The sequence below is a fragment of the Gymnodraco acuticeps genome, unplaced genomic scaffold (genome assembly GCF_902827175.1).
Source record: "Gymnodraco acuticeps unplaced genomic scaffold, fGymAcu1.1, whole genome shotgun sequence".
Classification (NCBI taxonomy): Eukaryota; Metazoa; Chordata; class Actinopteri; order Perciformes; family Bathydraconidae; genus Gymnodraco; species Gymnodraco acuticeps.
The window spans coordinates 358898-503076 of record NW_022989949.1 but is presented as its reverse complement, the minus strand read 5'-3'; the positions used below and the strand labels follow the sequence as shown (position 1 = coordinate 503076).

The window sequence follows — 144179 nt, the reverse complement described above, 5'->3', positions numbered from 1 at the left end:
TCAGGATGAAGTCCAAGTTATGTAACGTGTATGGCATGTCCCCCAAAGAGTTTATGGAAATCAGAAATAGTCCTAATTGTCTATGATAAACTGTGTAGCCGTAATGTAGAAACTCAGAGATTAAACCCACAATCCCACAGGCGTTACAGCATACAATAATGTATTGTATTATAAACACTTTTTAATCTAGAGCCTTGGCTATAAATTATAATATCATAAATTCCAGTGTTCCCTAACTGATATACTTAAGTATAAAAGAAAAGAAAGATTTCCATTTTATGCATCTTTATACTTTTCAAAATCACTTAATCTCACAGGAAAATATTTTACTTTTTACTCAGTTACATTTTCTGACAGCTTTAGTGACTTATTTTTAGATATGCTGTACAATTTGTACAAACCCTAACCTTAACCCCTATCCATACCATAATTAGGTGATTTTAAATGGGAGTTTTGATTAACTTGTGTCCATAAATGGGTTGAGAAATGTTCCTACAAAGTTTTGCAGATAATAATTACTTTTAATTTTTCTTAAGTGAGGTTTTAAATGTTTGTGTTGTTGAATTAAAATCACATCACATAAGGCATATATACATTTTCTGTTTTTATTTTAAAAGTGACACCATCTTTCAGTCAATACAATTACATTTTCCGCTTCACCTCAAAATTAGTATTAAAGTCCCAGAATATTTCACCAGCTTGTATGAACACAGTTAAAAAAATATATACATACATATGGAATTGAATGTGTACAGTGAGACAAATATAAAAACACAATTTTATATTTCATACCATAGGTTGTTTTATTTATGAAAGTGTTGATTAAACATACAATGAATAAGTAGAAGTACTTTAGTAACCAAAATGTGATAAATAATAATACTGTATTTACACAGTGAGGCACACGCGTAAAAAGATAGATTTGAATTTGTATTTTATTTTTAAATCAGATCTTTCTAATCCTAATTGTAATCCTAATTGTATTAGGAACATTTGTTGCGGGCGAATCTGAGCTCCAGGAGAAAACCCAAAAGTGGAAGGGGGGGGGCGTTATGGATGATGGAGTTTGGGGTGGAGTGAGGGTACGGTGGCCTGAAGTGCAAGTCAAAACAACATTTCACAAAACACTACAGCATTTCACAAAACACTTCAACATTTCATATAACACAACGACATTTCAAAAAAACACTACAGCATTTCACAAAACGCCGCTAAAGCATTTCACAAAACACTTCAACATTTCACATTTTACGGAAAGGGTATTCCTTTAGGCAGAACACTTCTTGTTTGTGATTGGACAGAGACAAGAGAAGCACTGCTGTGATTGGTTGTTGTTGCTGCCAGTCAAGAAAGGACGCTTCATGATTGGTCCGCACCCGGCCGACAGCACCACGTATTTCCTGTTTGGTACTGTTCAGCTGTTTCTTCACACATTTTAAACTGAGTTGGAAAGAATGGAAGAAGAGATGGAAATCTTAAGGGAATATTTTAACGAAGGGTATACATACGATGTTATCCTCGACATGCTGTCAACCCATCACGACATCAACATGTCCCTTAGAACCAGGGGTGTAGTGCAGCTGTGACTACCCGATTTGCATCTCTGCCCGATTTGCATTGCGCACGCGCGAGATGGTCCGCCATATTGGACAGCTACATACGGCAACTCAAATAGGACATTTGTTTCGCAAAGCAGAAAAAAAATCCGACAACATTAATCTGAACGAGAGAGATGAGTTATTGTTATTACAACGTGACTTCACTATTATTTAACAAATCCTTTTATTGGGTTAAGTACATTCTCAGAATAAGTGAGAAATAGATGTTTCTTCTGTTAGACAGCTATCATACTGAAGAAATATTTACTGTGAATTAGGGCTGTGCAATTAATGGTATTTTAATCTCGATTACGATTTTGGCTTGCAACGATTATGAAAACAATTTATTCGAGAAAAAAACGATTATTTTGCTGCATTCCCTTTCGCAATGATGCTCTCAATTTGTCTTGCATTATACATCCTGCCCGCGCGTGCGCTGCCACCCCCCTCCCTAAAAGCCCTCTCGACCAGGTTGTGTTGTGACTTGCAGTTGCAGTCTGTTTAATAAGTCCATATAAACACGTTACAAGGGAAGCTTTAGTTGCCGTGTCTTTATTCTCCGGTCTCTCGCGTACAGTCAACGTTTACTAACTCGTCAAGCCGGACTGCGTGTAGCAGTATAATTAAACATTACAGGTTGTGAGTGAAATTAGTTATCATATTTATATATGTTTAGTAGGTTGTGGAAGTGCGCAACAACATATTTGTTTATCTTCTTTATTGGTATTTATTATTTTGATATTATTTATTCAAATGTAGATATAAATGTATGATTTTATTTTTTTATTGGTTTTTCAGTTGAATTAAACTTAAAGTTCAGGGTATTCAATTGTTAAAAACATACTGTTCAAATTCTTATTTTACAACATTTTAAAGTTCAATAAATGGATGTTTTCAAAGACAATGAATAATCATATTTAATAATCGTGATATCAATATTGACCAAAAATCGTGATTATGATTTTTGCCATAATCGAGCAGCCCTACTATGAATGTATGCAAAAGTGTATTTCATTAATAATTCATATATAATTACATTAACTGTTAATGTCTTTCATTTTTATTTCAAATTAAATACAATTACATAAAAGATCTTTGTATAGATATTTGAGACGTTTATGACTCGCGCACACGCAATGCAAATCGAGCAGCCGTCTAGACGTCGAGTGTCCTATTTGGGTTGCCGTATGTAGCTGTCCAATACGGCAGTCCATTTCGCGCTTGCGCAATGCAAATCGGGCAGAGATGCAAATCGGGTAGTCACAGCTGCACTACACCCCTGGTTCTAAGGGACATGTTGATGTCGTGATGGGTTGACAGCATGTCGAGGATAACATCGTATGTATACCCTTCGTTAAAATATTCCCTTAAGATTTCCATCTCTTCTTCCATTCTTTCCAACTCAGTTTAAAATGTGTGAAGAAACAGCTGAACAGTACCAAACAGGAAATACGTGGTGCTGTCGGCCGGGTGCGGACCAATCACGAAGCGTAATTTCTTGACTGGCAGCAACAACAACCAATCACAGCAGTGCTTCTCTGGCTGGCTCTGTCCAATCACAAACAAGAAGTGTTCTCCCTAAAAGAATACCCTTTTCGTAAAATGTGAAATGCTGTGGCGTTTTCTGAAATGTTGAAGTGTTTTCTGAAATACTGTAGTGTTTTGTGAAATGTCGTTTTGACTTGCACTTCAGGGCCACCGTATAAAGGGGAAGATACAACAATACATTATATTTATATAGTGCTTTTCTTGAACTCAAAGCCGCTTTGGAGGGTGGAGTGAGGTGAGGTAAATGGAGGAGGGACTTAGTGGTGTTTTTTTGATTCTTTATTAATATGGATTTCTGGAAAACCTGAGCTCCAGGAGAAAACCCTATCTGAGCAAAAAGTGAAGGAGGGAGGGGGTGAGGTAGGAGGAAGGAGGTGAGGGAAATGGAGGGAGGGAGTTACTGTTGTCCAGCTGGAGCTGAATCACCAGAAGCTTCCTCCATCTTCTCTGAGGAGGTGTTTCTTGCGTCTTGGCTTTCTTCCTCATCTCCTTCTCTTGCATCTTGCTTATCATTTTCTGCAAGGCAACGTCTCTATCCTCAGTCTCCCCCCTCCTGCGAGAGAAGAAACCTCTGCTCTTATTCTTCATGTGAAGACAGAGGTCTTCCAGAAGTTTATTTTCCTCCTCCATCTTTTTCTCAGTCGTTGCCCAGCTCAGTCTTCTCTCAGCCAGGTCGTCCCTCTGCTCCTCCACCTGTTTCAGTTGTGTCTCCATCAGGTGAAGCTTGGTCTCCATGCTCTGGTGTTTCTTGACCAGGTCGTCCTTCTGAGTTACCTCCTTTAATTTGGTCTCCACCAAATTAACCTTGGACTCCCAGCTCTCCTGGTTCTGGGCCAGGGTCTTTTGAGAACTTCTTCTTCTGATCTTCCAATTGGTTTTCCAACTGCTTGACATCAGTCTCCTTGCGTTGGACAAACTGCTCCCAGTTCAGCTGTTTTTCAGCCAGGTCTTTGGAAAACTTATTCTTCTGCTCTTCCAAATTGTTCTCCAACTGCTTGACTAGCCTCTTCTTCAGTTTGAGATCCAACTCCATGCTTTGGTTCTTCTTGGCTGAGTCCTTTTTCTCATCCCTAACCATTTTTAACTTTGCCTGTACCTCTTTCATTTCGCTCTGGTGTTTCTTGACCAGGTCGTCCTTTTCCTGAGTTACCTCCTTTAATTTGGTCTCCACCAAATGAACCCTGGACTCCCAGCTCTCCTGGTTCTGGGCCAAGTCTTTGGAGAACTTCTTCTTCTGATCTTCCAATTGGTTTTCCAACTGCTTGACATCCGTCTCCTTGCGTTGGACAAACTGCTCCCAGTTCAGCTGTTTTTCAGCCAGGTCTTTGGAGAACTTCTCCTCCTGCTCTCTCATCTGTTCTTTCAGCTGTTTGATGTCCGTCTCACAGCTCAGGTTATTCTCGGCCAGGCGATCTTTCTCCTTTTCCACCTGCTTTAATTTAGCTTCCACCTGTTTGAACTCAGACTCCAAGGTCAGGGTTTCCTTGGTCATGTTGTTCTTTTCCTGAGTCACCTCATTTAGTGTTGTCTCCATCTGTTGCTTCTCAGTCTCCCAGGTGTGACTCTTATCGGCCAGGTCTTTGGAGAACATTTCCTCTTGCCTTTTCAACTGGTCCTCCATCTGTAGGAATTCCGTCTGCAAGGTCTTGTTTCTACTGGCCTGGTATTTTTTCTTCTTCTCCACCTCTTTCAATTTCATCTCCATCTCTTGCTTCTCACTCTCCCAGGTGAGAGTATTTTCGGCCAGGCTATTGGTGAACTTTTCCTCGCATTGAAGGAGTTGTTCCTCTCTTCTCTGCAGCAGGTTTAAAGTCACCAGGTTGGCCTCGTTGTGTTGGTCTGAGAGCTTCTGTTGCTGTGTCTCATACAATGCCACTGTGTCTTCCATCTGCTTTTTGTGTTGAAGCTCTGCAGCTTCCATCTTCTCCTCCAGATCACTGTTTCTATCCTCCAAGATTGTCACACACTCAAGGAGTTCTTCCCCTTTTCTTATCAGCTCTTTCATGGTCTCCCCTTTTCCTCATCCTCAGTTTGATGATCTCTGGGTCACACTGCAGGGGAACATCATTGTTCTCGCTGTCAGATGTCGCCTGGTCCTTCTCGTCTGAGACATTTCCTTTCTCTGCCTCATGCCTTGCCACAATTTGGTCCATCTGCCTCTTGTGTTGGCATTCTGCATTTTCAATATTCTCATTCAGACGGGAGATTTCTACCTCATGCTCCATGATGGTGTCAACCAGCCTTTTGTTCTCTTTGTGGAGCCCTGAGTTCCTGTAGTTCAGGAGCTCCTCAAGACGTTTGACCTTGTCTTTTGTTGCGCATACTGTGGCAAAATCTCGTCCTCTCCTCCTGAAATGCCCCACGATACTCCTCCAGGCCGTTTATCTGGCCATTTCCGCAGTGGATCTGCTTGTAAGCTCGATCTGCTTCTGCTCCATGGTCGAATGGGCTCGGGTTTCCCCTGTTGTTCTGGTGGCTTCTTCTATCCATGGCACCGTCTGTAGACTTGTGTTGTGCGTAGTTAGAATAATCTATTTCTCTTTGGAAGAAGTGTTCTGTCTGAAGACTGTGAAGGTTGTGAAGGTCGTCTGTATGCGTCTCACCACTTACAGCTCTGGAGTGAAGAGTGACGAGTGAATGCACATGAATGCCCTTGCAATCTTCCTTCAGACTCCTGTGACATCATTATTATGACATCACAGATGTATTTGATGTTCTATGACGGAACACTCATCAAAGCCAATGATCTCATCGCTTCAGTGTGTGAGGATGTCATAAGTGATGTCACTGAAATAGTTTGGTTTAGACTTCTGCTGTTGCCATGGAAACACAAACTCATAATAATAATAATTTAAAAAATAATAATGCATTTAATTTGTATGGCGCTTTTCCTAGTGCTGTTGCTATGGAAACACAAACTCGCCATAATAATAATAATAATAATAATAATAATAATAATACATGACTTGTATAGCGCTTTTCAGGAAACTCAAAGACGGTTTGACCGAGAATGAAAAAAACAACAAAAAAAACAAACAAAGAAAAATACAAAAAGAGATAAACAAAACAGAAAATAGGGGGGGTGGGGGTCAGTGGTTGAATGCAGTGTTGAACAGGTGGGTTTTGAGTGATGTTTTGAATGCGGTGAGGGAGGAAGAATCTCTGATGGATTGGGGTAGTGAGTTCCAGAGGGTGGGTGCAGCAACGGAGAAGGCTCTGCCGCCCCAAGACTTGAGGTTGGTCTGGGTGGGGAGGGACAGGAGGTTGGCAGTAGCAGAGCGGAGGGAGCGAGTGGGAGTGTGTCTGGAGGAGGTCAGTTAGGTAGGATGGGGCCAGGTTATGGAGGGCTTTGTATGTCATTAGGAAGATTTTGTACTGAATTATCTGGGGGATGGGGAGCCAGTTGATGAGGACGGACCATAAAACATGATGTAAACGTAACTCAAATGGTAAATGGTCGAAAAATCACCAAACTTCAGATGACCGTTAATGGTAGAGCCCTCAACTCGTCTCTGATAACCGAGGTAGCCCTCAAGACTTCTGAGCTGTGACGCTGACAATTGAGCGGCCCGACCAAGCAAGGGAGGCAGAACGTCCAAAAAATACAACCCGGTGTGGGCATTTATTAAATCATACACATGAGAGGATACAAGCCTCAATCTGCTGCTCCTGTGCGCATCAGTCACCAGCCACCACCAGGATCTCACACACACTCCCTCTCTAACAGCAAACCCCAGAGCCTAAATGTCCAACCCAATCAACCCAACAGGACACAGGTGAGGGGGGAGGAGACAACCACAGGGCACCAGGTGCACACAATCAACGACAGACATGGGGGAAGGGGAACACTTTTCAACAACAAAAAAACGAAACAACCCGTAACGGAGGCCGAGATCTATGAGCCCAGAGATCACCTCCGTGACATTTCCTTACCCCTCTCCCCTGGAAGCACAGTGTCTTGGAAATCTTGGCTTCCCTACAAGGTTTCTGCTTCCCCTTGTGCAGCTTGGTTTCCTCAGGGGGGGGGCGTGTAGTCAGAAGGAAGCTTCCCTTTCTTTCTCTTTGGGATCTGATTCTTCCTCTCCATGCGCTCCTGCTGGTTCTGCTCTCTTACGCGCTCTCTCTCCTGACGTACCTTCTCTATCTTTGCTATCCGCATCTTGCGCCTCAGTCTTTTTCGCTTCCTCCCGCGCCCCGCTGCTCCATCTCCGGCCGCCCGTTTGCTCAGCTCCACTTCATCGAGACACTCGATGTCCTCATTCACTTTACCCGACATCCTGTCCAGAAATTCCCGCCCTTGGTACTCCCTGCGTCGGAGGCGCCGGCAAACGTAGAACTCCCCGCACCGGCGCCGGCACCCATCACATCCCGGACGAACTCCGGAGTAGCCCGCGGGTTCCACTCCTTTGGCCGGTCTGGAATGGGATCCGGCCTATCCGGGTTCCGCATCAACTTCTCCAACTCCAGGCGCTGCTCCTCCGCCTGAGTTTTGGCAATTATCAAAGGCTGCGACGACTCCTTTCCTCCAGTTTCCTTCGCTTGTTATTCTTCTGCGTGTTCGCCGCCATCTTTCCAACCGTTCTCGATGCTTCTGCCTTCCTCTCTTCTTCCCTCTGTAAACCGGAGCTGCTCCTCTTTCTGCTCTTGCACCAATCTCCGGTTCTCCGCCAGGATCTCTGATGCCTCAGCGGCAGAGCCAGCGCCCGTTGAGCCTCCAGCCAATCTGCCGTCTTACCTCCGGAGTCTCCGTTCCTCTTCCCGTGCGAACTGCTGCTTGAAGCTGCAGGAGTGACCTCATCATCTCCCGCAGTTCCTCCATCACTCTCACCTCCTCACGTGGTCAATCCCACTTCTGACACCAATTGTGACGCTGACAATTGAGCGGCCCGACCAAGCAAGGAGGCAGAGGCAGAACGTCCAAAAATACAACCCGGTGTGGGCATTTATTAAATCATACACATGAGATGACACAGCCTCAATCTGCTGCTCCTGTGCGCACAGTCACCAGCCACCACCAGGATCTCACACACACTCCCTCTCTAACAGCAAAACCCCAGAGCCTAAATGTCCAACCCAATCAACCCAACAGGACACAGGTGAGGGGGGAGGAGACAACACAGGGCACCAGGTGCACACAATCAACGACAGACATGGGGGAAGGGGAACACTTTTCAACAACAACAAAAACTAAACAACCCGTAACGGAGGCCGAGATCTATGAGCCCAGAGATCACCTCCGTGACACGCCCATTTAGAGGCTCGCTTGATGGCTATGTGATGGAGCTGGATTGTGTGTTGTTGTGTGTAGATCTGATCCAGGAGCAGCTGATGAAACTGGACTGTGTGTTGTGTGTACAGTACATTATTTTCCTTTAGGTTGCCAGATGTGTCGCATGCTTGAACATGTTTCTCATACCATTACATTACATTGCATTTAGAGTGGCCTTTAAGAAGACTGATCACCTGTATTGCCTACAGCAAATTTGAGACAGGATTGTGAAACATTTGACATATTTTACCTGATCTTTTCTCCTCCTCCTTTAAATGTCCTTCTCTTCCTCGCTCTTAAACACTCAAAACATCGACATTGTCCCTGCAGTGTAAAAACTTGTCTGAAAATGTATTCGCTTCAAAAGAAAAGTTTTTTTATTGCATAAAATACACAGACTACCAACAAATAAACAGTTCGTACTACAGCAGAGGAACAGCCAGGTGATTTTCTGAAGTTCATGAATGCTGAAGACAATCTTTATCGTACATTATATCCCCTATAGTGACTTATAATGTCTTAAAAAGATTAAGAGCGACACATGTCGTAAGTAAAAGCTTGTTTGTTTTTACCTTCTCCATGTGTAAACCTAGCACAGTTTGTACAGTTAAAATGTCTACCAAATTAAAAGATAAAGCACTTTGTTATGCATTCAACAGTTAAAACTCTTTACTGTGGTAAAAACAATAAAGCTTGGTTTTGTTTGTACACGGATTTGGTCTTGGCATGAACAGAAATGTAACTGCTGACTGGGATGAAGCGCGAGTGAAACCGGACTGACTAGTTTTAGGGACATTCGGCAACACTGCAGTGAAGAAGCTAAGGCACATGTTAAACACACAGTATGTCAGGAGATTGTTGGTTCAGTGTCTCATCAAACCAGCCGATTGTTAGGAGAAGAATCGTTTTTAAACCTTATGAAAACTTTTTGTAATGGCAATTTCCTTTTCCTATGTCCTATATATTTTTGCCGTTACTTTCACAGAAGGGTTGAAAAGTGATCCAGACGCAGACACAAACAGATGATTTTCCGGTCCTTAGTTGTGGTTTATGATGATGTTTATTCGTCTTTACATACCAGGGTTAATTTAGCGTTCTAGTGATTCTATGAGCATCTGCCGGCTGGTGGAATCGGTATGCTCTTCTCCTACTGTGTCCCCCCATCTCCTGTCACCTATGACCTCCTTATATACACCCGGTGCAGCTAAACCCCGCCACCCAGTGTTCATAAATAATATTGCACTATACATATAACTTAAATAAACTGACACACCAACATCACCCACAAAATGGCTCCTACACACCGGCCCCTAATTGGCTTTAGTATGAAAACAAAAACAATTACCAATAAATAATAAAGGAGCTATACAAATGGTGTGTATGTGTTAGCATGTAATTCTTAAATAATTTTTAGTTTATTTTCTTCTCCCTTATTTTAAGGGTCATCAGTCTTTGCTGTTCTTAGGTTGAAGCAGTAGTGTTGCCATCCCGTCCAGCGCCGAGAGAACCTGTGGGTTATATTTTCACCCAATTCCAAGCCTCTCCTTATAGGGCTCCTGCATTGATGAGTCAGTCACTTCTTCAGGTCTGTCACTTGGGTTCAGCCGGTGCCCTGCTACCATAGCAGCAAAATCGCAGATGAGCTGCTCGGTAACGTGTTTGTTGTTAGGCAAGCTGGGATTTTCTTGTCTGAATGGCAAGTCTAGGCAGTAGTGTCCATCTGACATTTTCACTTTCTCGGCCACAGGCTTGGCTTCTTCCTCAGGCACTGCGTCAGATTGGTGTAACTCGACATCTGCTGTGAAGTCAGGCATGCTGTGACAGGAGTCTGAAGTCGGCTGGCTTTCAAAAGGCTCGTCTTCTGCCTCTTCATAGTAATCACCTGAATCCCGACCCTCATCTTCTTCTTCTTCTTCTTGGGGGGCCTCAGTTTTGCCTTCAACATCCCTATCACTGTCTCCTTTGGCATCTGCTACAACATCGCCATCCTCTTTGGCATCTGCTACAACATCGCCATCCTCTTTGGCGTCTGCTACAACATCGCCATCCTCTTTGGCATCTGCTACAACATCGCCATCCTCTTTGGCGTCTGCTACAACATCTCCATCCTCTTTGGCGTCCGCTACAACATCGCCATCCTCTTTGGCGTCTGACATGTTTGCAGAGTGATTCATAATGTTCAGGAATTGTTTGTCTTCTCTGGACATTTCCTCTGTTTCCTTGCTTGTATTTTCCTTGAAATCATGCTTGTATTGTTTGACCAATAGCTCCTCTAGGTGTACCATGGCTATCCGATTAACAGCAGCAGCAGGGTGGTCATTAGCATCTCTGCTGCCGTTGCTTCCTTTTAGGGGACCATAGAAGACCCACCCCAGTAGGGTCTTTGCAGCATACGGTCCTTCTCCTTGGCTATTGATCAGCTCCCAAGGTTCCAATACCTTAGGAGAATTTGTCCCAATGAGTAGGTCAATGCCAGAAGCAATTTCATTAATTTTGATGTCCTTTAAGTAAGGCCATTTTTCCAGATCTTCTTGTAGAGGAATATTGTGCTTGGAAACAGGCATGGTTTTATGTGTAAACACATCGGATAGTTGAAGGAAATTGTTTTCGTCCAGACTCGATATTTCCAAACCTGAGATATGATGACTAGACACAATCTTTCTCTGATTCATTGTCTTTAGGAGAATGTTAGTCCTTTGTCCTGTAAGGTTTAGCCTCCTCATTAAACTTTCTGAGCAAAAGGTGGATGAACTTCCATGGTCCAGAAATGCATAAGTTTGTAACACTTTGTCCCCTTTGTGGCTCTTTACTTGTACTGGTACAATGGAGAAGATGGAGTTTTCATCACCGGCCCCAATGTGACCACATGTATGAGGTGAGATGACACTATTACTTTCCATTGGCTTCCCATTCTGTTTTGTGTGTTCTGCTTCCTCTCTTTTGCCTTTTTGTTCAATGTGGAGTATTTCAGGATGACTTTGATTGCACACATAACATGACTGTGGCAGTGTTTGCTCATGTGTCCTATTTTTAGGCATCCAAAACACACCCCTTTTCCTTTCAAGAAGTCCATTCTTTCTCTGTGTTTTCTTCAGGATGTGTGGACACTGCTCCAATGAGTGACCACTTCTTCTGCAGAACAAACACAAATGTAGGGAGTTGTGGCTTGATGGAGGTATTTTCATTCCATTCGTTGTTACATGTTCTAGCACTGGTGTTCTTGGGCAGGTAATAATTGTTGCAAAACTACTTGCTCTTAGGCTTGGTTTTCCCTTTGAAAAGGTAGAGATAACAGTTTTGATAGCTGCAGTTGGTTTATCATCCTGGATGCTTCCAAACAGAGGATCTGACAGTATCTTCACTTGCCTCTCTATGAAGCTAACAAGGTCAGGAAATGTAGCTCGATGCCCACACTCTTCCTGTAGCTGACATGCTCTATTCCTCCACTTGTCTCTGAATTTGTAGGGTTTCTGAAGTATGTGTTTCATGTTTGAAACAACATTCATTTCATCCATATAGGTGAGATGTTCCATTGCATTGCAACAACCTCTTAGGAACAAAGAGAAGGCTTGCAGTGCTTTCACATCTTCGGCTTTGATCATTGTCCAGGTAAATGCTTTGTTCATGTATGCAGTGGCGATCTTATGTTCATTACCAAAGTGCTCTTTAAGCAGCTGTTTTGCCCTTTGATAACCTTGAGCTGGAGGCAGATGTTGGCAGCTGCGCACTAGGTCCTGTGGTTGTCCTCTAGTGTATTGCTCTAGGTCAGGGGTGCCCAACCTTTTTTTAACCGAGAGCTACTTTTAAAGTTGCCAGTCTTCCGAGATCTACCAGTCCAAATAGAGAGACGTAGTTACTGACAGCCTACTACCAGGTGAATACACACTTCTACTTTTATAAAACTGACCTTTGTACGATGAATACTTTATAAAATACTGCAGATCCTTTATCTTACCTCTTTCTAATCTACACACATACAAGTATTTAACTGAAGCTACACAACAGTGTTGTTGATACAGAGTTGGAGTTTATTCACACGTCACATACTACAGTGGGTAATGTTTTCAAGAAACATTGAACAGTGCTGCCACTGTGCCACATATGACACAGGGAAAAAATAAAAGACTCTGAACCCTTTCTTTGTCCTTATATAAAAATAGTGTTGCTACAAAAGTATAAATGAGGCTTACTAATAAGACAACTCAGATCTGAATCTACACAGGAATCTGCTGCCAAAGTGCAATAAAAAAGACAAAATTAATAGAATCGAACCCTTTTTTTTTATTGCATTTTAGTGGAGTATAAAAATAAATGCCTTTAAAAAATAGGATGCAAGCAACACTAGTTTCTTAACCTGAATTGATAATAGACTATAATCAATTTAAACAGAACAGATCTTAATGTTTGCATTCTTATACCATTTTGTACAATAATTGTAATGAATAAGTTCAAACAAACAAAAACTTACAGCTGATTAATAACGGTATCTAACTTGAGTTTTTATTATATCAAAAACCTGTTGAAATGCTACTGTTATTTTTACTGTCCCCCAAAAGCTTGTCGGCAGCCTCCAGGAAAGCTTCTTTCACAACTTCGCCGTCTTTGAAAGACTTCATGTGTTTCGCAAGAACGTGCCTGACTCGATAAGATGCTCTGGTAGCAGCCTTGCTCTTGTTGTTGGGCCTGGTGGAAATGGACTGCTGTGCATTTAGCTGTCCTTTCAGGCCCCTCCCCTTTTGGGAGCGTAGGGCAGAATTAGGAGGGAATTCCGTCTCGTAGCGTTTGTGCACTGTTTTGAAATGCCGCTCCTAAATGACCCTTCTTCGATAAAGCCACGCTCGCATTGCAGATGAGACAGATGGACTTTGAATTGGAATAGATACACAAATAATCATCCTCCCACTCGGAGTGAAAATTATATATTTTGGGCTGTTTTGCTTCTGCCATAATTGCGGTCTTGTGTGTGTGCGGACTGTCACTCCTGTTGACACGGACAACGTCAGCAAAGTAGTGCCCACTGCCCACCAGCCACGCCCTGACACATGGGGTCACGCCGGCCAATCACAAAGCTTTGATGCGTTCAAGTGCATTATTCTGGCACGGGAAGATTATGTTATAGGACATTAACGATAAAACAGAATGTTGTTGTTCTATTTTTAGACACATCTCGCGATCGACTGGGAATCTCCCCGCGATCGACCGGTCGATCGCGATCGACTGGTTGGGCACCCCTGCTCTAGGTAATGCAGGCAGTCACTTTCATCATTAGTTTTCCGCTCTACTCCTCTTTCAAATGCACGGATGAAAGCTTCAAACTGCAATGGGTCACCGTCATAAACAGGAATGTCTCTTGGAGGTAAAGTAGAAGTGAGATGTTGTTGAGCCAGCATAGCAGTGTTGTCATTTTGCCTCTGGATTAGGTTATAGATGTCACCTTGATTACCATTGTTGATTACAGGTGGTGTGATGTCAACATGTCCCCGCACATGTGTCTGTATACTTTGTCTGGGAATAGAGGTTTGGGCTTGATGAGGCAAGAATTCAGTGGCCTGTACGTTAAATCTTGCTGTAGGGTTTCTGTAGTAAGAGCTCATCCCATCTGATGCTCTAGAGGTGTGTCTTGATCCCATGCTGAGCACGTTTAGCCTGGCATTGGCTTCTGCCAGCTTAGTTTGTATATCCAGTTGTTCCTTTTTCCGTTTCACCTGTTCTTCCTGTTGTTCCAACTGTTGTTTCTGTTGTTGTTTCTGTTGTTCCAACTGTTGTTTCTGGTGTTTTAATTGTTCCCCTTCTACATCAAGCTCATGTTGTTTGTTCAGTGCTGCCGCCCTTTCGATTAAAGCCGCCCTTTCTGCCTGGGCTTTAATTCGAGCAGAAGAGGTAGATGATGCGTGTGATGAACCAGGTTTGTATTTTGACTGAGGGTGTGATGCCTTTGAAATGCTGTCATCAGGTCCGATGTCATCTGAGCTGACACTTTGTTCTATGGCACTTCCCACAATAGAGTGTCTAATTGCCTGTCCACTCTCAGATAACCACACATTTGCATCTTGTATAAATCCATCAAATATATGCATCTTTTCTTGCAGCCACTGCCTTTGCTTTCCCATTTCTTCTTCAGGCAGTTGAAGGTCAGTTAATGATTTGTGATTTTCTTTTAGTTCATCACACAACTTCTTAAATTCAACCAGTTTCAACTGTATTTCCTTTGCATTGTCTTCTGAGCTCATAAGCTCTTTCAGTACTTCCATTAACTTCTTTACTTGTTTGTAACTGAAGTTTCTTGCTTTTTGGCAGTTTGCAATAAACAATTCCAATCCTTTGGCAGTGTGAGTGATAATCCTTTTTTCTCTCACAGATTGCAGTCCAACAGCGCCATCTTGTGACGTGACGTCAGATGTCACAGACATGATTAATGTTCACTGTCCCTTTAAGTTTCGTTCTCAGGAATTGTCCGTTAGCTGACAGCGCGCTGTTTCAAACAGCTGACAATGTTGCAGCACCACATCCATTTACTAAGCCATTGTCCAATACAGCTTAATATCTCTTTTACAATCTACTTATCATGCTGCACGGTGCACATACCCGGCCGCTTTCCCAGTCCTCTCTCAGCCTCTTCGGTCCTCGCAGGTGGGAACAATCTCCAGCTGATTGTGGCGTGTGCAGCTGATCCGTGATGAGAAGTCGATGGTGCAATAATCCAATTATTTGTTTCCCCCAAAAACGATCCTTAATCCAATTTGAAGTGAATCCAATTGTCCAGTTTCACTCAAAAGTACGATTCCACTTAATGTAATGGCAATTTCCTTTTCCTATGTCCTATATATTTTTGCCGTTACTTTCACAGAAGGGTTGAAAAGTGATCCAGACGCAGACACAAACAGATGATTTTCCGGTCCTTAGTTGTGGTTTATGATGATGTTTATTCGTCTTTACATACCAGGGTTAATTTAGCGTTCTAGTGATTCTATGAGCATCTGCCGGGCTGGTGGAATCGGTATGCTCTTTTCCTACTGTGTCCACCCCTCTCCTGTCACCTATGACCTCCTTATATACACCCGGTGCAGCTAAACCCCGCCACCCAGTGTTCATAAATAATATTGCACTATACATATAACTTAAATAAACTGACACACCAACATCACCCACAAAATGGCTCCTACACTTTTAGAAAAAACACGATTGGTTATCTTTCAGGGAAAGTCTTGTTTTTGAACTTTGAGGCAATGGGACATACAAATCAAACATCACACGCTGTGTCTCCTCATCAAGTGTATTATTAGTGTTCAGAACACATACAAAGCCAGCACAGCAAACCCACACTCAAACCCTTTTGATAATAAGTAAGAATACAAAACTTTGAGGACAAATAGCAGACAAGAATTAGCAAAATAAATCCAATTAAAAAAAAAGGTGCAAAAACAAATGTTAAAACTACATTTCCATAGATTATATTCAGCTTCTTACTCCAAGCATTTGCATCCACCGTACACACAACCACATACAGAATAGAGATTAAAGAACTGAAAACTATAACATATTAGACAAAACCAAATGTCCTTTTTCCATCATGTGCAAAATGTAGTCAGAATTTTTCTTCTAGCAAGGTTTTAGGAGTTCTACAATAAACCAGATTAAAGCTATTCTTTACATATAATGACATCCCTTAGGTTAAGTGCACTTGGGTGATCTTGCATTGAGAATTACTGGTAAAAAGTACAGATAAAATGAGGAATGTATCTCAATTGCCCGTGACAGGTTGGCAAGGTCGATGAATCCTGAAGTTGCCCAAGGATTGTTCAGGGAGCACGAATCCTTGTCAAAAAGAAGACATGGCCAGCCAAATAGACGCTGAAGTTTAGCGCTTCCAGTTAGCCACTCCGTGCGGACATAATTGTCCTCATTGAACGTCCGATTATCTCCCTTTTTCCTCTGTGTACACACAGCTGGAGTGCGGGCATTGGCCTGTCATCTGATTTAATTGTTAGTTGCTGCTGTAGCGGAAGTTTAGTAAAGTTATGTTTGATTAAGTACGCCAAATCTCCACCCTCCATAATGCTTCATTTGCTTGATAATTTCTAACGGCGGTGATGACAGTTACAGTATTAAAACTGATGTTGATGTGATTTGATTGGATGGCAGTGTCCAATCAAATCGCCAGCCGCCAGCCGCCTCTGAAGGGAAGCAAGAGGCGGCTAGCTTCCCTTGGCATGGCCCTGACCAATCACAGGTTGGCAGGGGCATCACGTGGGCCTCATCTGATTGGTCAATCCCTCCATTTTTTTTCACCAAGGGAAGCTAGATTCGGCTGGCCTCCTCTCGCAACAGTGAGTGCAATCTACTGTTTCACCATAACATCTAGAGGGGCGCTGTTTGTTTCACTCTTTGTAAAATACTCAATGAGAATGGGGGAGAGCCGGGCCGGCAGCAACACACAGCAAAGGAGAATTATCGAAACAAAACAAAGTGTTTTTATTTATTTATTAAAATTATAACTACAATCCGAAAAAACAGGGGAAGCCTGGCTTCCCTTGGCCTCCGGGAGAAAACGCCACTGGTTAGGATGGTATCATAGCTTATTTACACATCCAGCTGTTACAGAGAAACATTATCTTTCCATTAGACAAGTTGTGTTTTTAGCTAGAGCTTTTTTTTCTGATAAAAACGTCCTGTTGCAGTCAAGAACAGCATTATCAGAGCATTGAGAGTGAACCAAAAAAAGACTAGAAGGAATTGGACATCAGGTTCAAATGAATAGCCTAAAATACCTACATTAAAAATCATAATGGCCCTTTAAGCACTGTGTATTGAAGATGTTAAGGTTTGCGACTCCAAATGGTATTACTCATGGGTGGTCCCGGGGGCCAACAGGGGCCAGTGCCACTGTGACACGGAGCTTGGACCCCCCTGTGGCCCCGCTCCAAAAGTATAAATCTATGATAATGCAATTCATGTCAAATGCTAAGGTAATGTGCTGTATCCTGGGCCAAAGTCAACAGGGATTTTTTTCTTTCAGTCATTTGATTGAAAAACTTAATTAATGAAACAAATGTTGTGACTATAACAAATCCCGACACATACTAAAAAAAAAAAAAAAAGAAGAAGTTTGGCTGCATAAATAATGTTTTTATTACCCCAAACTTCTTTTAATGTTCTGTATCTTGGGCCAAAGTAACTAAAACAAATACATACAATTGTAACAAAGTCATTGACACAAACTCTGTTACTAAATCAAACACCAATAATGGTATTTAAAGGTTTTTTTTAAGGCGCAATGACTTCAAAACTAAAACATGTTAACATCTCCTTTTTACTGCATTAAATGATTGGCCCCATCACGGCCCCCCCAGTAAAAATTAGTCTAGAACTGCCACTGGTATTATTTAAAAAAAACGACACGGACCAGGGGGTGACACTCAACAACACATGAATTGCACCAATTAACTTCTGGATTGTCTTCTTAAATAAAGAAGCTTAATATACACAAAGAAGCTTAAACTAGCCCGAGCATAATCTGAGCTCTGAATAAGCACTTGAACTAGCTCTTAAACATTTATAAGGATTCTTATTGCAGTCTAATAGTGCGTGCATAGTTGAAGCATTTCTAAAGAACACCCTTTATCAAAGGCTTTTATACATTTTAAAGGAAACAAATCCTCTGGATCAGACATAAATGTAGCCTGCGGGGGTGGGGGTTTAACAACCCAGTCTCACAAAAAAACGTGTAATAACTACGTTGGTCCACAACGTAGGACGTAGTATTTCTACAAAAACGCCTCTGAAATTGTAAGATCCCTACGTTTTTTTTCACCATTCATTCCAATGGCTGGCGTCCACAGTATGTCACGTGATCTTCAAATTTCTCCCTGCAGTAAAAAGAAACATGGCCGAACTTCATTTTATTCTCGGTGTAAAATGCCTATTTTAAAGTTAGTTTGGCCATTAAAATGCGTTTTGATGTAATTTGATGCGAGAAATATGAGTTTTTATTTCAGATTATGTGTGCAGTGGATGCACATGATCTTTAGTTTGCTAGTTATTACGAAGATTACTTCAGGAAATTGTGTCTATACAACGTTTTCATTGTCACCAAGGTGGTTGGGATGCTGCTATCGATATTATTTCTGTTATACGTTATTTTCCCCTGTGCAATTCTCCATTTACTCAACAATAACACTTAATTATCATTGTGTTTATTTATTTAACTGTCCTGACAGTGGAGGTCTGCAGGCACAGGCAGGCTCCCATGGTCAGGACCGAGGGTCGGAGCAGCTCATTTGCTTTACAGAATATTACACCCGGAAGTAAGTATTCTCTCCGCTTCGCTTGACAAACCCCGTGATAGTCCTCAAGCTCTGTGATTGGAGAGTGTGCCGAGCGTCGAACAGCACTTGAAATGGGATGGAACCACAACAGACTGTCCAAAACTGGATTTGAACGGGTCCACCCGTCCCCACCTCCCCCACCCCGTCCCCAGAACTACACATGCTGGCTATTGTGTTTCGCAACCTTTGCAACATAATCTATGGCAGTGGTTCTCAAATGGGGGTACGCGGACCCCTAGGGGTACGTTGGAGTACTGCAGGGGGTACGTGAGATTTATTTTAGTTAATGAAAAAAAAAACGTAATTAATGCATTTAAACAAACTACTAATAGTAGATGAACTACTTTCTTCAAAAGTTTACAGAAACTCTGGATAATAAAATGGGAAAAATAAACAGGGTGCTCTCTTTTCCTCTCCCTCTCCTGACAGCCCGTCAGGCTCGTGCAGCTCGCTGAACCTGTAATGAGTGACCCGACAGTAAAGAATAAATATATGTATAACTAGTTTAGCTAGTTCCAGAGTAGATAAACTAGCTAAGTGTGTTCGGTCTAACTCTTGTGTATTTTGCTTCGCTCAACGGTCCGTCACAGCGGTGGAGCTGTGATCATGCAGAGCTGCGTGTTCTCCATCAGCAGCAGCTGATCTGATCTCTCTCTCTCTTGCGTCCGGTTATACTTCACTCGCGTTTATGTTCAAATCCATCAGATCTAGATAGTTCTAGTTAATTATATGACTGCCTGCGTGTCAAAGGACCTAAACAATAAGCGTTGCTTGACAACGGCGTGTGGCCGCAAAGTATAGCGCAGCATTATGCATATGTTTATATGAGGGGTCAAAATCCCATGCTCATAAAATGCTCATATATTGTTTTCTCTTCATTCCCCACGCCCCAAAATAAATAAATAAATATACTAATTTTAGGAAAAGTAAGAAAGTTTGAGCAGTGTGGGTTTTATATTAACAGTTACACATATTTCAAGTGTAATAACTGCAGTTTGCCTCGCTGTCAGAATGACAAAGATCCTCAGTGAAGCTCAAGCCCATGTTTCTCACGACATTAAGTACAACTTATTAAAAAGATCAGTTCAATGCAACTAATGTCGTCTGAGTGTTATTGCATGATGTTAAAATTGTTTTGCCATGAATTTAGTGATGGATTGTAAACATTTGAAATGTAGCATTTAAGTGTTTCTCAGTTACAATGTTGTTGTTTTAATAAATCAGACACTGATGGTGCAGCGCTGTACTGTACCTCTTTATATAGGCATTTTCTGCGCTGATCAGGGGGTACTTGGCTGCATTTTTTTTTCAAAGGGGGTACATTATTGAAAAAAGTTTGAGAACCACTGCTCTATGGCACTCCTCTACTGGGAGTTGTAGTTTTAAAAGACGTTTTCGTATTTCCCATAATGAGAAGTGGCCAGTATTAAACTGTGTCCATCCCTGGAGGTTTAGGGGATAGGAAACACTCAAATGTAAAACATATAATTAATAAATGGGTGAAAATTGCTTGTGTCCATAATGGGCAGCATTACCCACATGCCAGCTAAGGTCAGAAGAGCTTTATTTAACAGCTGGTCTTATGTCTGTGACCCCTCCTGTTGTTTATTGATGAGCCTGAAACATGCACTTGTCAAGGTTCAGAGGCACATTTAGCAAATATGGCAGTAGCCATCGATCATCTTAAGATAAGATATACTTTATTGATCCTAAGTTGGAAACATTTGTGTTACATCAGCATGTGTAACAGTTGTAAATATGCAGTGGTGTTTATTTGTAAATCATTTAGTATAATCACACAAATTCTGTGTTTTATATTTAATAATTCTGTGTTCTATATTTATTGATTGTTCAATACCTGACAAGGCCGGAGATGAAAAACTTTGGTCGCAGATTCCTCAACAGTGCATTACAAGACATCTGATCAATATGTGTGTATACCTCCACCATTAAACTGTCGTATTCTGCACATTTCTTATACTATCTACATACATCTTATATAAGAGTATAATACATATGTATAATATCAGTTAAAATAAGTGCTTCAACATAGTTAACATTGCTGGAGGTATACACAAAGTTTTTCATTCATTGCATAACTACACCGTTTGTGTATATGATATGTCAATAAACCTTAGAAAATCTTGAAATCTTGAAAGGGATGTGCAAAATAGTCATTATATACAGTGTTTAATTAACTATTAGTAGAGAATAACGAGTAATGAATATACTTTATAGGGATCCTATTAATATCTAATAATAAAAATAATGTAATTCAATAACATGCTTTAACCACTAGGTGTCCCTTTATATCAGCTGTGCACCTTTATGGTGTAAATACAGCCTATCTACCAATTGGATCAAATATAAAAGTCAACCGAATTAGTGTTGATACTGCAAGGAGACGTATTGTGTGAAAATAAATGTAAGATGTTGTTTAATGGCTGATATATTTATGACCCACGTCACGTTTTCAGTGTGGGCGGCAGTTCCTCATGTTTATCTAGAAGTCTTCTCATCAGGGCTCTATAAATAGAGAACTACGGCAGATATGTAATATGTAATGCAGCCGAACCGTGTATTACAATGCCGTTATGTGATGACCTCCAAAGAGAAAAGCAAGCACACTCGGAATAAAGTGTTTTCGGTCTGTTTCCGGTATTTGTTTATGACGATGTGCTGTGAGATGTGAGACTGGAATTGCACAGGGGAAAATAATGTATCTATGCCACAATTTTAGATGCGGATTTTATTAAACTAATACGTTTGCGCTGTAGACTAACACTATACATTGACGGGGAAGGGCGTAGCAATAAAGATTACACCATTAAACTGTTACAAAACATAACAGAAATAATATCGATAGCAGCATCCCTAGCAACCACCTTGGTGACAATGAAAACGTTGTATAGACACAATTTCCTGAAGTAATCTTCGTAATAACTAGCAAACTAAAGATCATGTACATCCACTGCACACATAATCTGAAATAAAAACTCATATTTCTCGCATCAAATGACATCAAAACGCATTTTAATGGCCAAACTAACTTTAAAATAGGCATTTTACACCGAGAATAAAACGAAGTTCGGCCATGTTTTTTTTTTCTGCAGGGAGAAATGTGAAGATCACGTGACATAGAGGCCAGCCATTGGAATGAATGGTGAAAAAAAACGTAGGGATCTTACAATTTCAGAGGCGTTTTTGTAGAACTACTACGTCCTACTTTGTGGACCAACGTAGGTATTACACGTTTTTTTATGAGACTGGGTTGGAACTACACATGCTGGCTATTGTTTTTCGCAACCTTCGCAACATGCTCTATGCTCAGTGGTTCTCAAATGGGGGTACGCGGACCCCTAGGGGTACGTTGGAGCACTGCAGGGGGTACGTGAGATTTATTTTAGTTAATGAAAAAAAAAACGTAATTGATGCATTTAAACAAACTACTAATAGTAGATGAACTACTTTCTTCAAAAGTTTACAGAAACTCTGGATAATAAAATGGGAAAAATAAACAGGGTGCTCTCTTTTCCTCTCCCTCTCCTGACAGCCCGTCAGGCTCGTGCAGCTCGCTGAACCTGTAATGAGTGACCCGACAGTAAAGAATACATATATGTATAACTAGTTTAGCTAGTTCCAGAGTAGATAAACTAGCTAAGTGTGTTCGGTCTAACTCTTGTGTATTTTGCTTCGCTCAACGGTCCGTCACAGCGGTGGAGCTGTGATCATGCAGAGCTGCGTGTTCTCCATCAGCAGCAGCTGATCTGATCTCTCTCTCTCTTGCGTCCGGTTATACTTCACTCGCGTTTATGTTAAAATCCATCAGATCTAGATAGTTCTAGTTAATTATATGACTGCCTGCATGTCAAAGGACCTAAACAATAAGCGTTGCTTGGCAACGGCGTGTGGCCGCAAAGTATAGCGCAGCATTATGCATATGTTTATATGAGGGGTCAAAATCCCATGCTCATAAAATGCTCATATATTGTTTTCTCTTCATTCCCCACGCCCCAAAATAAATAAATAAATATACTAATTTTAGGAAAAGTAAGGAAGTTTGAGCAGTGTGGGTTTTATATTAACAGTTACACATATTTCAAGTGTAATAACTGCAGTTTGCCTCGCTGTCAGAATGACAAAGATCCTCAGTGAAGCTCAAGCCCATGTTTCTCACGACATTAAGTACAACTTATTAAAAAGATGAGTTCAATGCAACTAATGTCGTCTGAGTGTTATTGCATGATGTTAAAATTGTTTTGCCATGAATTTAGTGATGGATTGTAAACATTTGAAATGTAGCATTTAAGTGTTTCTCAGTTACAATGTTGTTGTTTTAATAAATCAGACACTGATGGTGCAGCGCTGTACTGTACCTCTTTATATAGGCATTTTCTGCGCTGATCAGGGGGTACTTGGCTGCATTTTTTTTTCAAAGGGGGTACATTATTGAAAAAAGTTTGAGAACCACTGCTCTATGGCACTCCTCTACTGGGAGTTGGGATCTTACAATTTCAGAGGCGTTTTTGTAGAAATACTACGTCCTACGTTGTGGACCAACGTAGGTATTACACGTTTTTTTATGAGACTGGGTTGGGTTTAACGTGTAAGTGGCAGTGGATGGAATTAATTGGGGATGAGGAGGAGGAGGTGGAAGATGAAGCCCCCAGTAGAGTTTCCAGATGATCGATGGCTAAGCTAAGAGACGGAGAGGGGAAGAGTTTTTGTTTGGTGACCACCGGTACACGATGTGATGATGGTGTTCCTGTCCGGGACTCGAACCAACGGCCGGTGTGTCCATGTTTAATATGAAAGACACACACATATTCATCCCTTATAAAAACGGCATTCTGCAGCACTCATCCAGATAAAATGTGACTGTTAACTCGTTTTGCAAAGATAGCAGCAGAAATGTCATTAATGTGCAGGGATATTAGACTTTAAAATGCTGATGGGTCATTAATGTTGGTCTCGGCAAACAATGAAGGTGTACACAGGTCTCAGATGGACTTGGTATCACATTAAGAACGATATTCAGTAATAAGTCTGGCAACAATAGCTGGTTTAAATGATTTATTGGAGCTCGCAATGTTTTGAACAGACATCCCCAGTCAACTAGTTTTTCTTTTTGTAGTCCTCGCTGTTCACGTCCGGATATCGCCATCGTAACCACAACCTCACACACTGGTACTGAATGTGCATCAAAGTGTTCCTATCCAGCCAAATATACCAAAAGATTTATGTAAACGACAGAAGAAGCGATCGAAATGTGTATTTCAGTCGAAGGCCACGCCTCCACATCTGTCAACCAGTTGATCGGGGAACCAGTTAATCCGGAACACCGGGGAGGTTAATGGACTGTACCGGCCGCCGGCGGGCTGCTGCTGGAGCTCAGGAGGCGTTCAGGAGGAGCTAGGGGAAGAACGGAGGGACTTTGCTTACGGTTTTTACGAAATAGTCCACGAGGACGACGTTTGAAACAAGGTGAGTCAAGTTAGAGAAACATTAAACAGTAAGGTAATGCTAAGCAACAGGGTCGCGTGCGCCTGAGAGGATGTTCTTCAGCCTAAACTTCTCTTCAATTTAAATTATACATTTCTACTTTCATAATTCAAACATTTAACGGGTTTGACCTTCACTTCTGCCCCACTTCGAGCTAGTGACTTCTTTAAAAATAAACCTTATACCACACTGAGTTAAACCCTAAGCTACAAGAGGAAACAGACAGAATCTTAACATGCCATGACTTTACATTAACAAATGAAACAACAAGAAAACATTCTTCATTTCGCATTAGTTAATGTAATGTTGAGTTAATTGCATAACAAAAACTCTTAGAAGTTAATGTAAAACATAAAGAAACAGCCCATTATTATTATTAATATTATTATACCCTTTTCATGTGCTATCATCAATAACGCACTTCAATTACAGCAACTCCTTTCACCTTATCAATTGCAGTAATATTAAGTTGAATTTATAAGAGAACAAATTAGTTTTGTTTTGAAAGATGTGACCGAAAGTCACCTGTTTAATGCTGCCTTTCAGAGGATCATGCTCCAATTTGTGCCTTCCTGTTCAAGGTTAATGAGTGCATATAATAAGATTTTACATGCAGCCTAAAAAGGGATTAATTGTCTTTCTTGTCTTGAAAAACAACATCTGATCATTTCCTCACTTATTGATGCTGTCTGTGTGGTTGGCTATATTCTCAAGTATAGAGAGTACGTGTCGGCTTATTGTCAAAGCATTTGGTTCAACAGTTGGCTAATCTTGTTTGACTGATCCTATATCAGCCTTGCCTGACTGGGCAAGGTGGGGGGGGGGTACAATCACAGGATTGGATGAGGATGTCAGGATTTGTTACTGAGAATCTTATCGTAGGGCACTTACCGTCTGTTTACTGTTTAAGAAAAGCATTTGTTAAATACCCTGTCATTTATACAGAAAAGTAGTATAGTTTATTCTTTTTTTAACATATTTATAGATCATATTTATGTTGACAGATTTGTGATTAAAATGAGGAATGCAATCGTGGTGTAATAGAAACAAAAAAAGTAATTTTGAAATGCAAACATTTTCGGAAAATGATCATGGCATAATCTTGTTTTACTTCTTTAGCTTTACCTTGAAAATGTAACTTAAAGGTGGGGTAGGTAATTCACTTCAGAAACACTTTTTGTTATATTCCATGGAATGCTCTTAACATCCCGATAGCAATGAATAAATAAAATGCTTTGACAATAAATATATACAAATATTTCATCTGTGGAAGCCGTGGCGCTGTAAAAAGCACAAAGCACCAATTATCTGTCTCGGACCGCGGCAGATAACTGGATGGCCTACCTGCCTGTCAGCATTCCATCTGTGCACAAACTTATCTCGTGCCCTCATTGGTCATGTGCACGTTCGTGTGTGTTGGACGAGGGGCTCTGTAAGGAAGTCTGAAGGAAGGGGCGTACTTTCAAATTCTAGCTCACTCGAGCTGGTTTCTTCATTCTTACCTACCCTACCTTTAAAGAGCACAAAAAGAGACATTCTATAATGGGGCGTGGTTGCACTATTGTGTGGATGTCTATTTGCATTTTTTCGGCATAAAGCAGGAATTTTTAAGAATCTGAATAACTTGACATGCGGCCCTGCATTCTCTCGCAGCACTGCCTAGCTTAGCTTGAAGTAGATTGATTCAAGGCTCGGCAAGATAATCTAAACTCAGATATATTTGTACATGCTGTTTTATAGTGTAATGAAAAGGTGACTAATTGGAGCAATGTTCCTTTTGTAATGCGGTCACAGATGTGAGTATTTTATTACATGTTTATCAAGGCTCAACAAATCGGCTGCCAGAACTCGTGAGCTTGTGGTTATAGGACAACAAGAGGTGCTTTCACACCGGTGTACTTTTCCCAGGAATATTTCCGATAGTTCTTGGGATTTTTCTTTCACACCAAAAATATCTGGAACTAGAACCTAGTTCATGCAAACCTTTTCACCCATTTTCAGTCCCTGCTAGAGAGGTACTTTCCTACGGAGGAAAAGGTACCAATTTCTGATCGGCTGGGCGAATTGCAAACCACGCCCTTAAAACTCAGAAAAGTTTTGTGAGTCCGCCATTTTATTTGCTCGCATTAGCATTATTAGCATTAGCCCAGCGCACCAACGGAGAGAGACTAACTTATGGCAACACAAAAGAAAACATGAGAGAGCGGTGGAGTGATGAGGAGGTGTCGGCGCTTCTGGCGATTTACCAGGGACTTCGGGTGGCAGTATACGCCGTGAAGTTGTTTGCGGCCTGCCAGTAAACCCAAAGCAGAAGAAGAAGAAGAAGAAGTGACGTCAGCAGCTTCATTTTTCTAATCCTCCCTCAGGGACATATTCCGGTGTGAACGCGATTTACTAGGACAGTTCCGGGACTAAAGAGTTCGGTGGGACTAAGTACTGGGTGTAAGGGAAACTTCTGCAGCAATGGAGAGTCAGGACTCAGAGAAACACGAGGAGAGTTGGAGCTTTGATGTCAAACACTGGTGGTTTATTACAAGTATCGGCCGGAGAATTTCACATCACAAGTCACAACAGCCAGAGGTTCTGACTGCACGGGTGGGTTGCCACATCAATTCTGACCAGCCTCTCTCTCGATAGACCTTTTAACTAGTTTACAGAGATAAACATGTCATAAAACATAAACAAATCAACATATGGGGGAGATAATCTAAACAGCGTGTGGCCGCAAAGTATAGCGCAGCATTATGCATATGTTTATATGAGGGGTCAAAATCCCATGCTCATAAAATGCTCATATATTGTTTTCTCTTCATTCCCCACGCCCCAAAATAAATAAATAAATATACTAATTTTAGGAAAAGTAAGGAAGTTTGAGCAGTGTGGGTTTTATATTAACAGTTACACATATTTCAAGTGTAATAACTGCAGTTTGCCTCGCTGTCAGAATGACAAAGATCCTCAGTGAAGCTCAAGCCCATGTTTCTCACGACATTAAGTACAACTTATTAAAAAGATCAGTTCAATGCAACTAATGTCGTCTGAGTGTTATTGCATGATGTTAAAATTGGTTTGCCATGAATTTAGTGATGGATTGTAAACATTTGAAATGTAGCATTTAAGTGTTTCTCAGATACAATGTTGTTGTTTTAATAAATCAGACACTGATGGTGCAGCGCTGTACTGTACCTCTTTATATAGGCATTTTCTGCGCTGATCAGGGGGTACTTGGCTGCATTTTTTTTTCAAAGGGGGTACATTATTGAAAAAAGTTTGAGAACCACTGCTCTATGGCACTCCTCTACTGGGAGTTGTAGTTTTAAAAGACGTTTTCGTATTTCCCATAATAAGAAGTGGCCAGTATTAAACTGTGTCCATCCCTGGAGGTTTAGGGGATAGGAAACACTCAAATGTAAAACATATAATTAATAAATGGGTGAAAATTGCTTGTGTCCATAATGGGCAGCATTACCCACATGCCAGCTAAGGTCAGAAGAGCTTTATTTAGCAGCTGGTCTTATGTCTGTGACCCCTCCTGTTGTTTATTGATGAGCCTGAAACATGCACTTGTCAAGGTTCAGAGGCACATTTTGCAAATATGGCAGTAGCCATCGATCATCTTAAGATAAGATAAGAAGAAGAGTTTTTGTTTGGTGACCACCGGGACACGATGTGATGATGGTGTTCCCGTCCGGGACTCGAACCAACGGCCGGTGTGTCCATGTTTAATATGAAAGACACACACATATACATCCCTTATAAAAACGGCATTCTGCAGCACTCATCCAGATAAAATGTGACTGTTAACTCGTTTTGCAAAGATAGCAGCAGAAATGTCATTAATGTGCAGGGATATTAGACTTTAAAATGCTGATGGGTCATTAATGTTGGTCTCGGCAAACAATGAAGGTGTACACAGGTCTCAGATGGACTTGGTATCACATTAAGAACGATATTCAGTAATAAGTCTGGCAACAATAGCTGGTTTAAATGATTTATTGGAGCTCGCAATGTTTTGAACAGACATCCCCAGTCAACTAGTTTTTCTTTTTGTAGTCCTCGCTGTTCACGTCCGGATATCGCCATCGTAACCACAACCTCACACACTGGTACTGAATGTGCATCAAAGTGTTCCTATCCAGCCAAATATACCAAAAGATTTATGTAAACGACAGAAGAAGCGATCGAAATGTGTATTTCAGTCGAAGGCCACGCCTCCACATCTGTCAACCAGTTGATCGGGGAACCAGTTAATCCGGAACACCGGGGAGGTTAATGGACTGTACCGGCCGCCGGCGGGCTGCTGCTGGAGCTCAGGAGGCGTTCAGGAGGAGCTAGGGGAAGAACGGAGGGACTTTGCTTACGGTTTTTACGAAATAGTCCACGAGGACGACGTTTGAAACAAGGTGAGTCAAGTTAGAGAAACATTAAACAGTAAGGTAATGCTAAGCAACAGGGTCGCGTGCGCCTGAGAGGATGTTCTTCAGCCTAAACTTCTCTTCAATTTAAATTATACATTTCTACTTTCATAATTCAAACATTTAACGGGTTTGACCTTCACTTCTGCCCCACTTCGAGCTAGTGACTTCTTTAAAAATAAACCGTATACCACACTGAGTTAAACCCTAAGCTACAAGAGGAAACAGACAGAATCTTAACATGCCATGACTTTACATTAACAAATGAAACAACAAGAAAACATTCTTCATTTCGCATTAGTTAATGTAATGTTGAGTTAATTGCATAACAAAAACTCTTAGAAGTGAATGTAAAACATAAAGAAACAGCCCATTATTATTATTAATATTATTATTATTATACCTGTTATGGAAATAATTGTCATAGACGCCAAGATGTGACATACAGGACAAACCTTGATGTCTGTTTACCTTCTTTAAGGACACAGGCTGCTTAGCCAATAATGTTATTGTTCCCATTCTGTGACCGGTCAATACTGGGTCACAGATGGTCTGTGTTGTGGGTACACTGGGATACTTCCTTCTCTGTATTTGTGGACTCCAAGGTGAAATCTTCGAGGTCATAGGTGTCCGACGCAAGTAGCTCAGTGTTCCCACACTGTTTAGGCTATCTTCTCAAATATGTTGTTTACTCTCTGCGAAACCAGTTAGATGGGCTGGCAAGAGAGAGGCTCTCCAGAATTGACGTGGCAACTCTACCGTGAAGTCAGAACCTCTGACTCTTGGACTTGTGATGTGAATCCTCCGGCCGTAACTCCAAATAAACCATCATGTGTTTGACATCAAAGCTACTGCTCCTACCGTGTCTCCTTCCTGAGTCGGTGACTCCCACTGCATAGCTACACAGAAGTTTCCTCTACAAATTGGCGTTGTCGGCAGGATGCCAACAGATCTTCAGATTCTGGTAAGTGTGATTTTCAAATCTACTTTGGACATTGCCTTATCAGAATCTGTGATTGACGGTATCCTAAAATTACCTGTGAAACTGATCGGCTGCGTTTCCTTTTGGTTAATGAACATTTGGGGATGATAAACCCAGGAGATCAGTGTCTGGGGACTCAGTCCTGGCTTATTTCCTCTGTGTATGCTGCTCGGGACGGAAGTGCCATACAGGCATACACAGCTCATGTTTAGAGATACCTTAAAGAAAGGGCATCAGTGAGGTGGAGCTTCTGTGTGAATTGAAAGCAATGCAAAAGATTTGTACTGGACAAATCGCCGGATTTTGAGGGTCTTAGTGGCCAAACATAGCAGTTGAAAATAAGCAGCCAGAGATATTTACTGCTATCACCTCTCTGTAAAAACACGGCTCCAGCTGCAGCCTTGCGTGTGTGTGTAAAAGAAACCTCACGTGTGTGTGTGGGGCTGGAGCAGTGCAGGCTGAGAGGAAGAAAGTCACAGCTTATTGCCTATAGGTTTTAACTCACGGCACCGCCGTCCTTCAAACGGGACGGTCTAAAAGCACTCGTTGTTTAGGACCGCTTTTCTCATGGTTAGACGGGCCAGCGCGAAGTGCGTGCATCACCCGATGCGCTACGGCTCTCTGGAGCAGGTGGCGGGCAGGAGTGCATACATAAAATTATAGGCTAATTGATCAGAGGTGTGTAGTGGCAAGCAAGCATAGGCAAACTGTGTTTCACCTTGAGGTGAACTCGATAGCAAGTATATATAGGCTGGTCGTACGGACTACAGTCAACTGAGCTGTTGTTTGGAGAGAAAGGGCAGGGAAAAAGTCTGTGGGCTCCGATCGGGGGGGCACAGCGCCACTAGAAACAAATAGCCTAGTGGTTGTCGCAAGAGGATAAGCTTAGTTATCGCTCTTGGACGGCTTTCAGGCACCGATCAATAACTTGTATACAAGGGTGAGGCGTGAGAAGACGCCCCACTAATTCCCCACCCCCTCTAAGATCTCTAAAATCCGGACTAAATTGAGCTGGATGAGCTTTGCTGTCGCGCTGGTGTTTATTACGAGTTCATGTTTTGTTTGTCTGATTGTTTGTATGGGGGGTCTATATTGGTTTGTCCCGCCGTCTTGTGTATGTTTTGTAACAACTAATAATGAATCAGTCCATAGACAGGGTAAAATGAACTAAACTTTAATTATCTCACCAAAAGTAAATGACCTGAGAAAAATAAAAAGTGTTTTTATGTCCTGCCTCTGAGTGCAGGGGAAAATGTAAACAAGAAGCACACTGTTCAGGGTGAGCGCTAGGTGTAAGAAGAAAATAAGATTATATTGCTTTAAGAATCCATTCTTAAATGGTATTGCTGGTATGTTAAGATATCTTTGTGACCTTGTATAAACCCTATGCCCGTCCTGCGCCCCGAGACCCTCAGAGACTTGCCTGAGGAGATCAGGGTTGCAAAATCTGTTTTTTTAGGTCAATGTTGTATTATTTGTTTCATTTATTCTTAATCTATGTATTGTATAGTAATAATGAATAAAAACGTAATGTATTGAACACATTCCGAAACAAAGCAGATAAGACAGAACTAGACTCAGACATAATACTAATTGTTGTTGAAACCTTTTGCGCTGTTGCAGCAAAATGGAAACTGTGTTAATTACTCTGTTCCAACTGGCCACTGGAATCAGGTAATTAATATAAGTTGAAGTTCAATTACAGTTTTAAAAATAGTTTAACATTCTTTATTAAACTGCTCCAAATTATTTCTAGTATCAACCAATTGGTCTCCATAGACAATACTAAAATTAAAATAGTTGTTAAACTACTGACAAGTTTTCTGAAACCGAGCTTATGAACAACAGAGTAAAGGTTGCTGGTTAAGCCAGGATCAATATATTTGTTGAAGTTTTTATTGTGTGCATAATAAATGTGTTAAATTAATTGAGCAATTCTTTAAAAGTATAATGTTGCAATTTCTTTAAAATAAGTAATCACAGTTAAAAAATAGATGTTGTTTTCCAAGGACCTCTCTTTCACAGGACCACACTTTGAATCATAACACTCCCAAGTCCTACAGAGATCAGTATCACTTTGTGTTGCAAGCCAAATCCAGGGGTTCTACTCGAGCCCAATTTTAAATACCATAAAGAAAAGTATTGAACCCAGCTCGAGCTAAATGTCAAATGTATTTAATTAATGTGCAAGTGTTTTGATTTATTTAAAATGTTCCAGTCTAGCTTCCTTCGAGTTTAGTATAAACAACAGATTGGTTCTCATAACATTCTCACTGCTGTGCTGTCCCAAATGTTTTAAACCTTGGGCAGACAAGCACACACACACACACACACACTTTGGATGAGTAATCACTTCATCCAAATTGTAAATTGTTGCCTTCTTTAAAGTTATTAGTAATTCAAGATTAATTATTAAATTAAATTAGGTACATAACAATAAACAAAATAACTTTGACTTGATCATTTTGTTCACAACATTAGACCTTGTCCTCTAATCTATACTAGAATAAGATAAGTGTGCATGTTTGGGTATTTTAACACTCCTGTAATGTACCTAATCTTCTTATCCTTTTCATTACAGAGCTGGGGAAATGGTGTATTGATTAGATTCTGACCCGTGCAAAGTCCAATTTTGACTGACTTTAGTTCTAATGTTAATTTGATTTCAACCCATAAGGAATTATTTAGATTAACTCAACATTTCACATGATGGATTAGTGCTCCACATTTTTCCCACTAATTTGTTGTGCAATTAGGCCAATGGTAAAGAGAGACATTGATGACCTTGTGTCCCTTTTGTTGGTACGTGGTTCCATTCTGTCTATGGCCTTGGACGATTTCACTAAGAATCACCCAGTTCTGACAGTCCGGCTGAGTGCAGTCACAGAGATGCTATGGCTGCTCTACATGAAATGACATTAATGGTCTGGTCCGAGAATGGACACCATTCCCTGCTCCCAGAGACAATGCCGCTCCTCAAACTGAACAATACTGTCTCACGTGGGCCACTCCCCCCACCAAGCCATGAACTGAAAGCTTGACATCTGCTTTGAACACCTGGAAGCCTCCCGGTCACACCAGCACCAACCCTTGGGTCAGTCAGATGGGACTAACGGCTTAACTTAGGGCATTTGGTTCAGAAATATGACTCTCGTTACCGCAGAGTGGGTTGTTTTTTTTAAGGCTATTCATACTGCTATGCAGAGGATGCCTGTAGGTTGGCAAGCTGTTAAAAGCCCCTACTATTTTTTAAAATAGGCCTAATGTCAGGGGCCTCTTAATGTCTAGTTCTACATGTATTCACATTATATGGACAATGTTTCCACCTGGTGAAACTGAAGGCTGCACAGTACTCAGGCTACAATACGACCATTCTGTTCTGCTCTAACGATTCAATTGATAGATTCTACATCAAAACAATTAGCTTTTATTGTTTCCAATGATAACGTCATTTTAAGAGAAGGAATGCAAACCTGTTTTCAAATGTAAGGCTTTGAATGTGTTTGACATTTCTCAGTAATAACACCCTCAGACACCCACTATCATTCATGCTATGCCTTCAGTAGTGACTCAGATGTTAAGGGGGTTGAAGCTTTTCCTCCAAATCAGATATGCTTTGTTTTTTTAACAAAGGTATGCATTTCCTGCATAATATATGTTTCTCACAATTGTTTGTTTTTTTGTAAGCTGCACACAGGTGATACTGAGTCTTCTCGATTAATAGATTACACCATGCTTAAATAGACTCCTAAGTTATTATTTCATATGAGACATATGTAAGAAAAGGGAGGGAAGAGTCAATTATATTGAGTAATTGATTTTATATTGGAACATTTATTTCTCAAACCTGTTTTATGGAAGAGGAAAATATTTCTGATAAACTAATATGTGATCAAACGGTAAATGGTAAATTAATATAACATTTAGAATCATTGAGAAGGGGGATATCCACAGGGACTAGCTCACCTTTAAATTAAAATAACATTTCTCTACTTTGGACTGATGAGTTTATGATTCTTGCATGTTAAATGACTAACACAAACCTTACATTTATGCATGTCTCAGGAAGACTCCCAAATAATTCTGAGGGGCCTATCCTATTTTTGTATTTAAATGATAATGTGCTAATCCATTACCTTGAGTTGTCTGCACTCAGGAAAACATCCCTATCAGGTGTTAACCCAATAACTAGGACAGCTCTGAAGGCCAAGGGTCAGAGAGAGAGAGGGTCACACTCTCCGGCTGCAGAGGACACCCCATCTACGGGCAAGGAGGCACGAGGTCGTTCGAGATGAGAGGATTCTAATCGTCAACTATCTGAGGAGATGGGATGCTTCTTCACCTTTCTGCGCGGTGGGCTCAGGCAGACAACCCTGCGGGACGAGCGAGGACTTCAAAGGCTTCATACCAGGTTCCTTGTTTCTTGGAGGATCAGATGTCTTCCTAACCTCTCCCATCACGGGGGGAGACCTGGATGCGCCACTTGGAATACGCAGTTTTGTCTGGCACTGCTCTCAAGCAGATAGCAGAAGGAATGCAGGCGGATGAGCCTCCGTTTCACTGGGGGATCAACTACAGTGCTCACTGAATGAGCCACACAAAAGCAGAGCAATTGGGGGGTTTAAATATGGCGCTCTGAGGAAGAGTTTGAGCCAATCAGCACCTCTGTGCTAATCTACAGTATCAGGATGCCTTTACACACACCAGACACTCGTTGTCATAAAGAGAGGAGGAGAACGAGTCAGAAAGACTGAAGGACACGTTTTTCCAGCTCTCGTACAAAGATGAACTTTGCATTGATTTGATATCTTGGATGTTTACAGATGTACAATTAATGACTGTCTTTATATTTCCAATGACCAGACATGTGTTGAATAGTGGTGATAAATATATTTTTGCCGGATCAGATTACACTTTCACACTAAACAAAATGTATTCAGATTATAAAGTATTGAATCATAAGATATTTCTACTATTATAACAGATAATGTTAATATCCTTAATCGTCCAGCAATCAGGCTTAATAACACTACAATGATGTTTCAAGTACTGGATTAATTTCAGTTTTGGCCCAAAACAAATATTTATAATATTTCATATAACAATTATGTAGCATATTTGATCCTCAAATTAGAGAAGTATAATTTAAAGAAATTGATATTCTATATTCAACATTAGATAAACACAGACGAATCCTTTCCAAGTACCATAAGTAGATGCTCAGGTAAGTATGGCTAATAGGAATAATTGATAGACTTAATTTGGTACAGATCAGTGGTAGCATTTACAAATGTAATAATTCACATTTTAAGAATGTTTAATCCTTCCTTTCCAGGTTTTTACAAAAGTCTTTGAATATTTGCCTAACTTTTCCTTTTCAGATTTTGAACAATGTACTTGACTAAAATGAATGTATTGATTTCACTAAGTGCCTTACTCTTGACTAAAGCGTATTTAAGTAAACGTAAAAGTAATCCTAAAATTGAGGACACTGCAATTTTGCAGATTACAGATTGATCAAATCACCAGTGTGAATTCTATACTCTAACTGTGAATTTGTAGCTGGATCTCTTACGATCCTGAGTTTTAAAATGCTTTTGACTAGTGATTGCCTTGAAGTAAATCTTTAAAGCGGCAAGCTGGTTTTGATTTTATAGTTTGATGTATGAAATTAACTAATGGTAAATGATAAAAGATATTAGTTTAAAACAAATATTTAGCCATTGTGCACCTGTGTTTTATGTGTGTTCATTATTATGCTTTTGACAAAAGATGATCAAACACTGATGAGAGATGATTTTTCCTATTATGATTGGCTGTATCAATCATTGTGATTGAATGTTTCAATCTTATTCCACTTTGTGATATAATTGATGGAAGGTGAGACCACACTCGAATCTGGAGACGCCTATTGAGTTAATTATTGACCAAATTATTATTAGACTAATGTTTTTAGGTTATCATAAATGATAAAAAGAGAGGACTGTTATGGAAATAATTGTCATAGACGCCAAGATGTGACATACAGGACAAACCTTGATGTCTGTTTACCTTCTTTAAGGACACAGGCTGCTTAGCCAATAATGTTATTGTTCCCATTCTGTGACCGGTCAATACTGGGTCACAGATGGTCTGTGTTGTGGGTACACTGGGACACTTCCTTCTCTGTATTTGTGGACTCCAAGGTGAAATCTTCGAGGTCATAAGTGTCCGACGCAAGTAGCTCAGTGTTCACACACTGTTTAGGCTATCTTCTCAAATATGTTGTTTACTCTCTGCGAAACCAGTTAGATGGGCTGGCAAGAGAGAGGCTCTCCAGAATTGACGTGGCAACTCTACCGTGAAGTCAGAACCTCTGACTCTTGGACTTGTGATGTGAATCCTCCGGCCGTAACTCCAAATAAACCATCATGTGTTTGACATCAAAGCTACTGCTCCTACCGTGTCTCCTTCCTGAGTCGGTGACTCCCACTGCATAGCTACACAGAAGTTTCCTCTACAATACCCTTTTCATGTGCTATCATCAATAACGCACTTCAATTACAGCAACTCCTTTCACCTTATCAATTGCAGTAATATTAAGTTGAATTTATAAGAGAACAAATTAGTTTTGTTTTGAAAGATGTGACCGGAAGTCACCTGTTTAATGCTGCCTTTCAGAGCTCTAATTTGTGCCTTCCTCTTCAAGGTTAATGAGTGCATATAATAAGATTTTACATGCAGCCTAAAAAGGGATTAATTGTCTTTCTTGTCTTGAAAAACAACATCTGATCATTTCCTCACTTATTGATGCTGTCTGTGTGGTTGGCTATATTCTCAAGTATAGAGAGTACGTGTCGGCTTATTGTCAAAGCATTTGGTTCAACAGTTGGCTAATCTTGTTTGACTGATCCTATATCAGCCTTGCCTGACTGGGCAAGGTGGGGGGGGGGGGTACAATCACAGGATTGGATGAGGATGTCAGGATTTGTTACTGAGAATCTTATCGTAGGGCACTTACCGTCTGTTTACTGTTTAAGAAAAGCATTTGTTAAATACCCTGTCATTTATACAGAAAAGTAGTATAGTTTATTCTTTTTTTAACATATTTATAGATCATATTTATGTTGACAGATTTGTGATTACAATGAGGAATGCAATCGTGGTGTAATAGAAACAAAAAAAGTAATGCAAGAAATGCAAACATTGCAAATGCAAACATTTTCGGAAAATGATCATGGCATAATCTTGTTTTACTTCTTTAGCTTTACCTTGAAAATGTAACTTAAAGGTGGGGTAGGTAATTCACTTCAGAAACACTTTTTGTTATATTCCATGGAATGCTCTTAACATCCCGATAGCAATGAATAAATAAAATGCTTTGACAATAAATATATACAAATATTTCATCTGTGGAAGCCGTGGCGCTGTAAAAAGCACAAAGCACCAATTATCTGTCTCGGACCGCGGCAGATAACTGGATGGCCTACCTGCCTGTCAGCATTCCATCTGTGCACAAACTTATCTCGTGCCCTCATTGGTCATGTGCACGTTCGTGTGTGTTGGACGAGGGGCTTTGTAAGGAAGTCTGAAGGAAGGGGCGTACTTTCAAATTCTAGCTCACTCGAGCTGGTTTCTCCATTCTTACCTACCCTACCTTTAAAGAGCACAAAAAGAGACATTCTATAATGGGGCGTGGTTGCACTATTGTGTGGATGTCTATTTGCATTTTTTCGGCATAAAGCAGGAATTTTTAAGAATCTGAATAACTTGACATGCGGCCCTGCATTCTCTCGCAGCACTGCCTAGCTTAGCTTGAAGTAGATTGATTCAAGGCTCGGCAAGATAATCTAAACTCAGATATATTTGTACATGCTGTTTTATAGTGTAATGAAAAGGTGACTAATTGGAGCAATGTTCCTTTTGTAATGCGGTCACAGATGTGAGTATTTTATTACATGTTTATCAAGGCTCAACAAATCGGCTGCCAGAACTCGTGAGCTTGTGGTTATAGGACAACAAGAGGTGCTTTCACACCGGTGTACTTTTCCCAGGAATATTTCCGATAGTTCTTGGGATTTTTCTTTCACACCAAAAATATCTGGAACTAGAACCTAGTTCATGCAAACCTTTTCACCCATTTTCAGTCCCTGCTAGAGAGGTACTTTCCTACGGAGGAAAAGGTACCAATTTCTGATCGGCTGGGCGAATTGCAAACCACGCCCTTAAAACTCCGAAAAGTTTTGTGAGTCCGCCATTTTATTTGCTCGCATTAGCATTATTAGCATTAGCCCAGCGCACCAATGGAGAGAGACTAATTTATGGCAACACAAAAGAAAACATGAGAGAGCGGTGGAGTGATGAGGAGGTGTCGGCGCTTCTGGCAATTTACCAGGGACTTCGGGTGGCAGTATACGCCGTGAAGTTGTTTGCGGCCTGCCAGTAAACCCAAAGCAGAAGAAGAAGAAGAAGAAGAAGAAGAAGAAGAAGAAGAAGAAGAAGTGACGTCAGCAGCTTCATTAGCCTAATCCTCCCTCAGGGACTTATTCCGGTGTGAACGCGATTTACTAGGACAGTTCCGGGACTAAAGAGTTCGGTGGGACTAAGTACTGGGTGTAAGGGAAACTTCTGCAGCAATGGAGAGTCAGGACTCAGAGAAACACGAGGAGAGTTGGAGCTTTGATGTCAAACACTGGTGGTTTATTACAAGTATCGGCCGGAGAATTTCACATCACAAGTCACAACAGCCAGAGGTTCTGACTGCACGGGTGGGTTGCCACATCAATTCTGACCAGCCTCTCTCTCGATAGACCTTTTAACTAGTTTACAGAGAGTTAATCAACATATGGGGGAGATAACCTAAACAGCTGGGCCCACTGAATCACTTGCGTCTAACCCTTAATGGCCTCGAAGCCAGCGTTCTCACCCATAAACCATTTGTGACCGAGAGTTGACCGGTCATACAACTGGGAATATAAACATATGCTGAAGCCTCCCATTCCTTAAGACAGATAACAGACGTCAAGGTTGGTTATAAATATCTAGGAGTAAAGACAGAATTATTCCCTAACAGTGGGAACTAAGTACCGCAAAGTACTTGGTGTGAAAGCGCCTAAGGGCATTGTGTGTACATGATCTGATAAGTAATATACCTGGTTCAGTGGCAGTTGATCTTTCAGTTGCTCAAATAGAAGAATACAAATGTTTTTTCCCGCCATCCCATGCAGTAATAACTTATGTCTGCACCATAAAGATGGTCAGATGCTCCAAGAAGTGCGATATGTTCACTATGGTAAACGAGATTAGCAACGTTGTCATTGTCAATCGACATTTTATTAGATAATATTAATTGTTCATCATGTGGACAAAAGAGAAGATTCGTTATCAACTTGTCCTAACTAGCATAATCCACAAAGGTTTGTACCTACAGTGTTAAGTTGTCCATCACAGGCACAAGAAGTTACACCTGCTCAAATATTCTTGCGTCAATTGATGATTTTGTGGTTAGCTTTTGATGAAGACACTAATCAGGATATCTGTCCCACCCTTCAAATCCCGGAGGTTGAGTTAAGGCCTACTTCAACTTCAAATTACTCCTTTAAATTATATTACATTAACGACACTTTATTATCAAGTTTAAGTTAATTATATACAGTATATACAGTAAGTGCGCGTGCACTACGCTCTGCATCAGCCAAACGACTCGCTGCGCCCTCGCTGCGAGGGGGACCCAAGTTCCCAACGGCGAAAACACGTGGGTTTGCTGTCCTGGCTCCAGGATGGTGGAATGAGCTCCCCATTGACATCAGGATGGCAGATAGCTTGCACATCTTCCGGCGCAAACTGAAAACTCATCTCTTTCGACTCCACTTCGAGCGATAGAACTATTAACGAAGCACTTTTATACTAATAAAGGACTGGCTTACCTAAAGCCAGTTGAGTAGCACTTGAAATGTTTGGCTCTATGAAACCTGATGTACTTATATGATTCTGTTTTCTTCAAGTTGTATTTTGTTGGTCGAACGCACTTATTGTAAGTCGCTTTGGATAAAAGCGTCAGCTAAATGCAATGTAATGTAATGTAATGTAATGTAATTGCTTGTCTCTCACTTTAAATGTAATATATTATTAACATAAAAGTAATTTTTCTGCAGTGAAATGTCCTATTTTCCACAAATACTTTGTACCTATTGAGGCACTAAACAGGTTTTGACAATGTTTTGCATTTCAAATGTTTATTATGTGTTTTTTTTCTAAAACCATTATCTCTGTAAAGTAAGTACATTTAAGGCCACATGTGAAACACTTTTATAGTCAAAACGGAAGTCAGAACTAGTTGTATTTTTAAAATGAGTTGTTAATAATAATAATAATAGATTTAATTTGTTAGCGCTTTTACAGGTGCTCAAAGACGCTTTACAGAATAGTTAAGAATAGTTCCAAGCCTGTGTGCTGACGTTGTCATTACCATTTATGTATATAGCATTACATCTTCTGTCTCAGAGCAAATTATGACACCCTGTATCCTTTGATCCTCACATCTGTACCACAAGCTGAAATTGTGTGCTTCTTTATATCTCTATATTTAGTTGTTAATTATCTTAACTTAACATGATATTAGCATTAGCTGGCACCTGATGCCAAAGATTGTTTAATTGTGTGTCATCGGACCACAGACTATTTTTTAAAATGCCCAAATGTCCTTCAGCATTTTTTACCAACCTTCACTCAGACTGGACAACCATTGTGAGTTTAAATTCTGGATTTTTTGATTTTAAGGAAAGTTAGTAATGCATTGGTAATTACAATTGTAAAAACAAGTGTTTCAATAGTGATAAAGATGACATGATTTACATGAAAATTATGAGCTTATGTAAATTATATCTTTTTCATTTAACATGTAGTTCATCGTTTAGAAATAAGTTAAAGGTCCCCTATTATACTGTTTTTTATCAATATATTATAGGTCTCAGATACAAACATGTCTCTGAAGTTTTTGGCTCTAAATACCAAACAGATCGTGCATTGCAGCATCCCATGATCCCCTCTGTTTCAGCCCTCTTTCCAAAGTGCTGATTCTCTGTCTGTTACTTTAGATGAAAATAAGGAGCCCCTCCCCACGCGCCTCTGATGCCCCTTTCACACAAACGCGTTTTCAGCTCTGGCTCGGAGCTGGAGCCTGAAAAGTACCGGTTTTTCCTGTTCACACCGCAGAGGCGCCGCCTCTTAGCTCCGGAATCCGGTTCACTTCCAGCTCCAAAAAATTGTCGGTCTAGAGGCAAGAGCTTTGGAGCTAAGAGGCGGCGTCGCTTACGTCTCTCTTACGTCGAGGCGGGGGCAGGGGCAGATTCGTCGTTGAAGTAGATGCTGAAGACCACAAAGAAGTCTTGCATTTCGCATGTGATGTTTGTAAAGTTCCAAGTAAAGTCGTCCCTTGTAAAGTCGTCTGATGCCTTCCATTTTGTTTCGTAAGAGGATAACCAAAGCGAACAGCGCTTCAATACAATCGGCCATTGTTGTTGTTGTCGATGTGAGTGATTTCCGCGCGGTTTGGATTTTATGAAGCAGGCACGTAAACGGTGACGTCATGACGCAGCAGCGGCAGCTCTGGGCGGTGTGAACAGAGCGGGAGCAGAAAAGGGAAACCGGAGCTGAACCAGAAAAGCTCCCGCTCAGAGCTAGAAAAGGAAAAGCGCTGGTGTGAAAGCCGCATGAGAGAGATTTGGTTAGAAAGAACACAATGGTGCTCTAGGAGGAGATGCAGGTGATAAGGTGGGGGGGGTTACCTTGGTTGGTGATTGGCTAATGGTTACACAAGACAAAGCATCGTTATGACATCATAAAGTGGCCAACATCTGATCAGCTCATTTTCAGACAGGATTTTATAGAAATGGATCAGGACAAAAAGAGAGAGAATCTTTTTCCCTGAAACTTTCAGAGTCTCTTTCCACAGAGGGGACACATGCTTATGTAGAAGACAGGAACAAGTGGATTTTGCATAATAGGTCCCCTTTAAATATTCTGTAAACAAATGCGAAGTAGCGTGTGTCATAACATCTCCCTGTGTAAAGATAAATGTTGATTTACATTGATGAACCTAGTGTTCAGCAGTCAATAAGCAGCCGGCTGCGTGTGAGCAGCAGTGAGCAGTTGGTGAAAAGATGATGTGTGTTAACAGCTGCAGTGTGAGGTTACTGAACAGCAGCCGCTCTGACCCGCACAGCTCAACTGCACTTCAACTCTGCAGGGAGAAAGAATACTCTCAGGGGGACAAAACATGACGCCAGACATTTGAATTTGTATTCCAGCTTAAATCGTCCCAACATTCGAGCCAAAGAGTTGGGAATATATTGCTGCTTTTGTGAGGTGTTGAATAACTAAAGTCCTTTATAACAATACTGCATTAGAGCAAAGGTCCAGCGGTCAAAAGCCATATTAAGAATAAAGAGAAAATACAATATCAAACATAATGACTTCACTGCTCTCACAATATTTTCCGCTTCAAATCCTGGAGGTGAAATAGGCAAAGAAAAAGTTCTACATTTTTTGCTGTCCTGCAGACATTAAGTTGAATTATTATTTTCCATTGTGCAAAGTAACTACTGTAAGAACATTCACTCAAGTACTGTACTTTACTTGAGTATTCTCGCTTTATGCTACTTTATACTTCTCCTCCACTACATTTTGTCAGCAAATATTGTACTTTTTACTCCTCTACATTTAATTGAAAGCATAAGTTACTTTTGCAGGTACATTTTATTAATACAATTTGAATAATATACTTGAATATACTGTATGGATAGAGTTATCTGGCAGTATAAGAAGTTATGTATGTGTTCTGGTCCTCTAACATCTGCAACATTCAAATTATAGACATGTGAATTGTGAATGCATCACTAATTATACTACAGTGATATATTATATTCTGAAAATGACCACTTTGAATAAAGTGTATATGTAATAATATTTTGATGCTAATACTTTTATACTTTTACTTATCTAACATTTCGATTGCAGAACTTTTACTTGTTACAGAGTATGTCTACACTGTGGAATTGAAACTTTTACTGAAGGATAAGATCTGAGTCCTTCTTCCCCCTATTATTTTACAACAATAACAACACTTCCTTCTCCCAGGCTTATGTCAATTGGTGCTTTGTGGTGACTTAAACAAAGGTCAGCTATTAAAAGAAGACCTCTCACATCCGTTACTATTCAGGATCTCTGTACCACCATTCCTTTCAATGGGGACTCCAGGTCAGTCCATTTTATATATAGCCGTCTCAGGGTGCTACATTAAATCCATTCTTAACATAAAAGTACTTGTTCTGCAGCAACATTTCAGAATTCAGAGATTCAAGTCAGAATTCAGACATTAATGTATATTTAAATTAAAATGTTTTTAATATAAACATTCATCATTTGATGTATGGCCATATGTTCTTATAAATAGGCTATATTTGTCAAATACTATAACACAATGTAATTAAATAAACAGATATGCATGCATTAGTTCAACCACAATACTGTGCACACACATACACATGCACACCAGCAACACATTTACATTGTTGTGTGAAATAATAGTTATTTATTGCGCTCCAATGGCAAAACATGACTTTAACAGGCGATGAGGTAGGGCCATACATCATGTCCACCTAGGGGACTAAATGTATTCTTAAATATTTTTCTCGTGATTCACTTCCATCAGCGTCACTTTGCCTTCAAAATAAAACCACGAACTTTGGGAACTTAATCATTTAGAATAACAAGTGTAAAGGCTTTTAAACAACAACAGGATCTGTTGATTCCATTATTGTTTAAAGTTGCAATAATTAGTCATGAACCTAAAACAAATTGCTTGGTTTTTTGACAATCCGATAACCGTTTGATTAATTGTGTCATGCTAAAATATCAGAAAAAACAGTTTTGAACCTCTTCAATATAGTGTTGTCCTACTTTATTCTGTTTTGTATCATATTCAACTAAATATCTTTGACATAAATGAGCATTATCTTGAACTTTGAGAATCTGGAATGGATTTATTTAGCCAATTTCAGACATTTCTTAGACCAAACCATAAATCTTATATAATCGTAATTTACAATATTATTGGTAGGCCTACATTTGTTTTACTGCGATAAGGCCAACAAAATAATAGTAAATCAATACATAAACAAATAAATAAATGAATACTACCGCAGTTCCTTCTAGCTTTTTATTCCTGGAAGTGTATAGATATAAATATTAGGGATGCCAGCGATTATTCGATTTTTCGAATATTCGTTAAAGTCTCCATAATCGAAAATTATTTTCGCGGCAGCGGCGGAGAATAATCGATTAATATTCGCCAGGGCTGTCCGATTTTCGAATTTGATCATGATCAGTTTCTGGCATCCATAATAAATATAGGCCTATACAATGTATATATATAAATATAGGCCTATACAATGTATAGATATAAATATAGGCCTATACATAACAATCCAAGTAACCCAAACAAAAGTGGAGACCTTTTTTGGATTCAAAATTCCGGATTTTCGGACTCGTCTCCTGCAAATCCGTAAACATGCTTTTATTTTGAAGGTGTCCGGGAAGTACTAGACGCTCATATTCACGCTCTCTTTATCTCAGTTCTCCCTGTGTGTGTCGGCCGTCGTCCCGGCAGAAATTTGATAGAACTGTCGGTGGTGCACAGGCAGATAAATTCGGTCAGAGCCCCGGGCAGGAGTGAAGCCTCTTCCCGCCTCCTCCAGAACCCGGGTCCGGGCTCCGTGCGGGTCTCCCCGGGTCCATGGCCTGATCGGTACCGGCGGCGGGTCAGCTGCGGCTGGTGCCTTCCAGATGCTCCGCGCTCTATTCCGCTGCACAATAACACCGTCACCGATACCGGTCTGGAGACTCAGCTATGCTTTTCAGACGGAGAGCCAGGTAACGATCTGATGGAAATTATGAAGAGTCGGAGCTGGGGGGTGGAGGGTGGAGGGGGGGGTCTGCAGAGATGCACATATTGTGGGGAATGAAAAGGTGGCGCTGCGCTGTGATCCTGCAGGAAAAAGAGGAGAAGGTGTGGGTGGAGGAGGGCTGCTTCAAAGGCCTTCCATGTGCAATATTTATTTGTGCATTTACAGCCTGTGTGTGTGTGTGTGTGTGTGTGTGTGTGTGTGTGTGTGTGTGTGTGTGTGTGTGTGTGTGTGTGTGTGTGTGTGTGTGATGCAGACTGAAGGCTCCTTTGTGTGGGTGGGTGGTGGCCCCTGCTTATTCTTCTGTGTGTAGCACCGCTCTTATTGTATGTCCGTACCACCCATTATTTACATATCATGATGTTATCCTGCTCTCCATGTGGTTATAATATATTTGTTTATTCCATGAGCTCTGTGAGTGATCACCACCACAGCTATAACACCCCACACATTAAACACAGTACATCTGCTAGGAGACAAGTCTCCAGCCACACCACCTTGTGTTTTATTGACACTCTGGTTTCAGCCCACAGTGAAGTGCGTTCCTTTATAGCTCACCCTTTACAACATGTTTACTATGTATGATTACCCAATTTCATAATATACACATTATCAGTGTGGATTAATCTGTAGTATAATTGTTAAGACAATACAAAGACAAATATAGTGGAAAAAGTCAAATATAATTTTTTGAGGACATCCACAATCGACCTGATAAATGTATTTCACAACAATGCACTTATTGTGAGAGTTTTTGTTTCTTGATCCAAGTAAAGAAAAAAAATAAGAATGCAATATTTACCATTACTAATAGTCATTATTATTTGTTTTTATTGATTTAATATCATTTTGTCAACTTAAATACCCTTTTTTTTTTAGATAAATTATCAGTATAAAATAGAACAAATCTAACTCTAACCAACAAGAAAGAGCAGCCAGCTTGTTACATTGTTGATATATTTCTTGGGGCTTGTCCCTAAATTAAATTGTATGTAGCCTAGAAAGCTAGGATAAGGATAACAAATAGTTTGAAGTTACTTTTGTTGCACAAGTAAGTTAGGGACTTCAGTTTGAGCTCTAATTTCTTACCAAGTGGTCTGAAAAGCTAATAAACATACACTGGAGCTTCTTAAATAACTAATATAGACTTTAATTAGTCATAAAGGGTTTGAATAGGTCTAGACAACAATGGTAGAATGACACGCAGGTCATATCCACTGCATCGATATGTGTTTAGCGGCTGATTTCCTCTTTGTGTAGGGCAGCAGCGTCACAGCACAGAACTCATATATCTCTTAATGTCCATTTTCATTGGCGTATGCAAATGTCCAACCCAGTCTCATAAAAAAACGTGTAATAACTACGTTGGTCCACAACGTAGGACGTAGTATTTCTACAAAAATGCCTCTGAAATTGTAAGATCCCTACGTTTTTTTTCACCATTCATTCCAATGGCTGGCGTCTATGTCACGTGATCTTCAAATTTCTCCCTGCAGAAAAAAAAAAATATGGCCGAACTTCGTTTTATTCTCGGTGTAAAATGCCTATTTTAAAGTTAGTTTGGCCATTAAAATGCATTTTGATGTCATTTGATGTGAGAAATATGAGTTGTTATTTCAGATTATGTGTGCAGTGGATGTACATGATCTTTAGTTTGCTAGTTATTACGAAGATTACTTCAGGAAATTGTGTCTATACAACGTTTTCATTGTCACCAAGGTGGTTGCTAGGGATGCTGCTATCGATATTATTTGTGTTATGTTGTGTAACTGTTTAATCGTGTTATCTTTATTGCTACCCCCTTCCCCGTCAATGTATAGTGTTGGTCCACATCGCAAACATATTAGTTTAACAAAATCCGCAACACAAGTTGGAGTCCGTCAGGACCGAGGGTCGGAGCAGCTCATTTGCTTTACAGAATATTACACCCGGAAGTAAGTATTCTCTCCGCTTCGCTTGACAAACCCCGTGATAGTCCTCAAGCTCTGTGATTGGAGAGTGTGCCGAGCGTCGAACAGCACTTGAAGTGGGATGGAACCACGGCAGACTGTCCAAAACTGGATTTGAACGGGTCCACCCCGTCCCCCCCTCCCCCACCCCGTCCCCAGAACTACACATGCTGGCTATTGTGTTTCGCAACATGTTCTATGGCACGTCTCTACTGGGAGTTGTAGTTTTAAAAGACGTTTTCGTATTTCCCATAATAATAAGTTGCCAGTATTAAACTGTGTACATCCCTGGAGGTTTAGGGGATAGGACACACTCAAATTTAAAACATATAATTAATAAATGGGTGAAAATTGCTTGTGCCCATAATGGGCAGCATTAATATATACACACATGCCAGCTAAGGTCAGAAGAGCTTTATTTAACAGCGGGTCTTATGTTTGTGACCCCTCCTGTTGTTAATTGATAAGCCTGAAACATGCACTTGTCAAGGTTCAGAGGCACATTTTGCAAATATGGCAGTATAGCCATCGATCATCTTAAGATAATCATTTCTGGGTTGAAATGTCACATCAGTAATGGCGCATTTCCACTGCAGCGCGTAGCACGGTTTAAGCGTGCGTGCCAAACCCGGCCCGTTTTTGGTTGCGTTTCCACTTGGCGTAGTGCCGGCTAACGGGTACTTTTTCACAGTTTTTCTGGCTCTCCAAAATCGTGGTTCTGTGCATGTTTTCTGAATGGAGATCGGCTAAGCTAACGTTGTATATGCTCCGACCGTCCACACTCACAACAACGGCCTACAGACATAAATAAACCAGCGACTGTATTCACCATGACACAGACAGTCTGTGGTTTGTACTTGTTTAACTTTTGTCTAGTTTCTGAACAGATATGAGGAGCTGTGAGCTCTGAGGGCTAACAGCTAACGGCTGTGTTGGTTTTGTGGTTCGCATTGAAGATGACGTCACGGCTCCGCCTACACTGTGTTACTATAATTACTGCCCCAGCTACTAAACTGTAATGGAAAAGCAGCATAAAGTGAGCCTGGCCTACCAAGGCCTAACTATACCGTACTAAGCCGTGCAAGGCCCTGCAGTGGAAATGCGCCATAACAGATCTCGTCCTGCACCACTGAGTACAGATAGTTCACTTGTTACTGTTTAAATACAGCAGGAAATGTAATTTCCCCATGTCAAACTGTCTCCCTGTCTCTTAGCTTTGACAATACTGCTGCAAACTGAAGAGAGAAAAGAAAAAGGGAGAATCAATTATGTTTCATCACAATGCCACACATTCCTGTTCATTCATTTTCAGCATTGGTCATTATGACCTAACCTCCCTGTACTCCCTGTTCTCTCTCTCTCTCACACACACACACACACACACACACACACACACACACACACACACACACACACACACACACACACACACACACACACACACACACACACACACACACACACACACACACACACACACACACACACACACACACACACACACACACACCCACACACCCACACACACACACACACACACACACACACACACACACACACACACACACACACACACACACACACACACACATTCTCTTTCTCCTCTCCGGCCCGAGGCTAGCAGTCATGTCCGTGTTTAGCACGTCATTCACATCCTCCGTTCTGATTGGACAGTTATTTTCTCCCTTTTTGCCACTATGCTGCCGTGCACTGAAGTGTATCCGGATGACCCCGACACATCAGAGCGGAAGCAGTTATTAAGAATGACATGGTCAAAGTTTACGTACATCCCGTGGATAAAAAAACGTGTGATAATACGACTTTATCAGCAGACACATTGGTCGGAAACTGCAATATCCGAACTACTGTATATACAGCATTAGTTATCTTTATTAGGTCAACAGATTTCACATAACTGTATTAGGTTAGTTTAACGCAATATTATCAAGTTTAAATACCAAATAATACGTTCAACTTAATATATTTGCTTTCAATTAACCTAATACAATTATGTGAAATCTGTTGACATAATACGTTTAATTAAAGTCAGTTTCTCAGTGTAGGCTGGTCCTCTTGTCTGTGGATGTTTTCAGGCTGATGCTGATGAAGCCTTATTCATGTTTACTTTATGACTCATCCAAATCTCCCCCTCTCTCTCTACCCTCTCTTTTGCCTCCCCCACCCCTTTATTACCTCCTCCACCCTCATTTCCTCATCGCTCTTTTGACATGACATCACGTCCCCCTCCTCCACCTCAAAAACATCATCTCCCCTTCCCCACCCACCACCACCTTTTTTTGTCCCCCATTAACAACATCATCATCCTTCTCTCCCCTCTCCTCTCCACCATCATTTTCTTCACCTTCTCCTTAATCTTCTTGCCTCACCCTTCTATACCTAACTCCATCCATCGCCTCCTCCCCCTGCCCCCCCCCCCAGGATGTTGCGGTGGCTGGTGTGTGGCCGGGTGGGCACAGTTTGGATCTGGAAGGCGCTGCTGCTCTTCGTTGCTATCGCCTTCGCTGTCCAACTGTTGGGGGTCATCTTCAACAAGAGGTATCTACTGTATTTTGATTTACTAAATGATTCTGTGATCCAACTTGTTTATTTTACATTGCAGTTCTAAGAAGGTATGCACGATGATATTGGCATAACATCAGTATCGGCCGATTTAAACTTTCAAATTAAATGTTGCCATTTTCCCCAAATTAAGCTTTAATTACGCTATGGAAACCATTGACTAAGCGGGTAAAACAAGTACATCTGATGTGTTGAGGTTCAATTTCGCATAAAAGAATCAACCTATCTTCCGTGTCCATATAGCGTTTCTTTCTGGCAGTAAGGCGCTGACAGCATGTCAATATGTCAATGTTGTTGTTTTTTTCTGTTTGTGCTACTACAGTTTTTTTTACATTGTTTTTCACTATAAGCACCACCAGGAGCACTTGATCTCAGGACGATAAAAGCCACACACTCACCGGCAGCAACATCCGGTGTCCACCCGGCAAATCTGCTCCAAAAACCCAACATTTTCTGTCTTTGTTGTGATCATTTTCGTCTGACCCGCATTGCCAAAATAAAGCTTTTCATGCAATTTCTACAGACTAGAAAAGGCGGAGCGCTCAGAAAAAAGACGCCGGGCTCTTTGCTTTTTCTGGGGGCGACCGCTTCCGAGTGTTCTCATTGGAATCAATTGAAAAAATAAGCTTCTATTTTTGAATGACTTAATTGAGTGTAAGTAACAGTCTGCAAAGCATATGTACTTATTTTGAGTAGGCATAATACTTTTTTCAATTCACCACAGAAGAGAATTGATGTTCTAAGCCAGGGGTTCTCAAATGGGGGTACGTGGACCCCTAGGGGTACGTTGGAGTACTGCAGGGGGTACGTGAGATTTATTTTATGTTAATGAAAAAAACAAACATAATTAATGCATTTAAACAAACTACTACTAATAGATGAACTACTTTATTCAAAAGTTTACAGAAACTCTGGATAATAAAATGGGAAAAATAAACGGGGTGCTCTCTTTTCCTCTCCCTCTCCTCACAGCCCGTCAGTCTCGTGCAGCTCGCTGAACCTGTAATAAGTGACCCGACAGTAAAGAATAAATATATGTATAGTTTAGCTAGTTCCAGAGTAGATCAACTAGCTAAGTGTCAGATCTAGCTAGTTCTAGTTAATTATATGACTGCCTGCTTATCAAAGGACCTAAACAATAAGCGTTAATACAAAAAAAATTCAATGGGAGTTTTTTTTAGATTAAGGTAGACTGAGTATGTTTCGGTGAATAGCTGTGCACAGAAACTGCTTCCTCTCCATGTGACAGTGGCAACCACGAGAACCACTGCCAGGAAGTGAGGAAAACAATACAGGATCTAAATGTGCTGATTCTGTAATTTATCACGGAGCATCTCTTTAAAAACATTACAAATAAATAGTTGTTTTCACACACTGACTTGGAGCACTCTCAGCGTAACATTTTGATTATGTTCTAGATATTATTAGTAAGTGTGTTTTGAGCGCTGCAACCAATCCTTTTATTTAATGGCCGATTTATGTTTATCCAATTGAAAAGGTAATCATAGAAGATGTCTTCAAACGTTTTGTATTGTCTGACCAACCATTCTGAGCCCAAATATATTCATTTACAGTACTTAAAAAACCGAAATCTTTACTAATTGAATTGCCATGTATTATCTGCAGATTAAGCTCACACGGTGGGACTGTTCATTTACATCATACGGCATTTTCTCTTAGTTCCCCGTGAGGTTGGGCAGAGCCTTGCGGTGAAAACAGCTAGTTAGTTTCATTTCAATGGTTACATCCCCTGCCCGCTTGCACCGCTGTCATCTGATTGGTTGCGCGTGGAAAGGTCAGCGATCCACAAGGTCAAAGTCGTAATAATTTGAACATTAAGCCAGTGGTTCTCAAAGTGGGGGGCGCAGAGGCATGCCAGGGGGGGGGGGGGGGGGGGGGGCGCGAGAGAGCAGGAGGAAAAATGGCAAAAAAAAAGATTTAAAAAAAAAGAAAATCATAAATTTAAACATTATTGATTCGAAAATAATATGATGCAGTACTATTACGTCTGGGTCTCTGTGTTTCATTAAAGCTTGGCTCTGTGTGTGTGTACGAGAGAGAGAGAGAGAGAGAGAGAGAGAGAGAGAGAGAGAGAGAGAGAGAGAGAGAGAGAGAGAGAGAGAGAGAGAGAGAGAGAGAGAGAGAGAGATAGAGAGATAGATAGTATAGGATAGAGAGATACTCTTACTCTTCTCTCTCTCTCTCTCTTCTATACCCACATGAAACTTGAGGATATTGAGAAAGCCATTGATCAAAATCAATTCTGGGATCTGTGGAACAACTTCAACACAAAACAACCACAAGCATTACCCATCCAAAACAGTGACATCTGGAAAGAACATATTGAAAGTTTGTACAAAGACATACCAATAAATCTAATGAATTCAAATCAATGTATTACAAAAGAGAAACTCCAAACATTAGAAGAAACTATTAAAGACAACCAAAAGCCCCTTGATTTCCCAATGACTTGGGAAGAATTGACCACACAGACACAATCTCTCCGGCCAAGGAAAGCTTGTGGCCCAGACAACATTAAAAACGAAATGCTCAGATGCAGCACCCCAGAGATGCAGGGGACAGTGTTAAAGCTGTTCAGTATCGTATTGCAGTCAGGATGTTTTCCTGACATCTGGTGCAAAGGGCTCATTTCCCCCATTCATAAGAGTGGAGACAAATCAGACCCTAATAACTACCGTGGCATCTGTGTCAGCAGTTGTCTGGGGAAATTATTCTGTAGCATTCTAAATAAAAGAATACAAGATTTCCTTAACCAACAATCCATCTTGAGTAAAAATCAAATTGGCTTCCTTCCAAAACACTGCACCACCGACCATGTGTATACCCTTCACACTTTAGTTAACAAACATGTACACCAAACACAACATGGTAAGATATTCACTTGTTTCATTGATTTCAAAAAAGCTTTCGACTCTATTTGGCACGAAGGGCTCTATTATAGACTTCTACATTGTGGTATAGGGGGCAAAATGTACGATCTGGTTAAATCAATGTATTTAGGGAATAAGTGTGCTGTTAAAATTGGAGACAAACAAACTGAATTCTTCACCCAGAGAAGAGGCGTTCGTCAGGGTTGCAATTTAAGTCCCACTTTATTTAATATATATATAAATGAACTTGCTGTTCAGTTGGATCACTGTGCTGCTCCTGGCCTCTCCCTCCTAGATAGAGAGGTGAAGTGTCTGCTTTATGCTGATGACCTTGTTCTGCTGTCTCCTACTGAACAAGGACTACAACAACAGCTGGACATAGTAGACCAGTACTGTAAGAACTGGGCCCTGGCAGTCAATATGAAAAAAACTAATGTCATGGTTTTCCAAAAATGCCCCAGATGTCAGGAGAAGAAATACCAGTTTACCATAAACAATCATATCATCGAACATAGTATGAGTTATACCTACCTCGGTTTAACCATAACAGCATCGGGAAGTTTCAACATGGCAGTGAATGCACTCAAAGAAAAAGCCAGAAGAGCTCTAAATGCAATTAAGAGAACATTTTATAATGTCCAAATTCCAATTAAAATCTGGCTCAAAATCTTTGACAGTGTGATCCAGCCCATTGCGCTGTACGGTAGTGAAGTATGGGGTCCACTCAGTCACCAGAGCTATACCCACTGGGACAAACATCCAACAGAGTCTTTACATGCAGAATTCTGCAGATACATTTTACGTGTTCAGAGAAAAACACCAACAAATGCATGTAGAGCAGAATTAGGCAGATACCCACTGATCATTAACACTCAAAAGAGAGCACTAACATTCTTTAACCATCTTAGATCCAGCCCCCGAGACACCCTCCACTCCAAAGCCCTCCAAAGCCAAGAGCTAACCCCAGAGAAGAGTCCCCTATCAGCTGGTGCTGAGGCTAGCTGCCCCCTCTCAGAGCCACTCTGACCAGTCTCTCAGCAACACTGCTCTCCAAACACCAATCACAGTCAAACGCATTATAACACAATGCAAAGACAACTATTTACAACATTGGAAAGAAGAAACTAAAAGCCAAAGTAGATTAGAATGTTACCTGGCTCTAAACAGAGAGTATGAGCTGGCAGAATATCTCTCTACTGTCAGAGATAGAAAGCAGAGACAGATCCTAACCAAGTACAGGCTCAGTGACCACAGACTGGAAACAGGAAGACTCAAAAGATCCTGGCAACCAAAAGAGAACAGAATATGTGGTCACTGTACGACAGGTGAGACTGAGACAGAGATGCACTTCCTCCTGAAGTGCCAAACATTCAACGAAGTAAGGAGCGTTTACTGGAACAAGTTGAACTCTGTAATCCCAGGTTTCAAGGAGGTTGATGACCTCTCAAGACTGAGAGTACTTTTAGGAGAAGGAGACAAGGCACATCTTGCTGCCCAATATGTATACACATGCCACAACCTGAGGGACAGTGAATGAGACACACACACACACACACACACACACACACACACACACACACACACACACACACACACACACACACACACACACACACACACACACACACACACACACACACACACACACACACACACACACACACACACACACACGTTGAAATGTAATTGTATCACTGTATATATATATCATCAATAATATGTAAACATTTGAAATGTATGTTAATGTTGTTAATTATTTTGTATTGTGATGCTTTGGCAACATTGTTTAATTTAACTTTCATGCCAATAAAGCCCCTTTGAATTGAGAGAGAGAGAGAGAGAGAGAGAGAGAGAGAGAGAGAGAGAGAGAGAGAGAGAGAGAGAGAGAGAGAGAGAGAGAGAGAGAGAGAGAGAGAGAGAGAGAGAGAGAGAGAGAGAGAGAGAGAGAGAGAGAGAGAGAGAGAACCGAAGATCGTTGTTAGCTTCTGGTGCTAGCGAGCTACGCTAACGGATATAAGGAGTTTTTTCAACAACAAGGTGGAGGAGAGTCCTCTCCTGTCAGACTGAGAGACTCAGTGAACTAAAGGACTCTCTCAGTGTTATCTCAGTGGGTCTCAAATGTTTTGGTCACCATTAATGAAAACAATTATTTCCGAGGCACACGTTTATATGATCATTATAGTTATAAAAAAATAAGAGAATAAATGAAAAACAGGTATGAAATATGACATGTAAAACAAGAATAAAGTTTAAAAGGGTGATTTGTAAAAAAAAACATAAAGAAATAGTAAATCTGTTTACAGTTCTGTTTCATATGGGTGTTGAGAGAGGTATCCATAGATCTCTTCATTTACCTCTCAAAGTGCACCAGATTGATGCTTTTAACTTCAATATTTAAAAATAAATCTTCCCGGAGGAGCTTGCCCCCGGACCCCCCTATGTGAGGCCCCTGCTTACACCTATATGCCTTGAGCCTTCATTGTAACTGTCACACTGTGTATTTGCGTGGGGAGTGTTGCAGTAGAAAATTCCACTGTAGCGACCGGTACATTAATGGGAAACCCTAAATGTTTGAGCACCCTCTGTGAAACGTCAAGCTACCCCACAGCACCCCAAAATAAATATCTGACTTGTGTTGGGGGGGCCCGACTTTTTCTCCAAAGGTGGGGCCTGACAGAAAAAGTTTGAGAACCACTGCATTAAGCGCACTGCCTGGTGACCAATTTTCCAAATAAACACAACGTCAGCACAGCCGTTTTACCACTTGTCATGTGACTACAGCTAGTTATTGAACTTGACTTTACGTCAGTTACGCAAAAAATACGCTTATATTTTGTTACTTTTTTCTGCTTTATTTTTACATTATGGTCACAAATTCTGCTGCTTACTCGTGTTAACCTTTTAACGTTAACAGTTATTTTTACCAAACTTGATTTTGCTGTCATAGATAGTCATGGCAACACACTAAGATAAGTTTCAATCAATAATTCCCTCTTTATTGGTTGAAATTACTCTTATTCCTGTTTGTGCTTCCTCTATTTCTTGTGTTTTTCGCACATCTCAGCATGTGAAGGCGATGATAACAGGGATCTCTGAAGAGCAAGGCTGTCATGGGGTTTTAATGCTTGTTGAATTGAAGTTCATCTGACACTCTAAAATCCACTGAGATTAGGCTGAGATCTGCTAGCAGCCTGTGTTGGCCGAGGAGAAGACTCTAACATTAAAAATGTGCTTGAATCTTGTCGTTACAACCTGAACATGAGCTCTCAGCAGCATGAGGTGTGAAATATGTATATGTTTCATTGACACAAGCTGTGTTGGTAGTTTCCCTACCACATGTTTTATTTATTTCTGTTTTTAGTTGTCATTTAAAAGATAAAAAAGGGCACTATGAGGTATGAGGTTAAAGAGAAGACTGCTCAGGGTTATAATGGACAATCTGTTCAGTAATCATTACTCTTGCTGTTAATGCTGTTAAAATGTGCAAGCATTTCGTTTTAATGGGTAACATGCTCAACTTTGTACCAAGTGTTCTAGCCTCTGAGAAATCAGATGTTCTTTTTTATTTAGTTCTTGTACAGTTGCTCTATTTTAAGATACCATTTATGGGCACATTATGTTTTAATAGACTCTATTTGGTACAGAATGTATTTTTAATAACATAATACTGAAGTAAATTATTAATCCTAAAGTAGAGCTTTCCATTTAACTCTGTCCTCTAACATCTGGATCCAAGGGCCCTAGGGGGGGTTCAGGTTGCAGTCCCTCAGCATTTCTACAGTGTGGTCAGGGCATAAGGACTGGATGTTCAATGATGCTGCCTACTAACAGACTTACCCACTAGAGCTGAACTGAGGTTGAGTTTCACTGTGTGCCGTGCCAATATTGACGTTTGAATACCAATCCCTTAGATATGGCTACCAAATAATAAAGCACATGCCCTTTGATAATTAATCCATGCACTTACTGCTCAGGCCCTAACATCCCAAAAAGTGTTTTTAATTCACAATAATTCTTCATCCGTCTTTGGTTTTATAGTTACATAAATGGAAAATGTTAAATTATAACTGTTTTTTCTCAAGAATTTGGTTTAATGCATTGCTGTCTTTAATCATCATCATCATTTAAACATTTTCTATTCTGAGTTTACATTATAAGTGCAAGATAGATGAGAAGATTATTGAAAAACTCCCTAAAGCACATTAACATCACACAGATTAAATTAAAGCTGCATTAATAGATTTTTTGGGGCAACTTTGGAGCTGAAAAGCAGTCAAAATTCACATATTATCCCCTTATTAAATTGCTTTGTTGAACAAATTAGAAAATAAATGCCTACTAACTAGGGCTGTCAAGTAAAAAAAAATTAACGCCACTAATTATTTTAACGCGATTAACGCATGTATATTTTTTTTCCTCGGCCGCCCGTAGTTTCAGAGCGCATCGAGTTTAAAATACCATCTACAAGCTGATGCTGACAGCCCCGCTCCTGCCGTCCGCTTGCGGCAGACCACACTTCCACGCTCACCGGCAGGCACCGACTGGCTGTTGGGAGGACCGGGAGGGTGTGTGTATGTGTGGCCCGAGCGAGCGAGAGAGACCTTCCGTGCATTGTTGTTGTTAGCACCTGGTGCTAGCTAGCTGCGCTAACGGATATACGGAGCTGTTTAAATGAAAACAGAGGAGCGACATTTCGCCACAACTGCGCCGAGCACTTGACTTTATGCAGGTAGCAGACAGTGAGACATTGTACGAAAGTCAGCACACTCAGCACGGATAGTGCGCAACATGATTGCAGCGTCCAGGCAGCTCCCGTTCGAGCATATGCCTTGAGTTGCATAGCTCCAACGATCCATCACACACAAACACACACACACACACACACACACACACACACACACACACACACACACACACACACACACACACACACACTTTGTATTGTATTATTGAATGAGAGATGTTCCAGGTTGAATTGAGGCGAATATTTCTAATGTTCAGAGGTTGTTGTGTTTAATATTCATGAGAATATTTGTCATTGTTCAAATGATAATAAACATTAGCATAAAGCATATTTGTCCACTCATATGTTGATAAGAGTATTAAAAACTTGAAAAATATCCCTCTAAGGTACATTTAGAACAGATAAAAAATGTGCGATTAATTTGCGATTAATCGCGATTAACTATGGACAATCATGCGATTATTGGGGTTAAATGTTTTAATCGACTGACAGCCCTACTACTAACACATCCAGCAGTGACAGGTCATGATTCATGAGTCCAGTATCAACTATCCTTTCAGCTCTGGTTTGGTCTCTTCCGTCTTCTGTTGAAAGTATCTTTATCCCTAGCTGCTAAATGCTCCTCTGTGTTCCCCTGCTAGTTTCTAACTGTGTCTGTTTGCCCAAAGTCTGAAAAGCAATGTAGACTGAGGAGTTACTACAGAGTTGTTGTTTTTTTCTCTGTGGTTTTATAACTACCTTAACTCTACTTTCACCTTACATGGAGTCACTTAAGGCTGCATTAAAGTAGTATGGGCCACAGGGCTACAACGTTTTGGGCATTACTCATGACTGCAGTCTAATGTTCTGACTGGTGTATAATCATTGTAAGGGTTGCAAACTCATCAGGTCAAAAATATGACATAGCTCCTAGAGGAGTCCGGGGCAATTAAAAAAAAATCAGCTTTAAAGGGGCCCTATTCTGTTCATATTAGTATTTAGTTCCTCTACTGTGACGTGTCTCCATGCTTTAATGTTCAAAAAGCTCTTCTCATACTGCCTGTGCTGCAGCACCTCTTTTCACCCTCTGTCTGAAACCAGAGTCCAGTCTGCTCTGATTGGTTACAGTAGCTGGCCGGCTCTGGTCCACAGCTAAGAGGTGTCCCGCCCCTTAACCTATCACGTACAATGTGCTTGCCAATCGAAGCGTGAGTGTTACATAGGGATGTCACTATGTTACATAATTAAAGAAAGGAGTCAAATGGAGGCATTTCAGGCAGGGACTGTGTAGGAGTCAATTTAATGTGAAAGTGGAAGTAAAAGGTACGCTTACTGCTAGAAAAAGTGAAGTTACAGGGATATCAGTTAAGGCAATACAAATAACTTCACTTTCACCGGCGAGCTCATTCTTGCGCCAGTCCAATAATACAACAGGACAATTAGAAGGGCTACAGAAAGTCAAGCATGAAAGTCTGAGCCTTGGGGCCTCCTTTATGCTTGAGCCCCTGTTAGCTCATGCAACAAATAGGGGTGGAGTCATTTTATCCTTTGCAATGTTTGTAGGATTTTAAACACGAAGTTGACATTTAATCTAAAGTTACATTTGTCCCTCCTCCTCCAGCAGTGTGCATCCAGCTGGCCACTCCATCTTCCTGTCCTCTGATGCTCAGGGCCCCTCTCTGGGCTTCTGTCAGCCCCACACCCACATCATGTTCCTGAAGACCCACAAGACGGCCAGCAGCACGGTGCTCAACATGCTGTACCGCTTCGGGGACGAGCGCAACCTCCGCTTCGCCCTCCCACTGGGATACCAGTTCGGATACCCACTGCCTTTCAATGCTCATAGGGTCAAAGGTTACCGAGGCCCCAGAGCCATGGAGTTCCACATCCTGGGCCATCACATGAGATTTAATAAGCCTGAGGTGAGTCATTCATAAGAGCAGAGGGAGAAGTGAAATGACAAAGGGGATGATTATTATGGAATGTTCTGTAGTGGTTTGAATACATTTATAAATGTACCATGTGTGTCATTGTTAGGAAAACTTAATAATCACTTTTTTTCCCTCATGAAATATGTCACCTTTTGTTTATAACTAAAACATCAAACACACAAAAAGAGATTAAAAAATGAATTAAAAACATATTTTGTTTGAAATCAATGTGTATACATTTAAATTAAAAAAAATGTAAGAAGGAACCAATTGCAAAGTTTAAAAAAAAACCAATAAACAACAACACAAAGAATATATTTTAAGTATAAAAGAAAAAAATTGCATAATAGTAGATGCCCTGATTGTACATTAGAATATCATTTTTCAAACCAGTTATCCTTATTATTATGAATGATGCAATCCTACTCATGTTAGCTCACAACCTAATAGCAAGAAATAAAGCTTGTTCTAATAAATGTTTGAGTTAAAATTAATAATACATCCATTACTTTATTTTATGCCCACGCCGATTAGCTAACATGCAGGAGATAATAGTTTTTCCCTGTTACTTTTTATATCTGTATAGATTTTTAACCTGTTAATCCCGAAGGTCCCCGCCGGCGGGGGCCCTGTTTTTCTTTTTCACGACACTGTGTCTCAGGGCATCTTAATATTTAAAAACCTATTAATGTGTTATACCAGATTAACGAGAAGAATCTCAGCTAACTGACGATACGAACCATTTTTACCGAAACAAAACACAAGTCTCACAAGAAGCGTTAGCATTAGCACTTAGCGAAAACGGGCAGATGCTACTTCCGGTGCTAACTAGCAAAAACGATCTTTAAAACGTAATATTTTCTGCACAAACTACATATCATCTGAAAGCTGATACTCCACAGATTATGTTTTTATAAGTATCACCACTGTAGGACACAAACTCACTGAGCTAGCAGCCAGAACAGAGAAGAAAAAAAACAACAGTTTTCAAAACCATAACAATAATTACGTTTTACCGTTGCTGTTTTGTGATCAAAGCTCTTGTTCAAGGGAATACAAATGCTGTTTAAGGTTAATCCAATGTCTCTTAGTCACTTTAGAATTGTTCCTGATAATCTATCATTACATTCATGGCAGCAGAGTAGGTATAAAGTTTCGCAGTCCAGAGCTAATGCTGTCTCACGTGCTGTTTACGCAAACCTCTCTCTACTTGACCTAAGTGTTTAGCGGGACTTACTAACTGTCACTCGATTCTATTGGCTCTAACGGTTCAGAAAAGGTGTCAATCACCCAAATCGACCAATGGGTTCCAAAGATATGATCCTGCATAGTATAAACTACGCCCGCTCCTGCTCCATTACGCATTACGCAGCCAGAAGGGAGAGCTTCACCACCGAGCAGGTGCTAGAGATGCTAGCTGACGATAGCGGGGCTATGATCATACCAGATGACTCTTCGTCGGATGATGAAGATCTCCTCCAGCCAGACCTGGATCCGGACAATAGTGACTCGGATGTTGAACTTCCACCACGGGAAAGGTATGTAATCTCTGTTTTTATATATTACTTATGTGTTTGGTGGAACTGCGTCACAGTGCTAGCTTAGCCAAGAAGCTACAGGAATGATTAGGCAAAATGCTAAATAGTGATACTTGTCTTTTTGGAGTTACATTTTCTAAATGAATGGCCAGTGAATGAATATATACATGTGTTTACTTATTTATTTGGTGTAATATTATTCATTTATAGTCCAATATTATCCTTTTTATATATTACTTTTGTGTTTGGTGGAACTGCATCACAGTGTTAGCTTAGCCAACAGGAATGATTAGGCAAAATGCTAAATAGTGTTACTTGTCTTTTTGGAGTTACATTTTCTAAATGAATGGCCAGTAAATGAATATACATGTGTTTACTTATTTATTTGGTGTAATATTATTCATTTATAGTCCAATATTATCCTATAAGTATAAGCCAGTGAATTAATCTAATCTCTTTGTTTTTCCACATTTGTTAGATGAGGAGTGACCCCAGCAGGACAAAGCCACACACCCAGAAGACTTTCAGGGAGCAGCTTGCTGCAGAATTGTTGGAGTTTGCTGAAGGCCCTGCTGAAGGCCCTGCACCTCCACCACCCCCTCCTCCACCACTCACATGCATGCCCGAGTATTATGGGGAAGATGCCACCAAGGTCAGGAAGAACTGCAGGAGGTGCCTAGATGCTGGACTCAAAAGGGTGAAGACACCTGTGTACTGCAGGACGGGCCAGGTCCCTCTGTGCTTCACTGTAAAAAAGAACTGTTTCAGGGAGTGGCACGACCTAAATACTGGAACATTCAGGTAGGTATAAAGTTCAGGTAGGTATAACGTTTTGCGAGTGTTTATTTAAAAAAAAAAAATACTTGTTGTTTTTATATACCTAGTGTGATTTTATTGTATAGTGTGTTGGTAAAATATTTGTTGTTTTTACAAACCTACAGTGTGGTTTTATTGTATAGTACGTTGGTAAAATGTTTGTTTTTACATGCCTATAGTGTGTTGGTAAAATGTTTGAAATAAATCTGCCCCAGTTGGAGTCAAATGTTACCTATGTTTCCGTTTTTTTATTGTGCAAGTACACCTACACACAATGACCTACAGTGCAGTTTTATTGTATAGTGCGTTGGTACAGTTACATACACACACACAGCTACACTTATACACACCTACACATACCCACACAGCTACACTTACACATACACACCTACACATACCCACACAGCTACACTTACACACCTACACATACCCACACAGCTACACTTACACATACACACCTACACATACACACACACACATACACTTACACACACACACTCACACAAAAATATTAAAAATATATATTTATTTTTAAAATATTTTTTGTTGTTGTTTTGGGTGGAATGAATACCTATAGTGATGATTCAATGTAATACAATGATTTTTATAGTCTGGTACCTGAAAAAGGTCAAATGCCACTGATGGAACCAAATCTGCCCAAATGTGCCCAAAGCTTATTCCGCCTGGACTTTATTTTCATAAACCTCTCTAAAAAGGTCAAATGTCACTTGTTTTGCCTCAATCTTGATACAGGGTACTTATTATATGTTATACTTTGGATTCCTAAAGCTTTTAGGCTACTAACCCATCGTTCAAGGTTGGTCTTCACTATAAGTAATGGGTTTTCTTTAGGCGGAGACAGGAATTTACATTTTTTTGCTATGTTCCATCTGAATTTACTCTGACACACTTCTACATCCAACTCACAGATGCAACCTTGCTTTGATAACAACAATTATTCATATAAACCTTTTAGAAGTGAAGTTATAGTCATTTGTTCTGGGAATGTCATTTTCGAGCCTGAAACCTGAAAAACAGGCTCAGGGTTTAACAGGTTAAACAAGAAAGTGATGACAACTACACAAACACTCTCAGGACAAGCGAAACAAATAAATGTATCTTCTGTTGTAGCGTAAATGTAGTAAACTAATTGCACATATTTTAACACAAAATCCTCCTCTTCCTCAGGTGGAGAAGGTGATGCCTGCAGACACGTTCTACTTCTCCATCATCCGGGACCCGGCCGGTATGGCCGAGTCCTCCTTTGCCTATTACAAAGAGGTGGCACCTGCCTTTCGGAAAGCCAAGAGCTTGGGCGACTTTGCTGACAACCCCTACAGATATTACGACTCTCGGGTCCGCAACAACTACGCCCGCAATCTGCTGATGTTTGACTTCGGTATGGACAACAATGCTAACTTCTCATTGGCTGTGGCTCAGAAGGCAGAGACCATGATCCGCCAGACCTTCAATCTGATTCTAGTGTCGGAGTATTTTGACCAGTCCATGATCCTGCTGCGGCACGCCCTCTGCTGGCCGCTGGAAACCGTCGTCTCTTTCAGCCTCAACGCTCGGCAGCAGAAGCCCAGCGACGTGGGGGGGCTGAGCGGGAGCTTCGTGAGCAAAGCAGCGGCGGCAGCAGGTATCGGGTTCAGAGGGGTACGCCCCCAAGCCAAGATACTGACCAATGTGACGGAGGCACAGCGGGAGAAGCTGCGCCAGTGGAACGCCTTCGACTTGTACTTATATAAAACCTTCAACCGGACCTTCTGGGAGGATATCAAAAGTTTCGGTTACGCCCAGATGGAGCAGGAAGTATCTCTTCTCAGGATGCTCCGGAAAGAAATGGCCCAGGTTTGTCTGAGGGACGGCGGGAAGCCTGTGGAGGCACGCCGGATCCGAGACAAGAACATACGGCCGTTCCAGTTGGGATTGTTGGAGATTCTGGGATACGAGCTTCAGCCGGGGCTGGACAACGCCACCAGGACGGCCTGTCTGAGGATGATCAGACCCGAGCTGCAGTACAAGGACGTGCTGGATGCTAAACAGTTCCCCCGCGTGGCCCAGTCAGGGCAGCAGAACCCGGCTCTGCTGGCAGCCGGAGCCTCTCTGGTAAGACAAGACTCACCCAGGACAGGAGAGAGGCCGGCGGAGGGGAATGCTGGGGGGAGGACAGCGGAGTTGAGGGACTGGGATGGAAGCCGCTTAATGAGGAGGAACCAGACTTTAATACAAAAAGTAAGATTGACATGAGGTTTCAGGTGAGTCTCATTCCTCAATACGGTACCTCTGGTCACTGAAAAGATTAACTGAAAGCTGAGCCGAGTGTGGTTTACACACAAGAAAACAAAAAGGAGGAGCTGTTTGAACTTCCACTTTTTGGTTGTTTGCTTCGTTACTTAAAACCGTTTTTTGCTTTTAGTCGGTGTAATCCTCGTGGCCCTTGACCTCTGAGAGCCTGGGATGCTTTCATGGCTGCAGTTACAAGTGGTAGAATGAACTTTGTTTTTATATAAGCAGACTCAAATAAACTGTTGGCAGGGACTCTCTGCTTTGCTGACACACAGAAGCCTGTTTTAGTCCTTGTTCATATTTATACTTCTAAGAGGTACGATTTATTTTTTACGTTGTCCTTGGTGCACATGCTTGAAACTTCTCAACGTAAAGGTACAATAAGCCCCAGTATTTGCCTCTCATGCAGTGCCATAACACTGAGTCACTGAGCCTAGCACCTCCCTAAAAGATATATATTTTTAAGTTATTTCATATTTGAATACAAAATAAAGAATTTACTTGGAATATGGGTTGAAAAAAAAAATCTCGCAGAGGATGGAATGTTTTGTATTCAGTTGGTTTGAAGAGTCTTTCAATTCTAACAGTTTTTGAAGAAAAGCTGGGAATGTATTAGAAAAACACATGCTAAGCTCTGTGTCTCTAAAGCAATGGTAATACACAAGAGGCTTACATTGGGGTATGTATACAACACTATCTGTTTTTCTTTGAGGGTATGGTTTGTAAAGTCAGTCTTTGCTGGTAGGCTACTGGTAATGGACACAAATAATGATGATTTATAACTTACTATTTCTCTCTTTGAAACACTTTGTTCAGCTTCAGAGTCAGTATGGAGCCCTGTCTAGAACCACTAACTTGAACTGCTTCTTAAATATATTTTAATAATACAAGAGGGGAAAACGATCCGGTGCTTGATACTACCGCAAGCAGGCGGCTGGTTATTATCAGCATTTGGGCACATTCCTTCCTTCCACTATCCGCTAAAGTATCCATCTGTCTCACATATGCAGAGACCATGAAGACCCATTTCCTTGTCATAATGTTTTACAAATTAATTGAATATCAGTGCAGGGGTAAACACATCCAAAAGCAGCTAAAAGATGATTCATTATATTGCACAAGAGTGACCTCAACTCCCCCAGTATTCCTTCCAGATAAACTTTGAACGAGTTAGCAGGTATTTTGGGACTTTTCTATATTGTTTTGTCAGACGGAACACAGCAGACAACATAAAGCAGGAGCGTCTTGCTGCAAAGCTCCTGGCTCAACCCACCTTTTGGACCCATCTCCAACGCCATTAATCCGGCTACTTATTTATACAAATGTTTTACATCAATTACATGTCACCGTTTTAAAGACCATTTCACAGTAAATGCTAACATTCTTAATGTTGACTAGCAATACAATTCTATTGAAGCAGTCTTTTCATAGGTATCCTTACTAAATAAATTAGCCTACTAAGCCAATATTGTATTCATTTTATCCCTTGCCACAAAACAGCAACACAAGGTAAACAATACAAAGGTTATATTTCGATTTAATTCTAACTTCTAATGTTAAGGTACAAGAAGCAAATAACGTATGTGATATCCTTATGCGTTTGCTAACAATAGCTAATGTTAGCTAGCTATACTTATTTGTTAGGGAAATGCAAATGCTTAATCATTGTAGCTAACATTAGCCTTTCATTGCTCACTCATAAGGCTAGTACGAGTTTGGCTGCTTAAAGGTGGGGTAGGCAATTTTGGAGAAACCAGCTCGAGTGCGCTAGAATTTGAAAATACACAGCCACTTCCTTACAGAGCCCCTCCTCCAACACACACGAACGCGCACATGACCAATGTGGTTACGAGATAAGTTTGTAATGTGCACAGATGGAAAGCTGACAGGCAGGTAGGCCATCCAGTTATCCAGGGCTCTGGAAGGAAGTGGCAGATTTTTTCAGGTTGTGTATTTTCAAATTTTAGCGTACTCGAGCTGGTTTCTCCACAATTGTCTACCCCACCTTTAAGGTTACGCTACCTAACTAGAAGTTACAGATATTTAAAATGTATTATATATTTAAACTAGTGAATGCATTTACTGGTGTAAACAATTTGCAGATGGCACACACTGTTAGCTTGACACAGTAAAAGGTCTCAGGTGGAGGAGCTGGGCCTGAGCGTGGAGCTCTGCAGCTAGACTCTTCTCACATAATATCACTATCTCAGGCATGAGTTACAGTTTGTCCCTATGTTCCTCCAAATAAACACCAGTCCTGCTTCATTTGGCTCTGAGTAAGGAGCTGGAACTCTTCATCGTCTGTGGAATGCAGCATGTTTACATTAACACTGTGTCAGACATGCAGCTTGTCACATGTTCAGTCACAGCCTGGTCCTGCATGGTAGCCTACTTGCAGATATTTTGTCATTAACATGCTGCTGCATGAAGGATCAAATTGTACTACATGTACTATGTAACACAAACAACCTATCTCTGTCAGGGACAAATCACCGCAGACAGGTTCTCACTTGACTGTCTTATACATACAGTATGATAACAGGAATAACACTCTGAAATGTGCATGTGTGAGCTCGCTGACATCGCCTGACTGGTTTTTGTAGACGGCTTTGTCAAGAGCTTCACTGTTAATCAGAAACTGTTGAGAAAACAGTGACCCACATGGTTGCACTAAGTGACATGGTCCATGAACTTGGGTACTGTAGTTCATTATGAGAAAACTGCATATTGAATCTGGCAAGGAGTGTTCTATGTTTACACTGCTGAAGGGAGTGGGCAGATCAGGAGAATAGATAGTGTTAACTTTGAATCAAAAGCAAATAGGGAGGTTTCTTACGGAAATATGTGCAAATAAAAAAACGGGGGAATTGGTCTTTGATAGAATCCTGTTTAGTTTACAGATTTTATTTAGATCATCACAAAGGACACTGGGCAGCCATTCTGCAGTACCTGTATTTATAACCTGGTTGTCTCGTGCTGTGGGGGAAAGTAGAGCACAGACAGGAACACATTATAACGCACTTCATATTTGAGTTAAAATCCTTTCTGAGCACCTGCTAGCTGATGTGGTCTGTGTCATAGCACTTCAAAGTGAGAACTCTGTCTGCTGTGGTTTCCTCTTTCTGCTGTCTGGCAATGCTACACAACACTCTTTCCTGTGAAGATAATAAACAACAACACATTGAAGCACCATGATCTAATATTTTTGTTTTAAAGCCATGCAGTCAAGCCATTTGAGAATGATATTGAGAGATGAATATGTTTGCATGAATGAGGGTCTAATAAGGTCCAGGTGAATGAGGTCTGGTGCAATGATGAGCCATGTTGTTTTGGATTTCACTTTAGCTGTTTTCAACATCACAATATTCAGTATTGTTTATTCACATGTTGGCACTTTTCATAGTGAATACTAGTGTTGACGCTTATCTTGTTACAGATGATGCTGGAATTACATTTGAGTGCTGATATCTGAAAAATAATGCACACCCTTTGACCAATCAGAACTGAGTGTTCTCCATGGCCATAGTATAAATGTAGTATTGTACAGATCATGTGTAAGAATGTACATGTGGAGGAATATATTTACAAAGCCCAAAGTGGAAATAGGGGGAAAAAATAGATAGGTGAAAAAAAGGATACAAACTTTTGCGACAACAAATATTCGTATTTCCAAGCTACAACCAGCTGTCATAGGGATAATAAATGATAAAAATAGTTAGAAATGCACATTTTTAACAGAAGAACGCAATGTTTTCATCTATTTTTTTCCTCTACCCATCCATTTGTGTGTACAGTATGTAGGAGCTCTGATTTTGGATCTCTTTAAAACGTCCAACATTGAACATTTGACTGATTGATGCTAACAAAAGTCTTTCCACAGCACAGTAGTGTGTATTCTCCATCCCGTGCACTGTGAATAGTGTCACCTTACAGCAGTCGTCCTTCTGCGGGGATTGGGTGCACTGCATTGTGCTTCCTCCAGTGAAACGAAGATTGTTAATCAGCTTAGTCACTGAGTCAAAGGGATGAGAAAGTATTAACTTAGATTTAAAAGGGACATACCTGTGTTTATTTATGTTTCCTCCTTTCACGCAAACGTTGACTTATAAGTATTTCACTATAATCTGAAACTGTAACTTCAGTTACATAACCCACTGTGTATCACAGTGCTACACGGCTATGTCCTGCAACCCTCAAAGATTATTATTGTTGTTTATTTTAAACTCAAACATGAATACTTTTAACATCCAATCTTTTTAATGTGAAAGAACACCATTTTCTTTAGTGCAACCACCAGGACACACTCTATATGTTCGGCTCATCAGGATGTCGGTCTAACATTATTATTTGCACCATAATTTAATTGTGATGATACAAACAGGCCTCATGTGCTTGTATTACAATGAACAACTGTACTAGTAGATGCTCGCTGTTCTGGGTCACCACTGTTTAATGAACACTAATGCACAAACAGATTTGTTTCATGCAGTTATGATATTATTGACCCCGGCTTTTAAACAATGTCCTTCTGTATTTTCTTTTATATCTACCATTTGTACAGACTGTATTTATCGGGGTTGGTTAGGGACGACGAGGGGAAGGGTGTTTTTGTTTTTGTTAATGTGATGAGAAAACATACAATCAGCTAATCTTCAATTTTCAGTCAGTGTTGAAACACTGATGACAAATTGCCACCATTAATTATGGCAGGGTCATAAATAATTCAGTGTTACTAAGAAAACTGTGATTGTACGGTTATATCAAGCTGTTGTCTTTCAAAACGTCCACATTTAGACATTTTGTTAATTGTAATTAAATACAAAATAAGTAGAGAAAAGGATAAAATACCTGAGAAAAGGATAAATAATAACACTGAGCATTACTGTGATTATTTCAGATCGGAATTTATCTCAAGACAACCAGAATATTAAGTGTTGATCATAATGCTTACAAATGAGAGCACAGCCACTAAATTATCCGGTCCTTGAATGGTAATTACGAGGTAGAGATGTAATACTTTATCTTTTAATTTAGAGATAATGAACCTGTAATGCAAGTCAAATGAAAACTGTGCTTAATTTCCATGCCTGTCTTCCCACATGCAGCATTGTTTTTATTCTTCCAGTGGAAATCTGACTAAAATGGCTTTACTATAATGGTACTGTGACTTATTTTCTCGCTATTTACTAAGTTTTCATGCGTGTTACATAGTGTGTCAGAATAAAAGGTACATCTTTTGTCAAACCTCTTCAAATCTCAGCTATGGTACAGTGTGATTTATCACCTCATTTGAACAGCTTCCATCTGTACTTTTCACAACACTGGGTTATTACTGACAGGAAATCATAAATGGACCTGATCATCTCTCTAGGTGTTACAGATTGCACTGGACTGGAAATGCAAGTTCAGAAAGCAACGGCGTACTTTGGCTTGGGTCTTACTTGAAAATGTTATTATTATGTTATGTTATTTTTGGGGTGAAACTTGTACTATTACATTGAGGTTTTTTTCTGGTACTGAATAAAAACAACATTTCTGTAACTCAACTTCCTCGTCTCCTTTCTTATACTTTACATTTCTTCTCCTACAGGCCTACTACACCTCAAATGAAAAATATTTAACTTTTTACCCTCTACATTCTTTCCCAGCTGTAACATTATCATTCATATTTAACATTATTAAACATGATCTGATTCTGCTCTATGAATATGTGTTATTTTTACATATGAAACTAACCTATAATATATTGTTGTATGATACAAGTAACAACACAATAATATTATTTTATGAGTAATAATACTAAAGACGCAATTGCCCATTAACCCCCTTGTAAGTACATATAGCTGATTATAGGCAGTGGTGTAAAGTAACTCAGCAGATTTACACAAGTTATGTACTTAAGTAAAAATGTGATGTAAATCATGTACTTTTACTCCACTACATGTATTTAATAGCTTTAGTTACTTTACAGATTTTGATTAATGATCAACTCTTAAATCAGACTTTAGTTCCACCTGGAGTAAATTCACAAGCTAGCCTGCAGTATACAAAGTAATTCAAACTAGCTGCACCTTTACCAACTTTGATAACACAAGATCCGATTAAAGGCCAACTTATATAGTATTTTCTTCAGGATTATTTTAAATGTAATACTTTTTTTCATTGCTATAAATTATTTTTACTGGAAAATGTTTTTCCACTCATGGTAATATCATAATAAAGCCCTGGTTTGACTGTATTTGAATATGTTTGGCTCTGTGATCTACCTTCAGGTGATTGATTAGTATGGTCTGGAAAAAGCTCTGTTTCGATTAGCCGTCCTGTTGTTTGTATTGCTACTCGGTAAACGGAAGCTCCACGGAACAAAAATGGATATGAATGGTTTGAACGTTACTTTAATTCCGTTACTTGCGTTGTGTTTTATTTAATTTCTGACACACGGACATACGGGCTACATGAACGTGGAACCTCGCCTTGTTTACACGGCAGCATATGGTTAGGTTATTTAATGATGGAGACCCAATGCGAGTACTTCATGTATTTCCCTGCCGCTCCAATATCCACTCTGTCAGACCCGGCGGAGTACACTACTGTCCCGCGGAGAAAGCACGTCTACCTCGGGGAGGTGGTGCAGTTCCTGCTGGTACTGCGGTCCCGGAAGGCGGCGGGGAAGGATGACAGCTCCGGGGTTTTACCGTGGAAGGAGATGGTGAGTTCACTGTCAGCTCAGGCGAGTGTGTGCGTCGCAGAGAGCCGTGTGCAGAGACACAGCGAGTACCAGCCCGACATCCAGAGCACCTGCAGCGGGGACAGCGGGGAAGAGGAGCCCGTGGAGGAGAGGGAGTCTGGAGGAAAGAGACCGGACAGTACCCGGACCTTCATACAGTGCACCCCGCATCTCACTCACAACAGCTCGGCCAGAGATGGGCGACAGTGTGGGGAACCGGTGCAGGTAAGAAGGGAAAAGTAGGATAAAGAAAGTGTGAATAAAGGGGAATTACTGTTATCAAAGTAGTTAACACTGACTGTTGATATGATGGAGAGAACGACTTGATAACTTCCTTTAACATTGAACTAATTGCTTCTCAGTATACTCCCGTACCTTCAGTGTAACAGGAAGTCACCTTTACCTATTTTCCAGTGGTGTAAAGTAACTAAGTACATTTACTCATGTACTGTACTTAAGTACAATTTTGAGATAGTTGTACTTTACAGAGTATTTAAATAGTTTGCTTCTTTTTACTTTTACTCCACTACAATTCAGAGGTAAATAGTGTACTTTTACTCCACTACATTTATTATGTAATATATATTATGTAGTATATATTTGTACATAAAAAGGACACCTGGATAACTTCCCTAACTAACTAACTAACTCATACCTTCAGTGTAACAGGAAGTAACCTATACCTATTTACTGAATTAAGGGGAAACCAAACCAAAGTCATTTATACCCTGACCTTTATTGTTCTGCTTGATTTCATGAGACAAAGCAGACAGTTATTTATGTCTGTTGCAATAATCATTGTGCTGCAGATGTGTTGAGACCTGACAGTGAAGTCTCCAGGGGCTTTAAACCAGCTTCAGTCTCTACCCGTGTGCCTGCTAGGCTGAAGACAGGGACGTACTGTATACGACATACACAACCTGTGAACCACAGTAATGGCTCAGACAAAAATGTGAACATTTGCGGTCCATTTCTATAGGTACTCTCAAAAACTGGGCATGTTCTGGTCTAAAATGTGCCTGTTGCCTTACTCTTCATCTTAAAAACTAAAACAGTCTTATATTTGAGCCTTTTTTCACGACATTAACACCTATATTTCTGGTCTCAATAAAAGAAAAATGGACCTATTTTTACTTGTCAGGGCAGAATCTTGTGTTTATACAAAACAGAACATTTGGCATTTGGTGTTTAATTACAGTAGAGAGGTTATGGTAAAACAGCATCTCTTTATTTATATGGCCTATCATTGTAGTCTCACTAAAATGTAGTTGAACTTCTAGTTGTTTGTTAATGAATACTGTGCTAATTTATTTCACAAATTGTCATTTCCTACACCTCCAACATCTTGTCCTCTGCAGTCCGCTCTGGTTTTGGATGACCAGGTTGTCTTCTCTCTCACCGTCTCTTTGGACAAGCTGCCAGCCAACACGCTTAAAGCCAAGGTGAGATGCACAAACAAATACTGGGACGACATTACCGTACGTACCGTGGGAGCAGGGTTAGGAGGGTTACTTAAAATACCGGTAAAAAAAAAGGTAATCATTGACCTAATCTGAGTATCACAATATAAAAGTAATGATACCTGATTACTTTCTGTTACTTTTGTATTACCTCAATATCAAATGCAATGCAGATAAAAACAAGAGAAAATAAATATCAATAAGATGTTTTTAACTTAAGTATATTGAAGATAATACACAGAAGTTAACATAACAATATGACCTTAGAAAAGAAGAAACAAAGATATTTAGGATAAAATATGTCATCTTATATTTTAAGATAGGTAAGTATAGTATACAAATGCTGTTTTAGTTTAACACATGAATTAAAAGCAAACACAGTAAGTTTGTTCAATAAATCAGGTGTGCTGCTACTGAATTTAAAAACATTTTTAAAGGATAAAAAGTAGACTAATTAAAAAGCAAAAAGAAAATTCAGACAGTACGTCTGCCTATAATATATCATTCTTTATTATAAAGCGCATTATAAAATTGTAATGATGCTAATAATCCCCATTTAAAAAAAAATAAATAAAAGTACCAGTAATCTGATTACATATTTGTGTATGTAACAGTAAGGGAATACAGTTATGTTTCGTTTGTAACCTGATAACGTAACCCTGTACATATTATCCGTGACTCCCGTAGCCTGCGTGGGAGGATATATATTTGTGAATCAGGCTGGTTTTTAAACAAACACCATCTTAGACTAACTTATTATGAAGCCAAATAAATATAAACAGCACATATATAACTTTTACTTTGTGTTTTTGTCAGATCGTAGTGACTGTGTGGTGTCATGAGGATGAGAAAGTGGAGGTGAGGGAACATGGTTACCTGACCCTTCTACAGCTCAAGAGCCCACTACACACCTTCAGACAGGACCTCAGCACCTTCAAGGCGCAGGGTAAGCACACCAGACCTGAGCTCTGCAACTCAAAGAGTTCTGTGGTCTTAAACTTGGGACTTTTAATGGCATACTAAATGTGCTTGTTTGTTTTTTCTGTTTCTTATTTCCATTCCCAGTCAGCACCATCATGAATGTTCTACCACCTCCCAGTGTGCAGTGTCAGCACATGGCTGTCTCTGGAAAACACCTGACTCTCCTTAAAGGTAGACAACTATCACACACTCACACACACATACAGATCTTCGAAGACACCACCTGTGATAACTCTTCTCCCCCCCTCTCTCTACAGTGTTGAACTGCAGCTCTCAGGATGAGGTGTGTGTCAGAGATGTGAAGATCGTTCCCAACTATAACTCCTCCTACCTCCCCATGATGCCAGATGGTTCAGTTCTCATAGTGGACAATGTCTGGTGAGTACATGTGCACTTACTGTATACTCTAGGATAAACACACATATGTCCATACCCCTACACTGTTGCACTTCCTGAGATACGGATTGTTAAAGAGGACATGTCCTGCTCATTTTCAGGTTCAGTATGTAGTGTCTCTACTGGGACATGTCTCCATGCTTTAATGTTCAAAAAGCCTTTTTTTCTCATACTGCCTGTGCTGCAGCACCTCTTTTCACCCTCTGTCTGAAACCAGAGCCCAGTCTGCTCTGATTGGTTAGCTGGCCGGCTCTGTTGCGATGGGTCAGGCGCTTAGAGATGTCACTCCTCTTAGCCTATCATGTGCAATGTATTGGAGCGCTAGACGATAGAAGTGCGAGTGTTACGTACATAGTGATGAAAAGCATGTTTTACACATGTTTTATATATATAAAACATGCTTTTTTAAAATTATTATTTTAAGAAATGATTTTGTTACAAGGAATACATAACAAAAGGAACTTTTTAATACATTAAGTAACTACATAACAATCAACAAATCATAAAAAGAAAAAAACGGATAACCTAAAGTATATAGTTGACATTAAAACTCATAATACATACATTAATTGTCACATCTTGGTCATTAGCATATAGCATGTCGTCATATAGCAATCTATTTATGAAGACTGTCATACTCTAGTATTAAGTCTAAGTCACTATATGCATGAAATCGGTGTAAAAAAGTTTGACTTTCTATTATGCAATAACATCAGATGGATCTTAATTTGCATTTATATCAGTGACATCCAACATCATAGCACTACTGTTGGTGCAATCTGAGTGAAATCATTTGTATAAACACACTTACAGCCCTAATCTTGAGTGTATTGTGCACAGGTTTACAGCAGCCAATGCACTAGTAAGGCTCAGCAAAGGAGGACATTTAAAAAAAAAAAAACATCCATAGAAACTCTCCAAATTCCTGCTGCAGCTGTATTCACTTCCCCTCTTTCTATATTTCTGAACCTTTGCCATGAACATATTGAGTTATTTATTTATTGACGTCAATATTCTTTTTGCATGAGGCCCACAGAGTAAAGTTACTGTTAGCTTGATTTTAGCTGTCGTACAGAAACTATAAGGTCTTCTGCTCGGAACTGAACAATTTGATTGCTGATTAACTTAAATAAAACGTTCACTTTCGTAACCAACTTAGCCTCAGTTTTAATAAGAATATGTCGTCATGCTAACATGCTAAACTAATATAGTAAACATGGTTAACGTTATAAAATGTAAAGAATCAGGAGCTGTGTTTTGTGTTGTTTAAAGTCGCCTAACAACCCCTTCTTTATTTCCACTTCACGCTAAAGCCACCAATCAGCTGAGGTCACCGTGGCTTCATTCTGTCGGATAGATAGCGGGTCATCGCGTTTACCCAGCATGCTCAGCGCCCTTGAAGAACAGACCTTCCTGTTCCAGCTGCAGCTACAAGACACAGCAGAGGAGTACTCTAGTGAGGTGAGACAATGATGGAGGCTGCTTCTTCCTGGTCAACTTTAATACAAGTTTTACAATGATCATTTTTCACACATCTCAGAAAGCTTGATATGAAGTCATTTGTCAATCTCTTTTTATTGAAAGCAACAAAAGAAAACACTTGTACTCAAAGATATTTCATTTAATACACTAACTATACATTCATCCTCTATTTTACTTTGGTAAATCTATTTTTGGACCTTAAAATATTTGTCCTGATATATAATGTGTTTTTCACAAGAGATTTGAAGAATAAAAAGATATCGAGTTTCAACGTTTCCACTTTAGGGCCATGTTATCTCTTCTCTTCTTTATGACATTTGATTTAGCTGACCCCCTTTTCCAAAGCAACATATAATAAGTGCAATCAATCATGCGGGACAACATTTAAAACAGCAAGAACCTGTTAGTACATTAGTTGTCAATAAGCCAAACCATTGTGATTTCTACATACAAAAGAGAGAAGTGTCTTTTTTTGGCCAAGCCACAAGAAACAATGCAAAAATAGCAAAAGTGCCTGTCACACAAGGAAGTAGTGTAAACAACATACTGTATTGTAGGGACTATTTTCAGTGGCGGATTAATCAACATTGTTGCTCTAATGAGTATTTTTGGATTTAGTCAAAGATAAACTAGTGTTTGTTCATGCTAATGCTAACCATGTCACCCAGTGCAATAGTGTGGCTCATTTATGTGTTTTTAACTGTTGTTGTTCTTAATATGTCTTAATATATTTATTGTATGTATTTCTCTAGGGTTTGGAAGTCCCGCTGGTGGCTGTGTTACAGTGGTTTACTCCAACACTCCCTTTAACAAGGTAACTGTTTGTCTTGGACCCCGTTCACACGAGGACGATACGGGTTGTATCTGCATAGTTTCTCTTGCGTATAGCCCTTTCGTTTTCACGAGGCCGTAACAAAACTATAGAAACGTCGCAAACGATAACGGGTCCCAAGGTGGATAGATCTGCAAACGGAACGCTCTGGGGGGGCCAAACGGCTCCGTGTGTACGCCTCTATACGATCATTTCCTGATAACGGTGAAATAGCCCCGCCTCCCTCTCCCCACGTCTCCCTCTCCCCACGTCTCCCTCTCCGTCTCCTGCTCAGAGATCAGCTGCTGTGCTCTCAGAAGAGGGGGAGGAAAAGAGAGGCTCCGTTCATTATTCTTATATTATTATACAGAGTCTTTATCAATTAGTTTTAAAGCTCAATAAATAACACAGAAGACTTTTGACCTGCACTTTGCTAATTTTGTCCGGAAGATTTAAACTTTAACAGACATGTTGACTCTGCCGCAAGGTTCCCTCGTCCCTTGGAAGAGGCGGAGAGGTGGGTGTTTTTCATCTGCTGGTGGACTACCGGAGAGATTTACAGCAGGAGCACACGCCGTCCACCGCGGAGAATAAACAGAAGGGCAACCAGGGCCGGCCCTTGGCATAGGCAGTATAGGCGAATGCCCATCGGGGGGCGCCGAAAATTGGGGAGGAAAAGAAAAAAAAAGTTTGAAATAAAAAAATAATATTTGTTTTAAATTTTAAAACAACACAATTTCCCGATTTTGGATCAAGTACATCTTATTATCTTAAACTAACAGAACTACGCCTATATTGCGTACAGTGCCAATAAACTATGGCACACCCCCCCCCCCCAGTCAAAACCAGAGGGTTTGAAATATGAAATAGTTCTTTTTTTGAAATAATGGTTTTAGTGTGCAATTATAGGTTCTAATTTTGTATTTGTGTTAATTTAAAATAAATCAAACTCCCAAAAAACGTATACAGCTTCTGTGTGCGCCAGCTAAAATCTTGTCTAGGGCAGCAAATTGGTCAGGCCCTGATGGCAACCATGCTGCGGGGTCTTCTTCGCTGCTTTTGGTGTATTTTGTGGCGGCAGCAGCGCCACTTACATGCCCGGCATATGTACCACAGCGTTTCCAGTGGTTCCAGCAGTCTCGTGTGAACGGACACGTTAATTGAGCCAAATGCGTGTGAACGGAATACTTTTTTGAAAACGCATACGGTGCGTAAATGCAAACATTCCCGTGTAAATGTGGTCTTAGTTCAACATTTACTTAGCGTCGCTTAGCAGAATGTATACAGTGAAAACAATGTGGGACAGTATGAAAATCAAAGGTTTAAAGAGATAGTTCTGATTGTTTGAAGTTGGGTTATATGAGGTACACGTCAATAGGTCATGGTAACCACGGTGCATGCTGGGGGGTTGATGCCATCTTTGGAGGATCGCGTCTATAGCAACAGCAGCAGCAGTCAATATAAATCAACGTCTCATGTTATGTGTCAGCTTTTTGCATCGGAAATGTATAAACTATGTGCCAAATATAAATGCCCTTACAAAGAGAAGGCAGAAACTGAGAAGGGTTATTTAAAAGAAAAAGTTAATTAATGATCTGTCCGTATTAATCAAGAGAAAAACTGACCTATCACTGTTACCGATGTCGGTCCTATCTGGGGTTAGTATCTACTTAAAAATATGTAATATTCAGAGGCTCATGTCAGGTTTACAAACGGGGGGGCTACAGGACCCTCAGATCAACTGGTTTAACGACTATAGAGTCATCTGGACACATGTAAGACAGCTAATGCTATTCTAACTTAGTGCTAGCAAAATGCACAATTAATCTCCCAGTATATGTACGTATACTGCCATATTTCCTGTTTTGAATCTTATTCCCAGTGTACTGGTTTATGTTCCTCTAGTTCAGCAGATGGCTGCCATCGGACTTAATTTAGCATCATTGTTGATGTTTGCTACTTCTCCTTTCTTTCCCTGTTAGTTTAAATTATAAAATGTTATCCCATTGTCCTTTTTTGTTTGGTTTCCTTTTTTGTTTGCTTTATTGTTATGTCACTTGCTGTAACAGCCTACGGACCATGTTTAAAAAGTTTAAAGACGAAAAGGAATGCTACTCTGCTTGCTGTACGGGTTCAGTCAACAGCTGCAGACCAGAAACTTGTACATTCTGCAAGGAATTATGAACGTTTTTATCAATGGAGTCTGGTGGCTCCGGCTAGGACATAGTTTTGGATAACACACATTCTTTCTGTCAGGAAGGGCTGTCTACAGGAGCAGTTTACCTTCTACAACCTAACTTGTAAATATTAAAACTATCATTAATCATTCATTTTATGGACATGTCAAAGCAGGAAAAATACAGACTGAATTACAGCTGTCCTATGACAGGCCAGATTGGAAAATATGAGTTTGCTTTCTCTACAGATACATCTCTAGTTGTTACTCGTTGCCTAGCATCCGCCTGGATCGCCCTCGCCTGGTGATGACAGCTTCCTGTCCCAGGGCGGTCCGGCCTCTGGAGCACTTCTGGGTCAAATACACCCTGCTCAACAACCTGCAGGACTTCCTGGCTGTCCGTCTGATCTGGAATGCTGACGGTGAGTAGCAGATCTCACACAGGACAATCTTGACTCCTCCAACCAAAAGACCTGTCCCACCTGGCTTAGTGCTGGTTAGTGACACACAGCAGTTTGCACCACAACACCTGAAGTGAACGACATTGTGTCGTTGCTTTAGTTTTCATTCAATTAGAATTGTTGTAGAAATACAACCCTTTTTGATTACTTGACAATAGGGAATGGCAATGTGACGTCATCATCAGCAAGTCGTCCATCTTTAGAGGATACAAACGACTGCAACCTGTTAACTTAACCTGTACAGCGAGCGGAGTAGCTGTAACTCTTTAAACGTTTGACATGGTCGGTAGGCACTTTTATGTCATGACGTGGGCCTCTGGATATTTGATATTTTTAAGTTGCTGACAGGTGACTCCAAACACCACAGAGGGCTGACATTTGTAACAGTAATTGTTCTTCTCTTAATTCATACAGACAGATGTCAGTAATTAACTCTCTTTTTTAATAACGCTCCTCTGTCTCCAGCCAGAGCTTCTCTTTGTGAGGGCATTCATATTTCGCACATACTTTATTCATTTACAAAGCAATGACAGATGACAGATGACGGTGAACTGCTGAATTATATTGACGGTTGCTGCTGTTGCTATAGAGTAGACGCTATCCTACAAAGATGGCAACGGCCCAGAATGCACCGCTGTTCCCATTCCCTATTTAGGAGTGAAACAAAATATAAAGTCAACAATGGTTCAGGCACTTGTATTACAATGGAGATCTGTTCATTACATACTTACCACAGGCTGTTTACATTAGTGAAGGGTAAAGTGAGACATCCTGATCCAGCTGTGATCATGACTGGGTCAACGTCCAGATGTGTAATCTTCACTACAGTCAGCGTGAAAAAAGAAAAGGTTGCACCCTATGAGATGTGTTGGATGGGTGTGTCGGGGTTAAAGCCAGCTGTGATGAATTCCAACTGTACAGACGGGTCTAATGTATGTTGGTATGGTAGGGTTGTATTACTACAATGATATCTGAGTAAACAGCGATTTCATTATCATACAGTGTACATTTGCTTATCTAAGGTGCAAAACTGACCTAAGTGAGGTTTTTTTAATATCGTATGAACAGACTGTTTTCCATTGTGCAACCCTGTGTTGCACTCAAGTAAAGTACAAGTATGACAAAATAGCACTTGAATAAATGTTCTTCCCACCTCTGTATATTGCAAAGTGTTACAAAGAGAGGACAGTACATAATTAATATTTAAAACGCTCTATACAAAGTCTTAATCAAACTTACAGTGAGTCAACAAGTTATTTTTATATTAATCTGATATTATTTGTCCCTCCTCTCATCAGCTGCTCTTGGAGGCCAGCAGCACCATGGTGGGGGGGCGGTGGTGTGCCAGTCTCCCCTCAACAACCTGGGTCAGTGCAGGAAGGGCTCCACCCTCTCCTTCACCGTGGCCTTCCAGATCCTCCGCACCGGACTCTTCGAGGTACTGTTGCTGCTCATACATTAGTTAGTTCATTCAGTAATTTTTAACGCGGGAAAATGTCCCAAAAAATATTATTTACTTGCTAAAATAATTTGTAATTGTTGAGCACTGTGCCTGCAATGTAGTGGCCGGCAAAGTAATCAAATACTTAGACGTCTTCTCCAAACGAAACACCAGCCATTTCAAAAGAAGAACATGGCTTATTTGGTTCGCCTGTGTAAACAAACCGGGAAACAGGCAACTTTTATGAGAAAAACTACTAAGGTTTCAGAGATACGGATATCAGGATATCAGCTTTGTGTTCATCTAAAAAGGCCCAGGTATCACACTCAGTGAGTATCAACATATTGAGAGACTTTTCATTCCAATGTCATTATAAACGCTCAGGCTACAATGTAGAACATTTACAGCCATAAAGGTAGGGTTAGGGTTAATTTACCCAATCAGCAGTGATACTCAAAGTGCTCTCCCCCCTCCCCCCCCCCTCTCCGTAGCTGAGCCAGCACATGAAGCTGAAGCTGCAGTTCACAGCCTCGGTGTCCACCCCCCCGGTGGAGCCTCGCTCTCCCTCATCATCCAGCCCGGGGGTCCGAGAGCTGCTGGAGAGACAGAGCCTGGGCCGCTCTCACAGCTTCTCCCACCAGCAGCCCTCCAGAGCCCACCACGTCAGGTACGGACTGATAATAACTCTAACTTGCATATCTAAATTAGCACAAGGGAAAATAATAAAAAAATGACATGGCTGATTTGGAAGACTTTCGGGTGGTTTTAGGGGTTATTGAGGATCCTGAATCCATTCCTGACATGGCAGTTTTAACCAGAAAATGGCGATATTTGTACTCTTGGTGGGCTGATTTAGATTCATTTTGGGTTGATTACTTAGTTAGGTTAAATACTACAACTGGTGTTAAAATGAGCCCACCAAGTAAAAAAATAACCCACAAAACCAATCCAAAACTTATTTATGCTAAATAACAACATTTATGCAAATTGTGCAAATTGCCCAACATATGCAAGTAAGCATCCAGCAGTTTCTATGAGCTGGATCTATCATAGAACTTTGGTCTACTCAACATTTCCTGGTACACAATAAGACTCTATGAGCTGGCAACAAGATCCCTTATCTCATCTGCTCCTTTAGGCTTCAGATTCTTACAGATTAGGACATCAACGTTTATCAAATGTGTGTTCTTATTTACAGAAACATTTCAGTTAAAGGGTTCATTCCTTTGCACTTCAATACAAACTTTCATAAAATCTCTATCAACCTAATGTCTCACAGTTAGATCTCAATGTTCCATTTGTTTCAGAGGAATACAGATCTGGAATGGCCTTCCAGTCATAACAAACAACTGTCCCTCGCTGCATTGCTATAATAAATACCTAACAAAAATGTTTGTATATATATATATATATGTTATCTGGTTTTCATATTCAAATCAGTGTTATTATATTTATATTTTAAGTATGAATATGTTGTTCTTAAAGTGTGCCCTTTTTATTGAATTCAAGCAATTGTTTGTATATTGATCTTGTGTTTTATGTACAATTTAGATTTTTTTACATTGTTTAGGTAGAGTCTTTAAATACACTGAACAAAAATATAAATGCAACACTTTTGTTTTTGCTCCCATTTTTCATGAGATGAACTCAAAGATCTAAAACATTTTCTATATACACAAAATAACCATTTCTCTCAAATATTGTTCACAAATCTGAAAAAATCTGTGATAGTGAGCACTTCTCCTTTGCCGAGATAATCCATCCCACCTCACAGGTGTGGCATATCAAGATGCTGATTAGACAGCATGATTATTGCACAGGTGTGCTTTAGGCTGGCCACAATAAAAGGCCACTCTGAAACGTGCAGTTTGATCACACAGCACAATGCCACAGATGTCGCAAGTTTTGAGGGAGCGTGCAATTGGCATGCTGACAGCAGGAATGTCCACCAGAGCTGTTGCCCGTGAATTGAATGTTCATTTCTCTACCATAAGCCGTCTCCAAAGGCGTTTCAGAGAATTTGGCAGTACATCCAACCGGCCTCACAACCGCAGACCACGTGTAACCACACCAGCCCAGGACCTCCACATCCAGCATGTTCACCTCCAAGATCGTCTGAGACCAGCCACTCGGACAGCTGCTGCAACAATCGGTTTGCATAACCAAAGAATTTCTGCACAAACTGTCAGAAACCGTCTCAGGGAAGCTCATCTGCATGCTCGTCGTCCTCATCGGGGTCTCGACCTGACTCCGGTTCGTCGTCGTAACCGACTTGAGTGGGCAAATGCTCACATTCGATGGCGTCTGGCAGGTTGGAGAGGTGTTCTCTTCACGGATGAATCCCGGTTTTCACTGTTCAGGGCAGATGGCAGACAGCGTGTGTGGCGTCGTGTGGGTGAGCGGTTTTCTGATGTCAATGTTGTGAATCGAGTGGCCCATGGTGGTGGTGGGGTTACGGTATGGGCAGGCGTATGTTATGGACGACGAACACAGGTGCATTTTATTGATGGCATTGTGAATACACAGAGATACCGTGACGAGATCCTGAGGCCCATTGTTGTGCCATTCATCCACGACCACCACCTCATGTTGCAGCATGATAATGCACGGCCCCATGCTGCAAGGATCTGTACACAATTCCTGGAGGCTGAAAACATCCCAGTTCTTGCATGGCCAGCATACTCACCGGACATGTCACCCATTGAGCATGTTTGGGATGCTCTGGATCGGCGTATACGACAGCGTGTTCCAGTTCCTGCCAATATCCAGCAACTTGGCACAGCCATTGAAGAGGAGTGGACCAACATTCCACAGGCCACAATCAACAACCTGATCAACTCTATGCCAAGGAGATGTGTTGCACTGCGTGAGGCAAATGGTGGTCACACCAGATACTGACTGGTTTTCGGACCCCCCCAATAAAGCAAAACTGCACGTTTCAGAGTGGCCTTTTATTGTGGCCAGCCTAAGGCACACCTGTGCAATAATCATGCTGTCTAATCAGCATCTTGATATGCCACACCTGTGAGGTGGGATGGATTGTCTCGGCAAAGGAGAAGTGCTCACTATCACAGATGTTTTCAGATTTGTGAACAATATTTGAGAGAAATGGTTATTTTGTGTATATAGAAAATGTTTTAGATCTTTGAGTTCATCTCATGAAAAATGGGAGCAAAAACAAAAGTGTTGCGTTTATATTTTTGTTCAGTGTATGTCCAATTGTTTTGTTGCCTCTTCCTGCACTGTTTATCATCTGTTATGTTTGTGTAATTTTAAATTGTGCTAAACCATTAAACCATCACATAGTCAGGGTAGAGCAGTGTGCCGCATTCAACGTCTGTCTTTCAAGTCTAGAAATTGTGTGCGTCATTCATTATTGACTTTTCCTCAGGTAAAGGATCCTCTTACATCACACATGTGATGCAGGACGTGAATGATGTGTCTCACCCTGTGCAGGTCAGGCAGTGTGATGGAGCGGCGGGCCATCACCCCTCCTGTAGGACCTCCAATGGGGAGGGGTCTGTACCGGCCCCCTGAAAACGGCCTCATCTCCCTGGACAAAATAGCCAAGAGAGAGTGTAAGGTGTTGGTGCTGGAACCAATGATAGACACACCCTGCAGGTAAGAAACCGCTTTAGAGAGGGCTTATCATGCTTTTTATAAAATGACAGATGATTAGAATTGTATGTACATGTATATATTGTAATATATATATATTATTGTAGTACAATGTGCACATTTGAACATACTTTTTTTGTCGTATTCTATTTTTTGTTATTTTCAATAGGACATTTCTACTTTAACTTCTTATTTTTGTATAAATAACTTTAATCTATTGTGTTGATTTTAATTTTTTTCTATTAAAACCAGCATCACATTTAACTTTTAATTTGGTGCTTCTCAAAATGAAAGATTTTAGATTCAGATTATTTCCTTTTAAAGGTGGGGTAGGTAATTTGGAGAAACCAGCTCGAGTGCGATATAATTTGAAACTACGCAGCCGAAAGAAATCTGCTACTTCCTCACAGAGCCCCTCCTCCAACACACACGAACACGCACATGACCAATGAGGGCACGAGATAAGTTTGTGCACAGATGGAAGGCTGACAGGCAGGCAGGCCATCCAGTTACTTTAGCCGGCCGGCTCAGATGATTGGTCGTGCTTTTTACAGATGACATTTTTTTATGTATTCTTTGTCAAAGCACTTCAGATATTCATTGCTATCGGGATGTTAAGAGCATTCCATGGAATATAACAACAAGTGTATCTCGAGCCGGTTTCTCAAACTTACCTACCCCACCTTTAATGATTTTACCTTTCATGAACTACATCACAATAACATTTAAATGAACTAAATCACTTTTTTCCATTTTCTCTTAATAACCTGGTTTCTAAAAATGGGTACATTTCTTCTGTTACTCCAACTTTGGCTTCTTTTTATTAATGATGACGGTTTGGTGAAAAACATGTTTGTATTTCTCAAAGGAAAGTATTACATCTAAGGTCTTATATTTCTGTAATGTTGGAATATTTTCAATAACTGGCAGAGGTCAGTGTGAGTGTTGTTAGTGCGACCATGAACAGACAGTTCCCTCTTGTGGAGGATCTTCATGAGGATCCACATTAGCATTAGCATTAGCATTGGTATTCTTACTGAGATATATGATGATGTGACTGTACACATACAGTCACATCAACCCATTTAAGGATTACATTCCAAGAAAATAGGGTATTTAAATGATAACAATTAAATACATCTTTTTTTAAACTCTCTACTTTCACCCTTGCTTACATTTTGTGTTTTGTTTATAGTATACATACACACCGTTTTAACAAACAGATCTTTAGTTTTCTCTTATAATAATAAGTAAATAATAGGAAAAGGGGGTGATCTGCCATTAAGGCTCAAGCTATATTCTTAGGATTATTTGCACAATGCATATGTAAAATGCTCAGTTATGATGGAAAAAGTGCATGTATAATGGCCATTGTTCTTGGGATTGCTTAAAAGCCGACAAAGCAGCTAAAGGCATCTGCTTCAAAGACTCAAACCTTCCACTAATACCATGATTACTTTTTCACTTTGATTCTTCACTCTGTTCCCCCTCAGATGACCCTGAGAGCAGAGTCTTACCGCAGACACACATTAGTGTTGGACACTCTGGCAGCTGACTCTGAAGGAGACATGACGAGGATGGAGTGATGGACGGAGGAGCAGAGAGGGGGGGTGATGGAGGGATGCTGCTGGCCTTCTGTGGAGCCGCACCAATTCTTCATCTCATTGGTTTATCATTTCAATTTATTTGTTTTTTTTACATTTCCTTCAAGCTATCATTCCATTTTACTCAATGGGTTATCCTATGCCTGTGAATTCTGCTTATATTTATACTTTATAGTACACAACCGTGATCGTTTTTTCATGGCAGCTTCTTGTAGGATCTAATCAGGAAATCCCAGATTTCCTGCCATTGTCAGGTCTGGGAGCACAAATAGTGCTGGGTGCTCACAGCAGTCTGTTTTCATACATAACAGTTTGTGTAATACACCTATTGCCATAACACACAGAGACCGTAAGATTGCATTCTTTTGGATTCATGGTGTACTTGGTTTCCAAAAAGCCAACAAAGTCTGCTGGGTTTTGGTTGGAAACATCCTAATAGGACAGTTTGACCAAGCCATTGTTGGTTCAAACAATAACTGCTCTTGTTTATTACAAATATATACCATGTGGATCACAGAGCTGATGGAAGGTGTATTTATATTTATTGTGACAGAGCTCAGCTAGCCATTTCCAGTTTTTGTGCTAAGCTAATACTCTGAACCTATTTCTGTGCTTAACCTACTGATGTAAAACTTGATATACCTACCTACTTACAATCCATAGATTTAAAGTTCTTTAACTGGACTACTGACATTATATATTATTGTTATAGGTGCACTGGATGAAAGCTGCATCTTAACTTAAAATTGAAGGGCTGTTTTACTGCTTTCCCCAGAGAAAGTTGGTATTTTTTCAAAATAGTAAAGTATTTAAATGAGTGTGATCCACCTCTAAACTTGTCTTAACACTGGCTGAATTATGTAAGTGTTATTGTATATATTTATTGTTGAGTTGGAGTGTTAATACTCAGGTTTTAAATGTATGTTTTTGTCTTTTATTTGACCCTTCGTATACACTCCATTGTCGGTCTCCTTATTTCAATATCCAGTCGTTTGAACCCTGACATTCAGCATTTGTTACATAATAGCTGACTTGCATGTATAATGTGTGGCTCACAGGGTCCAACTGATATCAAAGGGTTTTGTGAAGTTAATTTCCCACGTTTATTTTTAACATTCCTAAAATTCACATCCCCAGCATTTCATTAAAGAACTCTTAAATGAAAAATGAAAGTTTGTTAGTAAGACCGATCCTTTTCTTTTTAGGAGACACCCAGGGTGCTTTGAAACACCCTTTTTTGCGATCTTATGATAACGAAAAGAGGAACCATGTTTTGTAATTCTTTGAGTATTTTAGTTGTTTGTTTGCAGAATATATTACTCAAAGGACGTTGTAAAAGACAAACTGAAAGAATTATAATTTATTATTGAAAACATTATTGTTTCTACGTGTGGAATTATGTTCAAATGTTGTTAGCTGTCCCGCTGTGACTCACTAAAAGTTTGACAAAAAAAGTCAACAATGTCGTCCCAATAATCAGTACCAAATTCAATCACTTACTTTCTAAGAACTTACTAGAAAATGTTGAGCCAGTAAAGTAAAACTACCATAATAACAGAAATGGTTGTTAAAACATGAAGTGTTGTCACTGATTCCAATTCCTATAATTTTATAAATGCAACTTATTCAGTCTGTCAAGCTTTTTCTCGTTTACAGATGTGACCTACATCTGTAAACAAAGTGGATGTTAATATTAGGATAGCAAAGACCCCGCTAGAGGCTGATACGTGTTGGCAATAAAGACCAATGTGCTGATAAAGAATGACCAGAAATGGTGCTTGAAGCAAAGAAAGCTGATCTTTGGAGGAAAGACCATGGTTCATCCCCCTGAGAGCTTGACTGTGTTGTTAAAGAGATGATATATTTACCTTAAAGACTTGGAGATGTTGAGAGGGTTCATCCTCTGGGGAGCATACATGTGTACAAATTGTAAATGTCATTGCTGTACTCTGCTTATTAGATGTTTCTTTAATGTATATTAGTGTGAAAAAAGGTTCATCCTCCACAACAATGAATGTTCCCAGCACATGTTCTGTAAATCTGACTAAAGTGTTGGTTGCAGGGAGTTGACAGACAAAAGGTCATGGGGTCAATACAGTTGTAGGATCTTCCTCTGAGGTCCCTGAACAAAACCTAATGGGAAGCAAGTCCGTTGTTGAGTTAAAGAATGTGTGTATTTTATCATCCGAGTGTTTAAGCTACACACGCATTTTAGACTTATCGACCCCCAACATCTTTCATCATCATTGGTATGACTACGAACTGTTTATCCTGATCTTGAACCTCGTCTCAAAACACTGGATCCTTAGAGAGTCACATATTCAGTTTGCAAGTAAGCTAATTGTTTTGTAAGCGATGTTTTGGAGCTTCCGTTTTCTGCCTACATGGTAAATAAAGTTTAGCTGGGTAAGGTCTCTGTCTCTGAGTGATATTCTGTGGCCAGGCCCTCCCCTTTGACCTATTTGCCCTCCCCCACACAAGTATTATTGTTTTAAATGTTACACTTTAATGCTCCAATCTTTATGTTGTTAGAAAATAAGTCAAATCCCCCCAAAATATACTGCATACACCTCCAATGTCAACTATTTGCAGAGGTGGGAGAAGTACTCATATATTGAGTTCAAGTTAAAACTAGAAGTAGAAGTACCAGAGTGTAGGAATACTCTGTTACAGTAAAAGTCCTGCATTCAAAATGTTGCTCAAGTAAAAGTACAAAAGTATTCTCATCAAAATATAGTGAAAGTAGCGACAGTAAAAGTAGTCGTTGTGCAGATTGGTCCATTTCAGAATAATATATATGATATGTTTTATAATGATTGATCATGAAAGTGTTCTCAAAGCTGGTAAAGGTGCAGCTAGTCTGAATGACTTTGTATACTGCAGGGTAGCTGGTGGATTTACTCCAGGTGGAACTAAAGTCTGATTCAACACTTTCACATTTCACATCATTCATCCACATCTGTGAAGTAACTAAAGGTATTAAATACATGTAGTGGAGTAAAAGTAGGCCGACACCATTTACCTCTGAAAAATGGACATACTCAAGTAAAGCACAAGTATCTCAAAATGGTAATTAAGTGCGTGAGTAAATATACTTAGTTACTTTACACCACTGACTATATATGAGCAGGCCACATTTAGACCAATCGCCATTCAGAACATCACGCAAGCAAGTTTGCGTGCGTTACACTGTGCCACCTGTTCTGAGTTTGGAGTATGTGGCTTTAAATTATTTTTACGTTTTAAGTAATGGACATCAGGAAACAACTTAAAACAGTAAGTTTTAACTACTTGTATACAACAGGGAAACGGAGTCTCCAGCTGCTTTAGCATCGAGCGGTGAGTACACTGTTTCCATATTAACTTGATCTCCTGCTGCTTGGTGCGTAATGTGGTGTGGCTCTATGGTGTGGATCTGTTTGCTGCAGCTGGCCAAGAGTAAGGCCCAAGCAAACCTGCTGATGTGGTGTGAATTCTTGACTTTACACACAAGCTCATGCACGCTGATGTTTACCGGTGTTTGAGCCGCCGTGCACTCAATGCGCGGTTGCAAAGTGGGTTTGTATGTTGCTGGTGCTTTGAGCGAGTGGCGTGCGTCTTTACGCATTGCTGGCCATGCTGTTCATGTGTTTTTGATTTATACCGCTTTATTGTGTGCCCTCCCTGTTAATCACCTCTTTGCAGATTTACTCTGGCTCTGGGTCAAGAGATATACAATTGTACCTTTTTTTTATTTATTTTTTTAGCAATGTGGTATACAAGCTAATGGAGGAATTCTGAAAACACCATGCTTCTCTATTAAAAAGTGATGTATCTTTATCTAGTCATGGATTTAACACTTGTGTCCTCAACAACACAAGAGTATTATTATATTATATATACTGACATGCACATACACTTGCCTTCAGATAATACAAACATGAAGTTACAAAAAAGGAAGCATGTCCGTCGACTTTGTTCTAAAAAAAACGTTGTTTCTGTAGAAATGTTATCAAAGTAGTCTTAAAGTAGCTAATGTTCCTCTCTCATCCTCATTGTTTTACGGCAGGAGTAAGTGATGACATTTAAACATACTGTTACTTCCCATCTCGTTGAGGGAAAAGTAAGCAACACAAAACCAGGTGGACTTGGTCAAATAAAGTTGTTTTACTAACAAACTCAATAAAAGGGATATAAACAGTAGTGCTCTAATAAACTGGACACACAAGCCAAACAATCAAAGAGGTTAAAGGTCACCTCTTATGTCATTTTACACATGAATATGTGTCCCTGGTGTGTCAGCAGAACCCTCTCTCTAAAACCCAGTGTAGCAAACGGCGAGTCAAGATTGAGCAGAAACATGACTTCAAGTTTCTTCTGTGGATTTGCATAAACCATATATTGGATGTATAAGGAGACAAATAATTGGGGACAATGGTCACGTCCGGCCAACCCTACCAGCTCTTATTGCAATGAGCTTTGGAAAGAAATCATGATAAGGATGAGATTATATCAATTGTAAGTTATTTTTTAAAAGAATATGCATGTAATCTAAACAGTACAAACTTTTCCAGTAAGATTATATTTGTACATGGAAATGGTAAGGGTAACTGTTTTCTGTAACGATGACACTGTTCAACAAAGACAAACACGTTTTTCTGCACGCATTTAATTCCAAAAAATACATTACACTTAAAGTCAAATTTTTCTGTAAATTAAACGTACACATCTGACTAAAATGACATTCTTTAAAGCATAAGTTAATACAGCAAAACACATGAACAATATCTATAATATTCACAACACTTCCTTCATTTCTCAGTTGTATTCCTCCTTGCTGCTGAATTATCTTCAGAACACATTTGGTCTCATACAGCAGGTGCTTGTTAGATTCAGGTAAACAGCTCACAATGAAGTCACTTTTTCAGTCTTAGGTTCATCTATGTTTGCATATGGGACACCTAAAAACAAAGAAAGATAGATTTTAGAACTGCACACATGATCGCATCAGTAATTATATGATAGTTGATCACATGTTTTATTGTAGATGTTCATAAAGAAGTGAAATCTGTCTACAGGCATTCAACCTAAATGGAAGTCAACGTTTTAGGAAATTCCCCTTGAATTAAATAATTTTGGAAATTAGCATAGCAACAGGTCAACATTTCGGTGTATTGCATACAACAAGTTTTGTGGCCAACACACGTCTTTGATACTTAACAAGTTTTGTTCAGCAGAGTAATCTCAACATATTAACGCCACTTTGTGATTTCTTTTAATCGTATATGCAATCAGCAGAAATAAAAGCTAATATAGTGCTATAAACAAACTACATTACGGTCGCACGGCTACCACCGCTAAGCTCAAAGTGGGCTAGTGTCGGCTGGATGACGTTTGGTAGTTTAATTGGTTACTTGTTAGGGTTTTTATGACAAGTAGAAGCTTCAGACATTGAGATGTGTTTTATGTCGTGGAAAAAAACTTGAAAATCTCATAAGCTTATGTTAATCACAGACCTCTTTACCACAAATCTGTTCAAAAACGATTTACTTTAAGTGATGAGGAAACCAGAAGTGATAAAATGCGAACTCCTTTCCGAGTTTTAGGAGTGTTGTTGACGTATTTAATGTCGTAGTACAAAGCGCGAAAATCTCGTAAGCTTGTGTTAACCAGAGACCTTTTAACCACAAATGCGTTCAAAAAACGATTGACTTTGTGACGAGGCAACAAGAAGTGGTAAAAAGTCTTTCGGGTTTAAGGGCTCACGACTGCACCACTTTATTAGGAGACTATTGGTCCTAATAAAGCAAATCCTTGTATCTACTTCCCCTTTTTTATTCAAAAGACTAACATGACATTCAATTGGGCTAATTTCTTTGAACAATAATGACAATTCTTACTTGCTGATGTCAGGCTTAGTTTTTTCCCCTTGCTCTTGCTTTTCCTGCGAACAGAAGATAACAGATGTGAGTGTTTGAAAGAAATGAATGTGATTACAACATTTGTGCCTGCAGGGGAGGTGGTAGATATGGTTAGAAAGTAAAGGTAGAGTGAAGTCAGTTCCTCCTCAGTGCTGATACAGTATGCTCCCAGAAATACCCCAAAAAGGTGATGACACTGTAATTGTATCTCACCCCCATAGAGACGACTGCTTTCTCTGAATTACATAAACATACGACCTGCAATGAAATTCATTTGATTTATTTATCTTTGCCTTGGTTAGAGTGTATTCAGTCTGTAGAGGACAGCAGCAGTTTCCTTTGGCTGTGAAGTGTCAGTCAGCAGTCATGCCACGCAGAACCACACATCTATTCACATCCTTCCACACACAAACGCTTTGATAAATGCCCATAATATCAGTGTACACTTACTTGGATTTTCGTCTGCAAGCGCACACAATGGCGGTCACAATTGCGATGGCGGCGACTGATGCCAGGACTGCGATCAGGATAATCCACTTGGTTTCTGAAACAATAGAATGACGAATTAATTAAACCAAGACTTTGACTCTGTGTTTCTCCAAAAAAAGTTGAAAACTAAAGACATTCAGTCAAAATGTAGTTTAAATCTCTTTTGCACATCTTCCTTATTTGTAAAACAGAAAATGGCTCGTCTGTTAGTCTCCAATTAGCACTACATTGCTAAATAGTTAAATGCACAATAGAGGAATTATTTTCTCCAAAACAAAGTATGAGTAATTAAAACTTCTAACAACACAGAATAAAGCAGTCTCATGTTAAAACATGTTGTTTTTCTAATGCTGTTTGCTAGACATAGGATGCCAACCCAGTCTCATGGCATTTCGTGTTCACCAACACGATTTGTAATCTATTGATTCGTGTTCACCAACACGATTTTTAATCTATTGATTCGTGTTCACCAACACGATTTCACCCTTTTTTTTGTGTTGCACAGCACGATTTTAAAAGCAATGTATTTCTACTGGTAATGACGCTCATGGAAGCACGGCATTCGTTTGTGTCGGCTGCCCTTAAAGGCAATGTGAGCATCCATTCTCATTGGATAACGGAGAATTGTACACCCGGAAGTAAGTATTCCCCTTACTGTCGATTGATTTTACAGTGATATCTGCACTACTCATCGACTAAAAAACACCAGATTATCCTTGTTAATTACACAACATTGATTGGTTTAAATTCTGTGCAATGCTTTTGTATTTTTCCCCTTCGATTCGGAGAAACAAATATTTTTTCGGAGTAAATGATAGCAGAACTCAGAATCCCCAGCTATTTCCTTGGTAAGATCCTTGATAGCTCCTGCTATCTCGTGACTAAAATCGTTCATCTGGTTAAAATAAATATATAGTGCAAAACAACCAAGAGTATGGTAATATGGCATTTAAAACTGAATAAAAAGTAAAATTATGACAGCAGAAGTATAATAAAGAATTGTCACCTAAATATCATAGTTTTTCACTAGTCATTGGTTTTGTAAATCGAATCAGGAGAGAAACTTTTTTCTTGTAGCGTGATTTTATTGAGCTTGCCGTACCCAGTCCTCCTCCGGTTTGTGTGATCTCCACCTCGCAGTTTGTTCCCTGGAATCCGTCCGCACACAGACAGGTGTAGGTGCTGTTGCTGGCCTCCTTACACGCTCCTCCGTTCAGACAGGGGTAATCCAGACAGGGACTCGCTAAACACAGAACAAAACATTAATTCGTTTTTTGACACATTGATTTTCTTTCTTTCTCTCACAATAATCTTTTTAGCATTTGCGGTGTTGCAGTACTACACAGGTAAAGAAATATAAAAATGCAACAGCGTGATTGACAAGATGTATTTTATGGGGGGAGGGGGGTGTGTGCTAGTGGAGCCTCTGTGGCGCGCTTACACTGTAGGTGTAAATCTACCACTCTGATAAAGGCTAAAAACCAACCAAAATGTAATCTTTTGAAAAAATCAGATTAATGTCACAGATTTTGCCATCATTCATTTTGGTTATGTTTTTTCTTTGATGTGAGAAGAATCACATCGTGGCAGAACATGGGCTGAATCAGTAGACTTTACACTGAAATGATATTGAGTAAATGATAAATAATTATAAGCACAAACACGCACCTCTGTAGCAGTCCCGTTTGAAGTCGAAGATGGTGCAGAGGTACCCGCCCTGGCAGGTCTTGGCCTGGCACACGGCGCCTGTGCTGGTGCATTCACAGGTCTCAGAGCAGTCCTCAGTCACAAACTTCTCCCCCAGCTGCAGGAGGGAGGGAAAAGAGTTGAAATAAAATCCCATCATGACATTGTGACACACAGTGATTATAACTCCATAAGGCCTCTTACAGTGTAATATCTGTTGAGGAAGGTGCAGCCGCACTGTGTGTACGGCACACAGATCCCCTCGCTCATGACGAAGCCCGCGGCACACTGGCACCCCTCCACACAGAAAGTGGTGTCACACTCAGAGGGTGCTGCCAGGTCGGCGCAGGAGGCGGGGCAAGGGGACATACAGGTGGTGTAGGAGCTGTTGGCGTCACAGGAGAGGGCTGGGGGAGAGAGATAACACAACACCATCTCGTGTGAATTATTGCGTGTGTTTTTTATATTGTTTTTCATAGTTTTTTGGGGGGGAAATCTATGTGCAGACTGTTGTGAAATCAGCTCAAGTTGTGGTTGCATTTGATCAAATTCACTTGCAGTGGTGGCAGAAGTACTTAGATTGTTTACTTAAGTAAAAGTATTAATACTACAGTGTAGAAATTGTCCGTTACAATTAACAGTCATGCAATGAAAGTGTAACTTAAGCAAAAGTACAAAAGTAAACATAAATAAACTATATTAACCTGCAGAGTAACTAATGATGTCAAATAAAATATGTGAGTACAAAGTACAATATTTGCCTCCAAATTGTAGTGGGATAGAAGTATAAAGTAGCATACAATGGAAATACTCAAGTAAAGTACAGGTCATTTAAATAAGGACTTGAGTAAATGTACTTAGTTACTTTCCACCACTGCATAATTGTGACTTAAACAATTATTACCACACAGCTCTACTCTTATTGACTTGCATACAGTACAGACAGTATTATGTCTGTGACAGATGGAAGAATGCATCAGAAGCATGCATTCCCAAACAGTCAGTGTTACATGAGTCCAGGTCCAAACAAAGTCCTCTTTCTACCATGCGTCGGACACTGAGACCCCTCTGGTGGTGAATACAGGGTGACTCTGTGTGTGCTCAGCCTCTCACCACAGCCCAGCTGCTGCCTCCAGGAGCCCAGCTTGACTCCGGCCTCCTGACAGGCTGCTACGTACGCCTCGTAACTGGCACAGCGCAGCGCCGCACTGCCCTCCTCCGCACACAGGTCAAACACACAGTCACTGCAAACACACACACACACACACACACACAGACACACCGGTGTGAGCAAATCCAGCCGACTTACAAAGCATCAAACACAAAAACTGTACTGTAACTCTCTCCGGTTCCACACACTCCACAGAATACTCACTCCTGGTAGCTTTTAGGTGGCAGGGCGGCATGGCAGACAGCAAACGGGCCCTTAGAGTCAGACAGCGCTCCACACTGAGCCGCACTGTTGTAGTTATCGAGCTGAGCCTTAGAGCAGTCCGATGTCTCAAACCCTGAGTCTGGATCAGTCTCCACCTCTCGTCTGGAGACAAATAGCCAAAAGGTTGGAAAGATAGAGGACAAAGAAAATAGTTATGGCAAAACAATTTTTCCTTTCCATTTTTCCTTGTCCGATGTGAGGGTCTAAGGACAGAGGCTGTCGTATTCATGTATAAACTGTAAAGCCCCCCTGAGACAAATGTGATATTGGGTTGTTTAAATAAAATTTGATAAATATTTAAGATGTCCCGGATTACCACGAAATGTGGATAGAAAACCAAGGTTCCGAGATTATGAAAATGTTTAGGTATATTTCGTACCCAACATAAAGACTCTCACCTGTTGTACAATGTTAAAAAAGAGTTTTTGATCATTTGTCTTTTCTATAAACTTATTCAGTAACTTCTTAAAGTGTTATATTGATAAATTATTAACTAAAAGGTTATTACTTAGGGAGCGCAGACCTCTGCCAAGGCCTTTTCGCAAGCTTAACATGTATTTGAGAATCCTGCCGGTGATTCGGATCTCCTCAAAATTGTTACTGGTTCTTCCGATCCCAATGCTAAATGTTTCCGTCCATAAACGACCACTTATTTAAAGTCAAGAATGTATCCCCATTTCAGGAACCTTGGTGTTTTCCAACATTCAGTCAACATCTACAGCTTTAGAAGGTGTATTTACAGCTACAGCAGTGACCCTGGTGGTGGTCCTACCTGTGGACGTGGACTGTCTGAGGAAGGTTGGAGATCTTCACTCCCTCCGCCTGTCGGTCACTGACCCTCCAGCTCTCTCCGAAATTGTTCAGGTTCCTGACCACTGATCCGTCGGGCTTCATGTACTCGTTCCTGGTGAATCCGTCGTAGTTTCCACACAGCCCTCTGACGGAGTTCTTATAGGTACTGGGCAGAATGATCTCTGATACAAAGAGAGACAGAGGAGGGGGTTCAGTGGATTCACAAACAGGCCCAGTCTGTCACTGTGGGCAGTTTCTTCTTCTCTTACCTCCACGAATGTTGCCGTCAAAGCGTACAGTGAGTCCGAAGTCAGTGGTGAGCTGGACCTGCCTGGAGTTCATGGTGATGGTCAGACCATCGACTGGACTGAGAGGAGGGGCAACACGCTCACCATTCACCTACAGAGACACAATATTTCAGTATGTACTTTTAGGGCAAAACGAAACAGAAGAAGAAAAACTACGTACCAGGACGGTCTTCCTCTGCAGGAAGCGAACGTTGACGCCATAAACGTCGATGTACATCTGATCTAGGAAGGAAACCCTTCTGTTCCCCCCACGCCTGATGTTCTTCCCCCTCACCACCAGGGGAGCCATCGAGTTCTGCAGGTTGTGGCCCTGAGCCAGGACGTAGGTGTAGGGCCCTTGGAAGTGATGGGCGAAGCCGTCAAATGTTCGGAAGTGAGGGTCCCCAGAGATGCTGCACTTGTCGAACTCTAGATGATAGTATGAATGAAATGGTGAAAATTAGTTATGACTTAAAAGCAATACTTCTATTTTCCGCCTTGTTACAACATGTTGGATTACTACAGGTGAAGCGTGGTGGACTCACTGGTGGGTTTGCAGTAGACGTCTCCATATTTGTCCAGAGCACACACTGAGTTGGAATTGCAGGTTTGTGCCTTGCATGTGATTTTGCCACCGAGGTCACAGGTACACATGTCAGTACATTTTTCCGTCAGCCAAGAGTCTCCAACCTGCACACAAACACAACACACAATTTATATATAATATAAATACAATGATCGATTGCTCTGTGTAACAATCTTTATATGATTGAAGTCATATTTGTGGAGCTTCAGTTGATGGTGATAAGACTGACAGGCACTACAACTTGCACCACCAACTGAAGAATAATGTACAAATTGTAACTCAATAAAGGTTCAATGGAAGGATATTGTGATTGCATGACATTTATACATTGTTGTTATTGGCATTGTTCAATCTGAAGGATTGTAAAAAAATGGAAGATCTGAATATATCGGAAATTCAAAAGAAAAAATATTTGAAACTAAGTATGTCATTTAGCAGGTCAGCTAAACATGGAAGAAATGTTCCTTTAAATAAACTTTTCCTTCCATAATTTTGTAGATGTAAGATTAAATAACATTAAATATCATAGATTTTTTATGAAAATGCCTCGGAATTGTTTTGGAACTAATACAGTAGATATTACTCTTTTATCTTTAATCATTCTATAAACTTTCTTTCTTTGGGTCATGATCCCAGGCTGGAAACTACAGATAAAGAGGTTTTTTTCTGGGTCCATGCTTACATCTATTAATACTCTGTGTATATTTAATGTTCTATATTATCAGATCCTGTCCAGCAGCAGTGTGTTTCACTCACATCGTGGTACTCTCCATCGGAGCCCAGACAGCCACATTTGTCCAGAGGAACACACTTGGTGTCACTGAGGACGTATCCGGCATCACACTGACAGCCCTCCACACAGGAGGTGGGGGGGAGGTGGCAGGACATGGGGAAGAGGTCTGAGCAGGTGGGGGGGCAGGGGGCGGTGCAGTCTGAGTAGTGGCTGTTAAGAGGGCACGGCACGGCTAAAAGAGGGAAAATTAAGTATGAAAATCAGAATCCCTTTAATAGTACAGCGTGTCAGCAAAAGTGATATAGCAGATAAAAGGCAAGCAATAATAAAGTAGCTAACAGGTTATATATGAGGAAAAAGCACACATTAGTAATACAACAAAATAAATTCTTAGTCTATGGCTAAGAATGAAACCAATTCAATAAAATAAGAATTATAGAAAATTATGGTTAGCACGTAAAAAAGGGTTAGGATTAGGGTTAGGCAATAAAAAAGAAAAACACTTTTTTTGGATTCACACCAAAAAAAGTGTATATATTGCATATTACAGTTGTATAAAAGAGCAAAACTGGAAGGTTCATTCAAATTGTGAACGAGTGGGACTTGACGTACGACAGAAGGTGTTGTTCCTCCAGCTGATGGTGACCCCGGCGCTCTGGCAGGCCGCGGCGTAGGCCTCCACGTTGTCGCAGAGCGTGGCCTGCATGCCGTTGTACTCGCACATGTCGTAGATGCAGTTACCCAGGAAGGCCTCGGGGGGCACCAGTGAGTGGCAGGGCTGGAAGCGGTCGGAGAGGATGACGTTGCCACACTGAGCCTCGTACAGCGTCTCTTCTCCTGTGGTGCAGTTAGGGTGGATGTCTGGGCGAGTGTCTGGCTGACAGCTTAAGGGAAGAATGTTGGAAGAATGGTTAAGTCAGGAATGTCAGGGCTGCTCTAGACCTATCCTAACCTTAACAGTTTTAGAAAAGGGCATTTTTTATAATCTACTCTCTTTGAAGTGACCATAGCTGAAAACTCAAAAGGGTGACGCTCTGACGCTGCGTTGATGCTCTTTATAATGTGGAAGTGGCCGTGGTTGAATCTCAAATGGGTTGGAAAACGTTAGACGCAGCCTGGTCTTCTTGATTGTATTCCTATGAAACTAAACTGCAGTCAGTAACATTTATAAACATTGCTCATAAAATTGCTTAAGAAGGAGGACAGGATGGATGGGTCGTGTGCCATGTGTAAAGAATAGTCAACATGGACTTATTCCCATCAACATATGTAGCTTCATTTACATAACAAACATAGAAACCAAACCATAATCTGTTACTAAACCTAACCAAGTACTTTAGTTGTGATTTTTTCTTGTATATTGTTCACCATGTATAACTGCAACTATAATCTGGGAGGAAACACATTTTCCCTGACACGTAATGCAGAATGCAGATTAGTTTAGTGACGATGTATAAGGCACTGACCCGGGATCACTGTCTCCATCTGACTTCCAGCTGTTGCCCAGTTCAATCACATCCTTGGCTGGTTTCTTGTTGGGCATCAGGTTGTCATCAGTGGAGTTGTGGTTGTAGTTGCCACACATGCCACACAACTAGAGTGGAGAAAGGTTGATGGGTTAAGGTTGCATCTCGTAGCATATTCATGGGCAAGAATACAGTTAGAATGGTACAAATTAGTCTTTGGTGCAAGGAAATATGTCTATGTCTTCATACCTTGTTGTAGTATTCTCCGGGAACAGTGATCTCTAGGTGATGGACTCCGTCAAACTTCACCTGTAGACCGAAGTTTGTGTCCAGCAGACTGTAGGACCCGCTGCTTATCACCTTGGTTCCGACCGTGTCGATGGAAAGTGGTGTTCGCACCCTCCGGCCATTCAGCTAACACAATATGCAAAGAACGGACATCAGTCAACATGGCTATCATTACATTAAAAAAATCTGGGTCGATTTATTATGAAAAATTATCCTTACTGTCACTCTGCGGCTCTTCTGCAGTTCAACCACGTTGTCAAAAGGCAGGTAGACTTTGACAGAGCGAACATAGGAGGCCTCTGGTTGGCCACGCTCCTCGTTTTTAGCCACGATCTTGAAGGGAGTTACCCTGGTCGTGTTACAAACCTAGAGGATACGGAAATATGTCATTTCAAGCAATATCTTTTTTTGTTTCACAAAACAGACACTGGCTAAAACATTTCAGACGTGTATACATTTAAAAAAGAAATGTCCGCATACCTCCACAAGTGTGTAAGTGCAGGTGCCCATGTACGTGTGCATCAAACCATCAAAGGTGTAGTAGTGAGGGTCTCCAGCCACGTGACACACTCCTTTTCCTGAGGTTTGGAGAAAATCATTTATTTTTTTCCGATTGGTTTAAAGAATGATCAAACTACAAAAAATACGACATTTTATATAAAGAAATACTTCACATTTTAACTTTAGGTGTAATAACGGTGTTGGCTGGGTTACTTTAAAATGTATTCCGTTACAGTTACTGGTTACCTGTATGAAAATGTAATCTGAGAATCACAATATAAAAGTAATGTTACCTGATTCCTTTCCATTACTTTTGGATTGCCTCAATATCAAATGCAATGCAAATAAATTCAAAAAATATCAATAAGATGGGTCTTTACATAAGTGTATAATGTAAGACAACAGAACAATGTGACCTTGGAAAAGAAGAAACCAAGATTTAAAGGATGCAAAATGGTGTCATCTTCAATTATAGTTAACGCCTACAGAATATTAGTTTAAAATGCGATTTGAGTTAATTAAAAAGCAACACATACTTTGCATTTCATAACTAATGTGTCCACCAACTGCAAAGGAAGTAGTCAAAAATAAAAAATCTAAAATGAAAGGCAGTATGTCTACCTATGATACAGTTATGTTGTTTTTAATCCTGATTACGTCATCCTGTTACATGTAATCTGGTACTCCCCAAGCCTAGTAGTGAGTGATGTTCAGTGTACCTGTAGAGTGGCAGTCCAGTACTCCTTCTACGACCTTACACTCCTGAGCGGGGCTGCACTGCCAGGGCTCGCAGGTGATGTTGTTGTTTCCGTTACACTTACAGCGCTCTGAGCAGTCCGTCTCTGAGAACCAGGTGTCTCCAACCTACACACAAACAGAAACAGTGCACATGAAAAGCATGTTCAAACATCTCTCTTTAGTTGACAGCATAGTGAGCCCTGAAATGTTGAGTACACCAAAGTTTTATGATAATGTATAGTAGGGTCCCCAGCACATAGAAACTGCCGGATGCCAACATGCATATGTTGGCCAATTTGCACAATTAGCACAAGTTGTGTTAAGTAGCATATGCAGACAATAGCTAAACAATTGCCTGGTCGATTTCGACAATTCATGAGTGGTCTTGGAGCTTATTGAGGATGTTGAATCAAAGTTTTGGCTCTGTCTAAAACTTGACAACAAATTCATCAAAATACACACTCCAAACAGGGCCACCTTCTGGTTCAAACTGCCATTTTTGACCATGAACATATCAGAAATAAAAAAAACACAAAATTATCCAAATCGACCAAACCATTTTTAAACTATTATCCACATAGGCTATAATGTTAATTAATGCAACTTATACTAATTGTGCAAATTGTCCAACATATGGAACATTTCAGGGTTCAAAATACTAGGGATGCTCCGATCGATCAGCCGCCGATCGATATCGGCCGATACTCACTCTCTGCCGATCGATCGGTGCTCTCTAAAAATGCCGATCGCGAGAGCCAATCGCATGACGTAAAATTATGACATAAAATCATAGCGTAAAATACATGACACTTTTCTCTGTGCGCGGCAAAACAAGCTCGCCAGAATGGCTTCACCAGTCTGGCAGTATTTTAAGGTGTCCGAAAAAGACAATAAAATAGCGGTATGCAACGTGTGTGAAGCAGAAATCCTGCAGCTCCGCCCGCTGTGACGGACCGGTGAGCAGAGCAAAACACACACTAAGAGTTAGACCTAACAACACACTTAGCTATTTTATCTACCTCTCGAACAAGCTAAACTAGTTTAGTAGTAAACTACATATATTTATTCTTCACTGTCGGGTCACACATAGGCCTACTGCATGAGACGATACTGACAGGCCGTCAGGAGAGTGGGAGAGAGGAAAAGAGAGCGCTTCCGCTCATTTCTCCTGTGTTATTATCCAAAGTTAATGTAAACTTGAATAATGTACTTCATTTGCGATCGGTATCGGCCGATACTGATTCCGGCGATCGGCTATCGGCCCCAAAATTGGCGATCGGAGCATCCCTACAAAATACTATCCGGAAGCCTCCACCCTCTGCACTCACCGGCCTGTACTTCCCGTCTTCATCAGTGCATCCACACTCGCTGATCGGGACACATTTGTCTCCGCTGAGGACGAGGCCGGGGTTGCAGACGCAGCCCTCCACACAGGGGTAGTTACAGGAGCCAGGGCTCGCAGGGTCCTGACAGCTGGGCTGGGAGCAGGCGGGGCCACATGGGTTGTACTGACTGCCGGGGGGGCACTTCAGGGCTGGGGAGAGGAAGGCAGTTGCAATGTTACAAGCGTGTTTTTCTTTTGTAAATATTTGCAGTTATACAGCTTTTTCCACAAATGCAAATCCACAATAGTTTTTCTCACACTCGCGACTCTCAATGTTGTTGTACTGAAAATTGTTTGGCTATTTTTAAGCTTACATACTAGCCGAGTTCATGCTGTTCTAACATTTTATATTCATGGTTGATTGCACTTATTGTTATTCACTTTAGATAAGCGTCATGTAGGAGCCAATGAGCGCTCATGGTGTAAAGGTAGGAACCAATGTTTGAATCCGGTTCCGCCGGAAGGACAATGAGTTTTTGACCACACACCCAGGCACACATACGCAAACACGGGAAACTAAGTTGTAGTGTTTCTAAGTATCATTTTTTGTACAGTAATGAAATCAGATAAAAGTGGACAACAGTAATGGAAAATAAATGGACTGAGTGTTCAGTTGGAAACTTGATAAACCATAAACCTATTACCTGACAGGCTACAGTGTGTGTAATTTATGTAAACAATAGCAACACCTCAGTGGCCTACAGCGTCGGCTTAGCCTCTACACGTCAGTTATTATTAAATGTAATGTTATTTTGGTCATATTGCTTACAAGGGTGATGGCATCCTGCTCAAATGCCTAATAAGTGTGTCGAAATGCTAAATGGCAAAATGTAGAGCACAGCAAATTCGAATCCTGCTGATTAATTGTTTAAAGATTGAGCTGAAAGGAGTTGGGAGGGTCTGAACTATAGGACTTGTTTTTTGCATGACCAAGACCTTGGATCTTGTGTCTTGTTTAACAGCGGCCTATGTGGCAAGTACAGAAACTAGCTAACAACCAAATAGCTGTGGACCAAACAACCAAATAGCTGTGGTTTTAGATAAACTTGGTGCTAATGACATGATCGTTCTATGAAGGTCATTTCTGTTCTTCACACCGACACACAAACTTACGACAGAAGGTGTTATTCCTCCATGCGATGGGGACTCCTGCGGAGGCGCACATGTCGGCGTAGCTCTCGATGGCCTGGCACAGGGCCACGGTCTGACCTCCAGTGCCACACATGTCGTACACACAGTTCTCAAAGTATGGACCGGGGGGCACCACGGAGTGGCAGGGCTTAAAGATACCTGAGGTCGAGATAAGACAGAGACATAGTTGAGGGGAATTGCAGACAAACTCATTTGGCTAAACGGTCACTTTCACATCGGTATCGGCCGTACCGTTTGCATCTGTGATCATGCCGCAGCTGGTGGGCTTCTGAGCCTCTGCCTCCACCTTGTCATCACAGTCCTCCTGTTCTCCACCATTGGTACAGCTGGAGAAGAGGCGGATGATTAATTAAAATGCAGTAAAGTGCTGATTTTTGTCTTATGTGTTTACGTATTCATCACTGTGACTCACTCAGGTCGAGGGTCAGGAACCTGCCAGCTGTCTCCCAGCTCGTTGGTGTTAGCAGCTGGCTTATTGTCTGGTTTTAGGTTGTCATCTTTGGAGTCTCCATTGAAATTTCCTTAAAAATACATAAAGACTCAGTCAACATGCTGAAAAAGGTCTGGTAGTTTTGGTTTGGAGAACCACTGTACACTTAGTCAAATACAGTGGAAGTAGCACTTATAAAGGATTGGACAAAAACTTTGATGGAATCAGTTCAATAGTTTGAATAGTCTCTGGTTTACTGTAGTATCAGGGGCCTGAAATGGGACCCAGCTCTTACCACACATGCCACAGAGCAGGCCGTTGTAGGAGGTTGGCAGGGTGACGTCAGCGTGGTGGTTACCATCGAAGCGCACCCTCAGGCCGAAGTCTGTCTCCAGGACGACGAACTTGCCACTCAAGTAGATCTTAACTCCTCTGATTGTGGAAACAGGTGGAACGACCGCTGTTCCATTCGCCTGAAGAACACAGCGATGTGTCAGTTTTTGATAGCCAAAGAGTGTCTATATGGAGCCATTCATTGGTATTCTGTAGAATTATGGTTTAGTGACCCGGGAATATCTTTGTGGCATCCATGACAAAACAGGTCACATTTTTCAAAGGTGCTTCAAGTCTTCTGTTTTATTCTCTTTAGCTTAGGGTTTTTTTTCCTTTACGGAAATATAAAGAATTATGCGTCCAACTATTTCTAGCAGGCGCAATATTGAAACTGACGTCACACCAACATCAATAACATCTACTTTAGCTACACTTAGCTAATTATGTAGCTAAGTGTAGGCTAAGCTAAGTCCTCTTGAATTCTCCCATCTTTCATTGTTCTTATGATGTTTTTCAGCGAGGTCAAGGAGAAGTAATTACAAAAAGACATAAAATGTACAGTTTTTTGAAAGCACCACTTGCTCTGTAAGGCAGCGTACCTGGACTGTGCGGCCCTTCCCGAAGATGAAGGTCACTTCGTTCACGTTGATCACCACGGCCCTGACGTAGGAAATCTTCTTACTGCTCCCTCTGTGCTCGTTTTGGGTGTCCACAGAGAAGTAGGGCATGCCCGAGGACTCGTTGCAGGGTTTGGACAGGGTGTAGGAACAGGCCCCCATGTAATTGTGGGTGCGTTTGTCAAAGGTGGTGTAGTGGGGATCACCAGACACAGAGCAGATACCACTTCCTGTAAAAGAGAGGGAGGAATTTAGCTATGTATATGTTGCATGCATATTTCCTACATTTTATCACAATTGGAATTCTCAACAGTGGTGGAATAAGCATTCAGATGCTTTTCTTGAGTAACAGTTCCAATACATTATTGTCAAATTACTTACTTACAAGTAAAGGTCCTGCATTCAAATCTGTGATGTGTGTGATCATTGTGCACAAAAGGTGATCATTGTGCACAAAAGGCCTTTATGTATGTCTTTACTTATATTTATATATAGTTGACATTTCTAGATTATATTGTTGCATCAAGTAAGTTTTTAGTGTTGTACAAAAACAAAGTTCTGATTGACTTTTTTTTAAATGTTTAAATAATTCCAAATGTATTGGAGTACACTTACATTATTTCTCTTTTAAAGGTAGTGGAGTAGAAGTATAAAGTAGCATGAAATAGAAATACTCAAGTAATATAGTACCTTGTTCTTAAGTACAGTACTTGAGTAAATGTACTTAGTAACTTCCCACCTCTGATTGTGAATCAGTGAATCTCAATAACTTGAATGGAAACTGATCCAGAATCCAGTGCTTGATAAATAAATAGTCCACTAAAAATGAGTGTGTGTTGTACCCAGGGGACGGCAGTCATATTCTCCCTCGTGCAGCTGGCAGCTCTCAGTGGATGGTTTACAGCTGGTGTTTTGACACTGGATCGAACCTCCACTGTGACACACACACTTCTGCTCACAACCCTCCAGGTACCAGTTATCATTCACCTGAAACACATAAATGAAACATTATACGACCAATTTAAATGCATCACACGTCCAAAGACACACCAACATTGTTTAGATCAGATAAATTAAATTGTGGTAAACTAAACAATACTGTCATTTTAACATTCAAAATAAATACCAGGTGTGTTCATACTTATGGGATGAGGCACTTACAGGGTGATAGTTTCCGCTGGGGTCCACACAGCCGCAGTCTTTCAGGGACACACACTTGTCGTTGCTGAGGATGTAGCCCGGGATACACTCGCAGCCCTCCACACACACGTCCTGACAGCCGGGAGACCCCCCCACACCCAGGCAGGTCTCGGGACAGGAGCTCACACACAGAGAGTAGGAGCTGTTGGGGGGGCAGGCCAGGGCTGCATGGAGGGACAGAGACAGGGTGTAACAACAGTGTTATTCTGGTGTAAAGTTGAGTATTTAAAGGTGGGGGTCTATGGGGATTAAATATTTTTTGGAGTCAGCCTCAAGTGATAATACGAGTAGTTGCAGTTTTTGGCTCTTCCGCATGCTCAGTGCTGAAATTTGCTGCTTTAACTTTTGTAGTTGTCATGAATCAAACTTACAAACTGTCAGGTTGTCATGCTGGCAATTTCAATGCTAACATGCTAATGTTTGGTGGAGTAAATTTGCGTCAACCAATCAGAGGGTCAGTGGTCAATTCATCCAGCCCTAAGAGTAAACATGTCGAACGGGCCTTAGGAATTAAATGTGTCATAAATATCCAGGGAATCCCAAAAGGTCTTATGGGGAACATTAATGTTTGCACCAAATTCAATGAGAATTTATCTTAGAGTTGTAATTATATTTCATTTTGGACATGATGGATCAATCACCCACCCTACAGCCAACGGTCTAGTCACTGAAATGAAATACAGTTACATTTAAATTATTTCTATCCGATTCTACAAAATAAACATAGTACCTTTCTGTTATTGAAGATTGATTTTTACAAAATAGACCTTTCAAATTACTGGAAAACTCAAGGTTGGGGAGATATTTTCCAAGGCCCATAAGTTTGACCCAGTGTATCAGTTCAAACTGTCCTGACTGAGCACACGCACCTGTAACCTTGGCTGCTGTGCTCTCAGTGTTTTGTCTCCCTGTTCCTGCCTGTTGGCGTCAGCTGATAGAGGTGTTATGATTCTATCTTGTTATGCACAATGTTGATTATTCTATCTGAACTAAACACATGGGTCTGGGGTAGAGTTCTTCAGAATTGACGTGGCAACTCTACCGTGAAGTCAGAACCTCTGACTCTTTGACTTGTTTTGTGAATTCTCCGGCCGAAGCTCCGAATAAACCATCAGTGTTTGACATCAAAGCTCCAGCTCTCCCCGTGTCTCCTTTGAGTCGGTGACTCCTCCTGCATTGCTACACAGAAGTTTCCCCCACAAAGGCAAAGCAGAGAAGACAAAGATCCTCTAAGAAAACACTGAGTTAAACTCACGGCAGAAGGTTGGAGTCCTCCACTGGTGGACTTTGGCCCCGGCGCTCTGGCAGACGTCAGTGTAAGCCTGGAGCTGGTCACACAGAACATGCTGCTGGCCATTGAACCGACACATGTCGTACACACAGCTCTGGAAGAACGGAGTGGGGTCCACCTTCCTGATACACTCCCTGGATAGAGAAAAAACTCATAAGGTCAGGCAGATGGTCCAAAACAGTGAAAAGATACACTAATGACATAATTCCCATTTCACATGTAGCATTCTCTATCTATTCGGTCCTTGAAACCATTTTTGATATGAAAATGAATATATGAAATATATTCCTTAACAACCCAACCCAACAAATGTTTTACATTAACAGTATGTATGTGGGTGTTGTGATTTAATAGCATTACATCACAACATTTTATTATGTAAAACAAGCTATAACTGTAATCTGGAACAGATAAATGACTTATTGTCGTAAAGATAACACAATCTGTGTCTCCTCCACGCTTTCAAAATAAAACACCCACTTTCTAAATTGAACCCATGGGAGTATCTACAGCCACACCCTCTAACTACCCTTTGTCCGGAGCTGTTTATGTTATCTGATACAATTCAAGGTACATAAGTGCTGACATTGCTAAGAACAGGAAGTGCATAGATACAGTAAATGTATACGTTGAGAAACCGGAGTAATTAAAATGTATGACAGAATGCATACAGTACAAACTGGATGATATTGTTACTGTTTCATTTAACTTTTTCAATATTTATTATTCTACTTGAAATGTAAAATGTTATCATATAATCAATTCGATTAATTCATCACATGTTAAAAATGTATAACTCTATTTTTATCATTATACATTTTGAACATGCATTTCTATATATTATGAAAGATTTTGAACAAAAAATAATATTTTATTCTAATCCAAAATGTAACAGAATGTTGGTAATAAAATAACAAAGATTCTCGGTCATTATTGCAAAGATTGGATTTATTTTCAACATCTAAGAATAAGAAGATACATTTGTCTTATTCTTAAAACAATATATATGGTACCAGCTGCTTTATGCCCTTTTCCGGTTAGAACCAATACAAATAGTTGCGAGCATTTACCTGCTAGAAAAAACACACACTACCTAGTTGCATTATGGGAAATGTAAAATCTGAATGTTTTTTGAGCCTTAATAAGGACTTTAAAAATGATATGAAAATAAAATGGGATTATTCAGATATCTGTATCTCAGCAGGGTGATTGTTTTAGCTCAGGTCCCTTTAAACTGCCTCTGCATCTAACAGTTACAGGAATTGAATAATTGGGAAGAGAAAAATCAGTTTCCTCACCTGAAGGGTCCTGCAGGGTCTTTGATTTTGCCACATTTTTCCGGTTTCACCACCTCAGCCTCCAGTTTTGGGTCACAGTCTGGGTCCGGCTTGGTACCCGGGGTACAGCTGATCAGCACAAACATACCAACAGGGTCAAGTACAAAAAAACAATCAACTGTCCTTTCAATTTGATTTGTTCTCAGGCACTAGTCCAACCTACATTTTTGGCAATATAACATTTATATTCTTATAATAATGTATGTAAACATAAAGTTATTATTTGATCAAATAACATGTTTTTGTGCTTAAAATAGCCCATTGCACAGTATAAATCCATACAATGTGTAAGAAAATATCACTCGTCACTGAACTGAGCTTCAATATCAGGATACATGTATTTATTATCCTTGCAAGAATGGAAGTAGTCATCACATACAGAGCTGCATGGGACAAAATAGTTTCCCCAAATAGTGTCCTTCACATGCTTTATATACAAGAGAGGGTGTTACAACAATTACATGTATACTGTTTCAAAGCAGTATTCTTTGCTTAGTTCAGATTAGCTAAGGCCTGCGTAAGCAATAAACATGACAGTCATATGTCTCTCTCCATAGAGGCTGAATCATCATGTTAATCACATAGCTATCATATGCCTAAAACAGTCCTGATGCTCTTCTAGGTAATCATACATCCTGTTACCTACACAGCTACGTAGGGCCTTTGTTATCATGGGTACTCTGATATTAGAAGAGTACATTCAGTATTTCCCCAACACAATGTGTAGCTCATATAATGTGTTTCTTTAACGTTCATTCTCAAACTGTTAGTAACTCAGTAGATGATAGTGTCCATGAGCCTAGTCACATGTAGTTCAATCACATGCTCGGACCTTAAGTGAATTCCAAGAACGTTCAAAGAAAATTCCAGCATGAAAATGAATGATTATAAACTCACGTGTCATCTTCATCCTCTTCCGTCTGCCAACTGTTCCCAAAGTCATTGACATTTCCTACCAGAACGCCATCTGGTTTGGTGAAGTCATTGCCTGGTTTCCCATCGTAGTCTCCACAGAGGCCACACATCTGGTCATAGTAGGAGCTAGAGGGACAAGTCATGATGGAATTAAGAGATAAAGAGGAATGTCTTAGGAAGACTTAAAAGGTCAAAAACCGTTTGGCCCTTGGATGGAATTCTGGAGACATAATGCAGAAATCTCTTCATCTGCCTCAGGGCATCATCAATGTAGTATTTATATAAAACTAAAGAATGTTGGGATTGAAGATGTATTAAGAATAGCAGATCTGTGTGACCTCTGACCTACAGTTTGAAAAGATGCTTATGTGACTGATTTCTTAGGCAGCTTCCATGAAATACACCTAAACCCAGATTAAACTGACCTATGGCAATTGTATATACCCAGCCCATATCATTCTGTTTTTCACGGTGTGCTTCAAACAGCTACATTTGCAGCCTAAATTCATTTGTAAAGTTCATAATTTCAACAAAAAAAAGTTGCAAATGTATCCAGAGCTACATAAGATGTATAATTATGTTATCATTTTGCGATTTTCAAAGAAGTGTTTTGCCACTTTTAAGTTGATTTAAGGGTCCCAGAAAAGTCTGTTTACTAGCTTTTTTTTCTCCAAGTCAAGATTACTAACCTGGGAACTGAGATCTGGGCGTAATGGTTTCCATCCCAGCGCACCCTGAGGCCGAAGGGCGTCTTCAGGGTGATGTACTGACCCGCCAGACTGATGGTGATGAGAGGGGAGGGGGAGTTAGGGAGGGCCACTCGCAGTCCGTTCACCTGGGGGAAGAAAAGAACATAAAGACGGGGTTAAACAGAACTACCGGTAGCTAAGCCTGGCACTAAGCTAATAATGGGCCACAGTAACAATTGTGAAATTGCACTTATCTGCTATGCTAAAATATCTGAAAGCTTACTTTATTGATGAGGGTCACATTTTAGTATCAAAAATGTAAACATTGCCCCAAGCCTAAATGTCTTATTTAACTCTGCTAGGTAGAGATATCAAAGGTGTGTTAGTTGATAGAAATAGGCGTGTGTAAGCAAGTGATATCAGATGGCTAACATCATTTCATCACAAACTTGGGTCAAATATAAGCTAAGTTGGTGGGCACATATGTCCATTCATTGAACTGTTAAGGTCTTTTTGTTGGGGTATTTTAACATATTACAATTATTTTGAAAGATTTAAAATTCTGTTCATATTGTGAGCTAATTTTTTATTATTTTGAATAGTAACTGTCAAACGTATTTAGAGATTCATTTGTTTCAAATTCAATTGTTTTTATTTTTAACAAAGGGTAGATATTGTATTTAGTTCATGTTTTCTGATGCTTTTTAAATTAAATGTTCAAATTGTTTCGTTTCGTTTCGCATTTGAAAATGCTAATGTTAAAATAAAAATTAAACCAAGAAATACCTAATTTTAGAACATGTTTGTTTAAATTAAAAGATATGTCCGTACAGGTGAGGCATTGACATTTAATTTGCTGCTTGTTAAAAAAAAAAAATGTGTTTTATATTTATCATTTCCTGTCAGTTTATCTTATTTCACGTGAATAAAAACCCTGCACACAGGGATTAAGATCTCTGGCTGGATAAGATGACGGAGCGTTGACACTGACGGATCAAGTAGCTGATATGACGAGGAGAAAGAGGTTAGCAAACGGATTTCTAAGATTATGGCATTATAAAGGGATACAAGTCAAGGAGCGCGGGCGGATAAGATGAAATGGAAAGGTGAAGAGGAAAAGGGAATGGCTTTGTGCTCACTAAACCAGAAGATTAAGTGTGGCGTATGGAACATGGATACACACATGTGCCCAGTCATCCTCTTCTCAACTTGCTAAAGTATTTTTATAGACACAAATACACTGTGTAAATGTTGCCCATACTGACCAGCGTTCTCCTGGACTTCATCAGGGTCACAGTGACTCCATTGACAGTGACGTAGAGTTTTCTCAGGTAGGACGCACCGGACACGCCTCTCTCCTCGTTCTTCCCCTCCACTGAGAACCAAGGACCTGCGGAAGGTTCAAACACACAGAATATCGTCTTTTGTTTTTGCTTCGGGCTCGACTCGGGTAGTGCTCCACTCCGGAGGTTGTGGATTCGCCCCCCGCCCTTACATGTCGATGTATCCTTGGGCAAGTTATTTAAGCCCAAATGACCTCCGATGGCATGACCACTGTGTGTGAATGTTAACTTCCTTTAGCAGATGACACCTTGCATGGCAGCGCCCGCCTCTGTATGAATGGGTGAATGATAACTTGTATATGTGAAGCGCTCTGAGGAGTCGCAAAGACTGGATAAAGCGCCTTAGAAATGAAGTCCATTTACACCAATATGGATTCAAAGCATGTCTAAAAACTGTCAAAAATATGAAACAATTGAGTCTAAAAGTGGAAATGACATAATGATGTTACTCTTGGAAATATGGCTTTCTTTTGATTTGTTATCAATTTCCAATGTGGTTTTAGTGCCACTTTCTGGTGTAAGGACATCAGATTTTATAGGATAACAAAGTTGATGTGTGCAATGTGTTGTGACAAGAATTTGGCAGCAGTTATAGAAAGTGACATACCATCTTTAAATATCTGTTCAGCTTCAATGGAAATGGCATGTGTCAGAGAATATTTTAATCCGATCTCTTTGTGTCTTGAGTTTCTCAGCTATTCTGAGAAACTGTTAATCACAAAGATATGCTTTTCGTTAAATCGCATATACTCCTGCCTGTAATGTGAGAAGGACACAGGTCAAGAGGTCCTCTGACTTCCTGTGGGTGAGAAGTTTGTAATACAAGCGGGTCTTTGTTCCAATGTCTGGTAATAATTAAGGCAGGAAAGGCGGGTTTTTTAGGACCCTCCTTTAAGGATATATCTATCCATGTTTCCACTCTTTGTCTTTAGAGTGTTGCTAGGTGGCTCACATGAAAGTGTGATATACTTTGTGATCTCTCCGGCCGTATTCTACTCTCAATAAATAACAGTGTTTGACTAAAGCCGCTCCAGTTTCCATCCTTTCCTGAGCCTTGGCTCTGCATGGCTGCACAGAAGTTTCACTCACAGCATGGACCTTACCTGTGTTGTTCTTGCAGGTCCTGGCTAGAGTGTAGGTACATGTTCCCATGAAGGTGTAGAACTTCTTGTCAAACGTGTTGTAGTGAGGATCTCCGGACACCACACAGTCCTGAGAGCCTGGGAGAGGGACATGCACAGAACATAATAAGACTCATGCTGTTAACATTAAACAACTTGCATTAGGGAGAAATTCATTTACTTTCCTTCTTCAAAATTCTACTTCTTCTGCTAAATTGTGGAAAAATGGGTTTTTTGTTATACTGATCAATACACTATGATTCACACACACTTTAGTTACACGTAGTATGAAGGGTGTAAACTTACCGGTGGGATAGCAGCCCAGCTCTCCCTCCTGAAGTTTACACTCATGCATTGGGGGGCAATCGAACGCCGAACAGGTCACAAAAGGTGCGTTACACCTACACTTCAGCTGACAATCCTCCACATAAAACTCGTCTCCAGACTGACGCACGCACACACGCACACACACACACACACACACACGCACGCACGCACGCACGCACACACACACACACACACACACACACACACACATTTTAACTGTGTTAACAAGATCCTCACATATTCAAAAGCAATGATGTCCTTGTGGTTTTAAACTGAAATTTCCCCTGGTTGCAAACCCCTCTTCTCTGTACCTCATAATACTGTCCCTTGTAATTGCAGCCACACAAACTCTTCTTCACGCACTTTCCGGCACTCAGGACATATCCAGGATCACACACACAGCCCTCGGAGCAGGGCCCGCCGCAGGAGGAAGGTTTCCCCAAACACGTCTCCTGGCAGGGCTCTGCACACGGCTCATAGTGGCTGTTGGGTTGGCAGCTCAGAGCTAGGGGGGGGAGGAAAGGAGGCTGAGTTCAGTGATAGGAAGGGCATAAAAGCACATGCTGAGACCAGGGCTTGAATTAATCAATTGTATAATGAAGATTAGTAATGTAAAAATGGTACAATTGTTTATGGCAGCAGGTTTCATGTGTGGGCTATAGACAACTGACCAACCCAACCCAAGATGGCTTGGCAAAATAAAGCCATAAGCCATTTGGACTGAGTTCTTATTTTGAACTTTTTTCTTGCCCTACATCCCACCCTCCATCTATAATTTCTCGGTCCATTCTTTCACCCGACACTCACGGCAGAAGGTTTCGTTCCTCCAGGGTCCGATGTTTACTCCGCGGTCCTGGCACTCGTTGACGTAGGCTTCGATGGCTTCACAGAGGATGGGCTTGGCTCCATCCAGCTCACACAAGTCGAACACACAGTCCCTGAAGTAATTCTGAAGACACACACGTAGTTTGAGTTAGAATCCTTCACTTTATATCTTTATCTTAAACCATAAACTGTCATTTCTGTCTCCCTCTTTCCTCTGCTTCTTATTATTTTGATGAGATTGTATTGATTATATTGCATGTTGGCACACTAAAATGAGTTCTACATCTAAAGAGGGAACTGCTTCATGTTTGTCTGTACTGTATGTGTGTTTTTGTGAAGCGACTTACATTTGGGTTGACTTTGCGGTGGCACACAGCGAAGGGACCCTTTTTGTCCAGCAAGATACCACAGTATCCTGAGCTCTCGTACATTTCCTGCTCTCCAACCTCACAGTCGGGGATGGTGGTGTTGGGTTTCTTATTACACCTGTCAACACAGACAGTAAGTTAGAGAAAGTTGGCATGTGTTGTTCAAATAAACGGGTGTGGTGTATTTTAGTATGGTGACCCAAAATATTCGATTTAACTATAAAGCAAGGAATCTTTCAACGTGGGTCTGTCCTGCAAATTTCTGGAGTGCAGTGTGTGGTAAATCGGATTAGCTGTTCTGGTGCCCTTTCTGGATTGGCACACCCAGAACGCGCAATCTACATGTATTAAATAAATAGGTATGGTCAAACTAGTAAGGTAATGTCAGCTTGTTTGTAGAAAAATGAATGCTACTAACTCTGGATCAGTGTTCCAGCTGTGTCCAAAGTCATTGGGGTTGTTGGTCAATGATCCATCTGGCTTACGGAAGTCATCTTTGGCATTCCCGTCGTAATCTCCACACAGTCCACACAGCTTGTCTTCATAGCTGCAGGTTAAAAGACGATATAAAGGTTAGATTTTTTAGGAGTGAGAGCAACAAATCAGGTAGAGCTGCATGTGTCTACTTGTCCACCACCATATCCAAGAGTTTGTAACAGCGTTTTTGTTATTATTTTCTAAACGTCCATTTCAAGGATGATTTGGTATGTTGGGTTGGGGTAAGAACAAAAGAGACGTTCTCCAATGACTGTATCTTTTTTCCGTCTTCACTTACTCTTTGATCACTTTGATATCCATAAAGTGGTTTCCATCATAACGAACTGTCACGCCAAAGTCCATGGACACAGTGTAGAACTTCCCTGACTTGAACACAGAGACACCTGGGGCTGGACTCACTGCCAGATTTACATTAGTCCCATTTACCTGTGTGGGGAAAGCAGGTGCAAATAACATGGTTTGGTGATTACTGAGGTAATAGATGTGGCATTTATAGGATATTTCATTTTCTTAATTGGCAATGACAAAAGCAACTTAAATGCTGCTGTAGAATAAGCTCAAAAGTTAGTGTTTAACCCACATCGGGTTAATATGTGCAATAATTCTCACATCAAGTTTGTCAATGTAAAACAAGTGAGTATTTATACATTACTTGTATTGTTTTATTTCACCTTAGTAATGTTAATAACAACTTTTTTGCCAATATGTGCAAAAAGGCAGAGCCCAGGTGCTAGCCATGTGATCGCTATAAGCTACATCTGGTTTGACGCAGTAGTTGAGTCAGTTGGCTCTTAAAACTGCAAATACGCTATGTCGAGTTCAATACAGTTTTTATCATCGCTATTACATGGTGTTCGTATAATTGTATTATTTAGCTAAAACACAAAATGGCTAATACTGCTACCTGTACTGCTAATGATGCTTTGCTAACTTAGTGACAGGATAATGTTTGCCGGTAGGCTATCACAATAAAAGCATCCTGACGATTTTTCAATGTGGAGATTTAAGCATTGGATTTGCCACAAATAAGAAATAACATTAAATTCCTTTACACATGTAACGTGTAAGCATAAGTGTATTGACATCCTGTGTATGTAAAGGGAGACATTTAATTGTAGATACTTAATTTAGCTATATCCTTAATTGCCTTTTGTAGCCTACAATAACTTTAGTTACCTTGACATGTTATATTTGAATCAATTGTATGATGGTCTGTACCATGACACCCTGTCTGTTGAAAAACTATGCTAGCTCCTCCACTTCTTACCTGTACAGTGCCACCTTTGAGAATGGAGATCTTCACCATGCGTACATATACATGGACAGCTTTCAGATAGGAGATGGTGGGCCTGTTAAAGCGATTTTCATTGTCTGCATGGACCTCAAAGTGTGGCAGGGTGGTTTCATTGCAGGGTCCAGTCATTAAATAGCTGCAGTTTCCCATGAAGTTGTATTTGCGTTTGTCAAAGGTGGTGTAGTGCGGATCACCAGATGCTATGCACGTGGATGTACCTAAGGTATTAGAAAGTATGTTAGAGGTTATTCTGTTACAAATATGCTTCACTGGTTCACAGTAATTTAAGATTAAGAACTAGCTAAACTCCAGTTCCTGTAGAGTACAGCAAATGGTGGCGACAGATCACTTGGGACCAAGTCAGATGGTCATTTTGAAGTGACACCTAAAGCTTTTTAGTCACTGTGGTCAGAATTGAGTGTTTTAGGAAAATTATAAACGTAAAATGTAGTGAGACATTAGCACACACAGGGTATGGTTAACTGACTCAATTATGTCAGTTACAACGCAGAACAGTATCTAAAGTGTTCTAACATTAGCAAAAATAGGCCACCTACTAGCACCAGAACAAGTATGACCATAGCAGATTATTTTTTGCAAGGCACTGCTTTCTGTGCACAATCAAGTTTGAGGAAGGTTTGTTATGAAGTGGGTACCGTATCCCTGTTCAAATAATTATCTTTTGTCACTAATCTATAATTAAACTTACTCTCTGCCTTTGTGCGTAGTCGGAAATAAGAGTTCTAAACACTTTCACCATTAGATGTGGTTGTTTGACATAATAGTTAAATGATATCATGTTGAGCTGCTAGTAATAGCTCCTGTACCAATTCCAAGAACATCTACCAGTCATAATTACCTTTAGGATAGCAGCCTGAAACTCCATTAACCTCACGACACTCTTCAGTGGGTTCACATGAGTTATCAACACATTCTAGTGTGTAGTTTCCTGCACAGCGACACAGCTTTGAGCAGCCACCTCCAAATATAATTTCTCCAGGCTAAAAGAAAATTTAACAAAGGATCAAATCGGCAGGACTAGAACTACAAAGTACAACCTTCCTGTCATGTACTCTGTAATCATTATATATTGAACAGGATTGCATGTATATGGGGTTATTAGTAAGGAAATCCAACCTCGTAATAGTTATTCTCGTCATCAAGACAGCCACATTTTTCTAGTGGCACACAGCGTCGACCCTTGAAGACAAACCCTGGTTTGCAGAAGCAGCCACTGATACAGGATCCAGAACAGTTGGTGGAGGGTTCCTTACAGGTTGGGATACAAGCTGGACCACATTCTATATACTCTGCATCAGGAGGGCATGGGTCTGTACAGCAGAAAGAAAAGCACTTGTAAGGAAAATGTGTAAGGAAGATGTAAGGAAGAAAGAAAGAATTGAAGAATCTCATTAATCTAAAACTCAAAATGAAACTTCATAGGTATGCATGCTTACTTGGTTCTGGTGTTGTTGGTTTAGGAGTTGTTGGTTTTGGTGTGGTTGGCCCGGGAGTGGTTGGCTTAGGTGTGGTTGGCCCAGGAGTTGTTGGTTTGGGTGTAGATGGGCCGGGAGTTGTTGGCTTTGTTGTGGTTGGAACAGGAGTTGTTGGTTTGGGTGTAGATGGGCCGGGAGTTGTTGGCTTTGTTGTGGTTGGAACAGGAGTTGTTGGTTTGGGTGTAGAAGGACCAGGAGTTGTTGGCTTAGGTGTGGTTGGAACAGGAGTTGTTGGTTTGGGTGTAGATGGGCTGGGAGTTGTTGGCTTAGGTGTGGTTGGAACAGGAGTTGTTGGTTTGGGTGTAGATGGGCCGGGAGTTGTTGGTTTGGGTGTGGTTGGACCAGGAGTTGTTGGTTTGGGTGTGGTTGGACCAGGAGTTGTTGGTTTGGGTGTGGTAGGTCCAGGAGTTGTTGGTTTGGGTGTGGTTGGACCAGGAGTTGTTGGTTTGGGTGTGGTAGGTCCAGGAGTTGTTGGCTTGGGTGTGATTGGACCAGGAGTTGATGGTTTGGGTGTGGTTGGACCAGGAGTTGATGGTTTGGGTGTGGTTGGACCAGGAGTTGTTGGTTTAGGTGTGGTTGGACCAGGAGTTGATGGTTTGGGTGTGGTTGGACCAGGAGTTGTTGGTTTAGGTGTGGTTGGACCAGGAGTTGATGGTTTGGGTGTGGTAGGTCCCGGAGTTGTTACTGGTGGTTTAGGAGTTGTCGGTGGAGCTTTAAAATAAAAATAAATGGTTTCCCATTAAACGTCCTATTTCTTATGGTGCAGAGAGTAACTTGAATTCCCTCTTGTCATTTTCTCACCTTTGCAGACCGTGACACACACAGCATCAACAGCAATGTCCGTCTGAGTAGTTTCTCCATACGTTCCCACAATCACAAACTGAAATACATATACATGTGAGAAGGTTATTGGAAACCTATGCACACACACCTAAAAAGACACACAGTAGTTAGTATTTACCTCAATGGCAGCAGATCCCAAGTATCGGACCTCTGCAGGCTTCCAGCTTTGACCCTGGTTCCCCCTGACAGTGAAGAGAGCAGGTCCAAGGCTTCCACCTGGTACATACAAGTAAACAGAATTAAGCAAGACAAACATTTTTATGCCGTCTGTGTTTCGGTCTTTATTTTAATAAATGCACCTGCCTGGGGTTTTAGTGTGGACACTGATCTCCATGGTCGTGCTGGTACCATACAGGAAGTAGTGGAAGGTGAGGTCAAGACATCCAGGGGAAGATATTACAGGACTTAGGATCTCTGACTTAGCTCCAGGGACAGAATATGCGGACTCCATTAACATGTAGGCACCCACTAAATAGAGTTAAAAAAAGAAATGATATTTAGAAAAGGATAAAAATGTAATTAAAATCATTAATTTAATTTCTATGGACGGATACGTGCCTAAAAAGGTGTGTATGTGCATTTAAACGTTACATGTTAAGCAAATAAAACAGGTTTATTAGCCATTCATGACATTTTACAAAAAGGAGAAAAGTATGCTTATTTTACTTATTTGTACAGATGGTACATTGGCTGTTATCATGTTTGCTTAATGCTATTTAATATACAGTACATACAATCTGGAAGAGCTTGTGACACATTCATTTCCATGCAGACTTTTGAAGACAAGAACTGCTTACATCCAGGTTTGGAGAAGTCATCATTTGGGCCGCTGCCTTCAGTGTCAGTTGGCCCAATCCACTGTTCAAAGCCAAACATATCAGGATTCACAGTGTTGATCATCCACCCACACATCTCACCAAGAGTGTCAAAATCACAGCCATAAACACAAGCTGTGAAGAAAAAAAAAATCGAAATCAATGATAGAGCAATTAGCTTTCGAGCATATATGAGTGTGTCAGTGCGAAAGCTTACAGGGACATGCTCCTTCAGTGATGACAATATTGTCCAGAGCTGTGTCACAGGAATCACTGAGGCCTCTCTGAGCCTCAAACACAATCTAGACACAGAGCATACATTATTAACCTACATGATGAAATTAATTCAGCAGTTCTACTTTAGGAAAAAGCTGTATATTGATTTCAGCTTTGTATTCTGAATTAAAAAATGCTAATTAAATTGGGATTGAATATTGGCTAATGAAATGAGACATACTGTAGTTTTATTATGTAGTGTTTAAGCACTAATAGGTGTTTGAAATATTACGTCATCCTTATCATGTATTGGAGGGATAGTTATACAAAGATGCAAAGTCATGCTAAAAGGAGATGGAAGATTCTAACATTTGGTCAAGATTGAACAAAAAACGTGACCTGCTGACACTCACATTGACGCTTTCACTGCTGGATTTGGACACAGTGACGGAGCCCTTCAGCCAGGATGGACTCTGGATACCTGTCTTTTTCCATACTTCGTCCTCACCGCCAGGCCTCTTGGCCAGAACCCTGAACACATTTGTATTGTCTGAGCCGTACATGTAGTATCGGAACTGGACACAGATCTGAGAAGATGAGGAAGATGAGAGGGCGGGGCTCAGAAGACGAACTTTCTGTCCATTAGCCACATTGTCACTCTCATGGTAGATGTAGAAGCCCTCTGCAGACAGATTCAGACAGAAGGAAGATGTGTATTTATATAATGTGTCCAAATGTCCATGCTAAGGTTCTAAATCAACCTTAATCATGGTTGATTACAGGCAGTAAATATTTCATCTAAACCATGCACTCAGGACTGACCTCCGTAAGGGTAGTCTCCATTGGGGCCAGTGTTGGGGGTTGGGGTTGGACCTCTTTGTCGGGTCCAATCGCCGTTGTCTGTTCTGTCCTGAGTGAACCTGCAGAATGGTGCACTGTCCTGGTTAAAGTCACAGGAGGTCAGCTCTACTCCTGGAAATAGACAAACACAGGCAGATTGACAAATGCATACTGTAGAGGTCAATAACTTAAAAGCCATAAAGAGGACTTGTTTCGTCCTCTTCATGGTCAAGGAAAATCAGCTGTTCGATCTTATCATTGCCTTAGAGAACATAACCATACCAACAGTACCACATTCCATACCATAAGAGTTTTATTGTATAAGATTTAAGACTTTCTGCCTAATTTTCCCGTTAGAAACGTGATATTTGATGAGTAATTGGCATGTTTGTTCCTCTACACACACTGAGATATTCAAATCGTCAATTGGATAAACAGTTTTTTGCGGACACCATTGGCTTCCGGTCAAGGATGAAGGAGACACTTGTCCTTCAAATCAGTATTAGAGGTAAATAAGGTTACATATTAAAGAGACATAAAGGGGACTTTTTTCAGACTTGAGTAGTGAGAAGGGTGCGCAACCCTTAACTTTGACAATGTTCACTTTGTTTTTCCTTATACATGTTTGTTTGCCACAGAGCTTATTTCTACAATAGTCTAATCAAAATCAGAATCAGAAACAGGTTTATTACCAGGTAGGTTGACACTTACGAGGAATTTGACTTGGTGTTGTGGTGCATACATAAAGGTAAAACTAAAATGTAAAACACAGAACTATTTTGAGAAAACTATAATAACAATAAGTAAAAAATAGTAAAATATAGCAGTATTTACATTGAAATAGAATGGAATAAAATATGAAATATGTGAAGTAATAAAAAAAACGTAATGTAATGCATAGAGTCTATGATGCGGCTAATCAAATCTGTTTGGCTTTTTGCAGAAGGAACCACTGTGACGCTATCTTTCCATGTGGTCTACGCATATGTGTCATCCCTGCAGCTCTATCATCAGGTTGCCGTTGTCAATCACAAGGTAGGAACCCCCTAAGGGAGACCCTGTTTTGTCCTCTTTAAGTTTCACTATATTTTTAAAAAAAAGAACAGGGAGGCAACGTTCACTTCTTTAGAGTTGTTGGCTTTAACTGAGGGCTGATATCTCTCTGTAGTTTCCTGTGTCTATGTTGTGAAAATGTTAACACATCTATACAGTGTAAATGTGTTTATTGCTTATTGAAGATAAGAAGCTGTAAAGAGGTAAAGTCCACACCAACGCCAAGGACGGTCTGGTGGAGTCACATGTAGTCATACCATCCTACCTTATGTCCATATTTTGATTAAAGATAATGATACACAGAATTTATTGCGTGATACAAATCAACCTACCTTGTGTTCTCTGCAGGCTGTAAAACAGAGAAAGACATAACAGATTCACGTTAAAGTTTGGTTGAAAGCAGGTTGTTTCCTTTCATAGTGAGCCCTTACTGTAAATGTCAGGAGAGAAGATATCCAAATATTACAGATGTATTTAAAATGTGTAAATTGTAATGTAAATGTAAATGTTTTTTTATTTAAACCAGGACTGAAATTAATCAAGCATTATATCAATTATCTATACATCTGAAAATCATTTCCTTGATAATTATTGTAATATTTTCTCTAATAAAATTCAGAAAATAGTGAAAAACACATTCACATTTTTCAAAGTCTAAAGTAACATCTTTAAATATCCAAAAATATTCCAATTATTGAATACAAAATAGAGAAAAGCAGGAAATCTCAATATTTCAGAGGCTGGATTAATCAATTTACATTTTCCATAAAAAATACTTCAATGACTATTTGATTATTAGACTAGCTTGCGATATTTTTTTCCAATTAATGTATTTGTCATATCTGATGTGCTATGTTTGGATTGGAGACTCACCCATGCTGTGCCTGTCCTCCCGCCCTGCAGACACACATCCATAGGAGCAGAATTAGAAACCTGAATGTATCCATGGCTAACTGTTAGTTAGCAGGAGAGGAAGACAGAATGACAGATCAGAGGCCTTTATATAAAGGGCTAGGATGTATGGGGAGTGGGGTAAGCAGGGGTGTGATGGGTGGGTGGGTGGATGCTGAATTGCTCCATTACTTGATGTCGCAAAATGTGTAAATAAGTAACTGTAGTTGATAGGGACCAGGTGTGTTCTCTTTAGGTGTGTTAGTGCTTTTTGACCTCTTAGCAGTTCACAGGCAGGGTGGGGAAGCCTATCAAACATGATATTACAAATACCAACTTGTACTGTAAGACATTATGGAGCTCCATGTGTAATAAATGGAATACTGTTATCACATAGACACACCTTATTATTACATACTTAAATATTTGTGCATTCTTTGTGTGGGATGGGAACACGGTAAAGCAAGTCGATTACATTGTATTGTAAATTAAACAACTTTTTTTTCATTTTTGATTAATTAATCCTACCAATTTTCAAATTTAAATTATTGAAACACAGGTACAATTGTTGTTGTTGTTGCTGTTATTTGACTAAATAGGGTGTGTAAAAGGAGACTACCATCTTCCGTTTCGGTCTTATCGTCACGTTTGTTACACTACGTTACTTAGATACGTTGAAAACTGTTTTTTAATTTTGTTTTCCATAGCAACCAGGACAGACTCATGTTTCCATGTGCACTTTGAACTCGGGCTCAGTCCGTCACCAGCGATGCTCATTCTGCTGAGCTTTATCTGTGAAAGTCAGATGTTATCATTCCCTATAATTCAGAAAATCAGACAAGCAGTCAGTGCCTCTGCATCAGGTACAGCAAATGTGTTGTCCCTGTGTCCACCTAATATCAATTCAAACACCATGACACAATTCCATCAGATTAATGATAAAAACCTAGAGGACATTATACAACTTCTGAAATCCTCCTCCTGCTGCCTTGATATTATTCCAACAGGATTTTTCAAAGATGTTTTTCATTGCATGGCCTCAGATCTACTTCACATAGTAAACAAATCTCTTCACTCAGGTATTTTTCCACAGGCCCTGAAAACTGCAGTCATTAAACCGCTCTTAAAAAAGAAAAATCTAGATGCTTCAGTAATGAACAACTCCAGGCCCATATCAAACCTCCCATTTCTAGGTAAAATCATTGAAAAAGTTGTTTTTCAACAGTTGAGTAATTACTTTCATTTAAATAACTGTTTCGATGTGTTCCAGTCAGGCTTTCGACCAAACCACAGCACTGAGACTGCTCTTGTAAAGGTCTTTAATGACATCCACTTAAACACAGACAGTCGCAGAACTTCAGTGTTAGTATTATTAGATCTCAGTGCTGCGTTTGACACTGTTGACCACAACATATTACTAGACCGACTAGAAAATTGGGTGGGACTTTCGGCAACAGTTCTAAATGTGTTTGAATCCTACTTAAAGGACAGAAAAAACGTTGTTTCTATAGATAAATACACATCTGAGTTGACAAATATGACATGTGGGGTACCTCAAGGCTCCATCTTGGGGCCTCTTCTCTTTAACATCTACATGCTACCACTGGCTCAGATAATGCGGATCATGACACACACATTTACATAACCATTTCACCAGGAGACTATGCTCCAATTCAAACACTGAGTAAGTGCATTGAGCAAATCAATGACTGGATGTGTCAGAACTTTATCCAATTAAACAAAGATAAAACTGATGTAATGGTTTTTGGAGCCAAGGCAGAACGTTTAAAAGTTAGCGCTGAGCTTCAGTCTGCAATGTTCAAAACAACAGATAAAGCCAGAAATCTAGGTGTAGTCATGGACTCTGACCTGAGTTTCAACAGTCACATTACAACAATTACTAAATCAGCCAACTATCACCTAAAGAATATTTCTAGGATTAAAAGACTAATGTCACAGCAGGATTTGGAAAAACTTGTCCATGCTTTTATCTTCAGTAGACTGGACTACTGTAATGGTGTCTTTACAGGTCTCACTAAAAAATATATTAGAAAGCTGCAGCTAATTCAGAACGCTGCTGCTCGAGTCCTCACTGACACTAAGAAAGTGGATCACATCCCTCCAGTTCTGAAGTCTTTACACTGGCTTCCTGTGTGTCAAAGAATTGATTTCAAAAATAGTGTTGCTGGTTTATAAAGCTTTGAATGGTTTAGGCTCAAAATACATTTCTGATCTACTGCTAAATTATGAACCATCCAGATCTCTCAGGTCTTCAGGGACTGGTCAGCTTTCTGCCCCCAGAGTCAGAACTAAACATGGAGAAGCAGCATTCAGTTATTATGCCCCAAATATCTGGAACAAACTCCCAGAAACCTGCTGGTCGTCTTTTACTACTTTTAAATCCAGGCTGAAGACTTTTCTTTTTGCCGCTGCTTTTAATTGAACTATTCACATCTTAAACTGCACTGTAACTTTAATCCATGTATTTTTTTTATCTTTGCTTTTTAATGACTGTTTTTAAATGCCATTTTCTTAATGTCTTTCATTTTTTGTAAAGCACTTTGAATTTCCTTGTGTTGAAAGGTGCTATATAAATGCCTTGCCTTGCTTGCCTATAAGAACAATACAATTTCCCATACTATATTTGTTTTGCTGTATAAGATTTTAGACTTTGTACATCGTGTACAGTTTTTTTTTAAAAAGTACTCACATGAAAATCAACTGATGAGACCTCTGATCACTGAGATAATAATCTCTTTAATTTGACAGACAAGATTGGGGTCTGGTCAAGGATGAAAGAGACACTTCCTTTCCTTTCAAATCCTTTCAAATCTGTATTTCTTTTTTTTGACCTTGGATTTACAGTATAATTTCTAAGTTATTATTAACCGGAAGAGTGTGTGTTGTGTTTGTCTTGATAGCAAAATGTGCTCTTGGAGACAAAGCAGTTTGGAGTCCTTTTCCAGTTGATACCAATATTTCAATGAGATAGTGTCACAACCGTGAAAGATGCAGTCATGACATGTTATAGGTGTTAAGTTGAGGAAGGTAGAAGTTGAAGATGGTACGTGTAATCGGGCCGATGACCAATTGGCCCTACCACGTAATGCCCTTCTTAATGCCCTGGCCCAAGTTGGTGTCACAAAACTTTAAAGGTGTGTGGTTAGGTTAAAAATGAAGGCTAATATTGAAGATGGGTGTGCGCCAAGCAAGTAGCGGGTTGGAACTGGGGAAAGGGCCATTGAACGACACTTTACGCCAGTGGCCCGATTTGGCTTTGCGGCTGGGTCAAATCGCGTTATGGTCCCAACTTCCCTCACAAATACTTGTCACAAAATAGGTACATTGACCAAGACTTTACACTACAAACAGAACGTAAACTACACTTCCTTAAGTTCTATTCGTTCACGGGATAAAAATAAAGCCTAGACCCTGAGAGACTGGGCCATTGGGGCAGTTTGAAACCCAGGCTTGGGACTCAGTAGAGTTTAGCCAGTGTACAAAGGGTGTGTATAAAGAGGAAATTCTTTCTTTTTCAGTTCCCCCCTCTTTTAATGGTTTGACTTTCTTGGAGCCACGCGTAACAAATGGCAAGCAGTCACACTAAGTCCATTCTTATGTTTGAACAAGTATGAGCACACAGCTCTTTTGATTAATGATAGCATTTTTTACTATTTGCTTACATTAAATGTACCGGCCAACTAAGAATCATAATAAAATATGACTGTACTGTACTGTACTGTACTGTACTGTACTGTACGTCTAAATAAGGTAAAGTGAGTGAAATAGTTGAAACAATACATAGGTAGTTGTGTTTTACTTGTCAGAGCAGCATGTAAAAAGGAAAGATGAACCTCAGCTGTTTTGTATGTGGTGATTCACATTCATAAAAACGTCATTTACTTGAGTCAGATATATATATGTGTGTGTGGAAGTCCCTTTCTGGGAAAGATACTGAGGCAGAAGGAAACTCCTCCAGCGTGAGAAGTATTGGTTCTTATCATGACTGAGCGAATTCTGTGTTCTTTCTTAGGGGTGGGGCTGCAGTATTCATTTCAGTGACTAGTTGAACTGTATATATTTTACAGATTATTAACCTTTTCTTAGCTGATGTTGTTTGGAGTGAAGTGACTATTGCTCTTTTATACTTGGGCAACAAGCCTGTTGTCAAAAGGAAACCTTTGTGTCAGTAATACATGGAATATTATTCTGTCAAATATTATAATTATTGTTATGTACTGCTTGTTATTTTATTGCCTGGATTTGCTCCTGGATGATATAAATTAATGACATGATTGGTTAAATTGTTGTAATCTCCAAACAGTAAATGGCCCAATAAATAAACTGTATTTGGCCTAAAGTTCAAGAGCTTAATATGTTTAAACAACTTTAATAAGGCAAGGCTGCTGTTACAGTAAAACAGTTACAGTAACAGTAATAAGGACACAGAACAGTCTTTCAGGATATAACACAAATATTTGTATTACATGGCTTGAATACTCTATTCTGATTGGTCATCTTGGACATTTCAGAGGTTGTTAATACTCTGCTAACACACCGCTGCTAAGGAAACATGACTGTTACTAAGGAGGATCAAGGGACTATGTGCAGTCACATCAATCCATTTATTCAGAAAGAGTTGATACATTCACAATATACAAATAGAATAAACGTAATGTACCTAATATGTCTACCCCGATATAGGTTCATATGTCAACATTCTACAAAGGCTATAGGTAAATGATTCTTTTAGTTGTTTGCAAAATATAGATATATGGAAACACACTGAGGGAGTGCCAATCAGGTCACAAAACACTGATCTTTGTACCAACATACAATACACAAACTGGGTGTGCCTCAAAACTCTTACATCAGTGCTTTACCAAAGTGCAAGTGGATGTGAAAATGCCTTAAAATGTAAATGTCAAGGCTCCAGCTTAATGACAACATAATAAAGAGAGAGAGGGTGTAGCAATACTGCAAGTCAGTTTGGGTACAGGGCATTGTTGATAAGTCCTAATGAAATTGAGAAGAAGCATTTTGTCCCCACCAGAGTTAAGCCAATGAGGGTGTTTATGGAATGCCATTTAAGCCAAAATTAAATAAATAATTAATTAAATAAATACATATATATATAAATATGCCTATGAAATAAATTCTGAAATAAATAAATGAGGCAATAAATATGTATACATGTACATTTAAATACACATTTATTTATTTCATGGGACTTTTATTTCATAATGACACATTTATTTATTTCAAGAGACTTTTATTTCATGACACATTTATTCATTTCAAGAGACTTTTATTTCATAATGACACATTTATTTATTTCAAGAGACTTGTATTTCATAATGACACATTTATTTATTTCAAGAGACTCGTATTTCATAATGACATATTTATTTATTTCAGATGACTTGTATTTCATAATGACGCATTTATTTATTTCAGATGACTTGTATTTCATAATGACACATTTCTTTATTTCAAGAGACTTGTATTTCATAATGACACATTTATTTATTTCAAGAGACTCGTATTTCATAATGACATATTTATTTATTTCAGATGACTTGTATTTCATAATGACGCATTGATTTATTTCAGATGACTTGTATTTCATAATGACGCATTTATTTATTTCAGGTGACTTGTATTTCATGATGAGACATTTCCATTCCTTATATATGCAAATGAACGGGGCGTGGTTAGCTCACAGATCCAGACCAAAGCAACAGCACCACAACACTGACTCAATAGCTTTTGTTTCACACTCCAGTACTCTTAAGTGGTTTGCAAACTGCCAATAAACCAAACCGGTTCAAGAACCATTCTTGTGCTTTTCTGGTGCTTAACTGGTTCTTCTCTGGTCTTATCTGGTCTGCCCAATGCTGTTCTTCTGAGAGCAACCGCTCTGACAGCTCTCTCTAGTCTCTACTGGGAAACAGCTAAAAGTCCTTCTGGAGGTAAGCAACGCTACACAATTACACCCAGTCTGAGAGTAAAATAATTCTCGAAGGTTCGTTTTGCTTTCTTACAACGTTAAGTTAATGTTAACGTAACCTTAAGTTTGCTAGGAGGCTATTGTTACAAGCTAGCTGTCTTAGCTAACAACAGTTAGCAGCTAACGTTTTCTGCAGTTTGTGTTGCCCCTGAAAAACGTGATGTAGTTATTTAAGGGTATGTTAAGGCCCTGACACACCAAGCAGTCACCAGAGGACTCGCCGACGTCGGCTGTTGCGTCGCGGTGTTCTCCTGCGTCTTGGCCATGTGTCGTACGGGAACACACCGCAAAGACTTCAGTGCGTGAGTGGCAATAATTCTCCTTACCAGCAGAAGGCGGTAGTGTGTATTCGTCATTAAAAATAGGCAACAACCGGAAGACAGAGAAGAAGAACAGACTGCGTGATATAAACAACAACAAATAGCGTGTGCAATCTGCAGCCTGGTTATGATCCACTGCTGTCTGCCCGTCTTTGGTGCTCCACAATTACCCGAAGGGGCAAGTTATGAAGGTAGATATGGTGCAAAATGCGAGAGCGTGAAAACCTGATGAGCACTTGTAGAAAAAAAATCTGAGTTTGTGTACATACATTTACACTTGTATAAAATATCCACGTAACTGTGAACCAAATGTACACTTGTATAAAATATCCACGTAACTGTGAACCAAATGTACACTTGTAAAAAATATCCACGTAACTGTGAACCAAATTTGAAGTCACAGAAGAAAAAAAAAAGTTTTGTAGCTTGTATACAAAAAATGAACTTAGTTATGAAATGTTCACTTGCAGAAAGATACATATTTCTAAAATATATTTTCCATTACAACTGCAACTTTATTTATTACAACCTCTCAAATCAGTCATTACAACTTGACGAATCTGCTCTGTGGCAGTATAAATCGACGAATCTGCGGTCTTGACTTTTGCTACACTTCTTGTGATAAATGTGTCGCAAAAGTAATTTTCACCTGTAGATGTGGGGGGAGGGAGGGGGGTTGGAGCTATCAGAACGACGAGGCTCGGGTGACTGGAGACTGCGGGGCTAACGGTTCGTGTCGCTACCAGTCCGCTGACATGGCGCATCAATCAACGGTACATTTTGCCCATTACTTGCCCAGTATTACTTTGAATATTATTATTGTGATTGAGGATTAAATCCGCTTTGAAGACCACCGTTTTATATCGTGCAGTTTAGCGGCAAAATAACGTCAGTCAGCCAGCTAACGCTAGCTTTGTTGAGTTTATGCTAGCTAAACAAGTAGTGGTTGTAGTCTACAGCAGTAATTAATATATTTTATAGCTTACTGCTTTGGCACTAACGGTTGATAACCGTTTCTGAAAATAAAACCAATTGAACTGCACTGAAATAATGACAAGTTTTATAATTGTCTTGGGCTACTGCTGTGTTTTTAAAGCCTTTGTAAATTATCCATGCTATTTTCTATTTAGCTAACGTCGAAGTAGTGTATGTGAAATCAGCCTCACAATAAGATTTGTGTATATTACAATTATTGTCATATTTCAAGATGATTACTTAGATATTACAATATGGTTGGTTGAGCTGGAGTTCATTATTGAGCTTACACGTTAACGTCACAGTCATCTGAAGAACGAACCCAAACCTTGTTGTTTTTATTAATTGTATTACAAATGTATATCAAATAAACAGTAAGCATTGGTAACACAATTTCCAGTTACAGTAAAATAAAAAGTACCCTGACTCGGACAATACACAATCCAACATGTTCAACAGAAGAGAATCAGTTATATTGTTTGTACACATGGTTCTTTACATATATATATATCTGTTTGTTTAAGGTGTCCAGGTGATGCAGACAGGCTGGACCAGAGAGTGAGAGACAGAACTGGACTCCTCACAGCAGTGAACTTCAGCACAGGTACAAAGACTCTTTTTTCATACTGTACAAAGAATCAAGAAAGATATTGGTTTAAATGAATGAAGTATTGACTTGAATACACTGATATACATTCCATTAAACAATACTAAATACTAGATCACCTACACATCAGTGAAGTTGAGGGTTTTTTCCATGCAAAAAGTTACATTTAGATATTTAGCAATATGACTTTGTCAGCAAAGATATTTAACACATAGTGAGAACTACTACTATTTATCTCTCAATATTGTCTGTAAAAAACGTGGTAAAAGTTATTAATTCAGTGAGACAACAGAGCAAGCTTCTACAGTTGCACTACATTTTGTAACAGTTCAATATTATTTTGATAACATATATTTCAATGTTGATGAACTTCATACTGTTCATTCATAATCTGATTACAATTAAAAAATAATGATATCAACAGCCCCTAAACACAAACACACCTCTTTCATAAATAACACACTTGTTCTGCAATAATGTTTTATGTTTCCTGTAATTTTTGTTAGGGAAGGACATGCCTGAAAGACACGACATCTTCTCCTTCTCTGAGGGTCAAGAAGAACATCCAAGAGGAACATTAAAAGCTGATGTTATGAGATTTTAAGACCAGTACAGGACATTCACCAAGAAACTACTTTTATTGTGAAAAAAAAGATCTGCACACCGAATATTTTTGTAGTCTATCAGGACCATCATTTGTTTGTGACGCTGCCTGCACCTCAGCGAAGGGGTGGTTATAGTCAGGCTTATAAAGTGTGGCGAAAAACATAGTCAGCTGATGGGATGCATCTATTTCCACATCTACACTCCATCAGCTGATTATTTCTAGTTGCCTCACTTTATGAGCTTCACATCACTTGTGCCTTGTACCGCAGAGTTTGCAACATCACAAATAAATGGGGCCAATCTTCAGTCAATATGAATGTGAAATCTAACATTTTCAGTAAGAATAATGGACAAAAGGAGTGCAAATACAAATACAATTTATTGAAATGTGAACCAAAAGTTAATCAAATGTTTTAAATAAAAAGCACATATGGACAGAAGGTGTAAACCTATTAAATGTATAAGTAAACACATTTAGTCAAATAAAGTGACAGACTAGGCCTGTGCAGTTGGTATCAGCTTTGCCCAGCATGGGCTCCTCCATCAGCCCTGGTCCTCCTCGCAGAGGAAAGACCCTCAGTCCTCCTCGCAGAGGAAAGACCCTCAGTCCTCTCCAAACCAACAGACAGGATGTCCATCACACGGAGGTTTCTCCCTGAAGTCTCTCCTGCTCTCTGGACACCATGCTGTCTCAATCCGTCCACACTGAATATGAGAGGGGGAAAATGAAAATAATAAATGCTTTAGACAATAAGAAATATAAAGTTGACTGTTGAGTTGCTCAGTTTTTTTAGATTGTCAATACTATTACTGTATAACTAATATCTCAGGTTAAGAGGCACCTTCAAATAAAGATTGGTCTTTAAATACATTTTTATCTTTTGAATTGTTTGTCTAAAGTCAAGGATCTAGAACTGGTACTTGTAGTTTTAATGATACAGTCTGGTTATTATGCTGTTTGGAGGAGGCCTCACAGGTAAGAGCACTAACTAGCTTCCATCACATGTACCTTAGCTTGACTTAAATGTATTAAACGTATAGTTCAGTGATGGCAAAATAGAAATAACTAATGTCATGCAAACATATTAATATTTGCTTGATTCCAGTGTTGAATTTAGCACAATTGCATACAAACGTTAAGGGATTTTAAGATTCTGAAGTCTTCGTTCTAAATAGAAAATAGCATGGATAATTTACAAAGGCTTTAAAAACACAGCAGGAGCCCAAGACAATTATAAAACTTGTCATTATTTCAGTGCAGTTCAATTGGTTTTATTTTCATAAACGATTATCAACCGTTAGTGCCAAAGCAGTAGGCTATAATATATTAATTACTGCTGTAGACTGCAACCACTACTTGTTTAGCTAGCATAAACTCAACAAAGCTAGCGTTAGCTGGCTGACTGAAGTTATTTTGCCGCTAAACTGCACGATATAAAACGGTGGTCTTCAAAGCGGATTTAATCCTCAATCACAATAATAATATTCAAAGTAATACTGGGCAAGTAATGGGCAAAATGTACCGTTGATTGATGCGCCATGTCAGCGGACTGGTAGCGACACGAACCGTTAGCCCCGCAGTCATCCGGTTCGACGTGCCTGACCCGAGCCTCGTTGTTCTGATAGCTCCAACCCCCCTTCCTCCCCCACATCTACAGGTGAAAACTACTTTTGCAACACATTTATCGCAAGAAGTGTAGCAAAAGTCAAGACCGCAGATTCGTCGATGTATACTGCCACAGAGCAGATTCGTCAAGTTGTAATGACTGATTTGAGAGGTTGTAATAAATAAAGTTGCAGTTGTAATAGAAAATATATTTTAAAAATATGTATTTTTCTGCAAGTGAACATTTCATCACTAAGTTCATTTTTTTTCTACAAGCTACAAAACTTTTTTTTTCTTCTGTGACTTCAAATTTGGTTCACAGTTACGTGGATATTTTATACAAGTGTACATTTGGTTCACAGTTACGTGGATATTTTATACAAGTGTAAATGTATGCACACAAGCTCAGATTTTTTTTCTGCAAGTGCTCATCAGGTTTTACACACTCTCGCATTTTGCACCATATCTACCTTCATACAAGTCTCCTGTACCGGGTGTACTGGGTTCGCAGAGAATCCCACTTCTTCCTCAGCTCTTTCTCTGAAGCACACAAATAAACGATGTAAGCATTGTGGCTAGTTAGCATGTCCAATTCATATCTATATGCAGTGCCAAACTGCACAGCTAGCAAAAGCTAGCAACAAGATAACAACAAAACACAAGGTTGAAATAACAAATTACATTTCACGTTAACGTCACTGTACGCTGGCAAACAATAAAAAGCCAACAATATCTGCTAAAGAGCTCAATTGATGAAAAAGATAATCCCGAGAAACCAAGTTGCGTTTCAATCTCTCGCCAGAGTCCGGTTTTCACTACTCGGTTCGAGTACCTTTTCTCTGTGATGTCGTACAGAGCTGGCCTCTCCTGGATCAATGTGATGAGCAGGTCTTCGTTTGCGTCATTCCAGATCGCCATGATGAGATGAAAATGAATATCAGTCTGTGTGTGCCTTCTTAAATCGTTTGTTTACGTCCCTCACTTCCGTTTCGCTTCTCATGCACTGATTCGCTAGCTGAACAGCCAATCAGAGTGATTGTTTGGTCCGACTGCCAGACCCGATGCATGGCCGATTCAACATGTTGAATCGGCCATGCATCGGGACCAGGTATATGGAAGCAAACAAGAAACAGAAGTATTTGAATTGTATTAGACACCGAATTTATAACATTGAAAATAATTACTTTGAAAATCATGTATCTAAATGTTTTTGCTCCGAATTTACCTATGTGAAATAAAAATGTAAAAATTCAAGTGAAAAAAATTCGAATGTTCAAATTCAGATCCCAAAAATTAGACGTCAAAAAATTCGATGTCAAAAAATTCGGTGTATAAAATTCGATGTCCAAAATTGCGATGCAGCATCATCCGGGCTACGCAGACAGGATAAGCAATCGAGCCCTAATGCAACTCCGACTTCTGGCCTATCAAAGCACGGCTTTGTCAGTCATGTGATCACAACAACCCGGGTGAAAAATGACGGAGAACAGCGGGGCTCGCCGCTCGGGTAAGTTGTCAGTTTGTGCTCTTTATTTTACAAGCAGTGAGGGCTCGACAGCATTTGTATCTTACATTAGCTAGCTAAATGAGTGAAGTAGCCTTGTGCCTTGCTGTTAGCAAGCTCCGTTACCATTAATTGAAGTGAATCACAACGTGTGTGTGTGTGTGTGTGTGGGTTGGTTGGTTGGGGGTGACGGTTTGCAAAGTAACGTAACGATCACTTCGGTTAGATAAGTCAAGTAGACCATGCTACACTATACGAAATACTCTCTTACAAAAGCCCTGCATTTAAACATGTTAATGTTACTTTAGTAAAAGTATGCTAGTATAATTAGGAAAGTGTTGTTAAAGTAGACACAAGTTATACTATTATATTATATCATTTGATTTATTGTTATTACCGATGCACGAGTTGACTTAACTGTTGTAGTTGGAGCTCATTTTGAACAATGAGCCAACTAATGATTACTTTCATAATGGTGTAATGTGCCAACTATTTTCTACATTAATAGATGGTCTGGTTTGTTCAAACTCTCAAAATAGTAGGACCAGAGCCCTAGAGACTCTAGGGCTCTGAGTAGGACATGCTGTCATAATTAGTCCGAAGTGACACCTTTACAATGTTAAAGCTGTTAGATAAATGTAGTGACGTAAAAACTAAAGTATTCAAGATAGTGTAGTGAAAAAGAGATTTTTTTTTTTTTTTTTTTAAATGTTACCAAAACAAAATCTCTTGTTTTGGACTGACAGTAATAATTCAAGAAATAGTAGATAAATAAATACACACACATCAATTTGTTGTGGATGGAACACAACAAATGGTGCTCTTACCTGTGATGCCTCCTCCACACATTATAACCAGACTGTATCATTCAAACTATAAGTAACAGTTCTAGCTACTTGACTTCAGACAAACAATTCAAAAGACAAAATCAACACAATTTATTGAAAGACCAATCTTTATTTCTCTCCTTTTGTTTGTTTTATTAAACCCTGTCAATCTAAAAAACTGAGCAACTCAACAGTTAACTTTATATTTCTTATTGTCCAAAGCATCTATTACACTATTTGTTCCCCTCTCATATTCACAGGATGGATGATTAGAGACTTTGGGGGAAACCTCAGCTTTATGAACGTCCTGTCTGTTGCTTTGGCCGGAGAGGGCTGAGGGTCTTTCCCTCCTCGCAGGGAAAGACCCTGCAGGCCTGAGGGAGGAGGACCAGACCTGATGGAGGAGGACCCTGCACCAGCTGCACCTACAGAACTTAGCCCATGCTGGGCATAGCTGTTACCACCTGCACAGGCCTAGCCTGTCAATTAACAGATTAACATTTAGTGTAACTTATGTATATTATTTCGTTTTTTATTTAAAAAAAATGGTGATGGTTCATGCTTGATAACTTTTAGTTCACATTTCAATAAATTGTATTTGCACTCCTTTTGTCCGTTATTCTTGCTGAAAATGTTAGATTACACATTCACATCTTACTGAAGATTGGCACCATTTATTTATGACGTTGCAAACTCGGCGGTACAAGGCACAAGTGATGTGAAGCTCATAAAGTGAGGAAAATGCATTTGATCAGCTGACTTTTTTTTTTTTGCCAAACTTTATAGGCCTGACAATAATCACACTGTCTCTGAGGTGCAACGTAAAACACAAAACAACACAAATGAAGTTCCTGTTAGACTAGAAAACTATTCAGTGTGCAGGTCTTTGTGTTATAATCAAGCGGCAAACTGTGGGGTAGAGCCGGGAAGCCAATACGGAAGTGCCACACACTGCAGTTCATATATTGGCCGATAGGCGATGGCTGCAGAAAGGAGCAATTTCCATAGACCCCCATGTTAAAATGCCCGATTTTACAGCAGAAAAAAACATGTTTCTACCGCTGGCTCCATACATTTTATTATCGATATAGTTAGATTCCACCTTCATGATTATGGATCTGTGAGTGAATTGTTTTCTAACGCGACCCTTTATATTTATATTAGGTCTTAAAGTTTGTGCATACATTAGGGCGTGGTCACTTTGACAGATACGTGCCTCACTGTCAGCTAACAGCAACTTGTCCAATCTGCTAGGCTAATAGAGGCTACAACGTTAGTTAGTTGTAGTTACTGTACTTGATCCTTTAGCTGTGTTCGTGGTGATCGTGCCTGTTAGGGAATATTGTTACAAATACCAGATAATTAAAATGTCGTGCTGTGCGCTTGAATGTACTAACAGATCTTCCAAGAAGTCTACTTTCAGCTTTTTTCGGTGAGTAAAATGATAATATTATACATGTTAACCCCGTTAGCAGGTGTTTGTGTGCTTGTTAGCTTAGCCTGTTATGTAGCTTATTAGCCAGCTAAGGACGTAACCCTTTATACATATATACAGTTTAGTTTATGATTCAGCCTTGGGTAAGACTTTTATACTATATGGCTATGACGCCCATAATGCTAAACGGGAGCAAATGTTAAAAGGGGTGGGCCGCCGGAGTCCACGCCGCCGAAGCTAACGGGGCTGCAGGGTGCTAGCTCGCTAGCGCGTCCCGGCGGCCGTAGCTAGCACCCTGGGGCTCCGTTAGCTTCGGCCAGCGGCGGAGTCCGGCGTTATAACTGGAGATCAAGGAATGCATCGTAACGCGGACTTGGTTCGCCTGCAGCCCGCTGTAGTATTAGCTAAATAAATGATGTTGAGCAAGGCTTATTAAGCTGAACACCGCCACAATTATTCTGCTATGTATCGGTACTTATTTTATTTTATTAACGTGTGAATGACAAGCATTAAGAATAATACCAAATAGCTAATTATCTTGCAGATTGTCTCGTTTGATTATGAATGTAACGTTTATATAGTGGAACTATATGGAAGCAAACAAGAGACAGAAGTATTTGAATTTTATTAGACACCGAATTTATAGCATTGAAAATAATTACTTTGAAAATCATGAATCTGAATTTTTTTTGCTCCGAATTTATCTATGTGAAATAAAAATGTAAAAATTCAAGTTAAAAAAATTCGAATGTTCAAATTCAGATCCCAAAAATTCAAGTGAAAAAAATTCGACGTCAAATATTTCGGTGTTTAAAATTCGATGTAAAAAAATTCGGTGTGTAAAATTCGACGTCAAAAATTGCGATGCAGCCTCATCCGGGCTACTCAGACAAGATAAGCAATCGAGCCCTAATGCAATCAAACCGACTTCTGGCCTATCAGAGCCAAGCGGCAAACCCCGGGACAGTGCGGTGAAGCCCAATGCTGCAAACTGTAGGCGATGGATGCAGATGGGAGCAATTCCCGTAGACCCTATGTTAAAATGTCCAACTTAACATCAGAAAATGAACATGTTTCTAGCCTGGATCTACAAAAACATATTCTGTATATAGTTAGATTCCCCCTTCATGACAACGGGGCTGCTGCTCCTAGCTCCTCTCTGCTAGCTCCGTTAGCTCCGTGATGCTACAGCGGCTCAGCTCATGAGGAGAACACTACTTGAACTCGGCCATGTTTGTTGTGTTGGTTCCTGGTGGACTATTCGTCCTGCAAATATAGGATTTATCTGCCGTTGAAACAGACCGTCCATGAATGCAGTTTCTTCGGTAAGTCAACCCTGCGTACTTTATGTTATGTTACTGGTGTTTTTATTAAGCTAACGTTAATGAATGTTTAGAGTTGGGGTAGCATTTTAACAATCGTAGCTCCATCTGTGCTAACGATGCTATGCGTAGCATCCAAGAGTGTAAAACATTAAGTGGGATGCTACTGTATACCAAAAGGCTTCTGTGCGAGGTTGCTAAAAATAAGGTCATCTTTGTACGTTAGATAGTTAGTTTTCTATTTAGGTTACTGTATGCATTGTTAAGGTTCATTTAAATTCGCTATGCTCTACTATAGCATAAAATAGACTAGCTAACGTCAACGTATTGTTGAAGAGAGGCTTAGTGTATATTAAATCAACCTCACAATGAAATGTGTGTATCTTTAAAATATGAACGTCACATTTCAAGATAATAACGCTCCCTTAGATATTGTAATATGGTTTGTTGAACTGGAGTTATGTATTGCAGCTAACCGCCTATCCGACGAACGACCCAAACATTGTTGTTTTTAATATTATTACCAATGCCTCTTTTAATTGTATTATCATCACACTTGAGAAACAGCCTCATCCTGGCTGTAGAACAGAACATGTAACTTAATTCCTGCATTTAAGGACGATGAATAGCGTAGTCAATGCTTTAGTGACAAGGAAATGATTTGTTTAAATATTATATATGACGTTATCTGTGACTTCAGTGAAAATTAAGCTTATCCATTGCATTGCATTTGTTCAATAGGTTTGTGTCTTACCCTTACGTGTGTGATACATATGAATATGGCATATGAAAACAAATTAATTTGACTGACTCATGAAAACCTCATCCAAAGTAACAGTAAAATAAAAAAGGACCTACACAATAATACTCAATCAAACTGATACAGTATAAGGACTGTGATATCCAGCAATTTCTTAAGTATAACAATAAGATTATGACCTGTTTTTAAAAGAAGATAAAAAGTTGTTTGCATGGAAAGAAGTCTGTAACCCACGCATGTAACTTTACATCTGTTTGTTCAAAGTGTCCTTAAGGTGATCCAGACAGGCTGGACCAGAGGAGGAGAGACAGACCTGGACCAGAGGAGGAGAGACAGATCTGGACCAGAGGAGGAGAGACAGACCTGGACCAGAGGAGGAGAGACAGACCTGGACCAGAGGAGGAGAGACAGACCTGGACCAGAGGAGGAGAGACAGACCTGGACCAGAGGAGGAGAGACAGACCTGGACCAGAGGAGGAGAGACAGATCTGGACCAGAGGAGGAGAGACAGACCTGGACCAGAGGAGGAGAGACAGACCTGGACCAGAGGAGGAGAGACAGACCTGGACCAGAGGAGGAGAGACAGACCTGGACCAGAGGAGGAGAGACAGACCTGGACCAGAGGAGGAGAGACAGATCTGGAGTCCTAGCAGCAGAGAACTTCAGCACGGATTCCAAGGTACACCTTTTTCATGCTTTACAAAGAATGCATAAAGTAATGACTCCAATACACTGATATACATGCCATTAAACATGGCTGAATACTAGATCACCTACACATCAGTGATGTTGAGTGGACTTTATTAGCAAAAGGTTACATTTGACCAAGCAACATCACATAGTGAGAGCTGCGACCCTTTGTCTTTCAGTGAGACAACCGAACAGAGCAAGCTTCTACAGTTGCACTAAGTTTTGATAACAGTTAAATATTATTTTAATAATACATTTATTTCAATGTTGATGAATTTAGAACGGTTTATTCATAATCTGATTATCTTTGTAGTACACTGTTGGATTTAAAAAAACACATTCAAATAAAAAAATCATTATATTTATGAACAAACAAACACACCTCTTTCTTAAATAACACACTTGCTCAGCAATAATATGTTTTTTGATATTTCTGTTAGGAAAGGACACGCCTGAGAGACAGGACTGCTTCACCATGTTCTCTTTCTCTGAGGGTCCAGAAGAACATCCAAGAGGGAAAGGAGAAGCTGATGTGATGAGATTTAAGAGCAGTACAGGACATTCACTAAGAGACACTTGTATTGTAACACAAAGACCTGCACACTGACTAGTTTTGTAGTCTAACAGGAACTTCATTTGTGTTGTTTTGTGTTTTACGTTGCACAGAGACAGTGTGATTACTGTCAGGCCTATAAAGTTTGGCAAAAAAAAAGTCAGCTGATCAAATGCATTTGCACTTTGAGCTTCACATCACTTGTGCCTTGTGCCGCCGAGTTTGGAACGTCATAAATAAATGGTGCCAATCTTCAGTCAGATGTGAATGTGTAATTTAACATTTTCAGTAAGGATAACGGACAAAAGGAGTGCAAATACAATTTATTGAAATGTGAACTAAAAGTTATCAAGCATGAACCATCACCATTTTTAAAAAAAAAATAAAAACGAAATAATATACATAAGTTACACTCAATGTTAATCTGTTAATTGACAGGCTAGGCCTGCGCAGGTGGTAACAGCTATGCCCAGCATGGGCTAAGTTCTGTAGGTGCAGCTGGTGTAAGTCCTCCTCCATCAGGTCTGCAGGGTCTTTCCCTGCGAGGAGGACTCCTTGCAGGGAAAGACCCTCAGCCCTCTCCGGCCAAAGCAACAGACAGGACGTTCATAAAGCTGAGGTCTCCCCCAAAGTCTCTAATCATCCATCCTGTGAATATGAGAGGGGAACAAATAGTGTAATAGATGCTTTGGACAATAAGAAATATAAAGTTAACTGTTGAGTTGCTCAGTTTTTTTAGATTGACAGGGTTTAATAACACAAACAAAAGGAGAGAAATAAAGATTGGTCTTTCAATAAATTGTGTTGATTTTGTCTTTTGAATTGTTTGTCTGAAGTCAAGTAGCTAGAACTGTTACTTATAGTTTGAATGATACAGTCTGGTTATAATGTGTGGAGGAGGCATCACAGGTAAGAGCACCATTTGTTGTGTTCCATCCACAACACATTGATGTGTATTTATTTATCTACTATTTCTTGAATCATTACTGTCAGTCCAAAACAAGAGATTTTGTTTTGGTAACATTTAAAAAAAAAAACATTATCTCTTTTTCACTACACTATCTTGAATACTTTAGTTTTTACGTCACTACATTTATCCAACAGCTTTAACATTGTAAAGGTGTCACTTCGGACTCTGGGTAATTATGACAGCATGTCCTACTCAGAGCCCTAGAGTCTCTCGGGCTCTGGTCCTACTATTTTGAGACTTTGAACAAACCAGACCTTCATCTATTAATGTAGAAAATAGTCAGCACATTAAACCATTATGAAAGTAATAATTAGTTAGCTCATTGTTCAAATGAGCTCCAACTACAACAGTTAAGTCAACTCGTGCATCGGTAATAACAATAAATCAAATGATATAATAGAATAACTTGTGTCTACTTTAAATACTCTAACAACACTTGTTGCTAATTATACTAGCATACTTTTACTAAAGTAACATTAACATGTTTAAATGCAGGGCTTTTGTAAGAGAGTATTTCGTATAGTGTAGCATGGTCTACTTGACTTATCTAACCGAAGTGATCGTTACGTTACTTTGCAAACCGTCCCCCCCCCCACACACACACACAAAAGGACACGGTAACGTTGTGATTCACTTCAATTAATGATAACTACGGAGCTTGCTAACAGCAAGGCACAAGGCTACTTCACTCATTTAGCTAATGTAAGATACAAATGCTGTCGAGCCCTCACTGCTTGTAAGATAAAGAGCACAAACTGACTACTTACCCGAGCGGCGAGCCCCGCTGTTCTCCGTCATTTTCCTCCCGGGTTGTTGTGATCACATGACTGACAAAGCCGTGCTCTGATAGGCCAAGTCAGTTTGATTGCATTAGGGCTCGATTGCTTATCCTGTCTGAGTAGCCCGGATGATGCTGCATCGCAATTTTTGACATCGAATTTTATACACCGAATTTTTTGACATCGAATTTTTGGGATCTGAATTTGAACATTCGAATTTTTTTTACTTGAATTTTTACATTTTTATTTCACATAGGTAAATTCGGAGCAAAAACATTCAGATACATGATTTTCAAAGTAATTATTTTCAATGCTATAAATTCGGTGTCTAATACAATTCGAATACTTCTGTCTCTTGTTTGCTTCCATAGAACTACACTGTTTTATCAAAACCAAAGTGCCACACAGTGACTTGGTATGCATGTATTTCAGCAGGAAATGTGCAACCTAGATGACATTTACCAACACAGACTATATAGAAATATTTGTAAAAGTTGTTCATGTGTTACTAAGTGAATATGGCATTAACCCTCCTGTTGTCTTCGGGTCAAATCTGACCGATTTACTACTTTCATCAATCATGTTTTACATTTGATTGATACTGAGAGCATGTTAGCTTCTTAGCCTGAGCTAGGACTCGAACGTCACGCTCGGTGGCAGCAGGTCCCGCCCTGTCCCGCCTCTTTGCCCTTATTTGGAGAAGGCGGGAGTTAGACTCTGACGACACCGTCGAGCCGTTAGTGGCCGACTCCGCCTACTAAGGGCTTCACGGCAACTCTGCAGAATCCTATGGGTGACGTCACGGACCCTACGTCCATTTATATATACAGTCTATGGTTACAATACAAGTGTCTCTTAGTGTCCTGTACTGCTCTTATATCTCATCAGCTTTTCCTTTCCCTCTTGGATGTTCTTCTGGACCCTCAGAGAAAGAGAAAATGGTGAAGCAGTCCTGTCTCTCAGGCATGTCCTTTCCTAACAGAAATATCAAAAAACATATTATTGCAGAGCAAGTGTGTTATTTAAGAAAGAGGTGTGTTTGTTTGTTCATAAATATAATGATTTTTTTATTTTAATGTGTTTTTTAAATCCAACAGTGTACTGCAAAGATAATCAGATTATGAATAAACCGTTCTAAATTCATCAACATTGAAATAAATGTATTATTAAAATAATATTTAACTGTTATCAAAACTTAGTGCAACTGTAGAAGCTTGCTCTGTCCGGTTGTCTCACTGAAAGACAAAGGGTCACAGCTCTCACTATGTTCAATAATATTTGCCTTAAATACATTGAAATGTGAAAGTTGAACAAAAAAGTGATGTTGCTTGGTAAAATGTAAATGTAACCTTTTGCTACGAAAGTCCACTCAACATCACTGATGTGTAGGTGATCTAGTATTCACTCAGTCATGTTTAATGGCATGTATATCAGTGTATTAGAGTCATTACTTTATGCATTCTTTGTAAAGCATGAAAAGGGTGTACCTTGGAATCCGTGCTGAAGTTCTCTGCTGCTAGTCCAGATCTGTCTCTCCTCCTCTGGTCCAGCCTGTCTGGATCACCTTAAGGACACTTTGAACAAACAGATGTAAAGTTACATGCGTGGGTTACAGACTTCTTTACATGCAAACTACTTTTTATCTTCTTTTAAAAACAGGTCATAATCTTATTGTTATACTTCAGAAATTGCTGGATATCACAGTCACTGTATCAGTTTAATTGAGTATTATTGTGTAGGTCCTTTTTATTTTACTGTTACTTTGGATGAGGTTTTCATGAGTCAGTCAAATTAATTTGTTTTCATATGCCATATTCATATGCATCACACACGTAAGGGTAAGACACAAACCTATTGAACAAATGCAATGCAATGGATAAGCTTAATTTCCACTGAAGTCACAGATAACGTCATATATAATATTTAAACAAATCATTTCCTTGTCACTAAAGCATTGACTACGCTATTCATCGTCCTTAAATGCAGGAATTAAGTTACATGTTCCGTTGTACAGCCACGATAAGGCTGTTTCTCAAGTGTGATGATAATACAATTAAAAGAGGCATTGGTAATAATATTAAAAACAACAATGTTTGGGTCCTTCGTCGGATAGGCGGTTAGCTGCAATAAATAACCAGTTCAACAAACCATATTACAATATCTAAGGGAGCGTTATTTCTGGACCATCTCGAAATGTGACGTTCATATTTTAAAGATACACACATTTCATTGTGAGGTTGATTTAATATACACTAAGCCTCTCTTCAACAATACGTTGAAGTTAGCTAGTCTATTTTATGCTATAGTAGAGCATAGCGAATTTAAATGAACCTTAACAATGCATACAGTAACCTAAATAGCAAACTAACTATCTAACGTACAAGGATGACCTTATTTTAGCAACCTCGCACAGAAGCCTTTTGGTATACAGTAGCATCCCACTTAATGTTTTACACTCTTGGATGCTACGCATAGCATCGTTAGCACAGATGGAGCTACGATTGCTCAAATGCTAACCCAACTCTAAACATTCATTAATGTTAGCTTAATAAAAACACCAGTAACATAACATAAAGTACGCAGGGTTGACTTACCGAATAAACTGCATTCATGGACGGTCTGTTTCAACCGCAGATAAATCCTATATTTGCAGGACGAATAGTCCACCAGGAACCAACACAACAAACACTGCCGAGTTCAAGTAGTGTTCTCCTCATGCGCTGAGCCCCTGTAGCATCACGGAGCTAACAGTGAGACAGAGGAGCTAGGAGCAGCAGTCCCGTTGTCATGAAGGGGGAATCTAACTATATACAGAATATGTTTTTGTAGATCCAGGCTAGAAACATGTTCATTTTCTTATGTTAAGTTGGACATTTTAACATAGGGTCTACGGGAATTGCTCCCATCTGCATCCATCGCCTATAGTTTGCAGCATTGGGCTTCACCGCACTGTCCCGGGGGTTTGCCGCTTGGCTCTGATAGGCCAGAAGTCGGTTTGATTGCATTAGGGCTCGATTGCTTATCCTGTCTGAGTAGCCCGGATGAGGCTGCATCGCAATTTTTGACGTCGAATTTTACACACCGAATTTTTTGACATCGAATTTAAACACCAAAATATTTGACGTCGAATTTTTTTTCACTTGAATTTTTGGGATCTGAATTTGAACATTCGAATTTTTTTAACTTGAATTTTTACATTTTTATTTCACATAGATAAATTCGGAGCAAAACAATTCAGATTCATGATTTTCAAAGTAATTATTTTCAATGCTATAAATTCGGTGTCTAATACAATTCGAATACTTCTGTCTCTTGTTTGCTTCCATACAGGCAGTCCAAATAAGGCGTGTCACGGTCGACGGTGCGGGACCAAGCGGCAAACTGTGGGGTAGAGCCGGGAAGCCAATACGGAAGTGCCACACACTGCAGTTCATATATTGGCCGATAGGCGATGGCTGCAGAAAGGAGCAATTTCCATAGACCCCCATGTTAAAATGCCCAACTTTACAGCAGAAAAAAACATGTTTCTACCCCTGGCTCCATACATTTTATTAGCGATATAGTTAGATTCCACCTTCATGATTATGGATCTGTGAGTGAATTGTTTTCTAACGCGACCCTTTTATTTATATTAGGTCTTAAAGTTTGTGCATAGATTAGGGCGTGGTCACATTGAGTGACGGCTCTGTCAAGTGCCTGCCGCTGTTAGCTTCTTGTCTCTCTGCTAGCTGCTCCGTGAAGCTAGCTACAGGGACTCTGCCTGCTCAGCTCATCCAGGAAACACAACTTGTAGCCGGCCGTGGTTGTTTGTTCTTCATGCTTATATATCGGACTATTGTGACTCGCTCTGCGGTTAAAACAGACGGTGCATGAATGCGGTTTTGCGGTAAGTGAAATTCGAGTGCTTTATTTATGTGTTAATGATTTTAATCGGCTACGTAATGAATGGTAAGGCTTGGGTTAGTTAGTGGCTAGTGGTAGCTACATCGGTGCTAACGATTGTAATCGTAGCCTCCAAGTTAAAATCATAGAATATAAAGGTTAAAACTAAATAGACAAGTGTTAAGTGGGATAATACTGTTGAACAAACGGCTTCTGTTTGAGGTTGATAAAATAAGGTTACATCCTTGTAACTTAGAGATATTTTATTATATAGGTAGAACTGTATGCATCTAAGGTTAATTTAAATTGGCTATGCTCAAGTATGTAGACAAGCTAATGTCGAAGTAGTGTATGTGAAATCAACCTCACAATAAGATGTGTGTAAATTACAATTATTAATGTCATATTTCAAGATGATTACTTCGATATTACAATATGGTTGGTTGAGCTGGAGTTCATTATGGAGCTTACACGTTAACGTCACAGTCATCTGAAGAACGAACCCAAACCTTGAAGTTTTTATTAATTGCATTACCAAATGGGTATCAAATAAACAGTAAGCATTGGTAACACAATTTCCAAAGTTACAGTAAAATAAAAAGGCCCCTGACTCGGACAATACACAATCCAACATGTTCAACAGAAGAGAATCAGTTATATTGTTTGTACACATGGTACTTTACATATATATCTGTT

General features: G+C 40.1%; 3 protein-coding genes and 1 pseudogene across 5 annotated transcripts; 2 read left to right on the top strand and 2 right to left on the bottom strand.

The window, feature by feature from the left end:
• Nucleotides 1-3543: 3543 nt before the first annotated feature.
• On the bottom strand, nt 3544-7714 carry LOC117542728 (annotated as a pseudogene).
• Nucleotides 7715-44230: 36516 nt separating this feature from the next.
• Nucleotides 44231-68842, top strand: gal3st4 (galactose-3-O-sulfotransferase 4). Of its 2 annotated transcripts, none has more exons than XM_034210552.1 (4): nt 44231-44549; nt 48970-49086; nt 58349-58646; nt 62198-68842. In XM_034210552.1, exons 1-4 carry the CDS (start codon nt 44527-44529, stop codon nt 63260-63262), a joined length of 1503 nt encoding a protein of 500 aa, XP_034066443.1. In that variant the 5' UTR covers nt 44231-44526; the 3' UTR covers nt 63263-68842. The 2 variants fall into 2 exon arrangements, with proteins under 2 accessions (XP_034066443.1, XP_034066442.1); XM_034210551.1 differs by having other exon boundaries at nt 58346-58646.
• A 787-nt stretch (nt 68843-69629) lies between these two features.
• Nucleotides 69630-86870, top strand: map11 (microtubule associated protein 1). Of its 2 annotated transcripts, XM_034210612.1 has the most exons (12): nt 69630-70253; nt 71387-71470; nt 72305-72434; nt 72554-72640; nt 72727-72847; nt 74179-74326; nt 75100-75161; nt 77584-77756; nt 79094-79233; nt 79728-79903; nt 82693-82857; nt 84348-86870. In XM_034210612.1, exons 1-12 carry the CDS (start codon nt 69810-69812, stop codon nt 84349-84351), a joined length of 1734 nt encoding a protein of 577 aa, XP_034066503.1. In that variant the 5' UTR covers nt 69630-69809; the 3' UTR covers nt 84352-86870. The 2 variants fall into 2 exon arrangements, with proteins under 2 accessions (XP_034066503.1, XP_034066504.1); XM_034210613.1 differs by lacking the exon at nt 84348-86870 and having other exon boundaries at nt 82628-82724.
• A 2380-nt stretch (nt 86871-89250) lies between these two features.
• zanl (zonadhesin, like) lies at nt 89251-120657 on the bottom strand. The gene is made up of 53 exons (XM_034210554.1): nt 120620-120657; nt 120079-120095; nt 118676-118825; nt 118267-118535; nt 117855-117939; nt 117620-117772; nt 117126-117290; nt 116941-117038; nt 116781-116859; nt 115941-116690; nt 115621-115814; nt 115343-115484; nt 114457-114701; nt 113467-113615; nt 113110-113238; nt 112671-112809; nt 112306-112447; nt 111810-112003; nt 111478-111616; nt 111154-111270; nt 109973-110097; nt 108708-108853; nt 108001-108144; nt 107065-107172; nt 105731-105900; nt 104437-104639; nt 104118-104262; nt 103258-103505; nt 102621-102798; nt 102308-102416; nt 102127-102221; nt 101857-102033; nt 100688-100893; nt 99341-99485; nt 98601-98698; nt 98340-98486; nt 98082-98246; nt 97833-97960; nt 96979-97250; nt 96390-96598; nt 95593-95737; nt 95229-95476; nt 95030-95159; nt 94741-94942; nt 93909-94070; nt 93647-93777; nt 92738-92940; nt 92516-92651; nt 91950-92090; nt 90809-90902; nt 90572-90616; nt 90338-90381; nt 89251-89398 (listed from the first exon to the last, which is right to left on the bottom strand). The coding sequence occupies exons 1-53, from the start codon at nt 120655-120657 to the stop codon at nt 89343-89345; spliced, it is 8349 nt and encodes a 2782-aa protein (XP_034066445.1). The 3' UTR covers nt 89251-89342.
• Nucleotides 120658-144179: the final 23522 nt, after the last annotated feature.

What these genes read in the sequence shown, in the direction of transcription:
- gal3st4 (XM_034210551.1), top strand. Translation starts at nt 44,527, where the DNA reads ATGCTTTTCAGACGGAGAGCCAG. An exon ending in CTTTTCAGACGGAGAGCCAG is followed by an intron (nt 44,550 to 48,969) that starts GTAACGATCTGA and finishes CCCCCCCCCCAG; the next exon opens with GATGTTGCGGTGGCTGGTGT. An exon ending in TGAGATTTAATAAGCCTGAG is followed by an intron (nt 58,647 to 62,197) that starts GTGAGTCATTCA and finishes CCTCTTCCTCAG; the next exon opens with GTGGAGAAGGTGATGCCTGC.
- map11 (XM_034210612.1), top strand. Translation starts at nt 69,810, where the DNA reads ATGATGGAGACCCAATGCGAGTACTTCATGTATTTCCCTGCCGCTCCA. An exon ending in AGTGTGGGGAACCGGTGCAG is followed by an intron (nt 70,254 to 71,386) that starts GTAAGAAGGGAA and finishes TGTCCTCTGCAG; the next exon opens with TCCGCTCTGGTTTTGGATGA. An exon ending in TCCGCACCGGACTCTTCGAG is followed by an intron (nt 79,234 to 79,727) that starts GTACTGTTGCTG and finishes CCCTCTCCGTAG; the next exon opens with CTGAGCCAGCACATGAAGCT.
- zanl (XM_034210554.1), bottom strand. Translation starts at nt 120,657, where the DNA reads ATGTGTGTCTGCAGGGCGGGAGGACAGGCACAGCATGG. An exon ending in GTGTGTCACGGTCTGCAAAG is followed by an intron (nt 116,691 to 116,780) that starts GTGAGAAAATGA and finishes TTTATTTTAAAG; the next exon opens with CTCCACCGACAACTCCTAAA. An exon ending in AAGACGGGAAGTACAGGCCG is followed by an intron (nt 99,486 to 100,687) that starts GTGAGTGCAGAG and finishes GTTTGTGTGTAG; the next exon opens with GTTGGAGACACCTGGTTCTC.